Source organism: Thalia democratica, chromosome 1, assembly GCF_965202585.1.
Source record: "Thalia democratica chromosome 1, ktThaDemo2.hap1.1, whole genome shotgun sequence".
Taxonomy (NCBI): Eukaryota; Metazoa; Chordata; class Thaliacea; order Salpida; family Salpidae; genus Thalia; species Thalia democratica.
Genome location: NC_139165.1, coordinates 44,009,992 through 44,154,170, shown reverse-complemented (window position 1 = coordinate 44,154,170; position 144,179 = coordinate 44,009,992). Strand labels below are relative to the sequence as shown.

The window sequence follows — 144,179 nt, the reverse complement described above, 5'->3', positions numbered from 1 at the left end:
TTAATTTTTAAAAGTGCTAAACGCAAAGTTGATGTTTGTTTTTGGGTTGTTCTTTTGTTCTTTTTTTCTTATTGATTTTATTTACATTTGCTTTATATACTAGATAAATTTTAAAAATATGTTCAGGATTGATAACTTTACTATCAATCGTTAAAGTTTTTAAAATTAAAAGACAACTGTTGTAACAAAGTTAGTTTCTTTTGATACGAACATTGTGTATGTCCTATTCGTGTTTTAAAAAAACAGAGTTTTTATATACAATAATGAGTAGTTCCTAAACTGGATATGTATGCCTTTTTTTGTACATAATATTACTCAATAATGCTAAAACAAAGTTTAAAACTGTTAATTTGAAAGAAACACAAAAAATCATCACTGATCTTATATGATATTGTATGATTTGATCTTTGCAAATTTAATTGTTGACACTTATTTTCGTTATTTGTTAAAAAGTTCTAAATAAAATGTTTTTTATGTTTTACATGAGAGTTAAAAGTAGTCAATTCATTTCTCGAAAAGTATTTAAAGAGTACTAAAATTCAGAGCGATTTTGTGACAAAATAAAGTATACCATCAAATCAGATAATTTAAAAATTAAGCTTTTTTAGATCTACAAGTGTTTGTTTTTGTACTTACTCACTATTTAATTATCAAAATTAAATGCATGAAGATTTACAGCATTCAAATTAACAAAAACTCTCATTCGATTAAAAATCTGCTGACATTTTTCAAAAACTAACAACTTTATCATACAACTATATATACATATATATATATATACGTTGAGTGCATTTCAAAAAAGCTTTATAAAAAATTAGTAAGTTTTTTGTTAGCTTTCAATTTGTACAGTTCAGGCTTCTGATAACAAATAACAACAAGTTGTGTGTCCTATTTATTGTCAAAATGTAAAATAACTATTGAAAAGATTTAAGATGTTCATTATTTAATCAGTATTAAAACATTAAGTTTAGATGTGGCACACATTATATGAATATATTGTTATAAGTGGTTATAATTTGTTTTAGTGTAGAACTGTATTCAAATAATCTGACTGAGTTTTTAAATAAACTAAATTTATAATGCAAATTTACCATACAGAAAACTACATTTACATCAAATACACAGTATAACTATACCAATTTACGTTAATCCGGTGTATTCGTTACGTGTATTATGTTTTAATTCTCTCTTGAAAAGTTAAATATAAAATGTATTCATTTAACCTTATAGTTGCTATAAATTAGAAAAATGTACACTATCAAGTAGCATACTTTAAAGTATGCTACTTGGAAAGAATTCCCTACTTTTCAATCCCAGTAAGTTTGCTTGTTCTGCAAACGCGTGTGGTTTTTCCTCACTACTCATGTTCAAGCTCGATCTGAGAGGCATTGTTAGACAAAAACTTTTGTTGTTGAAAAAAATTTCAGGCTTTTAAGAAGCGAACTTATTTTTTGTAAAATAATTCAACTTTTACTCTTTCTGAACTTCATGTTTATTTATATTTTATCTCCTCGTTTCAGAAGCAACTAATTACGGATCTTTTGAGCAACGATCCAACGAAGCGGCCGTCCGCATCGGCAGTCGTCAAGCAACTGATTGAGTACCAGCAAATTGGCAATGAGGAGAGGCGAAACACGGCTTGGAAGCTGAACATGCTCAACCAGCCGAAGAAGTTTTTTTAAGGACCGGCATTGAGATGAAAAAAGTTGGCGTAAAGTAGTTTTGTTTTTTGGCTTTTTACAGTTAATTTTTTGATTTTTAAAGCTTAATTGGACAATATATTTTAATTTATTAAAGTTTGAAGTAGTTATAATATCTTATATTATGTTTAAAAACGCTTTAAGGTTTAAGATAAAATAGTAAAGAGTATTTTTTTCTTAACGCAAAGTTTTATTGTTTGAATTTTTTTTACGCTACTGTTTATTTTTCAAGCTAGGTTAGCTGTATATTTTCTTTTAACAATACTTAAAGTAGTAAAAACATTGAATATTAAAATTTAATTTAAAGGTTGTGTTAAAATGGGTTTCTATTTTTAAGTTTAAAATTTCAAGTAATTGTTTCCTTTGTAGGTTTTATTGATGATTTTGTTTTCGCAGTTAATTTTTTTAATTAATTTTGCAGCTTAATTACAGTAAAGTAATTGATAATATTATGTTTTACGTAATTTTAAAAACAAATGTTTTCTAAATACTTACTTGTTTTGTTCACGTTTCCAGAAGTTTCGTTCGGTTTCTCTCCTAGAATAACATATTTTACAAAATAGTAAATAGCACCATACATTGCTGAAGTTTTCTGAAAAGTATTGTTTAATTTTGAGTTAAGTATTTAATTTTTAAAAGTGCTAAACGCAAAGTTGATGTTTGTTTTTGGGTTGTTCTTTTGTTCTTTTTTTCTTATTGATTTTATTTACATTTGCTTTATATACTAGATAAATTTTAAAAATATGTTCAGGATTGATAACTTTACTATCAATCGTTAAAGTTTTTAAAATTAAAAGACAACTGTTGTAACAAAGTTAGTTTCTTTTGATACGAACATTGTGTATGTCCTATTCGTGTTTTAAAAAAACAGAGTTTTTATATACAATAATGAGTAGTTCCTAAACTGGATATGTATGCCTTTTTTTGTACATAATATTACTCAATAATGCTAAAACAAAGTTTAAAACTGTTAATTTGAAAGAAACACAAAAAATCATCACTGATCTTATATGATATTGTATGATTTGATCTTTGCAAATTTAATTGTTGACACTTATTTTCGTTATTTGTTAAAAAGTTCTAAATAAAATGTTTTTTATGTTTTACATGAGAGTTAAAAGTAGTCAATTCATTTCTCGAAAAGTATTTAAAGAGTACTAAAATTCAGAGCGATTTTGTGACAAAATAAAGTATACCATCAAATCAGATAATTTAAAAATTAAGCTTTTTTAGATCTACAAGTGTTTGTTTTTGTACTTACTCACTATTTAATTATCAAAATTAAATGCATGAAGATTTACAGCATTCAAATTAACAAAAACTCTCATTCGATTAAAAATCTGCTGACATTTTTCAAAAACTAACAACTTTATCATACAACTATATATACATATATATATATATACGTTGAGTGCATTTCAAAAAAGCTTTATAAAAAATTAGTAAGTTTTTTGTTAGCTTTCAATTTGTACAGTTCAGGCTTCTGATAACAAATAACAACAAGTTGTGTGTCCTATTTATTGTCAAAATGTAAAATAACTATTGAAAAGATTTAAGATGTTCATTATTTAATCAGTATTAAAACATTAAGTTTAGATGTGGCACACATTATATGAATATATTGTTATAAGTGGTTATAATTTGTTTTAGTGTAGAACTGTATTCAAATAATCTGACTGAGTTTTTAAATAAACTAAATTTATAATGCAAATTTACCATACAGAAAACTACATTTACATCAAATACACAGTATAACTATACCAATTTACGTTAATCCGGTGTATTCGTTACGTGTATTATGTTTTAATTCTCTCTTGAAAAGTTAAATATAAAATGTATTCATTTAACCTTATAGTTGCTATAAATTAGAAAAATGTACACTATCAAGTAGCATACTTTAAAGTAAACTTCTCAACATAAATACTTTAAACTCGCAATGTAATTTAATTAAATACAGTATTTTCAATTAAACAGTCTACATGAAAATTATTAAAAAAACCAAAGCCTTTTATTCTACACAAACTTATTTCAACAATTAACATCAGTGTGATACAATTGTAACAAAATAAAGGAATTTTTAAATTATATAGCCTTATAATTGCATCAAAAATTAGTAGTCAAGCAAAAAAAAAAAAGACAAGTAAATAAAATTCTTAAAAACATGGTTATATACTACATGAGAGGAACTTATTTAAAGCTACAAATAGTTTAACTAAACAAGGATATGAATAATCAAGTTCTTTCTGCTTACATAACTTTGGTTTGTTTAAATAAATGTAGATGGCTTCAATTTTTACCAAGTCAAAAATAATGTTACAACTTCTTATTATTTTGTATTCGTTTCATTATAACTTTTTCTACATTTTGGGTTTTAAACTAAATGTTGTTATATTGTAGATCTATTCATGACATTTAAAGTTGCTACACTAAACGTCTAAAGCTGATTTTTAATTTGTTCTCTTATAGTTTACTAGTATAACGTTCTGCCTAACCGAGTGTTATTTTTATATCTAGTTTTATTTTGAGTCCTAAAGGTAAATACCTTATACAAAGCAAAAACAAAAGTTGCGTTGTTTACACGTTTAATTCCCGTTGTTCAAACAGTTATATTGGTCAAAGTTCTAGACACCTTGAAACTAGAAAAAAAAGCGTGTTCCAAAAAGTTTAAAATAACATAATAAAAATAAGCCAAAAACATTGTAAAATTACTACAAGGAAATCTAAAAAGCTTTTGCATGTATGTTTCACATGTATTGAAATTTTTATCTTCTTATATATGCTGCAGATTGTGATGGGTCGTTTTATTTTATGATTGTCTGACTAATGGAAAAGTGATTGTTTTGAATTATTGAAATAATTTTCATTTATTGTTCACTTATTTTATTTGTTATCTTTTTGTTACTGTGTTAGATTCAACACAATTAATTTTGTTTTTTTTTATTTACAAATTAAAGGTAAAAAGAAAAAGTTAAGTCAAATTATACTTTTAACTTTTTTGAATTTTACGTCAATTTAATACTATTTAATTTATATTACACTTACTATTTTATTGGTTTTTATTTAACATACAGTTTTATTACTTCCACTTACTGTTTTCTTTTTTTTTTTTTATAGAACTTAATACTTTCAATTAAATATTGGTTTAATTGAGTTTGCAACAGCTGATTGTGAGGTGTTCACTCTGGTGAAAGTGATCACATGGTTAGATTGTTGATGTGTTTTTTATTATGTCGGCAGATACTTGTTGGGGCTTAAGTTTTATGATTTTTCCAAACTTTATAGTTTTTAGTGTTGAGATTTTAACCTTGTCAGTGCTTGCAAAATGTCGTGTCACCAAGGGATTTTATTCCAGTTAAATAGACATTTTATTTATTTATAATTATTTGGTTGGTACAATGTTAATTTTAAAGGGAGAGGTAGAATTACAGGTGATTAAAAATTGCTTACTTGACCTTCAAAAAACGTTTATCGTTGTATCTGATGTTTTTCTACCATAAAAATATTAAAATAATCGTAAACAATATTTTTAAACCCACTATTGCAAATATTAACCACAATCTATAAAGTTAAAAAAAATACACTTAACAACCACAATAATAAAGTTAAAACAGATATTACAAAATTTTAAAGTAAAGCAATGTCTTCGCTAATATTACAAATAACCAGTATATCCACAGCCTTTTTTTAACGCTTGTCAGTTTTATTCATATTTACATAGTTTAATTTTTGAATCATTTTTATCATAGGAAATGTTTAGTTTGATGGTTTGTTTAAAATGTAGAATTTTCCTTGTAAAAAAATCAACCATATCTGTTATACTACCACGGTGCACAAACACCAGTGAGCACTTTTTAAATTTTAATTTATTTGGAGTTCATGAACTTTAAAAAATTCCCTTGTGAAGTTTTTCATCAAAGCCGATACACAATGATGTTGACGCACCGGATCTGTATATATGGTTTTCAAAAATTAACTCGTTTAACTTTTCGAATATGACATACACATAATTAAGAAAAATAAGAAATTAAGCAGGGAAATAAAGGATTCAGATAATACATTCTCTTTTCTTTTTCGGGAGGCACGTATGCGCCAGTGTCCCTCCCCACGCTACGCCCGTAGTATATACTGTACTGTATAGTGTAAACCAGAAGCGTAGGGTGGAGCATTAGGGCAGATAATTCACTTTAAAAAATCACAAAACTCGATATAAACAGTACTATAAAACTATTAAAAGTTTTTATTTTTATTATTTTTGCTTATAAACTAGTTGTAGTATTTTTATCTTACTAATTTAGTTTCAAAACGTATCAACTTAAGGAAATTTCTAAATACTAGTAAAGTAAAATACTTCCTAAAAATACCATGCGCCTCAATTTCAAGCTTGATGCGCTAAAATGATTTGATCAGGTTTGTCATCAGTAAAAGGTAATAGAAAATAAAAACAAGAAAAATTAAAATGGTACTTCAAAAAAGTTATACTTTATCCAAGGAAATATTGAGCTTAAAATAAATCTGACATGTGGTTAAATTCTTGCTATATCAATAGTAAATTATGTTTAAAACATATGAAAGAAATTTATTAAACAGTAAAAACAATTGTTTCAATATTTAAATTGTTTTGTTTCAATTAAAGCTATTTTAATTAAACAAATTAATTTTGTGCTACTAAAAAGCCTAGAACCATTCCTAATATAAATAAAAAATAAGTTTCAATCAAATAAAAAAAACTAAAACATTATTTTGACTGTCAAATTACTACTGTGTTCAATACCTAAAATTTGCTATATTACTACAATTTTTACTATTAACTATTGTATTAAAAAGTAATTTGATCTATATATCATAAGGCGTAATTAGAAATTGCAGAATTAACAAAAAGTATTAATAAAAGTACATTAAAACAAAAACGAGTTTCATCAAAAACTAAACCAGATGTTAATTGTAACGAAAAATAAAACTTTCAGCTTTCACGATCTATGCAAAGAAATTACCAGACAAAACATTTAAGTTATAAAACTTTGTAAGTATTTTTACAATAAAGATTTAAACTTTTCTTGAGCTCAGATGTTGTTTTTGAAGCATATGAAAATTTATCTATTTACATTTAAAGGCTAGTTACAATCTGTCATGTAAATCTTTATTTACTAATGTTTATTGTTTTGAAGTTGTTATTGAAAATTAATTGAAAATATAGCTGGATACAACAGCCTACATAATAAAACTAAAAGTATTTTTTAATTCAATTAAAACAACTCCTTGTGTGTACAGTGTAGTTATCATATATTTAAACTAAAGAAGTTTAATTTTTTTTTTCTTCATAGTTGCCTTATGCCCTATCTGATTATGTTAAGCTAACAAAATTTTTCAGCTACAATTCTTAAAATTTTATTAATACAATCGTTTAAGCCTAACAAGTTATAAAAAACTAACTAGACTCGATTTTTAAATATATATAATGAGTTGCTAGATATATCTTTTTCTTTTTTAATTTAATTGTTGTATTCTGATAAAGTCTTAGTTATGTCAAGTAACTGAAATGATACATTCATTCTAATCGCTTTTAATAACGAATTTCTGTAGGTTTTTTTTCATACAAAGCACAAACTAAAAAAAGGTGCATTTTAATAAATCATAAAGTACATAACTTCCCATATAATTATTTTGAAAACAAGAAGTTAGTATAAAGTAAATAGTAAAGTTAATAAAGCTAAACTAACAAACTAAAAAACAGTGGTGTTTTCAAAGGCTTAACATTATTTCAAACGTAAGTCATAACTTTAAAACGAGCTTATATAATCTACATCATAGTATTTTACAAAGTAAATTTTAGTAATATATTACACATTAGTCTAACTTGCTATTTTAAAAGTGTGGTTTTATTAGTCGTTACTTACGCATTAGTACATTCTGGTTACTAAAAGCTAGTAATAAGCGAAACAACAAGTATGTTTTAAGTTTATTTTGTTTATAATTTTACAATTAAAAAATAAAAGCAAGTGTACATTACTGAAGAAGATTTTATAGAAGTTTGTCTATCCCTTTAATGGTGAACGAACACACAGAGATATAATAACTTTTATAGTTTGTTTTTGTACGATTTTATTACTAAAAGACTAAAGGTATGAAAAAAAAATTTCAAGTAATAGTTTTATTTAGTATAAGTTTTATGATAAACAGTTAAACTGTGTGTTTGTTAGAATATTCAGCTTTTTTTTTTTGAAAAAACAAACATATCTAAACAGTACAGTTAAAATGACTCTAGTTTAAAATTATTCTAGTATACTTTGAGTGTTAATTTTTTTTAGTTTAGTATATTACGTTTTTTAAAGTTATATTTAAATACTATTTTAGATATTAGCTGTAATTACTTTACTACTTCTTTAAAAATATTTTACTTTTCTTTTTTATATTTTTACTGATTTTATAAAACTTTAAACTTTTTATGAAAAATAAAAACTAATTCTAGGTTCAAAGGTTTTTTGTATTTTAGTAACTTTAAGTCACAAAACTAACCATAATTGATTTTTCAAGTTAAAAATTACAAATTAGACTTGCAAAAAATTTGAGACATAAAACTGTTGGTATTACTATATCTCCACACACAAAGTAGTTCAATCTACTTTTTTGTTTAATGTTGGCAGTTTTTTAGTTTTTATTCTCAATAATTATTTTAGAATTAAAGTTTAATCATGCGGCTTTTTGTTTACACAAATAAAAAACAATGCCCGGGATAAAGTTTAAGAAATAGATATCCTAAAAGTTTGAAGACATTGGAATAAATTACTTAATCTGTTAAATGTTGGCAATACTTAAAGTTATTAAAGTTTTTAAGTCTGTCATAAAAGTATGCAAGTTTCTAAATTTTTAATTTTGATACGAAAAAACGACAACAATACAAGCTTTGTAGTTTATGTACTTATTTATTTTAAACAATTATAGCTTTTAGAAATTTTGTACAACAGTTTTATAACTATTCTAAATTTAAAAAATTACCACTTTGGATACTTGCCATTAAAAATCAAGTATTTCTTTATTTACCTATTTTAATAAATGAATAACAGATTCAATAAAAAAATCACTTTTGGAGGTTTCTTTAAAATAAATCATTAGTTCAACTAGTTAAGTATAATAACAACTAGTTAACACTAAAATAACACTAAAACATAATACTCATTAGTTATCATATTATATATTTTAAAAAATAATAGTTTTGACAAACAGCATGTATGATAAAACCAAAAAGAGAATTTACAACGCCCTGTCGGGTCTCTTTCTGATCATTTGTCTCGGGACTGCCGGATGGGGAGTGTGGATATTTTTCGGCGTGGAAATTGGAATTGCAAGTGTAACTAAAGCAGATATGAGTACCGTAGCTACTAAAGTTGCAACCACACCAGTTGTAACTGGTAAGCATGTTTTTATTTATGCTTTAATTGTAGCCCCTTTTGTATGAGAAAATTTGTATATAACTTGTCTATAACCTAACTTTAAAACAGTTTTTAATTTCTGTAGATATGAGTACTGTGACTACTGAAATTGCAACCACAGCTGTTGTTACCGGTGAGTATGTTTTCATCAATGTTTCTACAAAAGCTTTGTTTGCAAAAAATACCTAATGGCTGTAGTATAAAGTAATTAACTTCATTAAATCTTAACCTTTCGAAAACTTTTTATAAAAATAAGTTAGACTTGTTTTACCATATTAGTTAATATACATACGTTTCAAATTTATAACAAACTTGACGATATAAAATGCTTTGGATATTCAACAAAATCCTCTGTTATATAATGACTTTGATCAAAAAAGTTCTAAAACCCCACAGAAACACCCGTCGTCACAACAGTCGTCACAACGCCTCAAGGTCCATACTGCCCCGCCGTCGTCATAGGTGCGGAGGACGGCTTCGAGGTGAAGTACGACAAAGCCGAGGTCAATACAGGGGAATACCCTCTCGGCACGAACGCGACGCTCTCTTGCGCGACCACGGGCGACGTTTTTTTCGTCAACTTTGCAGCCACCGGGGACGGCAGCAAGTTCAGCGTGCTGTGCGTAAACGAAAGTTTTGAAACCGGCGGTAGGTATTGTGACGAACTGTAGAGTTTATGGTTTGCGATTTTTGAGTTTGAACAGTGTTATTGCGTTGCTTTTTTTTTTTTAATTTTTGGTTGTTACGTCTACAGCTTTATATTAACGTTTATAGTAAGTTTTTCAACCATGCTGTTCTCTATTTAACAATAGTTTTTTTTATCATAAATGTTATTTGAAAATTCTCTATAAACTTGTTAGTAGTATTTTTTAAGTTAAATTTAACAACTTTAGTATAAAATTTACTTCTTGATTATAAATGCTTTATAAATCACATCGATTAAATTTATCAAAGCTGTTACAAATCACAAATAATCAAAAAATAAGTACGTGCCTAAAATTTAAGGTTTAAGATAAACATATTTTTTAATAAAAGTAATCATGAAACAAAAACTTTTTTAATAGCTACTATACTCTTTATTCTAATAGCCTTTTAAATTAAATGAATACAACAAAGAGATTATGTAAAGCTAAAATAGTTATAAAAAAGTTCTAATAATAAATTTTGAAATCTGTCATTCAATTTATTTAAACCTAGTTGGAAACTTAGGTTTTCTCATGTCAGACATAGATACAAAATACAAAATAAAAACCATTTTTGTACACAATGTAATGCTGATTTAGAAAGTTTTAAGTTTTAAATTCCTTGTATAAAGTACTTTTCTCTTTTATAACTATTTCGACGTTTCAAAAATAACACCATTACTAAAAAAAAATAATTAAAAAATACCTAATGGATTATAAACCTAATAGAAAATTAAATGAATATAATGAAAAAAAATATTAATACATTGAGAGTTACTCAAAAAAAAATCATCTTTTTAACGATAAATAGTTTCACTCTTGTGCTAGTCTACTAGTAAAGGTTTTAATAATACTTTCTGTAAAAATTTGACCACTATATTTGCGTCTTTTACATAGTTTAAACATAAAAAAATTTTTGGTTATGTTTTTGTTAACAGAATTAAAACTTCCATATACTTTTATAAATTACCTGAAAGTTAGAAAAATATACACAGAAATACTTCACTAAAATTGCAAAAGTTTAAAACATTTGTTCATGTAGTTTAGTAATCATAAATTATTGTTAACTTATGGTTTTTAAATTCAACTACAAGACTTTCATTTAACTCAAACATGTATGATTTTATCTAGATCATGATTTTCCAAACTCATTAAATCGTATATCTTTTAAAATAAAATAAAAGATTTACCTTCCTGATGAATACTTAAATGACGTAATTTTAATACATACAAAAATATAAAAAACTTGTAACCAACAAAAAAAAAGTGCTTTAAAAAAGACAACAAAAACAGAGTATAACCAATAGAAAAATATAAACTTTATTGTTCCTATCAAACTACTTCATGTTGAAAGAAAAACAGTTTTTATGCTCACTCACTTTGAGATAAGGCCGCTTGGTTAGCACAAACAATAAAAATGATAGACAATTTTAATAACAAAAAACTTTTAATAGTAATTGAAATTACCACTGAGAATATATTAAAACAATTAAAAATAAGATAATGTATGTAGTGAAAGGGAAAAATTTGTGCCTTACGTGAGTACAATTTGTACTTTACACTTTTGAGACAAATTTTACCCTTTTTGCTCTGAATAGTAGCTAATAAGCAATTACTTTTAATAAAAGCATGTTTTGTTTTACATATATATGTATAAAATAAGGTTAATATTCAAACTTGAACACCTTCTACTGAGCCCACTTGAAGGGCTTTTAAATAATTTATTGAAATCACGATTTTAAAATGCTGGAACATATGTTTCATAAAGACAAAAAAGATTGTCTCTAATCTTCAGCCAGCTCAAATTTAAAATGAAAAGCATTTTAAATATCGTCATTTTAATAAATTATATATATATATTGATCATTGAACGACAAAAAACGCTTAAAAAATTTGTTACAAGGACCTGATGCACGAAAAAACCTATCGGTTATCGAGTCATACACCAGAACAGTTTAATGTCATGTCAAGACAGGACATTATCGTATACTCCAGGACATTATCGTTTATATTATAGTGATTCGTTCATTTAGATTCCTTTAACAAACAAAAACTTTTTTTTCTAAATATGTAAAGTTCGCACCTTCTCGAGTTTACGTTTGCAAAATCTCTTCCCAAATAGTTTTAAACACCATCTAGCTTAAATATGTTCCAAAATAAAGAGTCTAACAATGCGTAGAAAGATTTTTAAAACATAATTACATAGTTTTTATTACTTATACTTTAATCAAACCTACTTTTTTTTTGATAAACTTTACCTCTTGAAATTTTAAACAGTTATTAAGCTTTTTACTATTAAGGTTTTGATAACATAGACGGAACTTAAATCACGAGGGTTAATTTAGCTCGATTGGCATTTTTTTGCAATATTTTAAAATTGTCCAAACTTTAGATCCAATTATTTTCCTTGTCTTTAAAGCTAAAGCTAACTAAGATTTTTTTAATTCTAGAGAACGCTCCTTTGCCTTTAATATATTTTAATTTAAAAAAAATCCATTAGACCTGGGTTTGAATTTTTGAGTGGGGCCGATAATAAAAAACATTTTTTTTGGATATTTTTACTCTATCCAATGTTTTAGCCAGAAAAATTAAATTTTTTTTAATTCTTACTTTGCTGTGTTTTCAAGGGTAGCTTTTTTTTTTCAAATTTCTTATTAACTACACCAGTAGAACTACACGAGAAACTCGTCTTTTTACTTTTTTCTGCAAAACAATGTATCGTAACTGGGTTTCTTCAAAACCAACACCCAAACAAGTACAGGTATACTTCCGAAGATAGCTACGGGTCTATATGTGTAACTGTAGTTGCAAGTGGTAACGAAGAAAATCATATTTCGTTTAAAAACTACTAGATTTGGACTTAAGGTAAGTCATTAGCAGCAGGCAAATGCTTTGATATAAAAATGAAACGCAAGAGCTTGGTTACGTTCGAAAAAGTGATTCAGAACTTTAAGTATCCGAAATTTACTATAAAAAGAAGGACGAATATGGAAACGTAAGAAGAAAAAGATGAATTTCCAATAGGATACCTACTAACTGAAGTAACAATTGCTTAATTTTAACTTAATTATTATGTGGTAAAGTTTAAATATAACATTTGCCTAAATATGTCTATTTTAAAAACAAAAAAAAACAAAACAATAGTATCAAATTCTAAATAATGTAATTCAAAGAACTTACTCTTAATAACATATTAAACTATTGTTAATTAACTTGATACTAGTTGCTTAAAATATAAAAAAACTCAAAAAACAAGGTATATAATATTATTTTAAAGTTTAATATTTTTGCTATATTATTGTATAATTGCTGATGTCTAAAAAGTTTTTTGACCAATGATTACCTTTATTTTGAAGTATTTGTCAACTGTTTTAATTAAACAGCATGATATACTTAAAAAAACAAAATATTTAGATAAACGTTGCTGTATTAAAAACACTAAAACACACCCAGTATTCTGCAAAAAATATGGATTACTAGCTGCGAACAGACAAGGTTGTTGTAGAGAAAGACAAACCGTTAAGAAACTTCTTGATTATAAAAAGTGCTTTGACAAAAACCGTTCGATAGAATGCTTTTCTGGTTTTAATGTATTTTCTTGCAACAAACTCCACTACTCCCTTACTTTAAAATTTTTATGGTACAAATACTGTTTATTGAACGACAAAAATAAAAGTGCTCAAAACGTTTGTTCCTTTGATCTGGTGTACGAAAAACAAAAATACTAAACATAGATAGCTAAGTTTAATTAACAAAGATAATAATTTTGCTATTGTAAACGGATTTTTCTAGTACTATTAGATGCTGTGTTTTATAGTCTTTGCATGATATTTAAAGCTACCGTTATTTTTAAACTTGTTTTATAAATTATAGTTGCACCCTGGTAAAAAACTTTAGTTTGTGATGTCAGCTAGAGCAGGGAATTTTTAAACATCATGGTAATCACCTGATACCATTTATAAGGGACACATAATTGTTTGAAAAGTTTGGAACTTAAAAAATTTTGTCAATATTATACATATTTCTTATTGCAAAATCTGTCGATTTGAAGTAAACCAAACCTTTATTACTACCATTTTTTTGTCATTAAAACAAAATTGTGGCCTGATAGCATGGTTGCTAACTAAAGGTTTAAACATTTTAAGTCATGCAATACTAAGTGGTTGGCACATATACAAACAAAAAAATTACAACTAAAAACTGTATGCCAAAAATTTCTAACATTTATTTAAAGTTCTGCATTAAAAAAACTATACAAAATACACTGTAGAGTTTGGCAAAGTGTGTTGGTGTCATATAGGGTGTGAAGCAACATGAAATAATTAAATGGTTTATTAATTTCTAATTTTATTTGTAGTAACTATGCCAAAATATTAAACCTTTCTCCTCAACAATCCATTGACTATAGTTGTTATTGTTCACATTTGTCTTTCTTTTGTTAAGTTTAAAACAATATAGTAAATAACATTATTTAATTTGTTTTGTCACCTATTACACAGCCTCTTCTGTAAAGCACTGATTCCATGGTTTTAGTTTTTTATAAGTATTGATGTTGCAAATTGTGTATCTTACTAAAACTGTATTGTCATACATCTAGTCTTCACAAACCAAGTGTAAAAAAGTACAACTTTAAAACCTTTTTGATTCAAGGAAGCTTTGGTTGGATAGCTTATCTTTTAAAAACTATTCATATGTGGCTAAAAATTGCAGCCATTTGATATCTATTTAATACAGCATTCTAATCCCATTAACTTCACACTTCTCAAAAAAAATACTTTGGTTCAAAATTTTACTTACATATTTATCATATCATGTGGTAACTTTTACTTTAACTTTAGTTTTAGTTCTTTTAGTTTTAGTTCTCTTAAGTTAAAATAGTAAAATTAAATTCACATGTAAAACTCAATTTATTTTTAGTAAAAATAAAAAAAAAATCTTTTAAACTGTTGATTATTTTATATTTCAACTGGTGAGTATTTTAACACAACTTAAATAAAAACAATAATTACGATTTTCAATAAATTAGTTATACTTTAGAATAAATTAAGGACAGCTGTAAAACTTTTAAATCCAAGATAATTAAATTCAGTGTTGTTTTTGAAAAAAAAAATTGCAACAGGAAGTATATAATTATGGACTCATTAGACCTTTTGATGCCAAACACAATAAATTGGCATGCGGAGGAGTTTCCTTCAGACCTGCAGGAAGTGGAACCGCTCTTATCCGATACTGCCATGAACATTGACCAGATGAATGGCATACTCGGAATTTCAGACTTCTCACTAGATGACCTTGGCTTCAACAACAATTTTTCTGATTTCAACTCAGTCTGCAATTTTAACGATAATAAATCCCTTGATACTGCTGATAACATGGCAAAAGTAAGTTTTTAATTGAGTTGTTTTCAATAATGTTTTTAAAAGTAAAGTTCAGATTAAGAAACTACAAGCCAATTTAGTTTGTTTTAAATTAATATGCATTTTAAAGCATTAACTAAAACAGTCCCAAAAGTAGTTGCTAAATCAAGCTGTAATATTTTAAAAGCTTAAAATAACTTTTAATTATTTAACTACAAGTATTTAATTATAAGATAATATATTTTTAAGTTTTTGATTACAAAAATAAAAAAATAGTGATTTAAAAAAGTTGAATACTGTTAAAATACAGAGCTAGTCTAAGTAATTTATAGTGTAACTTTAATAAAACCTTTAAAAAAGCCTAAGTACTATAACTTTTAAACATAAAGTGAAAAGTTAACGATTATATTGGGTTTAAGTTCAAGGTTTTAAATAGTAGTTGTTTTAAGTTTTTTGTTTTAATAAGTTTGCTCTCGGCATCAAGTTTTTTCAAATCTTCTCTGCACAATTTGTATAAGTTAATTACCTAAATAGTTTTTTAAACTATTAGTTTTATTGTTTACTAAAGTATGCACATTAATTTTTTTAGAACAGTTTTAAAGACTATTTAAAATAGTTGTTTTAATATTTTTTATGGGGAATGACTAAAGCTTCTGCTCTCTTGAAAATAAGTTATTCATTTAGAATATATATCAGTTTAATTTCTTATTGACTGTTACTTTATTATTAATAAAATTAAAAGAAACAAATGCAATGTTAATTGAAAAAATTGAAAATTTTGACAGTAGTTATACCTTTAACTTGTAGGACCAGAAGTTTGCTTCCTGTAAAAGTTTATAAAGTAAACAAGTTGTTGTATGGTACTAGACTAGCTCTTAATTTGTAAAATTTTCAGCTGTGTAATTAAGATAGTAGAATTATATTTAATGGCTTTTTTGTAATAAGTAAGTTTAAGTTTTCTTCTATAAAAACTGTTTTTCAACCTTTTAAAACTGTTCACATCTGATCAGAAAGAGTTAAAAAGTGCAAAACTATTTTAAATAAAAATGTCATATTAAACATGGTATTTATTTGAATTTTATTTTATTTCTACCAGAAATTGCCTTTACTTGAAGTTTTTGTATGATATAAGTTCTAATTACCTTCTCTGCTTTTAAAAACTACTAATTTATGTTTGACTTCTGATAAATCATGCATAACGCAAAAATTTTAAATTAAAAATACGCGTATTCTAACATTAGTTTCAACATAAGTCGCATAAAAATGTTTTAGAATTTGGTGTAAGCCACTTATAATAGACTTTATAAAACCTAACTTATTCCCTGATGTTAAATTTCAAGAATGTTCCATTATACTTAACTGATGATTTCATATAAAAAATTTAGGTTCTATTTCAATATCTTATCTATCAGTGTTTGACCACAGTAGTTTATGTTTTTATTTATTTAGAAAAACTAGAACTACACTTTAAATAAAAGACAATATGCAATAGATATTATAAAAGCAAAACATATTAATAAAAATTTGATAATAAAGCCAGTCATATATAACCTAGCTCTGAAAAATATTTATTTAATGTGTTTCTTTTCCAAATGAATTTACATAAATTTTCAGAAATCTTTTTTGTTCTATTGTTTTACAGAACTCTTATTTATTTATAATGATTATATGTTTGCTTAGACTTTTTTCTCTCTGTTATTTAAATTTTTATATCAAGTACATGTCTGCTATTAGTTATATATACAATTGATAATTAATATTTTTATTAAAAATAAATGCTATATAAGTAAATTTATAACTTTTCTTTTCAATTAAGTGAAACAACATATTTTTTAAAACAAGTAAGTTTTTATAATTATTTTTAAACAGCAAGAGCAAGACTTTTAGTTTGTGATTTAATGTTGTTTTATAAATCTTATTTTAGTAACACGCATTTCACTTCTACTATGTTGTACTTCTACTACTGCATCCATTTTACCTTTATTTTTTGTTTACAGTCAGCAAGCATTTCATCTGATGCATCTACAACAGAATCTTATGTACACATGGAACACAACTATGCAGCAATTAGGCCTTCGATAGATTCATATAACAGACAGAACATGTGAGTTTTCAGTACTGAAAATGTTAAATAAATAATTTAATAAATATGATTTGTTTTTGATTTCCCGAATTATTATTTAAATTTTTTCTAAAATGCTTAGAATTAAATATTTTAGTATTGTAAAGTAAAATCAAAAATATATATTTTGAAGTTTAATGGTAGAAATGTAATTTATTTGCACTTAATAATTTTTTTTCTCATCTAAATAACAAAATTTGTAATTATTGTAAGGTAAAGTGTCTGTCTGTAAATAGTTTGTAGGTTAATTTAAAACTTTTTTTTAATTCTTAAAGACTTTTTTAGTAAGGCATGTTTAGAAAAATATATTTTAGAAATTTTGATAACAAAGATAACAGTCGTAGTCACTATTTTATCTACATTATAGACAACAAAAATAGTGTAAAACTTATTACAGGGTTGCCACTTTACCTGGAAAAACCTGGAATTCGACAATTTAGGAAAAAATAACCTGGAAAAACCTGGAACTTTTAATAATTTTAACTTTTTCAGTAGTAAAATTTCGATTTGACACAAAAAATCTATCATAAAAATAGATTTATTTTGTCATCATCAAAATTTTTTTTATTAAAAAACATATTTAAAGTAACTTTACAGTATCTTTTCAATGTTTTTATACTATTTAACACAGTTTCTTATATATAAATTAATTTTAAACTAAAAATAGACCTAAAGATGTGTATTTTTAAAAACCTGGATAAATTTTTTGAAAAACGAGTGGCAACCATGTTATCAAAGTTTACCTTGAAACAATATTTTGCACAGAAAGCTTAATAGTTAAATAAGACGAATTCTATATAAAAATAAAACTAATTGTATATAAATATAAATACCTAATTATAACTAGTTTATGTATTACTACAATGGATAAGTTTTAGCTCACAGTTTTTTATTCAATTTTGAACACCCATTTAGATTAAACAATTATTTAATTAAATAAACGAGTTATTTAATACTAAAATTTTTTTTTTGTTTTGAAATTTTGGGTGACCAAAAATAGTTTGGTTTTAATAATAATTTTATAAGCACTGACAATTTTAAATCAGGGTTGCCACGGGTCAGGCTAAGTCGGTTTTTAGGGGTTAAAATGACCAAAAGACATTTTTCAAATTAAAATGGCAAAAGTTCAGTTTTTTTAGGTCAAAATTGCAAAATGTCAGAATTATTCAGTTCTAATTTACCAAATTCCTCAATTTTCAAAGCCTTAAAATGGTAAAAAGTTAACAAAAAATCATTTAAAGTCAGAATAAAATTGCAAAATTTTCCTATAAATTTTTACTTACAAATTTGTTAAATCCTAAAGCCTTCTTGTGGTTAAATTGAATAAAAATATCCTTTATAAAGTTTATTTAATAAAAAGCCAATGTTTACTTATGTTTTTTGTTTCAAGCTTAATCTTCGTTGTAAATGTTATGTTTTTTACAGTTTTTAGTTCACAGTTTATACTATTTAAATTGTGTTTTATGACATTTACACTCTAAACTGTTTCTTAGTTAGAGTTTTGTTTTTTATGCATTATGATTTCATAAATAGTACATCAGCTTAAAGTTTATATTTTTAGAAAGTTTCTAAAAAGAGCCTTGTTTATTAATTATAGTTACTATTTTATTACATGTGTTTTCTTCATTTTCGTTTGTTTTCGTAAAGTTTAATTTAAATATTTTAGGTACGATCATGGCTAATTTTTAGTATACATCATGATATTTTTTTTTTTAAGTTTGAACGAAGTTAATTACAAATATAATTTAGTATTGACAAATTAGTTAATATAATTTTTCGTTTTGCAAAATTAATTATGATTTAGTTTAAATTTTAATTGAAAATTCTTTGTCAGTAGTTTACTTCACATTTGTGACACTTAGAGATTATTTGCAAAGAAGTAAGCAGTGAGAAAAAAGTATACCTAGTTCAGTGGAAATTTTTTATAGTTAAGTTTATACAGTTATTTGTATTAAATAAAATAGATTGCTCAATTTACTGAAATGTAAAAAGCTTATTTAAATAGTTAGAGCCTATTTATATAATTAGGTTTATAGTATTAATTTTTACATTCCAATAACTTATTACTACAGTTATCTTTCGCTGAATTACGCATTCTGAACACTGCAGCTACTTAATAAAAGTTTGTAGCTAAGAATTACTAGTCTAAATAAAAAAGAAACCCGACAGAAAGTTTTCATTTTGTTTCAAAAATGTGTACTGAATAAGAAGTGCGTACTAAAATGCGTACTTGTCAAAATATGTGTACTAAAAATACATACTTATCAAAATATGCGTACTCAGAATGCGTTAGCAACTGGAATTGTGTACTTATAACGCGTACCTAGTAGGAAGGTGAAAGTCAAGCTAAATCGGTCAAAATCTTGAAAAGTCAGGCTGAATTTACAAAATTTTGCGTGGTAACCCTGACTACTATTAAAAAATAAAGTTTAAGCTTTTGTATACTTTTTTTCTTCGAGTATTTGAATTTAAAGTACTAAGCCTTGTATCTTATCTCTTTGCTATTACATCTTTAAAATACTTTATCTAACAGCAACTTTTGTTTTGCTTTTTAATTAATTTAAACTTAAAATTAATGGATTCAGTTATATATTTTTGGTAGTGTAAAGCTCCTTGTGTACACAAGTTTGTTTTGTCTCTAACTTTTTATATATGTTTACATAGAATTTAGTTTAATGTTTAATAAAGGAAGAAAATATTTTCTTTATAAATTTACATTTAAACAATTTGAAAAACTTTACTTTTTGTATCTATTCTATTATTAGCTATGATTTAAACTAAACAGTTAGATACTTTTTTGAAATGGAATCTTTTAAGATTTATGAAGTGGTGTAATTTGAAATAGTTATACTATTAAACTTAATTATTAATTTCCAAAAATTAAAAAGACAAAAACTTAACCAATTTAAATTCAATAATTGAATATGCAGCTTTAAAATTCTCTTCCTGCCAATTATTTGTTATAGTACTTATGATTTTTTGAAAAAAAACATTACAGCTTAAAATAATTTAATTAAATACTGTTATTTTTTGACTTGGATATGAATAACAAAAACAATAAAGTATTACTGAGCCTTATTTTATTTCTAATTTTTCCTCAGTGTCACTGACGAAAGCTGCTGCGTGGGTGTCGACGAAACCTTCGCCTACCAGATAAACGAGACCAGTGACGTCACAAACGACCTCATGTGCAACAGCGACGTCATGTGGTGCACAAGCAAGGAGAACATCCCCTCCTCCTCTACCTCATCGTCGCCCTCCAGCGGACATTTGAAATTCCATGAGAACTCGATAAGCGAGCTGGCGAGGAAGCAGGTCATCGCTGAGCTGCCCAACTTCAAACCCACCGTTCTCACTGGTATGTCAACTTGAATATTTTTATTTTAATTAAATTTGTGAGCTTTGGTGTTTTTAGTTTAAGTTTGTTGCTTGCGCCGTCCTCACCATAACATTGAGAGTTTGATATTATTATTCTAAATTAAATTTAAATTTTGAATATTTGTTTTTTTAATTTTAATTTTAAAAAAGTTTGTGTTAATTTTGATTTTTTGTTGTAGCTTCAGGTTACTGCTTGTTTATTTATTTTATTATTGAACGCATAGGTTTGTGAGGAAAGATTAAAAATTGTAAAAACCTAGTTGAATTCATAATAGATATGATAGAAGATAAGTGAAGAAATTGTTTTTTTTTCAAGCTGCTATGATAAAATCTAATGTTCTGCTAAAATAAATTATCTTTTGGTATAAACTATCTGCATAGTTTCTAACGAATAAAAAAAAATTGTTACTTATTTCTAAAACTATTTTTCAGAGATTTGTTTTTCTTTTTTATAAATGTAAATAATATATTTTAATAAAGATGCAGAACACAAAGGTTTTCTTTTCAAATTCTTTTAACTTTTTTCAGGAGAGTTTTCTTTTACATTTTTAAATATAATCTAACTAGCTAGTATTTAAAGAATGTTTAGTTATTTTAAACCATCATAAAAATACCTTAATGCTATTATTTTTTGCAAATTGTATTAAAACATGGTAAATATAAAATTAATTGATAAATTATGAACAAACTACAAATAAATATTTTTATTAAAACAAAAGGTTTTTTTTCAAACTAAATAATATTTTATCCGGATATTGGTTTATTTCATAAGTCAAAAGTCTTGTGACTAATCATAAAATAAAGACAAAATGACAAGTAATACTAAGAAAAACTTTAAAATTTAAAAAATAAAAAACTTAAGAAAAGTTTCTATGCTATCTTAATTATTTATTATGAATTTTATAAATAAAAGTATGTTTTACTAAAAATATATGCCGTTAAGTATAAAAAAAGTAATTTTCAACTCCCCAAAGTTTTGACTAGAAGTTTACAAATTAATATTTAGTGAACTGCTAATTTTCTATTGAAGTAGTTTTGGTTGCATGCTGTACTAATGTTATGAAGGAATGTTATGTTGATTTTTTTAATTAGAAGCTTAACGGTTGTAATTTACTAAAAGTAATTTTATTTTACTACAATTAAAATCCAAGTTGTGTTTTTTCGTTTATGATCATTTGCCTTAACTTTTTTTTGTTAAACTTGGATTATAAGCCAATTAACAATACTTTTATGGAGTATCTGTTCATGTGTTAACTTCCTTTTTAGTCAAATGTGAGCAATGCAGTTTTTATAGTATTTTGTAACTTGAACATTGTTTGAAAACTTATTTTGTGAAGTACTTAATAATGAAACACACAAACAAAGGTTTTAAATATTTTGATAAAGGTGTTGTCATATAGAGAGTTATTAATGTAATTCTTATCAATCTATCTCATACATCATAGAAAGATTGCTTGTATACTATCAAAAAAACATTTTTTGATGTTTAGTTAACTTAGATGCGTTTGTATATCTGTTTAACAAAAACGCACTTAATTTTATATTCAAACGTAAAAATGCTAAAAATATTGTTGTAGACTTTTTTTTTCTTGAAACTGTATTAACAATGAACAATAAAACTTGTTTAGAAATAAGCTCATGGGAAAATCATGCTTCAAGTAATATTTTTCCCCAAATTACCTCACATATTATGTATTCCCAAACTAAAACGAAACAACAAATGATAAAAGTATTTAAATAGCTTGTTTACCATGAGGACTTCAAAATTGTATAGTTTTGTTATAAATAAATAAATAAAAGAGTTCAGAGTAAACAAAGTTTGCTTTTAGTTTAATTTACTTGTGTAGTTCTAGCAAGTATTGATTTCAGCGTAACTTGCTTGTAGAAACACAAGTTTCTCACGAAAATTTGAAAAGTAATAATTCTAGTACAACTGCAATTGAGCATACTAAGTTGTTTCTCCTTTAAAGTACTTTTGCATGGCAACTATTTTTTAAAACAATACAACAGTCTTTTAATTAAAAATGTTGTGTTCGTTTCAAATTAAATTAAAACTTACTGAAAATAAATGAATTTAATTTTTAATGCTAAATTAGTTTAATATAAATAATTTCCAAAAACAGTCTGAAAAAAAAATAATTAAAAACACGATCTATTGTTTTACTGTGCACGGTTTATTACGCTAAAAACCTGTGATAAAAAAACTTGTATTTTATTATTTAAAATAAACAAACAGAGGAAGAAAAGTTGTTGTTGGTCGAAGAAGGAGTCGTGATCCCGTCGGATCTTCCCCTCACCAAGAGTGAGGAGAAAGCTCTCAAGAAAGTCAGGCGAAAAATAAGGAACAAGGTAGTAAACATTATAAATACTATAAAATAATAATAATTTTTTTTTTTTCTGTTTTAATTGATACTTTATAAATTTAAATAAGTTTTTACAATTTATAAGGAGCTTCACTAGAATTTACGAGCCTTATTAAATAAATGCAGGTTTTGTTTTAAAGTTTATTTCTTTAAAAATGTGTTTCAGGCCAGGCGAAAGTTTCGTAAAAAGCACTTTTGTTTGTAAATAATTAGTTTATTTGAGTGGTATACATTCAAAATAAAATTTCGTAACAAAACTTTATATTTGTTGTTATTGTTTACTTATATTTCTATTTGCTTAATGTCTGAGTAGTCAGTTAATTTTTCTAAAATTCACGTTTTACATTAATCAAAGTTGTGATAGTCGGCTATCAAATTTAAAACCGTATAGTTGTTCAAGCATAATGCTTTCACACGTATTTCTTATGTTGTGTTTTGTAAGCACAATATAAGCAATAATAATATTAACACAATGTAAGCACCAGTATCCCCGTAAAATCACAATTTTGAACAATAATAACAGATTACGTAGCCGTATGTGGCAAAGGTAAACACTCGAACTTATTGTGCCATTTGTTTGTCTACAGGTCGTTTCTCTTCTGTGTTGGAACTTTGGCACTTACCTTTGTTTACAAACGAAAAAAATAATATTTATTAGTGTTTGATTTAACATTAAGTGTCTCTTTTTTTGGTTTACATATAAGTGATATTGTTTTTAGGGATTAATGTGTTGTCAAAGTTGATTACAAGCAATCGCTGCTGCAATTAATATTAAACTTTTTAACATGGCAATTTTGCATGTAAAAACACGATCAGTAAATGTTCTTTGTTTAATACCAAAATAAAAATTTAAAGGAGTTTAATTTTTTATATGTTATTGTTTTTAAATTCTATATTCCTATAAAAAAGTTGAAAAAGAATTTAGAAATTTATAACTTGCTCATTTTTAGTTATTGATCGATTGTAAAGATAAGGATATGATAGAAGCTGCAACAACATATATCAAAATATTTTCTTATAATAGATAAGGCTACATACAAAGTACACTTTAAGTTTCATTATTATCTTTTTTGATTAAACAAAGGTTGAAAAAATTTGTTATAATTGATTGACTATATAGCTGGGAAACTTTAAAAAAAGAATTACTTTTAGTAAACTGTTTACTATAAAATTACAGTTTTTACAGTGACACGTGCTAATAAATATTCACAAAACTGTTAGTTTTATTCTGCTTATATTTTAAAGATAAATCCATAAATAAGTTATAGTTTGTTTTATACCCAAAAGTTGTGCAGGCTTTTAGCTATCAAAAAACTTTTTTTTTTTTAATAAACATAAATACATTATGTGAAAAAAATAATTGTTCATTCTCAAAAACTTAAAAACATCACTATAAAAAGTTATTTAAAACGTTTTAATAGTAAGTACATCTCAACTTTTAACCAAAAATTAGATATTAAGCATTCTAAACGAAAAAGTCTTCTTTAAAATTGAAAGTTTAAAATAAAGATAAAGTCAAAGCAAATATTTTTACTTAACTGCTTAAAAAAAAAAGTAAAACCAAAACTTTTTACTTATCATTATCAAAATAAACCAACAGAAGTCCGCAAAGGTGTCGCGGCAGAAGAAGAAGAACTACATCGAGGGACTGGAGGCGCGCATCAACGAGACGTCGGGCAGGAACCTGTCGCTCAACAGGAGGGTCGACGAGCTGCAGAAGGAAAACGCCTCGTTGAAGGACAAGCTCCGCCGCTTGATGTCGCAAGTGAGCCGTCAAGCGATTAACTGCAAGGAGAGCAGATACACCCAGGCCAGCAGCTGCTTATTTGTGAGTTTGTTAAAGTGTTTTTTTAGGTTGTTTTCCTTTTTTCAACAAAGACTTTCGTGATTGACCAGATCGTATCATTTCAAAGTTGCCACAAAATCAGGATAAGTTGGCTGACTCAGGCTTGTTTAAAATCATTGTGCAAATTTATACTAGTTTTGATAATTTCCTAAATCTCAGGCTAGTATTTTTGACTTTTTTTTTCTTGAAAACTGTGTCTCTGTAATCCTTTTGTAATTATTCAAGTATTTTTAGGAATTTTTTTGATTCAGATTTTTTTTTTCAGTTTTTAAACTCATTTTAACTTTTCAACTTTCTCATAAACTCCGGCTGTTCTGTTGTAACTCAGGCACGCTGGCTTTTTGTCTTAAAGAGTGGCAACCCTGTAATTTTTTTAAAGTTAGTCTTTAGTTTTCCACTAGATCAACATAATTAAAATATATAACATTGTATTTTAATTTTTACCTTTTTTAAATTTTAATCTGAATAATAATAATCTGTTAATCTGTATGAATATAATCAAAGTAATAATCTGTTAAAGTGTTTAAAAAAAATGTATGTTATAACTGTAATTTTAATTGATAAAAACTAATGACTAGAACTAAAAAGTTGATCTATGTTCTTTTATGTTTTCCAAACAAAGAGATTTCTAAAATGTATTGAAATTTTAAAAGTCCAAAAATTGGTTTTTGAAATAACAAAAAAATTAAAATTCCTATTATTTGAAAAAAAAAAATGTAAAGCGCCTAAGTAAATTGCAAGAAATTATTTTGACAATTAGCAAAAAACCTCAAACAAATCAATACTTACTCAATTTAAAAACAAAATCTTTCTATAACAAATAAAGTAATTTTTAGAACTTATAAGAAATCATGTTTGGTTTTAACAATAACTGAAAGTTTATGATGGTACACAAAATTAATAATGTTTGAAAGCTCAACACAAAATAAAAATTAAGTTAAAAAATATTATTTTTTAAAAAAGACTAAGTACTTAAATGTGTAAATTAATTGCATAAATTAATGAAGTTTCTGGTTCAAACTACAGTAGACTATTATAAGCAACAATAAATCTCGCAATTTTATTGACTGTTTTGTATACAAATAATCTAATTTGTTTATTGATTGTCAATGATACCAATTAAAGTTTGGAAATTAAAGTTTTTTAAATTTGTAAAATGATTATGTTCAAACATAAATGTTAACTGGAGTATTTTTAAATGTTTAAAAAAACCAAGTTTGCAACACGGAAAATAAATCACTTAAATTTAAGTAGTAAAAAAGTACTGAGATATTTTTACTTATATAAGTATTAAACGACTAGCAATATCTTTTAAAACGTCTATCCTATTTTTATTAAGTTAACTCAAATAAAAATTTGTAAAAAAAGGTCGTTCATCTTTCCCGGCTCTAAATTTCTTTAAGTTCTACAAATTAGCATAAAACAATGTTAAACTTATGTACTTATAAACATAAAAACTTAAAAAACATGCCAATAAGTTTAGTTTGTATACATGTTTCTTATTTATTAAATTTTTATCTGTTTTACTTCTTTTTAAACTGATAAATAAAAAACGTTTTATGGTGTTCTTTAAATTGATAAATTATACCTAAATAATGAGTAATAATTGATTTTTATTTCGTTAAAACTTGATAACATTAAAAAGAGTTTTTTTTTCAGTTATGTTGTCTTAATATACATAAGTGTTAGTACTTTAATTACTATTCTTAACTTTATTTATAAAAGCAAATTTATAAAAATTTTAAAACTATGCAATCTAGTTTACAATATATTAGACTAGTCTTATAGATAAAATAATTTTCATTCCGGTTAAAACCTTTAAAGTATTTTAATTTCTACGTTTATTTTAATAATTTATATAAAATAACCATGTGTGAGCTCTATATTATTTGAAGATCTTCTTTGCAAATTTTCAAGTTTAAAGTCCATGTAAATAAAACTAGCATGTAAACTTCAATGAACCTATTTAAGTAAAAAAAGCTTATTGTATTTTCTTGTAGTTACAATTTTTTCGAAAGTATAAAATAAAATTAAGTTTTGTTTTATTGCTATCTCAGATTTAAATATGGCAATTCATTTTACTTTATAAGCTATAGAAACTAGTACTGACAAAATTATATTAAAAATGTTTAGAATTTTAACCAATTTAAGTTTGTTGTATACTGCCAAAGTTACAACTTTTTTTAAAGTTTATCCAGGCGTTGATTTTGAAAATTACCAGACTTTAGTCACCTATTGTTTAAATAAAAACCTTTATTAAAAACAACATATTCCTTACTTATGTATACACCTCAATTTTTGTAACAATCTATTGTATTTCGATTTGTATATTTGTAGTAACCAATAACTTGATAACTTTGATTTTGTAGACTTAAATTTGAAATTCCCTTTTTTATTCAACTGTTGTTTTAAGACTTTATAAAGACTATTAAGTTTTAGTTAAATAAACAAAACTTTTTAAAATAAAACTTTAAGGGGTACTTTTTTATACAAACAAAATAATAAACCGAATACATAAAAATTAATTCGACTGCGTTTTGACACTTTATTAGCATTTTTTAATATCTAAAAGAACTATAACAAATTAATGTATATTACTGAATCTAAGCAATGATATGGTTATATAAATATTTTGTGTTTAAACTTCTTCTTTTATTAATTTCAATTTTCTTCAAACTTTTTCTAAAGTTTTTATAAAGACTAAAATTTTTCTAGTTAACCCAATATAAACACTTTCTCTTATAAATTTCTTCAGAAGTTTACTTTCCATAACAATCATTAGACTGTTGATTATCTAGACCAGTGGTCTTCAAGTTAATCAAAATCTGTGCACCCTAACATGCAAAACTAAAAATCTGTCTACCCAAATGTGCGAATATCTTGTATAAGTTTCAAGTTTGCCATAATATCTAGTGCAGGGTTTCCCAAACTGTTTTTCACCCTCGTACCGCATTTCTCAAAAAATTGCTAAATACCTCTTTTTTTGCTCTTCATCATCAACTCCAAAATATCTAGTTTCAAAATTTAGGTCAATTTCTCAATTTACGATTTAGTACCCCAAAATAAATTTCGTGTACTCCTTTGAAGTCCAATGATCTAGACAACACAAAATAAATATCCTGATAAAAATTTATTTGAAATTTAAGATCAAATATTTTTCTCAGGTCGTCGCTTTCGCCATTTGCTTCCTGACTCCTTGGCCCGTGGTCCAAGACAAAATGGAGATTGGACAAGTGGACAACCACCTCACCAGGAGGGTGCTGTCCACCACCGCAGAGGACGGGTGGATGTGGTGGTTGCAAAGTGGTGTCATCGCCGACCAGTTCCAAAAGCTTTTGTATGGAGACGCGAGAGAGTTTGTAAAGCGGGAACTTCCCAGCTTTGAGAACAAATCAGTGAAAATAGAACCGGTGAGTTTTTTATTTATAACTTAGTATTTAGTTTAAACAATTTTAGCAATGTTGTTTAATAAGTTTAGTTTTAAATAAATAACTATTTTTAAATTATAAGTTTTCCCTTATGTTTCGCATCTACTTTTTGTTTCAAAAGAAAGTTAAGTAAAGTAAAACTTTAGCTAGGAATTATCACTACAATTTATGTTTTGGTTTAAGCTAATTACCAAAAGTTTTGTGAAGAACAAGATATATGCTTGGCTACTTTTAATTGGTAAGCTACAACTATCTTCCATAGAAATGAAGTTTTCTCTACTTTTTTTAATATGATACTGGCTATCTACGAAAAAAAATTCCTTAAAATGTGCTATTTTCTAAAAACCGAATGAAGTTTTAACCTGATTAAATAGGTTATCTACAAAAATTATGAGTTTGCAGCTGAAGTAAAGTTCACGAGACATCACAAGTCTTTTAGTTAATTAAATTAAGAATAGTGAAAGCTATCTTTGCCAACTATTTATTTTCTTAACCATAGTCGCTTTAAAAAAGTAAAAACTTTAACGTAGCATACTACGAATCAGAACTACTTCTAAAAATGAGTCTCAGATAACTATTTTGCAGCCACAGAGAATCTAAGAAGTTCTTGTTCACGCTTTCTAAAATATAAGATTTATGCTTAGAAAAAATAATAATAATTAATTTACTTTGACTAAATCACATTAATTTCTAGTAAAAATTGTTAAGTATAATAAAATTACATTAGATACTCAACTCAAGTTAAATAAACAATTTTTTTTTAAATATATTTTTATTGTTTACATATCTTCTAGTTAATATTTTGAGTATAATAGTCATCGTCGATAAAATCAAAACTTTTTTTGAAAACCTAGAAGTTTATTTTAAAGATTTACTTGAAGTAAAGGTCTTAACTGCGTTAATATATACATACAAATTGAACTTTGAAAAAATTGCAGCAGAACGAGATAGTCATTTCTATATCGCCGAAATCACTCGTGCGTGACCCGGACTGCAACACGACGACGACGGATCCCATTATGACGTCAGCTCCCAATGACGACGTCACGGAAAACAAGACGACGGAGGCGGTTGAGGAGAAATCTAAAGTGAAAGTGGTGACGTTGTGATATATAATGAGGAGAGTGACTTTTCAACATTGCCCTTGCGAATTTGCTGTATAATATGCTTTTGTATTTATGTTTTTATAAATCGTAGTTGTCGTTTTTCCATAGATCTTTTTTTTATTCCAGCTGACACGAAGCAGTTACACCATTCAAAAATTTCCTATTAAATTCAATTGTATACAGATATCACCAGTTTCAAAATATCTCTAAAAAGCACTCTGTATTTATAAAGTTTAATTTTTCTTACACAACTCTAACATAGTTAAGTTATTTCCTTTATCAAATATTTTAAATCTAATTTATTTTTTACTTTTTATTCTTTTAAATGTACCTAACTACTCAAGAACGTTCACGTGTTTTTTAAAACTTATTGTAAATATATTGTGTGAAATAAGTACTTGACTCGTATGTTACTAATCATTTAAATAGAGCTATGTTATTTAGAGTAAATAAAAACGTATGAACTGGTTTTGCAGATATTTTAAAGCTTTATTTTTGATACTAAATACTTATTCAACTTAAATTTCCCATTAAACTAAACTATAGTTATTAGTTAATATCTACCTTAAAATGTATGTTATATAAACTAAATCTAATTTTTAACTTTTTCTCTTCAGAAAACACTTTCCATTTTTAAGAGTAGCTTTATAAATTTAATATGTTATTTTATACTATAGTTTACAAAAGTTCAAAAACTGTTCCATGCTGTCAAACAATATTGTTCATAGTCTACAACAGTGGTCTTAAAGGTGATTGAATATATAGTATGAGTTACAAAATGAATTTCGTACACCAATGAATGATTTTAGTGCACCCAAAAATAAATTTTGCATGCACTGGTGTTAAATACGTATGGTACCGTGAAGACCACTTTTCTACAATCTGCATGAGGCTTTAAAAATTCTTCCTGGGTTTTCTAAAATATCATTAGTTTTCCAACCATGCTTCTGCTAATTTTTATGTAACAATTATAGAGATAAAAATTTAATTTAGGCACAGGGTTGCCAAAAAACCTTGAAACTTGGAAAAACCTGGAACTGCAGAAATTTTGAAAAATAAAACCTGGAGTTTTAAACAATTTTAACATGTTTAGTATTAAAATTTTGATTAGACACAAATGATCTATCATAAAGATTAAAAAAAATTTTCATCATCAAAAGTTTTTTTATTAAAAACACATTTAAAGTAGCTTTTCAATGTTTTTTATATACTATTTGACACAGTTTATTACCTTAACTTTAAACTAAAAAAGACCCAAAAATGTGTACTTTTAAAAATCTGGAGGAAGTTTTGAAAACCTGGAAAAAATTGCTAAAAACATTTGACAACCCTGTAGATAGTAAATAAAAGTATTGCCACTTCTATAACGACTAGTCAGCAAGTACTTATGTATCTAAATATTAGATAATGTAGTAAATAAATATATTTGTTAACTTGTATAGCTGTTAATACTTAAATCGTTTTATAATTTAATTTAAATAGTAAATAAGTTCCTATTGAATTTGTTTGGTCTGAACTTTATAATTATGTTATTATGAATTTTTACTTATTTTCTAAAGTCTTTATAAAGAAAATTAAAAGCTGTAAAAAAATTAGGTTAATTTTTGTTATCAAAAACAGTATTTTTATATTTCTTTGTTTATATACTTACTATTAAATAAAATAAATTGTACAGTAATCTTCCTTTATTGTACCTGTTTATTATAGGTACAATTTGTAGGTACAATAGTGTACCTTTATTGTAGGTACAATAAAGGAAGATTACTGTACAATTTGTTTTATTTATATTCCAGTGAAGTTATTTCACTAGGATCTTTTGTTAGCAAACAATTAAACCTATATTTTGAACAGTTATACTATTAAATTAATAAATTTTCAACAAGTTTTTTATTAAATTGTTTAAAACTGCTTATTAAAAAGAATTATTTTTATAATAAATATCAAATATTTTGCAAATTATGACCTGTGTCATTTTACAACCTAAAACTAGTCAGATTGTGAAGCCATAAAAATAGTTAAGCTCAAACTTAGTTAAAAAACTAAACTCAATTGCTAAACCAAAAGATTAAAAAACTGATTTGTACTTACAATGATAATTGACTTATACTGTTGCTTGTTTTAGTTTATCTTCTTTTCTTACAAGCATAACCTGAATCTACGTCAGTTTTTACTTATTTCACTCAAAATAGGAACGGGCAACGTTCCAGCAAAGCAGAAATCTGTGGCAAAAAAAATTGAGCTTTCAATGACAATTTTTTAAATGAGATCTTAGTTTGATTTACATTGTTCAAGAGTCGCTTAATATACAATTATTTCTAAACACTTTATATGTATTTTTTTTTAGTTTTTGTAAGATTTATTGTATTAATTACGCTGCCTGCAATATTTTCTAAGTCCGGCACACAATACACTTTTTTCTGGTTAATCTGACCCACTAAACAAAAAAATTACCTTTTCTTAGTAATAACCCAATGTCAGTCGCCATCGATTAAACTAAGATAAATGAAAGTTCCATTTAGTAACTTTTTAAGTCAAAATTTGAAAGTTCTTGATACCGGTAATAGTACTGAAAATAATGTTTTTCTTTAACTTTTTTTTTGATTATTAATGTGAATTTTTACCATTTTACACAAGTAGTATTTTCAAAATATTCATGAAGTACATAATCACTCAAAAATCTTCACAAAGGTACCTTTTCTTACCAAAATAAATCATAAGAATTTAATATAAAATGTAGAATACTGTTTTTTTTTTCTTTTGTGTCTCTTTACATGGTTATCTTGTTGTAAATAAGCCTATCTTATATTATTTTAAGGAATACGAAAGTATATACAGATGAAAAGGGTTGTCTTTCGTAATACTCTTTAAAATACTTTTTTTTTAAGAACACAACTTTAACTTTTACGAGTTCGTCTTTTATACATTTTTAAGCAAACTAATACGCCTAAATTTATTATTCTTGGTAAAAAAATGTTCTGATATTTAAATACAATCTATTTTTCAATGTTATTTTATTTTGAGTTTTTGTTCAATGTATCTTTTTTTTAAACTCTGTTTAGTTTTTTTTTCAATGTATATTATTTTTTCAACTTACATAAAAGTTACTATACTTCTAAAGTATAAGTTTTCAAAACAGTATTATAGATCTTATGGCTCAAAAAAGTTGAAACAATCAAGTTTTGTAGAGCTTGATGACCGATAATATTTCTTACATATCAAGTTTTTTGACAAAAAGTAAAGCATTGATTTTTTTATCGTGCTTTAAATACTTAACATTTAGATACGTTTTAAGGTAATTTGATAGGTTTTTATGGTTTTTACGTTTTTTTATCTAAAGTTCTAAATTTGTCATAGTTTAAGTTTTAAAATATATTTGTTTTCAAAAACTTTTTTAAATGTTATAAGCCTAGCGTTAAATTTTCTAAGCTCCTTTTAAAATTATGACTTTAGTTTGTCATAAATAACTTAAAGTGTGGAAAATATAAAAATTACTAAAAAAGTTTTAAACAGAATTAAAAAAGTTTCTGTTTGTTAAATAATTTTAGCTAGACTTTCTGAGATTAAACGGTTTGTATCGTTTTTTGTTTGTAAAATATATCAGAAAGTTCTAATGTTGTCTATGTCTTACCTCTTAAGATTGAAAAAAACAATAATAAGTATGTTAAAAACACGCTTGCCATAAGAAGTCCACAAAGAAGTACAAACACTTTGTTTTCTGTATTTGAACTTTTAGTTATTAGAAAGTATCATTTTACTGTGCTTTAAAAAACTAAAAAACCTTCATAAGGACTTAAAAACCAGGAACAAAGTATAAGCATTTTCTGAAACTAATGTTTTTAAAAAAATCATATCCTAGATAACAAGTTTAGATTAAATAACAAAAAAATTATTACTAAATTTTTTTTTAGTATGCTTTATTCAAATCTAACCTTGATTAATTACAGAAATTGCTAATAAAAATATACAAACAAGTTATAAGTAATATATGTACCCTTCTTCCGTCCATTACAATATAGGTCCTTACGGTGCGCACTTGTGCACAGTAGTGTGCATAGAATTTTTTTTAATATGCACTGAAAACTTAAAAAAATATTTTATGAACGACATGTATTTTGTATTTTCTGTTATATAAAGTAATTATTATATAAATCTATATTAGTTATTAGTTCATTAAGAAACTTAATACATACTTAAATTTTTTTTTTCAATACTAACTTGTACATTTTTTAATTTAATGTCGACTAAAAAGACCTCAGCTTTAAAAGACTAACTTGTAATTTGATTAAGGATCAGTAGTATTCAGATTTTGTTAAAGGGTTTAGTTCATTAAATCGTTGGTTTTACGAAAGTATCAAAACAGCGTAACTTTTAATAACAAATCTCTTGGTTGAAAGTTTTGACTTAGAGCTTACATAAATTATTATGTTTAGTATGTTTTATAAAATGTTTACTTATATCAAATACAAATATTTTTAATTTTTAGTAGAACTTGAGCGAGACTTTAAAAGTATCTTATTGCTATAAGTATTGATTTTTAAATTAATGTCTTCATTATTATCTTTAAAATTACTTTACTTTGTATAAGAGTTTGGTAATTGGTCATTAAAAGATTATTGATTTGAAGTAAAAACTTTAGTTTAATATAAAATCAAAATAGCTAAAAGAGTAAAGTTTGTAAGTTTAAACTGTTAGAGATCAAATGTTTAGTAATTTTTTCGAAGTTATAACCACAAGTTAACTAGATTTGTTTTAACATAAACAAGTATTTCTTGTTATCTAAAGGTAAAAAATTTAACTACAATAAAAAAGTTTACACGAATAAAAAAAAGTTATTATTGTAAAGTTATAAATAAATCAGTAAAAGAAGTTTACACTAGCAGTATACTTTTATTCCAGTGCATTTTTTGTCCTTTTTCAGCAAGTTTTATTAGATATAACAAACACATTGACTTTAAATTCTAATTTAAACTAATACACTCAAACTTTTTGATGCATATCAAAGTAAAACTTATGTTTTGTTTTTTGGTTTATTTTAGTTTTAGTACCTAACAGCTAAATTTTGTTGTTTTATACACAATAAAGTAAAAAACAAAACTATTTTTACGTATCCACATTATATTTACCACTTTTTATAGAACAGTATAAATAAAAATGTAGTACAAATTTACTTTAAAAAATTGAATAAAAAATCAACCAGGATCGTGTGTTTTTTGTGAATCTGAAAACTCTGCTAAAGTGAACAAAATTTACAACTATTCATCAAGTATTTATTACTAAACTTAGATCTAACAATGCATTTTTTCAAAACTATAAAACAAAACTAAGAATTTAAAAGAAAGTAAGTAGGAACTGTTATAGCAGACGGATTTTCATCTTGTTCTTTTTCTTCATCATATGATGCACTTTCGTGATCATTTGAAGATATAATTCTTTCGTATCTCATAATCTCTCTAGCCTTCAAGTTAATTGAAGCTTTACTGTTTGTGGTTGTAACTCTTTCGTTAGAATAACTTTTCGCTACAGTTTTAAGCAGCATAGACCAAACCGCTATAATCGAAAGTATTACAACGCTTATGAATATTATCGAGTAAGTGCTACTTCCATCAAGAATAAATGCAGCTACAACAAATGGAAACCCGATAGTGGTAGAGCATAACAAAATAATTATAAAGTAAACTGAAAACGCAGCAATACAGCCTTTCTCCCACTTTGCCATTGAAATTAATGTCTTATAAGTGCTTTGTTGTTGATTGTTATCTAGAGCTCTAGCTTCTGTCATTTTAGTACTGATTTTTCGAATTTAACTTATTATCTTTAACTGTTCAGTAGACTAATCAAACCTATTTCTAGTTTTTTGTGATTAGCAAAAATGTTTGTAGCACACTTTTATATAAAAGCTTAAGTTGTGTTTTTTTGTTAGACAATCGTAACTGCGCAAATAAAATGGTAAACAAAAACAAGTTTGCTATAGTAAACATTGTGTCACAAAAAAATACTTTTAAAAAGTTGTTGTTTTTACTTTTATAACATTTAGTTTGTCTCCGTAAACAGTTGTTAATACTTAAGTTCTAAAATGAGATTAGTTTTACGTTTTTCAAAACAAATCAGTCTATTACTAAAAAGGTATTAAAAATTATTTAAAGTGGAAACTTTAAAGTAAGTGCGGTTAAACTTTAATTTTAAAGTTATTATAACATATCAAAGCCAAAAGTGTGAATTTAGTAATTTTTTTCTTACAAAATTAAGTCATAAGTATTGCTAAAAAATGGTGTTAAAAATCTAAAACTTCAAAGTTTAATAAACTTATATTTATGTTATAAAAAAAGTCACAATTTAACTTAAACAGACTAATAATCTAAAACTAAAAGCATAAAATTTTTTTTAACATTAAGTTGTAACGGACAGTATTGTCATTTAAACATGATACATATACAATTCGCGCAATAGATATTTATCCATCACAATATAACAAAAACACAAAAGTCTTAAGTCAAAACTGTAAAACACTTAAAATTTCTATAACACTTAATTTAACATAAAGTTTGATTCAAATTACATTTGATAAAAAAATTCTACAAAAATATTACTAAGAAAATGATAACAAACGTAAAAAACAAGTTGTAGTATCAATAAAAATATAAGATTAGCTTTTTAAATAACTTTGATTAGTTTTAATGAAAGTAAAATATTGTTTTAAATAAATTCTAAGATTTTTGTTTTAAAAAGAATTAGCTAAGCTTTTTTCAGTCGTTTATAGTTAAACTGTTTATCAAAAATAATTCAACTAATATAAATTAATATCAATTTTTATAAAAAATGAGTAATTAGTATAATATCATCTTCGGGTAAAATTAAATTTATTAGGAAGTAAGTGTTAGTTTTGTGTTTACTTTAGGCAAAACAGGGTTATAATAACTACTGACAACTTTTAGGTTTTTGGAATGCTTATAAAATTTTAGAATTAAATTTAACCTATAACCCTTATTTAAACAACATATGTTTTTATAATTAAATTATACTTTTTTTTTGAATAGCATTTGTTCTTCCTTTTTTAATTACCCATACAATATCGTGTAAGCTTTATAAATGAATAATAGTAAAAAACACTGTTGTATTTTTTTGTTTTTCTTTGTAATTTAAACCTAAAAAAAAGTTTACATTAAACATCTTAGTATAAGACCTCAAAAAACAAAAGAATACTTCTTATAAGTGTTATACAACTAAAATAGTTTAATGTAAACTTTTAATTTAGTCTATAGATTGTGATCATTTTCACATATTTTTAATCAACAAAAAGACAAAAAATAATGTATTTTAGTTCTAATAATACCATTTAAAAGTCTTGAAGTTATTAATCAAAACAATAAATAGTATGTCGTACATAAAAAATTACAAACCTCAGCCGCTAAAAAATAATATAACCCTTAAATAACTTAATTCGCATGGTTCAGTTTTATCAGCTTTAACATTACTTTTATTGTTAAGTATATTTTACTTTAAAATGCATCTTCATCTAGAAAGTAAAATTTAGAGGAAAACTTGTTTAAAAAAAACTATTTTTCTTAATTCATTAAAAACAAAAACAAAAAAAAAACAATTTTAAGATAAAAGAAAAAAAGTTATACTTTTCTATGAAATCTATTTGAACACCATAAACAATTTATTTTAATGAATTTAAGAGATAAATGTGTTTTTTGAATGAAAAATTTGCAAAGTTTGTTTAAAATGTGAAATAAAACTATAGAAATAAAATAAAACTGGATGAAAGAAAGTATAATTCTTTTAATATACTACTAATTAACTTTACTTTCTTGTTGCCAATCCTCTATAATGCTCAGTTCGTTTATAACGAAATGTAACTTGAATAAAATTTACACACTTCATCGTTATTAAAAATATATATACTGTTTAAATTTTTAAACATGTTATCATTTAAAGTAAAAACATACAAATTATTTCATACTTCTTAATAAACAGTAAAATAAGTTTTGTAAACAAAACAACAGTCTAAGAGTATTCGTTAAATGTTTTTTAAAAGTGATAGCAATATTTATTTATAAAATCAGCAATATCCTATAACTATTTTTGAGCAAGATAATATATATATATCTATATAATTTAGTGGAAAAATAAAATTTAAAAAATACTGGTACATATGTTTCATAAGGCTAAACGCATTAATCATCAGCCAGTTTAATTTAAAATAAAAAGCACTTTACTAAACATAGATGCAAAAGTTGTACCAGTATTTTTTAAATCGTACTTTTCAAATAAATTATTTAAAAGCCCTTCAAGTGGGCTCTGTAGAAGGTGTTCAAGTTTGAATAATAACCTTATTATATATATATATATACATATATGTATATACCTGTATGTAAAACTGTAAACACTTAACACAGTAATAAACTTTTTTTTTCTCCCCTTCAAACATAGATGATGTACAATCTGCCAAAATTTTGTCAAGCAGTTTTCAAAAACAAAATATATAAACGTATGTTTTAAATTTATAAATAACAAAATCTATATACCGGTATATTTTATCTTTATAAATATTGAAATCTCCCTATACCGGAATATTTACGCAGCAAAGTTTTTAATCCGCTAGCTGCTGCAACGACCCAGTTTGATTTGAATTAAAAAAGAGAGACAGAAAAAACAACTGCGAAAAAATAAGCTAACAAGCAACCTCGTACCAAACACAAAAGTCATTTCATTTATAACTCGACACAAAATGAGTCAAAAGTTCTCAAGTTCCGCGATGGCCCGGTACCACCATCAGGGGTTCAGCATCCAGAGGCCGACCAGGCAGCCGAAGTGCGCCAGGTGCAGGAACCACGGAGTGGACAGCCTGTTGAAGGGACACAAGAAAAAGTGCAAGTGGAGATTGTGTAAGTGCGAGAAGTGCGTGCTGATCGAAGAACGGCAGAAAGTAATGGCTAAGCAGGTTGACATACTTAATAAAAAAATTAAAAATATTAATCTTTTAAAATGAAAACCTTAAATATTTTTGTTTAACACAGATTGAATGTAAATTACAAATGCTATTGTAATTTGTATTAATTAAGTAAAACTTTTTTCTATATCACTACCGAAAACCTTTAAAAAGTTTATGTTATAATGTATTTACAAAATTTATAGTAATGCTTGGTTATAAGGTTTTTTTTTAAATGCAATAAACAAAAAGCATTAAACATAAAGGTAGCATTGCGTCGGCAACAAGAAGCGGAGGCGAAGAAGAATCTACCGACGATTTCAATATCAGACTATGACGTGGTCAGTAGCGAAAAATCTCACTTCAACAGTCAACGAAATATTTCAAACTACGTACAAAAAAGTATGATGAACCCTCAAAGTAATTTTAAAGGTATGATAGTTTTCAGAAACTGCTTGATTTTATAATTTTATTCTTTTTTTTTCTAAAAAAACACAAACATAAAATACATGTAGTATTTTATAGTCTTTACCAAAAGCAGAGAAATTAAAGTAATAGAAATATTGCGTAGTTGGTTTTATAAACGTTAAATTTTTTTGTTAGCAGTTGTAGCCCACCCAAGTGAAGGGTTTTCAACAGCTGGATGCACAGTCAAACAAAATGGCGCTTCTCTACTGGAATGCGATTTGTTAGTTTAAAAACTTTATTTCGTTTTTTGATAAAAAAATTCAAAATAGTTTAGTTTTAAGTGAGTGTTTAATAACATTGTATACTTTATCCAATAATACTTTTGTATTATATGAATTTTACGTATACAAACAATTATTGTATTTTTGCGGGCTTAATAACCTTGTAATTGGTATTTATTTACAGAAAACCAAGAATAAGCTCTTTTCCAGTCGAAGATGCGATCAACCAATTAAAATTTGAAAAGCTTAAAAGCAAGATGTTGAATTTTAATACAAAAGACGTAAGTATTAACTTAAGTCGTTATCTAAAATAAAGTTATACGCACTTAGTTTTTAAATATTTTTTATCAAAGTTTAAAAACTAATTCATTTTAGTATTTTTTTTTACCTTAAACGCAATACAATGTGATTCATTTTTTTAATTCAAACTATGAAACAACTAAATATTAGTTATTCAGTGAAAAATAGTGTGTTGAATAGCATGTGATAGCTAACAACAAATTAACTTTTTAAATTTTATTCAAAAAGTATTTTAAAGTTTCTGTAATTTAACAGAAACCCACGGTGAAAAATAACTTTGGAGACTACATTTCGAGTCAGTCGATGTTTTCAGCCCGTTATAAAAACACAAGTCCTTGTTAGTGTTCTTATATTACAAAATCTACAACTACTGTGAAACATTTAAATTAAAAAAATGTTCTTTTTTTTAGTATGAAAGTTAAAATATGTTTTTGTGTTTTTTATCAAATACCAAAGTACTGTTTGATTAATCTGTAGATTATTTTGTTTATAATATTTTAATTAAATGATTTATAACTAATTTGCATTAAGACCAGTTTAACTGCACAATTCTAAATACGTAATCTATTTATGTTAAAATGTTTTTGTTAAACTTAATACTCTAAAGGTTTCATTTAAAATAAAGAGGTTCCAAAATTTAGCAGCAAATTAAAACAGGTCAACAGGTGTCGGAAATACAAAAGCAATCTTCGCCGTTGAAACCATCACCCACCATGCTCACCAGTTTACCCAGCCATTTACCACAATTCAGTTCGTTCCTACCACTCAAGCTCAACCACCAGCTGGGCTCAATGAACCACCCTTCGTACCCCTCAACACCTACGAACTACGGGCTGTACTCCCCGGAGCTGGTTAGCCAGTACTTGGTGCCGAAGACCCTGATTGCTGACCCGAGGTACCTCAACGTTCAGCACTCAGCCATGGCGCAGTTGCAAGCGCTGCAGGCGTCGGCCCTGCAAAGGCAGTGCTTTTCCAACCAGGGCTTCCAGTCCGGCCTGTTCTACCCTCCGCACGGTCTGCCGTCCTCGCTGTTCGTTCCGCCGATAAACAGCGGACGGATTGCAAACGATTTCGCGAATTTCGATCTCAAAAAATCGAGCCGTTGAGGTCTTGAGTGGTTTTTTATTGTTAGTTCCGCATTTTATACACGAAAAATAAAATATAAAAGTTTGTTTTTAAAATGTTTTAAGGATTAGGAAACTACAATAAAATAGATAAATATTTTATTACACGTATGCGTTGTATGAACAGTCCAAGAGATATAGTTGTTTAGTTTTTTTCTTTATTTTAATTCTTTCTTAAACAGCATGAGCATTTTATCTCTTTAATAGGTGCTTAGACTTTGTTGCTAAATTTTTTTACGAGATGTTTAAGACAAAAATTACAGAAAACATTAAAACTGGTTTTATTAATATTAGAAGCACATATAGATTGTTTCAATAGTAAATACAAATAAGTATTTTCTCTTAATAAACCATTAAAAAACTGCCAGTTTTAATGCTCTATACTAATGATATTATTTATTTGATGTGTCGGCTTTTAATATTTTATAATGGTTTTTATCTTTCTTTCGTATAGAAAAATTAATAACTTGTTGACTTTCATGTATCTAAGGTTTTTTAATTTAAAATATGTTTTATATACACAATTAACCGAGTTTTGATTTTCTAGTTGTAACTATTTGAATCCGCAAGTTAGTTAATTAATTGTTTTTTAACTCAAAATATATCGATCTTATATAAGTTGCTGTTTTTTTATTGTTATTTTTATGCTCGCTGACCAATGTAATAAAATAATATAAGCCATATTTCCTCCTGTTCATTTAAAGTAGAAAAATAGTTATCATAATTAAGTGGTTTTAATTCAACAAGAAAATGATTAGGTACAGTTATAAGCTTTAATTTATGAGAGTATACTAAGATTTTTGCTTTGTACTGAGATTTTAAAAGTTTAACAACTTCAGCTAAACATCTGTTTTGCGTTTTACATCTTCGTACGTACAAATAACATTAAAATAGAATTTAATTTAAAGTAAACAGATATAATTTTTCTGTACAGATGTTTCCAAAAGTTTTTTTGATAAAGATTAACTAAAAAGTACAACATTTGTTGCTAATTATCTACTTAAGGTAAATCAATCAAACTAAATAAATTCATGTTAAATTACCATTAATTGTTTTGCTACAAGCACTTTCCTATAATTAATCTATTTACTACATGTGTTTAATTGTAAGTTTTATGTTTTATTTGACAACTTTTTAAAGACGCTTTTTTTAAGTAGAGTTATATTTAAGCTTTTTTAATATTATTTTATAGTACTTCAATAAGGATTTTTTTTTAATTCCACACATGTAAAAAGTAAACTTAAAACATGATTGTTTTGTTACGTTTCAAAAAGCACATACACATTTAATTAGGTAGTACATCTATTTCGTTTAAAAAGTATAGTCTTTAGCAAAAAAACTATAAAAAATAAAGTATAAATATTAACCATATCAAAATTTAAAGTTAACTAAAACCATACTAAACATGAAAATATCTATAAAGATGGTAAATTGTAATCGCATAAGAGCAAACATATTTACATTTAGGATCAAATGTTTAAATCAAGTAAAAGATCAATTGTCTTATAAAACAGTAAATCTTAATAAAATCATTATTTATCATGAACAAATAAATTTGGCTTTGGAAACAATCTCTAATAACCAGGTTATATTCTAGTATTATTAGAGGTTGTATGACGTTTAGTTTTAATATAATAAATAAAAAATAGTTCTAAGTAAATCTTTATGCACATATTTATTTGTTGTTTTGAAACTAAGTTTTTGTACTTTAAAAAGTGTACTGGTAATGCTCTTAACGGAACAAACTTAGATTTTGTTTTAGATTTGAAACGTTACAAAAACAAAACATTATAATGAAACTTAAAAAAATTTTTTATATCCGATGATCTCTGTTTTTAGTCTTATATTTTTTTACTACGTTTTCAATTAGTTTAAAAATAAACGGCTTAAAAAGTATACACGATTTAAAAACTTTGAATGAGTTTTAAAATCGTTTTTATTTTTGCTAATATAGCTGACAAATTTTATTTATAGATATTTTGATAACCTATACCTTTAGTGTAATGCACGAATTATTAAACATTTTTAGCTTTAGTAAGTTAAACAGCCTATTATAACTACATAATAGTTGATTAACTTTAGTTATATAACTTTAAGTTAAATAATCAATGATTTTTTTCATTTTTTACAGTTACTATGTTGTTTTTCGCATATAGTTTTTAATTTCAACTATATTACTTTTTTTTTGCGCTTTATTCTCGGCTTTATTAAAATGGTCGTATATTAACACTTTCAGTTTTTTAAACGCTCAATAAACGACATACAAAACTTAATTTGTTTATTACCTCGTCGTTTTACGTGACTATGTACAAAATGTCTAACTTTTATGACTATGTGGATAGATTTTCGATTTTAGATTCTTTTAATAGTATTTTTATTGGCATATTTTTCTTTTGTTGTTTTTTAGAACTTCAAGATGTTTTACAAGTAAATCAGTTGGATACTGCCTTAAAAATTGCACTAATATTTTTTTCGAAATACGATAAATTTCAAGAACAACCATGTATGTCTGCAAGTTTTAATAATCTTTATATCTGTTTTGTAGAAAATAACAGTTTTATACTTCTTAATAGTAATAATAATACTTAATACTTTACCGCTTCTTCTAAATAAGTTGAAAAAAAAACGCGATTTTTTACCTTAAAAAAATAAAGTTGGTTTGTGTTTTATATTCATAAAAAGACGTGTTAATTTGTTTTTTTTTTTGTATATAATTTAGTAAAACGAAGTTTCTGTTTAATTTCTTAAGTAAAAAATAAAAATGAAGTAGTACATTATTTTTGAAACTATTTCATAAGTTTTTTTTTATCAGCTTAAAAACTCAGTAGTTTTTCAAAGTTTCAACTTTCATATACACTTTTAGACATAGAAATACTAGTACGTGTTTACTTTTCTAAAATATAGTGTTTGTAAATTAGTTAATGTTTTAAAGAAGAAACTTAAAATTGTTTTAAAAAGATAAAAAAAATGTTGTAAAGCTGTTTTATTTTGATACAATGCTGATATAATTTTAGTTTTCTCTGTTTAAAAACTATTGAGACATTTATGAAAAACTAAATTTATAAAACTACAAAAGTTTGTAAAAGAAACAATATGGTCATTTTAGGAAACAGCAATAAATATTTCTCCAAAAAAGTAAAGTATTATGAAATTTTGTTCTGTATAGATTAAAATGTTTCGCATTATAACCGAATAGACGTGAAACATTTGATTGATACTTTTTTATTTCTTAATTAGTTTAATTTACAACATTTTGATGGCTTCATTTGAAAAAAAATCTTTAGATACATATGTATGAGACGTCGAAATTTGTTTCAACTTTAATCCATGCGTTGGCCAAAACGTTTTTCTGATGACCAAAAAGAATTCGAAGTACTTATAATTATCATGCACAACATAGAAACCGTACCAAATTTGAGTATAATTATTCTCAACTGTCAACATTAACACAGGCTTTTTTTGAATTAATTGAAAAAAATAATACATTTCGTTATTCTTAAATTTAATTAGAGATTCGAATCGTGGAAAAAAAATACGGAAAATTCAAAAGCCTTAAATGGTTTATGACGTAACAGGTAAACAATTAACTTCTTACAATCGCATGATTGGCACTTGTTTATGCGATGGATTGTTGACAGTTTAAACCTTAAACAAAATGTAACTTTTGGACCACCCAACGTCGGCTGAAAATAACTTTTGGTTAGAGTTTTTAACAAGTGCCACTTTGACGAAAATAAAATTTTGTTTTTGATCGGTTTGTTTTCAAACAGCGAAGGTCGTGTTACAAGTATATTTTAATTTAAGCACCGGTTAATAAAAGAGATTAGTAACCCGCTTTACTTTTAAAAACGATTTTGTGAGAAGCATTTGTAGTATTTATTTAAAAGCTTAGTATTTTAAAACAAACATTTATATATTTTTTCAAACTCATATACAAATTGTCATTTATTTGTATTATATATTAAAAATATTTTTATCAAAGACCATGTCATACTTTAAAAAACTTGGTTAAAATATAACTATTCGAAAATATAAATTTAAGCGTTTTTTAACACAGATCCGAGCGAAACAAGTTCACTGGAACATATAATAATAGCGAATTAAACAGTATTCTTTCTTTATTACACTAACACATATTTCTGTGTGTTAACGGGTTAACTCAGTAATTTCTTGATTTTCATAGCTCCGTTGAAGTGTGTTAACCCGTTAACACACAGAAACATGTGTTAGTATAAACAAGGAAGAATACTGTTTAATTTGTTATTTTTAGTGAAAATATAGCAATTTTTGCTTGCTTATTTTATAGAATATGTATACACTTCTGTCTTTAAAAAGTTTTCAAACGATTTAATTTTGCAATTTTTTTTCATACTGCGAAGTAAATTCTTTACAATGAAAATTATTTTAATTCAATTTCCACAATTGACTAAGCACAAAATTTAATATTCAAAGAAAAAAAAAGCCTTGAAAAACAGGACTCACAGTTTTAAAAAATTTGAAAAATGTAAAAAGTTTTGACAACCTGCGGAGACTGTTGAGCTACAAAGCAACAGAAGTTGTGGAAAAATGTCATAACTTGCGTCATTACACAAAACAGTCACTCGCAAAAAGTAACAAAAAATTACACAAAACTTTCGACCACCCAACAAACACATACGAAGACCACACCACGAGGGGTCATTACGTCACAAAAGCACCACACAGTCGATGCCCCGGAAAAAATTTCGCCAGTTTTCTTCACTTACGCAAAAAAAATCACTAAAACTAAATTTTAATTGATTGTATAAACTACATGAAGTTTGATGAACTTTATTGGTAAGAAATTTACGAAAGTTATATGTATCAATACTTGCGACAACTCGTTTTCCATACACATTTGTGCACAAGGCATTATGTGAAATGTATCATGTGTGTGTGCGAGGGTTCATGCCTCCCACGAAGCCGCTAAGTTAATTAACTTCTTAAACCCTCGCTTAGCTACTGCCATTTTAACATCCATAACCCCGGTCCACGCACGCATGCCTACGTCATAAAGCGTTTTACATTTGTCAGACATAGCTTCGTTCCGTAAAAAATAGAGTTTTGAAAAAATATTTGTGGCGATATGAAAGAATAAAAATAATAAGAACAAATTTAAACAGTACTCTTTTTTTATTACACTAACACATGTTTTTGTAACAGAGCTCTGTAAAAAAAATAAATTCTGTAAGGAAAGAATAGAACTAAAGTTTTATAAAAAATACTTTTATAAAAAATAAAAATAAAAACTATAGGTACATAATGATAGATTAATGGTTAATAACAGATAGAATTTAAAGTATCAAATCCGACTGTTATAAAACTATATAATGTTTGAAATTATTAAGTCTAAATTATGGTTAAATAAATTAAAAATCAAAATAAAATAACTAATCACGGTATGAAGCACTTATATGAATGTTCAATAAATCCTGATTCATAATATTAAATTGAATTAAATGAGGTACATAATAAAGTAAAAATGTATTAATTTTATTGTAAAAACAATGTTTTAAAACTAATAGTTTGTCGTAAATATTAAAACTAATAGGCTATTTGTTAAGTTTTGATATTTTTATAAATTTTGATGCCTGGGTCCTTCGTATGACAATAAACTTACAATAAAACAATAAATTATTAGTTTTATTTGTTTTTTTTTTATACCTAAATGTCAATTTTAATTCAAGTTAAGCCTAATGTCTTTTCACACTTTTACCTTAATATTTACAATTTTCATTAACAACTGTTATATAAATTTAATATATTAACAACTTTAAATTGTTTAAACGAGTGAAACACTTTTTTTATAACAAAAATTAAAAACTTGAAGTTATATAACACTCCTTAATCACAAGTTGAGAACTATAGTTGTAATCATAAAAGTTTAATTTATAAGTACATATTTGATACCATTTTGTTCCATATTTCAAAACTATTACACTTTAAATGTTTTGCAAGTCTAAAGTTAGCTAGTTAAAATATACCATTAACTTAATCTGTTTTTATGGTTTTAACATGGCAAATAAGGTACAAACTAATATTAAAAGATTATTTTTAGATTAAATGTTAACACTTTTCAAGTATTTAAAGTGTTTATAAAATAAAGTATTATAAGAATTTTAAGCGGTTGTTTAAAATAATAAAAACTTATTAAGATACAATATGCTAAAGAAAAACTTATTTTTATAGATTAAACTTGAAAATGTTTGTTGTTTTTGTTTATATTTTAATAAACTTACTTTTGAACTATCAGTTTTTTTTAAGTTGATAGTATATTGTTTTAGTGAAAACTAATAACAGTAAAACAGTATAGTAAAAATTTTTAATCTAATGTTCACTCCAGTACTTACATTCTGTTCACAGTACCAAGTTTAATCAAAATCAGATTTTTTTAAAGCTAAAAGAAAATACTTATCTCAAATATTAAACTGTTTATCTAGCAACCAACTTATTTGATAACAAGCTTGTAGTTTAAGTTATAAAAATACAGAATACATTAACTTGAAAACTTACATCAATATCTAAGTCTACTCAAACTGTTTGAGCCCCCAAAAAATTTTTTTTAAGTTTTATAAGTTATATCATATGGATAACAGTTTTAGGCCAACTTTTAACAGTTTTGATTAAAATGCTCAAAGACATTCAAAGATTCCAGGTGTCATTAATAATGCTTCACTTAATTGTGTTTGGTAAACGGGATCTTACATCGCCTAAACCGCTCCAGCTCTTGTATCTGGCTGTTTACCTTGCAAACACTACTTGAAATGCGCATTCGATATTGTAGCTGTTGGTGCAAACCCTTTGCACGACTTTTGATGAAAAATTTCAACCTACCGCGTTGAATTTTCATCAAAAAAATCATTTATGCTTTGAACGACACTTCTCAACTTCGGTAACAGATTAGACCACACGCGCGACTGTTTCGTCATAATGGAAAGTCGCTTTGATCTGCTCTTTTTAATTACGGCCGGCCGCATGCGCTAAAATGTGAAATTTTTACTTGAAAAGCTTATTGTACTAAAAAAGCTGGTATCAGCTCGCGCTAATCGGGGATTTAAGAAATTTTGCAATTGAAAGTTTCCGAATGTGATTAACTTTATTAGTGTGAGAAATGGAACAGTGTTTAGAGTAATTGCGTTTAATGACAGAGCAGCTTTTATCAAATGTTTCGCGGTACTTGAAGCATCCTGATACTTTTGAAGGCTCAAAAATTCTCGAAAACAATCAAACTTTTTTTTTATTTATGATAATGCATTTCCTTGTTCATTTTATTTTAAAAATTTTCTATTATTAATTAAGTCGAAGTGTACAACATTTGGTTCATATTATTTAAATAATTATGTTGTTTATTTTTTTCAAAAACACTGTCTTCTAAGTAACTTAGATTATAAAATTTAACACGCTAATAATATTTATTACTAAAAAGAATTTAAATCCCTAAGATATATTTTTTGTAGTAATACTATACCGCAGGGGTCGTAAAGCAAAAGTCTACCTACAGCCTGCGATATATAGTTAAAAAAAAAGTTTTTTTTGGTAAGAATTTATAACTTGATCTTAATTAAGTAATTAGTAAATAATATTGCTTTATTGTTGCATAGTTTTAAGGATTTTTAGTTGAAGTTAGTATTTTTTATTTTTTATCATAATTATTTTAACTAGCTGCAGCCCGGGAGCAACTTTTTCTATAAAAATTGGCCTATTTTTTACAAAATGATGCTGACTCTTATAGAACTATTAAGAATGTTTTACAGTAAAATAAATTAAACCTTGTTTTATAGGTTTAAGACTGATGCAAAACATAATTTTGACAAATATATTGTCAAAAATTGTTGTAGCAAAATGAAATTTTATTTGAAAGTTACGAAAAGGTTTTTTTTTTGTGATATTGTTGTTAAATTCAATTAATTTAAACACGTTTTTAGAATATTCAAAAGTAATATAGAACTCTTTTATATCTTACAACTTAGTTCAGGTTCTTTTATAGTATTAAAACATTCGCTTATAAACTTGTCAAATTTTTATAAACATTTTTCAAAATATTTAATCTTTAACAGATATAAAATATATAAATCAGCAGGTTTTTTTTAGAGTTTTAAATAACTTCGTTAAATGTGGTTTTTTGTTCTTATTTTAAAGTAGTATGTTATAAGTACTTAATAAATGTTAATAAGTTTACTATAGCAAATTGTAATAAATCAGTTTGTCATGTTTTTTTATTTTTTAAAACTGTTAAAGAGTGTATATGTATGTTTCTTAAGTTTTTTATCCTGTTTAAGATTCATAAAATATCAACTAGGGTCTATCTATGCTCATACAGATTAAATTAGATATACTCATCAAAATTTTATCAAATAAATAATCGTTAGTTTGCACTTATAGCATACAAAAATTCACTCAGTGTTCATTTAAACTTATATTGAAATACGGCAAAAACAATAAAATTAATTCAGTGACTAAGTAAAGCGAAAAAATTAAAGTCAATATTTCTACTTTAGTCTAATTTTGTCTATAATAGGAATAAGCGGATTGAAATAAAGAAACACGATTAAGAGGATTTCTATATGCAGATGTTGACCATATAAAAATTACATCATATTTTTGCGGTCTGATTAGCGTTAGCGGAAGTAAAAATTTTAATCAAACCAAGTTCGTTAAAGTGTTGTTTTATTCTTTTCAAATTTTCCAATTAAAACCTACAGACCTTTATCCAGTTTTAAATCGACTATAATTAACAGGTTCAGTATTGTTAAAAAATAACCATTGGTTATAACTTGTCACTTTTAAAAACATGTTTTTGAATTAAAGAGTAACTAGCATATTTTTTCATAGAACTTGAAATAAGTTTTTACATTAATACAACTTTTTTTATGACATTGTTCGTTAAAACAAAAAACTTGAAATATTGGTTATTTTAAAATTTATAAATTGATAATCAAACAAAAATGTTTATATAATTGTTAAATAAGACCTTTTTAACTGTTTAGATTGTCACCTTATTTCGTTACTAGCGGTGTATTATTAGCTTAGTTAATAGTTTTTCATCTTATATATATTTTTTTTTAAGTTTTAAGATCAAAAGCTTTATTTCTAAGGGTTTTGTATAAATATAAGTTTAAATAGTTTTTGTAAATTTAACTTTCTTACTTCTCGTAAAAATTTCTATTCTTTGCTTTCTTAGTTTCTAACTTAAAATATTAAAAACTTTTACGCATTTATTTTTCTAACTTTCAATTTTAGTATAAAAAGTTAAGCTGTTCTTTTTTAGATTGTATAGATATTTTTGAATTGTTTTTATACTAGTGTGTCTCCTTGTTTTACTTACAGTAGCTTACAATAGTTAATTTAGTTCATATATAAATTTATTGCTTTGTGCTTACTAGTTTCAGTCTTTAAAATTTTCTAGGAATCCCCCTTAAAATTAGTATAGTCTATCACATCTTTACCTATTTATTTTTCAATGTTTACACTTTTAGTGAGATAAAGTAATATATTTTATGCTTACTACAATTTTTCAAAAAACAGAAGCCCCAGAAGTCTTTTTGCTATACAGTGCGGCTCGCATGCATTTTTAACTAGAAAAACTGTCCCGTTGCTTATAAAAGGTTGCCGAAACCTTTCCTAATATACGATGAATAGTTAGTAAAAATTTATTATAAATTTCAACTTTAATTATAGTTTTTTTTTCAGTGAAGCTACAGCCTTATCACAAAAAAAATAAAACACTTTCAGGAAACTTCTAGAAAACTTCTGAAATTTCCAGAGTATAAAGTCCTAAAAAGGTCATAAATTTTTTTTTTTAATTTTAAATATTAGAAGCTGTACAACTTTTTCTTTATAAACAAAAACCTTTTAATAAGAATAGTGATTAACCCACATAAATATCATGTTAAAACTTTTATTAATTTTTTTACTATTCTGTGCTCAGCAGCACTACAAGCGATTAGAAAACGTACTAGTTTAGTTATTTAAGTGTTTTACCTCTATATAACCTGTTAGATAAAAGCTTTTGAATAAATAACCGATAAACATAAAAAAGGTTGTTTTTAGCTTGCATTTACGTTAGTTTTTTTTTTTTGCAATATTAATTCAAGCTTTAAAAATTCAGAAAAGTTAAAATACTCGTAAATTTATAAAAATGTTTAAAAAGCAGCAAAACTAAAAAACTTAAAAAATAAAAATTTACCGTTAAAAGATTTTAATTTACTAGTTTAGAAATCGATGTGAAGGTAAAAAAAAAGCACCCAGATTCAGCAAAAATTTTTCAAAAATTTCAAGCTAGCCAGCCTAAGGACCAAAAAAAAGCCTGATTTGGCCGGATTTTATAATAAAATTAAGAAAAAAGGTTAATACAATCCAAAATCTGAAAAGATGTATCATAAGTTCGACTGGAGTTTAAAAATCTTTAATCTTACTTGACTTGGTCTGAGTGTCTAGCAATGTTTACTTCCATAAGTTTAAACTATTTAAAAACAATACTCAAAAATTAATCAATTTAACACCCAAATTAAGTATACATTATATAAGAGTTTCCAAATATGAGTATCCTTGTACATAAGCTTTCATTATAATTAATTTAATTTGCATAAATAAGTTTTTTATGTAAAAAGGTTTTCTAATCAACAAATTATTATATCTTATTTCGAATTGTTCAGCTCTTTTGATGTTTCTTTGCAAATTTAAGTACTGAATATAGTGATAAAATAATTATACTTGAAACTTCTGTATAAATCACATATTACATCTAATACCTAAATACTAGAGAATTTACATTTTAGTTAATTAATGTGTAAGTAACTATGTTTTTTCTTTTTGTTAAATTGAAAACTAAGTATTTCAAACTAAATTTAGTAATTTAACTTGTTAACTGTTTATTGAACGATCAAAAAAGCGCTCAAAAAGCTTGGTGTACGAAAAAACCTTTCGGTTATTGAATCATACACCAGAACAGTTTAACGTCATGTCCAGGCTTATGAAACTCTTTAAACAAATACTATGCAAACCAGAAGTTTAAATTTTATATTTTGACTCTAGTTATTTATAAAAAAAGATTTTTATAAACATGTTTTTACTCACTTTAAGTTTGCTCTTAGTGCAAATAATTAGGAAACGTTTTAATTGACCAGAAAAAAAGCCATTAGTTTTGTAAAATATTTTTAAATACTTACATTTAATTTAATTTTGTTATCTAATTAATTAAAGAAGTTTGAATTCGCTTGTAAAGTTAAATTGAAAAACGTTAGTTTTTAAAGCTCTATATCATTTTTAAAATGCAAACTTTGGTACTAAAAACATGTAATTAAACATGAAAGAATAGCCATCTTTTAAACGGTCTGGATAAGCATTTAAAAGAATAAGTACTTTAACCCTTAAACCAACTGTTTTTTTTTTCACATAACTTAAGTTTTTTTTTCAAAAAAAATAATTAGATTTAGATAAAACAACTTATTTGTTTTTTTAGCTCATTAAAATGATTTCGTCTGTTAAAAATTAATACTTAAAAAAGTTTTTTTTCTTAATTTTTTAAAGCTTAAGTTTTAAATATAAAAGTTTTCTTTAACCATTATTGTCAGATTGGCTATGAGAAAATCGCCAAAGGTTGATTGAGCATGACTTTTTAACGTAATATATACTTATTTTTAAGTGTTTAGATACGTTTATTTTTGGAATTGTCTAAAACAACTTTAGCACTTGCAATGAAACTTTCATAATACAGACATTTTGAATTATAATGTGTTATAACAATCTTACTAATCTATGATCAGTTTTATGAACTAAAGTCATTTGAAATATAAGTTTTATAAAAAGCGAAAGTTATGAACCAATTATTTTCAAAGATTTGGTAAAGTGAGTAAACTTTGTTAGAAGTACTTAAATGCATGTTCTTTATATATTCAAAAGCTAAAGTAAACTACCAAAAGATTTATTTTTTTTAACTAAAAATCATGTAGACTTTTACTGTTGTTGATTATTTTGTGATTTGTAACAATTAAAACTTAAAAAAGCAGAATATTTGCAAGCAGGAATCATATAATCACAAAAATACTGTCAATGTTTTAAAGTCATATAACACACTATCAAGTTCATAAGTTTTCTTTTTATTTTTCTAAGACTTTTATAATAGTATATTGGTCACGATTAGTTTGTTAATAATTAGTTGATTCAAAACTTTATGGTGAAAATGTGTATTATTTGTCTACTGAAACCTTTGTTAATAGGGTTGAGATTTTCAAAAATATATTTAAAAAGTATTTGAATAGATAAACTCTAAGCTTTTTTCAAGTTTTATTTTGTATAATCAAATAAGAACTCAATTTTTATAATTATTTCAAAATAATAAGAAACTTTTAAAAAATTATAAAGTACAAAGTGAGGTTTTAGATTTTTAACAAAAAGAAAATTGCTTTTACTTGAAAGTTTAAAGATCTAATTTTGAAGGTATTCTTTTAGTTTTAAAAATATTTCAATTATATGTTTTGAGAAACATTCAGTTATGTAAAGCAAAACATTTTTTAACATTTAACAAAATTTTACCGTCAACTTTTAGTTTAGTTAGTAAAGCTAGTTAAATTTATTAAATAATGCGCTTTTTAGCTTTACACCTATTTTTTAGTTTCTAGTTACACCAAGTAAAAAGTAATTTTCTAAAACAAGAATAGAAACTTTATATTACAAAAGAAAATTTTTAAGTTTTCAAAAAAAAACTATAAATAAAGTAATTCTTGTAGCTTATATCCTTTACTCATATTTTTAAAACTATTTATGAGTAAGCTTTAAGTTTTAAGTATTTTACATTATAACTTTTTAGTACTACATATCTTGTACAGAAATCTAAGACAAAATTCATTCAAAAACATCTTTATTAAAGCAACAAACAAATAAAATCGATTTCGGCTAACGCTTTTCAACTACTTTTGTTAGCAACTAATTTTAAGATTAAATTTTGAGTATATAAATAGTTAGAGGTTACAACAGAAAAATCAGAAAAATCAATTAACACTAATTAGCATAACTGAGCAAAAATTGATTAGACAATAACAATTCATAAATGCATATATAAAACAGTTGATCAGTATTTTAACTAAGATAAGCATACTTTGAAACATTGCTCTTTTCCAAGTATCAAAAACCAATAAACTATATTAGGTATGTTGATGACATTTTTGCTTCTTACAATGATGAATATAACATTGAGGAATTATTTAGCAAAATTTCGAATTTACATCCAAATTTAAAATTTACGATTGAAAAAGAAAAAGACAATTGCTTACCTTTCTTGGATGTACATCTGTTGCGTACATCTTCTGAGTTGCTTACTACTGTTTATAGAAAACCAACATTTGCTGGTCAATATGTTCCATTTCAGTCATTTTGCCCTTTATCTCAAAAACTCGGTTTAATTTCCTGTTTGGTATTCAGAGCACACAAGATTTGTTCGAAAAAGTTGTTTGAAGAGGAATTAGATAAAATAAAAAAGATTTTTGAAGCTCTTGGTTATCCATCGCATATAATCAGAAAGACAATTAACAATACAATCTCAAAATTTGAAAAACCTGTTAAACTTGGTCCTGGTAAATGCCCTGTATATTTGAGACTGCCATATCTCGGTAAAGTAGCAACTGCTCTAGAAAAGACTGTAAAATACACTGTAAACTCCACTTTTAACTCTGTACAACTAAGAATCAGTCATGCTACAAGAAAGCCCTTAAATGGAATTTGTAAAGACCGTACTGCCGATCATGAAAAAAGCAAAATAATTTATATGTACAAATGCCACTGTGACAGTGAGTACATTGGCAAAACGTCCCAAAGATTCCATATAAGAAGGGACCAACACGTTTTTAATTCCCTCAGAAGATTGATGGACACTGGTTTAAAAAAACCATCTAATAGATCATCAGCGATTGCTGAACACTTATTAAACAATTCAGATTGCGCAAAGAACTATAGTGATAGTAACTTTTCAATTTTAAGTAAAGCTCGTAACGATTATCACCTAAGTGTTTTAGAATCTTTATTTATAAAAACATGTAAACCTAATTTGTGTAAGCAACAATACGTTTATAAATCTAATCTTTATAAGTTGTTATAGATTTTATTTGAATTTTGTCTCTTATTTTTTATTTTTAATGTTGCTTATCTTAGTTAAATTACTGATCATTTGTTTTATATATGCATTTATGAATTGTGAATGTCTAATCAATTTTTGCTCAATTATGCTAATTAGTGTTAATTGATTTTTCTGATTTTTCTGATGTAACCTCTAACTATTTATATACTCAAAATTTAATCTTAAAATTAGTTGCTAACAAAATTAGTTGAAAAGCGTTAGCCGAAATCGATTTTACTTGTTTGTTGCTTTAATAAAGATGTTTTTGAATGAATTTTGTCTTAGATTTCTGTATTTTACATTAGAACTTTATTATGTAAGTATACAATTCAATTTTATTTTTCCTTTTAATTAAGATAGAATTGAGTTTATTTTATATAATTGTTATATTTTAAATTAACGCTAAACTCTACTCCTTAAAATGATTATGTTTTCAGACCCGGTATCTAAATAAACACAACAACATGCTGTAAGTTTTACTAAAAAAACATTTTATTTTTTTATTGTTTTAGATTTTTAAAACTGATCCTTTATAATTAGATTAGTAACAGTTTTCTACAATGTAAAATAACGATACTTATACAGCTAGTTGTTAAAGCTCTACTATTAAATAAAGAAGTTGTAAAATTAACTTAAGACCTTCAGTCATCGAGCTTATCGATAATATAACTTTTCATTTCTCTATAAGCTGTTAAAACTTTTTAGTTATTAAATCTAAAAATAGGCTACGTAAAATTCTTAAAAGCTGTTTTTGTTCTTACTTAATTTTGAAACTAATCTACTATTTATTCACTGCTTTAATTTTTTTTAAACAAATAGTTGGTTAATTTTAAGGTTTAGTAAGAACAAAAACATTTTTTTAATTAAATAGAAAACCTTGATATCTTTTTATTTAAACAAAATGATTGTTTTTCAGACTTTTGTTTTAAACCTTAAGGAAAAAACAAAATTCTAATACACACACAGTAATTTTTCCTATAAACTTAGCTTTAAAACATTAAACTAGCAGTTTAAAAAGTTTAATGAAAAATACTTCAACGATAACAATATAGAATAAAACTAGGATTTAAATAAAGTTTAGATCAATGGCATATTGCTACTTATAAAGTTTTTAAAGTAAATCATTTCAAGTTTAAACTACTTTAAAAATGAAAAGAAATTAGTTTTTAGTATATATTAATAAGTAATTCAAAACTGTTTTCTCTTTAATTTATACAAGAGATATTGTAAAGATAATGATTTAGTTTAAAACAGTTGTAGTTTGTAATTATATTGATTTTAATTGTTGTCTTTAAATTCTAAACTAAGTTATTAACAGCAATAAAAAAGAAATAGTTTAGGTATTGGAAAAAGAAAGCTAATAAAACCTAGAAATTAACAAGAAGCTTCGAGATGATATATCTCATTACAAAAAGCTCTTAAAAAGGCTTAAATCATGTGCAAATGTTAAAGTTGAAAAAATTCTAAAAGTCTAAGCTTTATGCAATTAGTAAAGCAGATAGAAGCTCTTTAGAGAGTTAATTAAAATCCAAAAAAAAATTGTTTGTTTAAAACTATTGCATAAGTTTAGTTCCTAGTTAAGTTTTAAAAATATTTTCATACTTTTAAAAAATTTTTAAGTAAATGTTAATCACGTTTTACAATATCTAAAACTTAGTTTTACACTTTTTAAGTATAGAACGCTTACAAATTTATTGATTCACGAGGTTTATTTCATAAAATATTTTTTATAAAAATTAGAAAATAGTTATGGAATGGTCGAAAATGGAAAACTTTCTGAACTCGATCCTCAAGAAAGAGGGTGCGAGCAGTTTTACAAAAACAAAACTCGGCCAAATAGTGTTAACCTTAACTTTGAGACCACTAACATTTTTCACCAAAAAGACCTTCACTTTCTTCTGTAAAGTTCTTTCCAGCTCCCAGCTTCTGATCACTTGAAGCTGGAAGTATTTAGATCGGCCGATAGGTGGATCAAACATGACAAGGTGAAAAGAAGCAAGTTCGCCAAACAGCTGATTGGGAGGTTTGAATTCGCTGTCAACTGCTGCTTTTGAACGCAATGCTAAGAAACGAGAGCTCCTTTTCGAATTGTGATCAGTGTTTGGTGGCCATTGGAAACGCAGTTAGCAAAAAAAAACTGCAGTTCCCGATCCATGTTCAAGACAATGGCACTACATATACTGCAGTCAGCAAAACTTTGGCATACAATCAGATCTCATGGTAGGGTTGTACAAAAAACATAAATAAAAGTATTCTAAATTTCTAAAAAATATTTACTAACTTAAAAAAAAAAATGGTAGAAAGCCGTTTTCATAAACAACGTGGGCTGTTATTTATACGAGGAGTATTTCCATTTCATGCCGAATCCAAACTCCGATATAAATGGTGAGTTTTCAGTCAAGTTGCCCCCGAAGGCTCGCAACTTCAGCGCCTACGCTTTCTTGAGCAGATTTTATGTTTTTGGCGAATCTCCGCTTGATGTCGCCAGAAAGTGCTTTTCTTTCAGGCCTTTTGATTCTACCGGGTGGGAGAAAAAATCAAAGATGCACGAGGGAAGAACCAAGTCTTCGTCTTGCGTTTTCGCCGGCGGGATCGTCGTGTCCAGATAAAAAAAAAAAAAACTTTTGGCGGTTCGGAAAACTCCGTCGAAGTTTACGATCACTGCTCTGACCGCTGGAAGCTAACCAAAAACGGCAATTTCTCGGTGGGAATCCGAAACGAGCTGTATTTGGTTGGCGGGAGCTTTACAAAGCTTTGTGATGTTTTCGACAGTATTACATCGGAATTTCCCGTTAAACGATACCGTTATTTCAACACGCCCATTGTAGCGATGGGAAACAAAATTATCGTTTTCAAAAAACTGCAAAAAACTGCTGTTTGTGATGTGAGCGAAAAAGTATAGACGTAACAAAAAGGTAAATTCTGCGCGGGAGGCGGAATTTCAAATAACAGTTTTTTGAAATTCCCATGAGCTAATTTTGTTTCTAGCTACGATTGTTTACCATTAACGAATTTTCTTAATAAATGTTATTGCTGTAATTATAACACTTGAAAAAACTCTTAACAAACAGTCTTTTAACCGCTCAATTCAAAGAAACCTCAACTTATAACAACCCTACCAGTAAAACGTATAATTTTTTATAGTTTTCCGATTAGATTTTAATAGCTTTCGAACATATTTAAATTTATTTGTGTAGTGCTAATTCACTTATCAAGACATGTTGGGTAAAATTTTTCTGTAAACATGTCCGGATAAGCATTTTTCCGGATAAGTAGAAAACAAAAATTTCATAAAATAATATATTCGCTTTATTTTATGCAACGCATAATAAATAATAAAAGCATTACAGTAATAAAAAATAGTAACTATGAGTAAAAATAATAAAATGATAAATAATAAAAGTTAAAGTTTAACTTGGTTAATTTAGTTATTTTTTTTTAAGTAAAAAAAAAACATCAGACTTACTAACCCTATGCAACGATATACGTTTTTTGAGGGTCAAGCAAGTAAATTCATCAATTGTAATTCCACCTGCCTTAACTTTTAATTATAAGAAAAGACTAGTTTTTTTTAACAGACAAAATAAACTGAATTTATCTTTAAATACAAACAAACACTAATTAATCAAAATGAAAAATAAGTTAACTTATCTCTAGGTTTGAATATAATATTTAGTAGTATTATTACTAATTATGAACTAAATTACAGAATTTATAAATACATATAAAATTTTCTTACATCTTGAAAGCTTAAATATTTCTAACACACAACAATGTTTGTATTTATATCGAATTTTTTTTGATTATTTTTCTCGACTTAAGTTGTCCGGATAAGTGAAGTTTAGATAACTGAATAAGCACTGTACTTATTATAATGTTAAAACTTCGTACGTGTTTTACTATTCTATTACTGGTCTTAATTTATTTAAGCTTAATGTATTACAATTATTATTTCATATCCTAAAAGAATTAACTAGTCTTCTAGTAATCTAGTCTTTATGATTTTTGCGTAACTTTTTTATTTATTATTTTTATTGTCTGTTCAATAACTTTTTAAAAGTTTCGGTGTGTTGCTTAAAGACCGACACAAGTCATATAACCACTTTTTGACTGTAGATTTTTTATCCTGTTAGAAAAACCTGTGGTGTACGACTCGATAACCGAAAGGTTTTTTCGTACACCAGGTCCTTAGACCAAACTTTATGAACGCTTTATTTTATCGTTCGATAAACAATGTATGTATGTACTACTATTTTATTTTATTTAGCTTCGAATGTTAGCTTAAATCTTCTTTTATTAAGTTTTACTAAACTCAGTTTAAAAAAATGTTTTTATTTACAACCTGCGCTTTTTCAATTATTGACAAAAATTAGAAAGTTAAGTAGAGTTTTTTATTATAGTTGGTATGTTTTCTGACTTCAAAATAAAGTTTTAAAAGTGATTTTACAACATTATTGAATTTACCTTATAAGTAGTGTACTAAAATAATAAACAACTTTGAAGTTATATTGCTGATTTGAAAAAAAAAAGGTCCTTTTAAAATAATTCCAAGTGTAGTTTTTTCTTTGATGCATTAGTTTAGGAGAGGGAAAACTACAACTTGATATCAAATGTCAAATTTGCCGCAAAGCACCTGCGATCGGTGAGATACTTTTAAGCTAAGAATACACTTTTTTGAATGGTAAAAAATGTTTAAAATTTTGCTCTTAAATCAACAATTTTTGACAAGTGCTTTGATTATTGCTTAGATTATCGCAGCTTTGGCTTAAAATGCTATTTTGAAATTTTATATGTATTAAAAAAATATATTCTTTACTTAACGACAAAAAAAACCACTCAAAATATTTTGTTCTGGGACGTGATGCACGAAGAACCTTTTGGTTATTGAGTCGCACACCACTTGGATACTTTTTAATGTGTTGTCCAGGATATATTAAAGATTAAAAAAACTCTATTTTGCATTTTCTTCAACACGTACAGACTTTTAAGAATTTTCAACTAGTTTTAAAAAATTAATTAACACTAAAAAAAGTTTCAGTAAAACTAGTTATTGAAATTTGTAAGTATTTATACTTGAAGTCATTAATATTCATAGAGGAGGGTATTTGGATTTGTTTGGTTTTTCGGTACTTTAGTTTAATATCTTTTTACACAAGTAACTTATACAATAACTAGTGTTTTAAAATTTATCAAAAACTTAATTTTTTTTTTAACAATGGTCAAAGATTGAAAGCATTGCGAAACGGGCTTTCGCTGGTGCAGTCCAATTGAAGGCTACATAACAGCTGTTTTATTGTTAGTAGCGTTTGTGTATTCCTTAAACTAATTAAGCATTTTAAGCTACTACTTAGTTTAAACGATAATAAATCATAGTCGTAGAAAGTCTTAAAAGGTTTTTTTTTAATGCAACTGCAAGTTTTATTGCAAGTTGCAGCTTTCAATTTAATTCTTTAGGTTTAAAAAATTCAATTAACAAATCATATATTGTATATCTTAAATGATATTGTTTAGTTTTCTATACATTTTTGACAACTAGTATGTTCATAATTACAATCACATAAAGATTATGTTTGTAGGTTTTGTAAGCAGTTGGTCCATTTTTAATTCATTTTCATTAAAGTCAAAGTTTACATCATCAGAGGCATTCATTATTATTTTTTGAGTTTTTTTTTAATGTTTCAAAATCTTAAGTTTTTATTGATAAGACTATTTTTAGTTTTGAAAAGTATTATTATGTCAAAATTTAAATCTGAAGAACATATTTAAACTAAAGCTAATAAAGATTTTTTAAGAGTTTTATCAGCTCAAAATAAAACTACAAAAGTATTAAAATTTGAATGATACTATTCCATTCGATTAATAGGTATCAATGGAAAAGATTAAAATATCATTAAATTAGAAAATATAAAATCAAAGACGAGCTCTTTATAATGATCACGCAGAAGAAACTTTCAATATTCTGATAATTTTGACAAGTTTCATATGTAATAATTAAATTGAAATTTTTTTCATGAAACTGTTGTCACCTTTCATTTTAATGCTTCTTAAATCTTATGAAGACTTCTAACCCGGGAGAATTTAATTGCTAAAAAAGCACAAAACTTGATGTAGAGACAGCTTTAGTACATGATGCCAACAAGCTATGCTAAAAATTGGCTTAATAAGACAAATTTAGAATGTCACATAAATATCTGAGATATGCCTGTAAATTGCAGCTCGTAGCATTAAAAACAATACCGTAAATCTTGGTCGCACAAACCTGTTTAAAAAATAATTTATAATTTTCTCAGAAATTTTTTGCCATGAGTGAATAAAAAATTAATATCTTTTTTTTTTGCGATTCTATAAAAAAAAATTAAGCTGAGCTAGATAAATTATACAAACCAACGTTGTACAGTGAGACTTCAGGTCCATTCTATTTAAATACAGCTGATTGCAAATTGCCAACTTATTTGCAAATACTGCTTTGTTGAAAAAATATTAAAATGTCGCACAATACAAGTACTCTTAAAATTTGAAGCAATTAAACTGGTGCATAAAATAAGAACAGTTCATTATAAAAAGTTTAGTATTAGTCTGAAATATTTATATTGTAAATTTTACAAAAAAAAAGCGCTCAAAACTTGGTCCAACGACTTGGTGTACGAAAAAACCTTTCGGTTATCGAGTCATACACCAGATTACAGTTTAATGTCATGTCCAGGACATTAAAGATTTAAAATGACTTTGAAAAGCTACTAGATTTTCACAAGTCACTGTTGTAGGTAAAGAATTAGACTTAGCCAAAACTACAATAACTTCAAAATTCGGCTTAAAAATTCTGAGAATAATATGAAAAAAAGCTTGAAGAAGCTATCCTATTTCATTAAAAAAAACAATCAAATCTAACTTGTTGTATTTTCAAAGAATTAAAATGGATAGAATAAGCGAAAATCAGCAGAACTGAGAACGACGAGCTAAAACGAGTACACAAGAAATTTTCAAAACTATCTTGCTCATTTGTGTTATAAATCAAAAAAGTAAAATGTGACAACAATTTGATGGAAAGGTGTCAATTTAATTGTAACTTCTGAAATTCTTCAAAAGTATCAGAACCTTAAAAATTTGTCTTTTCTGCGTAGTGATGATACAAAGCTTATCTTTACTGAACTAATTTTACAGCAGGTTGTTTTTTATTTTAAATACACTAAATTGTTGTTTTTTCTCATTTCTTAAATAATAAGCTTATTTCAAAAAAATCTGTAAAATGAAACTTAGTAGAGCTCAAGTAAAATTCTAAAAAATAAACTTCATTTGTAAAAATGAAACTTTTTAATTTTTTTTAGCCTAGACAAAATTACCTTTACAGTAAAACATATAGAAGGCTATAGCTGAGTTTGGTAACTGAAAGTTTTTCTGTGCAGTCTTTATATATAATACGCAATGCTAATTCGCATAAGCTCTACTACAAAGTTATTATTTTAAAATTTCACCACACCCACCCTGATATAAAATATGATCATTGATTTTTTTTTTGAAAATAATTGTTGACGCAATATAATTTTCGGATGTATTTAAAAAAAAAGGTCTTGTTTATGACTAATTAAAACCTTTTTCAACAGTTTAGTATCAAAAATAATGGTATCAATTGTTAAGGTTAATGCTTCAACCTTCCAACAAATTATTTAATAGTTAATAAAAAATATCTGGTTTGCACGGTTGTAACGTAATTATAATCATAGTACAATAGTACAACTAATCGCCTGAAATACGTCTGAAAAGTATCCATTGTGCTTGACTCCATTATCGAAAGATTTTTCGTACACCACGTAGGACCAAATTTTTCGAACGCTTTTTCTTCAATAAACGAGATACTAGTTTTAATCTTAACAATTTTATTATTGAATACTTTCAGATTATATAATTATGAGCATGATCTTTACAACTGTGTTTAAAAACAAATGATCATTCAATTTATGATCGTTGGTTTATTATATATTTTCGTCATCTGAACAAACTTCAAAATGTTTTACTGACACATTAATTGTTTATACAAGTAAGAAATAAATTTTAAAGTATAAAACTATTGTTATTAATGTAAGCTTTCATTGTTTCTTAGTTTGCTTTTAGCCTGAATTTGAAAAACAAAACATAACATACAATAAAACTTTTTATAGAACTTGTAAGTTACAATCTATATGCATTAAATTCATAGTTGTTTAATTCATCCATCTTTATTTTGTTTAAAAAGTCAAAGAAATATGTAACTAAAACTTTTGTACTTAAAATATATTCCTTAGATAAAACCAAAAAAATGAGAATTATATTGAACTTAACCAATTTATCTTCTGTTTACAACTGGTATATATAATCAGTCGACAATTATAAGAATAGGACTACTTGTTTTGCTATCTATTTATCACAGGACAAGTAATACAACTGATTACTTTAATTGTAAAGTTGTACTTTTTAAGAAGATATTTAAAAAAATTAAAAGTTTAAAGATTTTCAAATGAATAATACTATGTTTCAATGTTTCCAGAATTAAATTTTAAAAATACAAACTGATTATTATTGTTGTTTTAATATATAGTAGTTTTTTTATTTAGTTATACTAAATCAAACACAATTTTATTTTCAGAAAATTTAAAACTAGAACTTTTTACTAAAGTCTAATTTGTAATATATTTCTTACTTTAAACAAGTAGTACACTTACAGATCCAAAAACTTGTTTATATATATAAATAGTTTAAATTTTTTTTTTAAACATAAAACTAATACTTTATTTTATACTTTGGATTCAATTCGAACAATACATTTTACTTAGTACAACAAGCTTTGATAAAAACTTATTAATTTGAAAACATGTTTAAACAATAAAAATACTCCTTTTGTTAGTATTTGTTCTTTTAAGAAGTAGCTAAACAAAATTTACGTCTAAATATATTATTTAATTTTTGAGTCTTTATAAGAATAACTAGTTCAAGCTTGCTTTGACAAGATTTAAAATTCACCAACCAAGCAAAAAACAATGAAATATAAAGTAAATAACATACTAGTGAATCAAGCAGAAACTTGCTTCAGTTCGGTGCGCGGGGGCAATATCGGAGCGCTCGGGGGAACTCCCTCCCTCTCCCCGCCGAACCTGGGCGCGATGTGCGGCGACTTCTCTCTGTACCAGAACGACGACATCCTCTCCCTTCTGATCTTCTTCTGCAGCTGCAACACGCCGTACAACAAAGCCTCGGCTGTCGGGGGGCACCCGGGCACGTAGATGTCCACGGGGACAATTCGGTCGCAGCCCCTCACCACAGAGTAAGAGTAGTGGTAATAGCCGCCGCCGTTGGCGCAGCTGCCCATGGACAGCACCCACTTGGGGCTGGGCATCTGGTCGTAGACCAGCCTCAATGCAGGCGCCATTTTGTTGGTGAGCGTGCCGGCCACAATCATCAGGTCGCTCTGGCGGGGGCTGGCCCTGAATACGACCCCGAATCGGTCCATGTCGTACCTCGGGGCGGCGAATTGCATCATCTCGACGGCGCAGCAGGCCAGCCCGAAGGTCATGGGCCATATGCTGGAGCTCTTCATGTAGTTGACGATGTCGTCCACCCTGTGCAGCATGTACTCGCTCTTGTTGGGCGCGTTCCTGATATTCTGGATCTCCTGGCGCAGCGGCTGGTACGCCTGAGCGGGCTCCTTGCCCACCATCTCACCGTCCTTGTGGTTGGACGAAGTGGTGTGCACGAAGGAGGTGGTGAGCTGGCACGGCAGCTTGGAGATCAAGCCGTTCGACTTTGGTATTATTTTAGATAACAACATTATGAAACTATCTGAAAAATTATTGAACTAACTTTAAGCTATTCTATTGTTATAAATTGATTAATTTTAATAAAATACTTTGTAAGAAAACTGAGTGTTGGTTATCACATAATATCATGGATTAATTTTACCTTTAATATATATATACATACATTAGGTTACATATTATATTTCAGATTTTATAATTTAAACAATGAGTGCATTTTACAGAATGAACAATTTTAATATACTCTGAAAACAAATCAAGTAGGGATTGAAATTGTATACTTGGTCTAACACATCTTAAAAGTATATAAAGTTAATAAAAATTAAATACATCATGTTTTATATTTTTGTTGCTTGAAAAGTTTACTGAAAACTGACATTTTGTATAGCTTTAATTCATAAAAAATACTAAAATTTCAGAATACTTTTTCACCACAAGTTTCTAAAAACAGATGAAACTAATAAATCTCACTTAAAACTCCTGTGTACTTAAAACCAAATTAAAAGCACATTTAAATATATTTGTAACAAAAAAATCAATTTAAATTGTTTTGCAGTTAGAATTTTAAAGTTAGAAAATCGATATACTTGGAAAACAATCAAGAACTGTTCGAAAAAAAAAACATTATCATTCTGTAAACAGTTTAAATATTACTATTTTATATTGAAATTTCTTTAAGTTTTTATCTTTTTAAACAAAAGTTTCTATAAACATTTGAAAAACATAAAAATATTAAAAATAAATTTTAGTTTAAATAGAAAGCCTTATAATTCTAAATAAAAACACATCATTAATATGACTTCAAAAATAATAAAATGTGCTACGTAGAAAATATTAAAGTAGGTTTATTCTTACACATATTTAACGGAAAAAAACTTTCAAATAAAAATTATAATTAAATGACTTTCTAAACAAAAACAACAGTTATTCAAATACAGTGAAACAAATTAATAACATATTGTGAAAATAACTATTTTTTTAACTATAAAACTTACTTAATTGCGACTTTTAAGATTTTGAAATAAAGTATTAATAAACTTAAATATTATTAAAGTGGGTTTTCTCAAACTTTTTAAGTTATAAACATTTAAAATCAATCTACAAAGTTTCAGTGTAGATTAAAATAAAAATTTATATAAGTTATCTTCTACTATTTTTAAACATACAATATGTACTTATAAAACTGTTCCTTAAAAACAAAAGCTTTTAGTCAGTTTCATGCACTACAAATATTTAATTTTATAAGAAAAATAACAAAAGAATAAATTTGTTGTTATAAAGTTTTCTTTTTATTTATATATGACTGATTTTAGCTTTATACTGAAGACTTAAATATTAAAAAAACAAAAAGCACTTTTTTTAAACTAAATTGAAACATTAAAACAAAAAGTAAACATGCATTGTTTATAAAACACCTTCATACCTCAAAAAATATATACAACTAATAAAAACAATATAAAATATTATACTTTAAGTACTATGTCAGTGCTCAATTTAGTTTGTAAATAATAAATTTAATTTAAAATGAAACTATTTGCATTTTTATTTGAAATTTATTAACTTTCTTAATAGTAAACTTAAAAGCTTTGACAATAGTATTTGGCTTACAATAATTTATAAAACATCTACAAGATATTTTCATAAAAAAAGTAAAAGTTACTAGTTTAATTATAAAATGTTATAATGAAAACCTTAAGTTCTTGGGTTATGTCAGAAAAAAATTTCAAAAATACATACACACTTTAATAAAATAAAATTAGAAAATTTAAACTTTATTAAATTTAAGTATTGACTTATCTGCTTTAACAATTAGTAGTTTTAAACTATGGTATAGACTTAAAATACAAATTAGTATCAATGCAAGTCAACTAACCGCAAAAATTTTAAAAAAATGTTTACTATAAAAAAAATTATAAATAAAACTTCTTTTATTTTTAAGTACATGAACTGTTTAATCAGACATAAATTATATAAGATTTAAGATTCTATCTGGTTTATGTTGGACCTAAATTTTGATTTAAAGATCCTGATCAGCTAAGCTTATTTTTAAATTGAGATTTGCTGGATCTAGATCTTTTAATCAAAATTTAGGTTCAACTGGAACCAGATGATGTTTTTAAGCAGTAAAAAGTGTCTTATAGGTAAAATAAAACTTAACAAAATAAAATTAACTTTTAAAATCGTGGTAGACCCATACTTTGCTATTAAGTAAACAATAAAATCTTATTTTGTTTTTTTGCAAGCTTATCATTAAATTCATAAATATTATGTAGTAATTACAGCTATTGAAATATCAAAAATTTATTATTTAGTTGGAGATATGATACTTTTTCAGGATTAAATTGAGACTTCAAAAATAAACCTGGAAAAATCAAGAAAACTTTTTTTCACATAAATGATTTTCGATAGAAGGCCATAGATCTTTTTATAGCATATTTTTATCACAATTTATTACCTTATTTTGCACAAATAAATGTCAAATTTTTTTCAAACAAAAAAAGTTAATATGTTTATCAATACTTTTGTAAGATATACATTTACTTATCAGTGTGCACAAGATTTTCCTTTAACTATATGCAATGTAGTAATTTTTTAAACTTGGAGAAATACTGACTTAAGCTACTACTAATATTCATTGTTCACCTACTTTAAATAGAAGTTTTTAATTAATTGTTTTTACTTCCTTTGTCATAAACTTTATAAAAACTTTAATAAAATAAAGTTAAAATAATAAAAAATTGTGAACATTTTTTATATAGTTTATAGTATGTACATTGTACACTGTACAATAACACAATGAAAAGCAATTAACAAAAGCAATAAATACTGTTAACAAGAGCAGGAGCAGCATTTAAGTAGATTACTATTATATGATTAAATATCATACACCGTTTTGATTTTAAAACACTTAATCTTACCTTTAGTTTCTCAAAATTAATAAAAACCGTCGTAAATAACTGGAATCAGAAAATGAAATGTTTTTTTTGTAATATTGCAGTTATCAAGAGAAATCAAGGAAGATGGTATGCTTTAAAATAAATAAAACGAAATCACATGACAAATATTAAAATAACAAAGAGAAAACATTATTGAATTTAAAGTAATTTTAAATACTTGGTTTACATCTTCATACTATTTATTCACAAAAAAAATTTGCATACTTTATTAAATCCAAATAAAGGTCTCACTTTTCCTTTTATTATCGTTTCAGTTAAACTTACTTTAATTTTTTTTATTACAGCTGTGAAAACATATTAAGTTAGGTTACTGTATTTGGTATTACAAAATGCTTACTTACTTTGTCAAAATGTCAAAACAAAAAATACCTTTACTAATTTATGAAGTTTGTAAATAGATTTTAAATACCATTTGCAATAGAAGATAAATAAAAGATAACTACTCATTTTATTTTTACTTTAGACAATGCTTTTTGGCAAAGCCATAATTTATTTTCAAAATAATTTAATGAACAAAAAAATAGATTTTGCAAAAAATAAAAAAGTGGCTTGTAGATACTAATAGAATCTACATATGTATTTTTCATTTTTTTCAAATTTATATTAGTTATTAAGATATAGTCTTGTATATTTTTTTTTTAATTTGAATTTTTGGAACTTGAGATGTCTGAATTTGAATTATCATGTAACCATTATTTTTACATCAGAACTCACTCTTTTGTCTTCAACAATAGACATTATGGTCTAGCAAGCAAGTGAATTACAGCTAACATAATTATGAAGCTTTACTTTTTAATTTACTAATTTAAGATTCATAACTATTTTAGCTGTAATAATTTTTAATTTACTAATTTAAGCTGCAAATTTCTAAATATGAAATTTAAAAATATATATTTGAACTTTAAAAATAAATTAATTTAAATTATATGTTTTTAAAATTTAAGGGAAAAGGGAGGTAAATCTTTTTTTTTCATATTGATCTTACTTTAAAGATTTTAAGCTTAGCTAATAGTTGCTTTTTACTAATACATTTAAAATAAAATTTGTAAGCTTGTAAGAATGTATGAGGGGACAAAGTCAGAGAGTTCAATTAGATCCTTATGGATGAGCAAAAGGAGTATAAAGACTGCTTCATCAAATATCTATCTCCTACTATAGTTTTAAATCAATCTACTCTCAAGCTTATTTAGTATAGCTCCAACTTAACAATAACAACCATATTGTGAGAATTTAGAAAATTTTGAGTAATTTTTTTTTTGTAATTTTTTTTGTATGATTTCCTTTTTTGGTCTTAGGATTTTTTTATACATTCTTACAATCTGATTATTTCTTTTGGAACCACTCCTGAGAACTTGAGGTCAATAGCTTGAAAAATGAAAAATATTTATTTTTGTTAATTTCTTAAGTAAATTGACAGTAAAATTTTATTACTACCTTTGTCTCAGAAACTTTTTACAAAAGTAGGGTGGCCATTGGTTTTTGAGAAATTTATTACAGGTTTTTAAAAGTACATGTTTTTTGTCTATTTATAGTTTAAAGTTAACTTTAAAGTTAAAAATTATGTTAAATAGTATAACAACATTAAAAAGATACTGTAAAACTACTTTGAATGTGCTTTTTAATAAAAAAATTGATGAAGACAAAATTTTTTATCTATATGATAGATATTTCTTGTCAAATCAAAATTTTACTACTCAACATGTAAAAATTGTTTTAAATAACAGGATTTTTAGTGATTTTTGATCAAAATTCAAGGTTTTTCTAGACTAGATTTTCAAATTCCAGGTTTTGAGGTTTAGTGGCCACCATGCAGAAGTGACTAATTCTTGAAACTTAAATTACTTTTCTTATTCTATAAAAACTGACTAATAAACTTTTATACAAAGTCAATGTTAATTTTTGTAAAAAGAAAGCTCTTATCCAAAAATTCAATCTAATTGTTTCTTAAAGGGTCGCCATAGGTTTTTTGAAGATTTTTTTCTATTTTTTTTGAATTCCTTTCAGGTTTGTTAAAGAAAAAGTTTTTGTTTTGTTTTTTATAAAACTAAAATTAAAGTAAAAACTAACTTAAATAGTATAACTACATTAAAAGTTACTGTAAAACTACTTTTAATTTGTTTTTTTGAATATTATAGGATTTTTTAGCATTTTTTTTCAATTTTAAACTATTTAATATGATATGACCCATGGAAAATATCCTAAGAACTAGTAGCCTAAACTTGAGCAACCATGTAACCTGAATACCTTACATAACATTCTAAATTCAGTGTGCTAGCTTACAGAGTGCTGGGCTACAAAAACTAACTTTTATTTAGATAAAAGTTTAAAATTTATATAATTCAAAATAAACTGATTTTCTGATTTCTTTATGAAATTTAAAAAAATTCTAGCAACTGTAGTGACAAAACACAAAAACAAAAAACTTTGAAGATCAAATGCTTAATAAGAAATTTTCATAACTTAATAATCTTTTCAAAAAACAAACTGATTTTCAAACTTCTTTTAGAATCTCAGTAGTTTTTAAGAATTTGTGCTTACAAATCCTAAGATTTTGCCAATATTGTCTTTAATTTAGTAAGGCTTTTTAATTAAATTGTTATTAAGAAGAATTGTGCATTTCAATAAATTACTCAAAAAATAAAACTATCTCTTATTTCTTTTAATATTTCACAAAGTTTTAAGCACTTCACATGAAATTTATCAAACGTTTTAGAAACAACTGATTTTGCCTGACTGTATGATGTGGTTCTGATGAAAGTAGAGTTTTGATCAAAAAACACTTTTTTTTTATGATAGTAGTTATTCACTTATCCGGACACTCACTTATCCGGAATTCACTTATTCGGACAGTTTTGATCAGAAGAAAATTAAAAAACTTCTGAATATTAAACACTATCAATTTTGTATAATACAAATATTTAAGCTTTCATGCTGTAAGAAAAATCTAAGTGATTTTATAAATTATGTAAGTTTTATGCTGAAAAAATCGAAAAAACTACTTTAGCAAAACTTACAATAAAAACTTGTTTGTTAGAAGTGATGTGTTTCCGTTAAACTGACTGCAAACTTAGTCAAAGTTTATTGTTTTTCTTTATGTTTTTTTTTTCTTTGTTTAAAAAGTTTTATTTTTCATTCAGAGAGATAAGTTTACACTATTTTTTGTTTTAAAAGATTAACTAAATTTATATTTTATCTTAAACAATTTTTTTTTTAATTAATAGTAAGGGCAGGTGGAATTACAATTGATGAACTTTACTTGCTTGACCCTCAAAAAACGTATATTGTTGCAGAGGGTTGATAAGTCTGATGTTTTTCTACCTTAAAAAATAAATTAATTAACCTAAAATTTAGCTTTTATTATTTATCATTTTATTCTATATTACTCACAATTACTATGTATTTTTTTTCCATAACACTTTCATTATGCATTGCATTATATGCAGCAGTTATATTATTACATGAGAAATTATTTTTCATACTTATCAGGAATTTTAGTTATCCGGACATGTTTACAGAAAATCTTGCCCAACGTGTCCGGATAAGTGAATAAGCACTGTATCTGCATTTAAAACTATAAAAATCATATACATAGTTTTTAAAGACGTTTTTTCAGTTTTTAAATTTAAACATGTTTGCCAAAGTGTTTTTTAAAGTTTTCCAGAACTTCTTCTAGGTTTTTAAAGAAAACTTTTTTTAAGTTAATTTTAAGCATAAAGTTATGTTTAAGGTAAATACTATAAAAAGATAGAAAACATACTGTAACGCTTATCAAAGTGTTTTGTGATAAAAAATGTTTAATGAAACTAAAAGAAAAAATATTGATTATGATAGATTTTTGTAACTAATATAAATTTTATGATTTTACATGTTAAATTGTTTAAAATTTTAGGCTTTTTTGGATTGTTTAGGCATTTATTACAAAAGTCAGGTTTTACATGATCCTAGGTATTTTATCAACCTTTTTTTATGTATACACTCTTTAATTATAATGCAATGAAAAAAAAAAGTTTTCAGTTAAATAAATAACTACTTCGGAGGTTACTGAACATAGTTATAAAAATTCATATTTTAATATAGACAGCATTGCTAAAGGTTTTTGAGAAATTTCTTCCAGATTTTAAATTTTTGATCTATTTTTAGTGTAAATTTAAGTTTAACCTAAAAAATGTCTAAAAAAGTATAACAACAATGAAAGGATACTGTTAAGCTACTATAAATGTGTTTTTTAATATCAATAAATTTTTTTAGTTATACCAAAAAAAAATTACTTATATATATTTTTTTACTAAAAATTGCATATTCTGGAAGCCTTATGTATTCAATCTTTAAGGCCCAGTTTATGTAAGCAGAAAAAGTTCGTTTACCAAACTATACTTTTAAATCCTTATATTAGTAATTTTAGAGTAATTAGTTTCTTGTTAAATTTTATTTTTAAGCATAGTTTTAATTTAAAATTTTTATCGCTTCTTTATTTAGATTGTTTTAATTCTACCGAGTTTTATTAGTATACCAAACTTGTTTAGCATTAGAACTTATTTAATTTTAAACTTTTGATTATTACGTCATTTTATATCTTAAAACTTTAACTGCAGTATAATTTTATTTCAATTTGTATTCATTGCAATCCAGTAGGAAACAATTTCTGACGAGTCCTATTTGAAAGTACTTAAATAAATTTAAACAAAATGAAATGCACTCTGTTATATATTTTTAGTAAGTTATGCACCGGAAAAAAGCTGTTCATATATTTTTTTAATTGAAATTTTATCACTTTACATGTTAAATTTTTTTCAGTAAATCCAGGTTTTTTAGTGATTTTTGTTTAAAATTCGAGATTTTTTTTTTTGAAATTTCGGGTTTTTCCTGGTTTTTTTTTAGCCTAAAATGTCAAATTCCAGAATTCCAAGTTTTTTATCAACCCTGTATTGTTAACCTTTATTTTAAAGCATCCAAAGTTTAAGTTAAAAAGTTTAGTGTTTATGAGATACCTAGACTCTAATATTTTCAAAACTACACCCTAATTACAAAGTAACTATCATCTGATAAAAAGTTTACATGTGTATAATTAATAGTTTAGTAATATAAACTTTTCTGCAAATTTTTGGTATATAGGTTGGCCACTTAGTTCAAAACTTACTAGGTTTTTCTCAGAAAATTCTCAAAGTTGTCATTAAGATACATTTTAATTGAAGCAATGGCCACAAATCTTGCTTAATTTTGTGTTTAAAATAGCATAGAGGTATTATTTCAATTTAAAACTGAAAAATATTTTTTAAATCTATTGTGTGTAAGTTCAAATCAATAACACTGTGAAACAATTTCATAAGTGTTTCTTATAATCCTGATGAGTAAGAAATTATGACTTTACAACTTTTTTTGCAATAGCATTTTTCAGATTTTGCTTAGTTGTTTACCCTTTAAGACTAAAACTACCTAATTCAAATGATAGTACTTTAATTAACTATTCAAGGTCTTTATTGCAAGAATGCTTAAAATAAACTTAGAATGTACTTAAATTTAAATAAACATGTGTAAGGTAGGTGTCAAGTCAAGTCTAATTTACAAGTTAGAACTTTATGAAATGCTGAAAAATATGCAGAAATATAATTTATTCGAAAGAATAAGGTTCACTTCAAACTTAATTTTAGTTCTTAACTTAACCACTGAATTAAACCTAACATGATTGCTCTAAATTTATATTTTTAAAGCTTAATCAAGAATGTTAGCAATAATACTTAAGAAAAGTTATAGATTCTAAACTCTAACCGTTTACAGTTAACACCTGAATATAAGTTAAATATTATGAAAAAAAATTACACAGTACGCACGTTTGAGTCAGATGATTTAGCTCAGGAATTAGCAAACTGCGTCCCTCAAAGCCAAAATCTAAGGCCCTGCGAAGTTTTTTTTAGCTAGAAACGAACTTTTTTAAACCGTAAAACTGAAAGGTTTTGGAATAAAACCTTAGAATTAGGCTCTTGAATTAATAAATACTTTTTATTAATGCCTTATTACTGCTTATTTTTTCATATTTTTGGTTTAAAACAGTACTTTTATATTAATTATTACAAGTTATCGTTTGTTGTTTATATTCAAACTTTTTGTAAGAACATTGGCTCGCGAGTTACAAAAGCCTGCTGACCCCTGATCTAGCTAAATTTTAAAGTTTCTATAATAAAAAAGATGGGAAAAAACTTAGAATTTACGACAATTAAAACTTTGAGTTCCATTCCAACACATTAAATAAGTATGTACCTGATGGGAGCCGATTATTTCTCACCAATTATTTCTACCCCAATCATTTCTAACCCAATCACTTCTAACCCAATCATTTCTGACCCGATCATTTCTAACCCGACCTTTTTTAACTCATTAACTTCTAACTCGATCTAACCTATCATATCTAACCTGGTAATTTCTAGTTCAACCAGTAAAAACTTCTTAACTTTTAGATTTTTTAAGGAAATATTTGTTTTAAAAGCAAACTAAACTTTTCCAAACTGTTATCTTATTAAAATTTAAGTTAATTTTATCTGAAAAAAATAAGTACTAATATTTTTTACTTTGAATATATTTTTAATATTGATTTTATTTTGACTTGTTATTGTTTTAAATTAGTTTCCTTATTTTGAATATTTTTATATCAAACTGCTTAATTCGGACTTTTTTTGATTATACAAGATTTGCTAAACGACAATCATTCTAAAATAAGAGGAAATTTGAAACACCTTTTTTGATTTAAAAATTTCAATACAAAATAGAATTTCGATCTTTGTTTTCAAAGTAATTTTTTCATAAGACTTTATAGCTAAATGAAACAGCTAAAATAAATTTAATAGAAACATGTGCTAGTTTAATAAACAAAGAGTACTGTTTAAATTTGTTGTTATTAACCAATATTCCAGTGAATTTTTTTCGCTAGGGTCTTTATAAACAAACGATTAATTTTAAATTTTGAATAATATTAAATTAAATTTAGTTATGAAAGCTTACTTTAAAATTTTAAAAAAGCATATTTTTAAAACTAATTATTGCAACCATTAGATCTTACTAAAACTAAAAAAAAATCAATTTTTGCAGATTGATATGAAGAAAAAACCAAATAATTTGAATTTATAATAAGTTAAAATAAAAAAATTATAGAAAATTTATTTTAATCAAAACTTTATAAACGTCAAATTTTGGTTAAATAAAGTAAGCTATATTTAAATACAAGAACAACGCTAATATTAGGTTGCTTTTAGAATAAACAGAGTTAATACTAACTCTAAAAAAACAATAACTTTTTATGATCGGGGCAGATTGGATTAAATATAATCGGGTTAGAAATGATCAGGTTAGAAGTGATTAGGTTAGAAGTAACCGGGTTAGAAATGATTGGGTTAGAAGTGATCGAGTTAGAAATAATTGGACTAAAAATGATCGCGGATTAGAAATTACTTGTAAACCGTAATTGACAATTTCAGGCTAACAACTTATTTGTATTTTTTCACAATCTTAGCTTATAAGCAAATTAAGAGGGGTCTTCTGCAGTTGTAAGTTTTTGGAAATGTTTTCATTCATAACAATATGCAAATTTAAACAAATTCAAAGTAATAATACAGCAGAGTATTAAGATTAAGAACATCTATACCCTTATTATCCCTATCCAACCTTACCCAAATATATAACAAGTGTGTCAAAAAAAAAGTTTTATTACTTAAAACTTAAAATACAAATAATTAAAATATCAGCCAACCAGAAAAGACCTAAATATGTAGCCGACGCGAGTAAGAGCACAGCTAATATAAATGAACCTTACTTTAATCTAGCTGTCTTAAACTTTTTATACTTGTCATATTTACTTATTAAAATTATTTGTGTAATATATGTTATTAGTGTTTTATTTATTTGTATATTTGTAATTAAAAGTGTAAGAAAGAAAGCACGACAATTCCATTTTAACAACTTGATTTACTCAAACTATGGCAATTTTGTCCTGCGTGCAATACGTTTAAATGCATTTATTTTAAAGATATACTTTTTTGAAATCTAAAAAAAAATATATCCTTGTAACTAAATCAACATTTAATTTTATAGTTTCTAAGTGTGTGAATAAATAGAGGATTTTTTGTAAAAATAAAAACATACACTAAGCTTTCTCAAAACAATTTTTCCGACTGCTGTTTTTTCGAAGGAAATAATTTTTTTCCGATGCGTAAATATCGGCGTTGTCTTTCAAATACACATTAGTTAAATTTTTCTGCGTGCCGTGTGCCGTCTTAAGTTACGATGAAGTTCGTGTGATCAACGAATAATCAAGATAAATTCAACATCTAGTTAAGAGCTATGAGTTTAAGAATATTCAGTATCTAGTTTCTAGATCAAAAAACTAATTAGTTTGTCTAAAGTAAAACTGTTAGTATTTATACTTTTTACTATTTTTATTACTTGTGTAGTGATTTAAACAGAAAAAGTTTCTTTAAGACTTGTTGTAATTAATTTATTAATAATAAAGTACATCGACTCTTAGTGTGTTTTGTTTTACAACTTAGGAATAAGTTACCTTAAGTAAGACCAATATTTGTAAGTTTAGTACTGTATTGTAAGATACTATTAAGTATTAAGTAAGACACGTAGTTTAGCTTAGTACTTGGAGACCACATATTTAAGACCATAAACATAACCAGTATTATATATATATATATATATATATATATCTTTATGGTTATATCCTTAAAGATTTTTTTTTGTATAACTTTATAAACTAGCAAAGTATATGTGGTAGCAGCAAAGTGAGTAATTTAAATTACCAGTTACAAGTAAAAACAAAAAATATTATTTTTTACTACTATGTTATAAATATTATAAGCTTTAAAAATAATTAACTTTGTCAAAAAAATAAATTTCATCGATTTTTTTTCAAATTGAGCTTCAAATTAAAATCTTTTTTTTTTATTCGTACTCACTATTGATTTTGTGTTATATGTTTTAGTTTTAAGAAAACGAATAAAGAGATCTCAACTACTAGAGGAGAAATAATTCACCATAAATTAAATCTTGATAGTATCTTACAATACAGTACTCAGCTGTTTAGTACTTGTTTAAATGCTTAGTTTTTTTAAGCTTTTTAAATTTAGTTTGTTTAATTTTTAAGTAAAAATTTTGAGTATTTTTATTTTTTTTAATTGTTTAAATGCTTTTTTCCATGACTGTTACATATCTTTTTAGATCTATTTAAGCGCTGACGAGGTTTTTGACCGAAACTTAGTATGTAAAATAAGTTCTTGAAAGAATAAATTCATTAATTTTGTGTTTTATGTGTATTTTTTTCAACTAGGTTTACATAAAGCTTGGCTTGACTCTGATGCTTACTAAGCAATACCTTACTTTAAAAAAAAAATCTAATAGTAGAAACAAAATGTTATAAGTTATTAATCAAAATATAATTCAAAAAGATAAAAGCAATTAGCTTACTTAACTAAAATATGCAGGCCACGTTGAAACTCTGAACTGAAACACAACCTTAAATTTTGCTTAATGACCTCGAGTTTTTAATGCTATAAAAAAAAAACTAAATTAAGTTTTGTAGAAGTAGTCTATATTTACAAAGTATACAATATACATTATAAAGTAGGGCTGTCTTAAATATTGAACTCTACATTTAAAAGAAAGTTCATAAAATCAAAACTTACAGTGAAGTAAGTTATACACTGTTAAGTTAAATGTAATTCCTTAAGTTGTAAATTATTAGTAGGTTAAGCTAATTTTTTTTGTAGTGTACTATTTAAAAATCATTGTTTAGAGTTTTATTATTGACTGATTAATTTTTAAAGTTAATACATACAATTATAGACATTAATTTCAATTAGATTTAATGATAACTTTTTTTTTTATTAGAAAATACCTGTACGAAAGTATATTTATAAATCAGTTTAAGCTGAAAAAAAAGCTAAGTCAGCAATTTTTTTAAAGCTTTATTATTATTTTTTATTACTTTTATTCCTAATCCACCTTACCCAAACATGTTTAAAATTTATAAAAATATTAAATTTAAATAACTAACATTAAAAATATTATAAAAACAAGCTTTTTTGCTGTCTCAGTCTTTTTCCAGCTTAGACTGACTTTAATTTAAAGTATACTAGCCAAAAATATCTTTGGTTTTGTTATAGTTATCTTTTTATTTTGTAAAAATAGTTGAAACAAAAACCTTAAAACATATATTTTTTTAATTTATAGTACACATGTATAAATAAAACGTAAACGGTATGTTTAATATAAAAAGATCTAAGTTCTAAGTATTTATCAATGGGCTTTTAAAATATACATAGTAAATCATGAGGACTAAGAGGCTTTTGTTGTTTTTAATTATATACAGTTTAAATAAATACTTAGTGTCAAATACGCTCATATACATGTATATTAAGGTATACCAATTTTTTAAAACATAGTGTATGGAGTTACTGGTTATTTAATATGCAACATTTTTAATTTTCATTTGTATTGTGATCTACTTTGTGAACAAAAACGTCTAAAACATCCAGTGATTTAATTATAAGATAAAAAAGAACCGATTAATAAAGTTAATTTAAATTTTCACTGTATTAAAGTTTTATTTTATTTGCTTTTTCACCTTTTTTTGGTGTTGTGTTTAAATGCGAGCGTAACTTTGGCTCGAACAGAATTTTTGTTATTTTTTTATAACCTAACTTTAGAACCTATTATTTCAAGTTTCTTAATATTATTTAAATTTTCAAAAAAAAAAAATACTCGAGCCAAAGCAACGCTACTTATTCAAACTTCATACTTATTTCTTTATAGAAGGTCTTACTGAATGTTGAAAAAGACTTTGTTGATTTCAAACACCATAACTAATACTATGCCAAGATGTAATATTTTTTGGCAATGTTAAATGACAAAAATTTCTGTCCATGCATGATTGCTCATACTACTTATTTGCTATTATAGTTAATGAAACTAGTTTGATCATTGGTGTCTGTTTGGACTTTGTTTTTTTAAGTTGCATTTTTTATATTAAAAAATAGTTTTATACTTCTACTGCTGTCAACTCTTGTTCTGTCAATTTATACAATAATTTTGCAGGCATGTTGTTTAATGCTTAATCTTCATGATATCTTATATTTGGTTCTAACTTTTTTGAATTTACAACCACTCAATTTTAAACTCTAAATAACAGGTCAAAGTGTTTCTAATCAAAATACAAGCTTATACAGTTTGACTTCTAATTTCCATAGTGACATTTCAATAATTAGAGAATTGGTTTATTTTTACTTAAGGTTCTTAAAGGCGTCGTGTAGAGTTGGTATACTAGTTTTCATGAAAAATAAGCAAGTAACTTAGTTGGAATCAGAATTAAATTTTTGTTTTACGCTTTCAACTGTAAGAAAATTTATGTATTATTGTTCCATATTAATGATTTTATTTTAATTCTAAGTTATGCTAAAGTGTTATTTATTAAATATAAATTTGAGATTTATTCAAAAACATTTTATTAAACAAACAAGTAAACTTGATTTTAGCTTACACTTATCAATTACTTTTGTTAGCAACTAATTTTAAAATTAAATTTTAAGTTAGTAAACAGTTTGGTTAGAGGTTTCATCAGAAAATATATAGCTAATACCAATTTTCATAATTAAGCAAAACTAATTAAAGATAGGTTAACAGTTTATAATTACTTAATTATAAATAAATTAATTAGTAAAATAAGCAAACGTATGAAAAAAAAACAAAGAATAAATATAATAAAATAAGCGACAAACAACAATCAAAACAACAAGTCTAATTTAAGTTTTCAATCACAGTAGCCTACAAAATTGCAGCCTAGGAAAATTAATCTCAAGAGACACCAATTGGTTTAGTCTAATAGCCATTAATCTAACACTTTTTAGACCATTATTCTCTACTATTTTTGAATGTAATTTGTTTTACTGTTTTACCTTTAATAAATGATAAAAGCATGTTTAAGGATATAATATTCTATTTGATAAAAAGTAATGTATCTGACAATCCTACTAACTTTGTGTTATAATAAATATCAGAACAATTAAATTTCTATTTTCACCTTTGTGAAAACTCAAATTGAGTACTTATGTTGTTTTATGTTAAAAGTATACAAAAGTTAGTTTTTTCTTCAATAAATTCAACTTGTTTTCAATTATTTATATTTGTAATACTGTTCAAAATATAGTTTTAATTGTTTGCTAATAAAAGATCCTAGTAAAGTAACTTCACTGGAATATAAATAAAAACAAATTATACAGTAATCTTCCTTTATTCTACCAACATATGTTTCTGTGTGTCAACGAATCAACACACTTCAACTGGGTTGTTAATAGGAAAGATAACTCTATCTTTCCTATTAACAACCCAGTTGAAGTGTGTTGATTCGTTGACACACAGAAACATATGTTGGTAGAATAAAGGAAGATTACTGTATAATTTGTTTTTATTTGTAATACAAATTGCTAAAATGACAAAAATTAAGTATCTTTAAAAGTATTTGATAATAAAAATCATCTTACTTCTCAAAAAGCTACAAAATAAAATAATTTTAATCAAAAAAAAGTTTTTATTTATATAGAGAAGTTGAAGAAAAATTGAAGGAAATGACCTTAATAAGAATAAAAATAAAAATACTTTTTCTCAATACCAAATTAGCAGTTAATATAGTTACATTAAAGTTTACCTGTTACATTATAAAACTGACTTAATTACTACATATATAAATATTGAACCTCATATTATATTCTATTAATCACTACTTTCCAGGAAACAGTTAGATAGTAGTTCTGAATAAAAACTTTTTTTGGTAAGGTTACTGCACATACGGTTATAAAGATTTGTATACATATATAATACCTTGTTGAAACCTCTTCCTAATTTTATGTTAATCGATTTATTAATAGTCATTATCACAACAAAAGTTTTATTTTATCTAAAAACCTTATTTATGCAAAGTTACAGAACATATAGTTATGAAAATTAATATTGAAGTTATTAAAGATATAACAATCTGGTTCTTAATTTAAGTTTGATAAATACCATGTCACAATGTTTATCAAACCAAACAAAAGACTTCAAGCATACTTTTTGTGACATCATTATTATTAAATGGATTGGTTTAAAATTAGTAAAATTATTTTAGAAATATATTTAATAGTATGCATACAAATATACATAAGTATATGTGTATTGTGTAGTGTTGTAACTTTACCAACTTTAGGTTTTCAAAAAGAATTTTAAAATATATAGAAAAATCTAAAAAAAAATTTAATGCCACATACACTTTTAAACTGTATGTTAACAAAGCAAAAAGTTCAGTACTTAAATATTATTTGTATATAAAAAATAAAATTAGAGTCAAATTACTATTGAACTAATAAAACATTAGCTTCTTTCTAAATAAATTACAATATCAAATACACTTATTAAAAAAAATTAACACAATTAATAAAATAATATTAATAACAATTTTTCATAGAACTCTTTCTTTGTAAAACTAACATAACATAAAACTTTTTATTATTATTACAGAGCACCATTGAAGTGTGTTAATTTGTTAACACACAGAAACATATTTTAGATTAATAAAGAAAGAATACTGTGAAAATGTGTTATTATATATTCAAGTGAACTTGCTTCACCAGGTTCCATATTAGCAAACAATTACCTTTAAATTTTGAATTTTAAAAATAATATTATAGCGTTTTCCCTGTATATAGAAATTTACATTTTAACATTTTGTTAGTTACTTTTATTATTACTCAAATAAATATAATATAAATACTATTCATTTTTTTATACTAAAAAAACATTTCACTTATTTTTTTATATATATTTTCGGCCAACACACTTAATTTTAGTTCTTAAACTTTAAAACTACAAAAATGTTTTTAGTTTATAGTCAATAAATTTTTTTTTAATAATTGATATGGAAGCCTTAAACATAGAATCGTTGACTTCATCTTTAGTAAGAGAATACTTGCATAAAAAAGGTTGTAAAAATACTCTTGCTGCAATGGATCTAGAGTTTCCTAGACCTTTAAACAGCATCAGCAACAGATTAAAACTTATAAATGCAATGCACATAGGTTCATGGGTTAAACAAAACAAACTAAGTTTTAAAAAGTATGAAACATTAATGGAAATTGTGATGTATAACACCCTAAAATACACAAATAACAAATCTAGTCAAGATTTTATGAAGAACTCGTCACACTTGCAACAGCAAAAAAGTTCAACATCAAAATGTGATACATCAGTGAGCAGTGACAATTCCAAAAGCTTGAATGGCGATGTAAACAGTAACAGTTCACTTGAGAACACTTCAAACTACTTCAAACAGGATGCCATTGTTAGTAGTAAACCCCATTCTCTTTTAAAGCCAGCATTTAAACAGCAGTCATCTGTTGAAGTTAATTTAGAAGATTTTATTGATAGTGATGTTTTAACAAACAAAAGTGTGTATACTAAAACAACTAGGCCTGTTAAATCAACTTTTTCAGACTACAGTAACAGATTAAAAGTAAGTAATAGAACTGAAGAAATGTCAAGAGGTGAAGGATACAGAAATAGCAACTTTAGTTCAACAAAAAGTGACCAGGTAGATTTTAAAGAGTTTTTAGATTTTTTAAATGATGATAATAATACCTCAGATTTTGGTTCATCAAAGTCTACTTATTCAAAACCATCATCATCTTCCTTTATTCCTGAAAAAAGGAAAGCCAAAGTAAACAACATTGAAAACTTTAAAACAAAAACAAATTTAGCTAGTAATGTGAGTACAGACAGCTTAATAAAGTTTAGTGATCACAACATAACTAGAAAAGATTTAATATTTGATGCTGACTTAGCTTCTCATTTGAGAGTTCTGTTATTTGGTACTGACAAAAGAGGCTTTCCACCTGAGTGGACTGAACAAAGTTTTAAATTTAATGACTGTGAAAAAGGTGAGCCTCCTTTTTTACGAATTGGAATAGTTCAAAGAAAAGGTGGACCTTGTGGATTGCTTAGTGCAGTTCAAGCGTTGGTTTTGAAACATTACATGTTTGGTGAAAACAACACAGAACAAGCTGAAATGGACGAAGTTTATAGTTATAAAAGGACACAGTCACTTGAAAAAAGTATTGTTGAAATTATTTGGCGTTGCAGAGTAAAAGAAAATAAAGTCTACTTGGCTGTATTGTCTATGTATAAGCAATTCTCCTTGCCTATTCATAGCCAGCCTGATGGAGTTACTGAACATGTAAAATTAATTTCTTGTTCTAGAAAACAAGATTTAATGTCTGCAGTTCATTCTCACATAAATGAGTATGAAAAAGGAAAAGGTAGCTGTGCTTTACTTCTTTATTCAGCTATACTTACTCATGGAATATCTGAAGTACGCTCTGAAATGGATGAAAATGGTGGGAAGTTAATGGGGTTGCATAACTACTGTACTCAAGAAATGATAAACTTGCTTTTACATGGGCAAGCTTTTTCAAATGCCTTTGATAACAGTATCAGTTTAGGTGAAAATACTATGCTAAGAGGAATAACAAATCAAAGTGAAGTTGGGTTACTGTCACTTTTTGAACATTATGACTCTATTAAAATTGGAGAGTTTTATAAGTCACCTAAGTTCCCAATATGGTTAGTCTGCAGTGAGAGTCATTTTACAGTTTTGTTTTCCTTAAGTTTCAATGCATCAAAAGGTGATATTTTTGATTTATACTATTATGATGGTCTTGCAAATCAAGATGAGATAATAAAGCTGACTGTAAATTGTCAGAAAAAGTGTTCTGAGGCTGATATTGTTGGTACTTTAGTTCCTCCAATAGAACACTGTATAAGAACTAAATGGTCCAAAGCTGTTATTAGCTGGAATGAAACCGAACCAATTTTATAAATTATTTTTTCTTAAAATTTTTTTTTTTGTTTTGTTTTATTTTAAATAATTAAAATGAATAGGATAGTCACTGTGTGTTCTATTTATCTTACACAAAAAACATTTTAACACACCTTTTAATCATAGTTATATTTTATATTTATTACTTGATTTTAAGTAATCAAGTTTTTAATAAGCTTTTTGTGCATGTCTTTATGTAGTTTATCTTATGCATACCATCTGTTTGTTGTGATTTTTGTTACAAAAACTGTACCTTTTTTACTGTGATTTACAGTTTTATTTTTTTGTCTTAAGAATAACTGTTTTCATATATTTGTTTCTACCTGCTAAATTTTGTTATATTTATTAACAATCCATTTTTCACAAAAGTTTAATTCTGTATTCTTTTAAAAGGTGTATTAAAAATAACTAACATGAACCAAGAAAGAAAAATAGGATTCATAGGAGGTGGTGAAATGGCCTGGGCAATGGCTGTTGGCTTCATTAGTGGAAAAGGTAGTTTATTTTAAGAGAACAAATTTTTGTTTTCACTTAGTTTTTTCTATCAAATTTTTTTTTTCTGTTTATTATACAGGGTTGCCACACACTCAGACTAGTTCGAATATTTTTCCTAAATCTTTTGCTAGTTCTTGACTTCAGTTTTTTATTTTCTTAAAATACAAAAATCTTTGATATTATTATGCTTTTTTTAGGTATTTAAGCATGATTAACAGTAATCTCTTTCAGTTTTATGCTCAAATTGTTTTTTTCTGTTTTCTTGTTATCTTGATATAACCCAGCTAGCTTTAATATGGCTTTTTAAAACAAAGAGATAAACCCTGATCATAAGTTACTTTGTTTTTAGTAAGGCCATTGGGGGGAGGTCCAACATTTTTATTACAATAGTTAACATTAGCTTTTATATGGAAGTATCATAAGTTTTATAGACTTTAAAATTTTTTGTTTAACTTTTAAGATATCATAGTTTATATTTTATTTCTAATTTAAGGGTTGCAAGTTTTATTTTTTCAATTTTCTCTTAAATTGAAAAAGGAAGAACTACATTTTTTCATTTTTAGAACTGGAAACCACAAATTTTCAGAAAACAATCCTTATATAGTTTAAATGTTTTTAAATGTTGCATTTTGAAGATTTTAGATTAAAAAAACAAAATAAATAAGTTTTTTTAATTTAAAGTTATAATTTTTTAAATATACTAAACTAGTTTACTATACTCGTTTTTCGTTAGCGACTTCTGTAAGTAACCTGTTGGGCTCACTTACTTTAATTGCTTGTATATCAAAAGTTATCGTTAATCAGATTATCATTGTAGTAGTTATACAGAAAGTTATAAACCTACTCTTAGCAATACTAAGTAGAACTTCTTTTTTTTTGTGATCTTTTTCTGTATAATATTTTTAGATAAATGAGAATTATTTGAATATATTTTTTTCAAATGTTTAATTCTTTTAATAAGTATTTTAGTTAATCAGAAAATTACATCATTAATATAAAATTTGGCAGCATCATTTTTATCCAGATAAAATAAAATTTAATGATTTAAAGTTTGAAAAATTCAAACTTTTAGATTTTTATCGATTAAGATCTAATTAATTTATTTAATAAATTTCAGTTCGGTATAACATTAACTTGATTAAACATTTATTTAACTTTCCTTTCACTTTTTTTTATTGTAAATTTGTAGTTTTATTTTTTGATAAACTAATAATGATAAAAAGGGGGTTTTTATATATTTTTTTATATACTTTAAAGCCAAAGTTTATTTGATTATAAAGGTAAATTAATTATTACTTAATACAACTTAAGCAAACTTTTTATATGGCTTAAGTATTTAGTATGAGTTTTTTGAGCAATATCCTGAACATTTTATGAATATATTTTTATTAACTTTCTTTAAATAGTAAAAAGCTAAATATTTTATACAAGAATAATACCTAGTTTAAATAAAAAAAATTAAATCAAATTGAAGTTTGATGAAATACAAATTAGATTATAATTACCATAAAAGTCAATTGAACTAAATTAAAAGTTTTAATTAAACAAGTTTAATTTGATTTATATTAAAATGATCAATTTTGAAATAAATGCAAGTTAAAAATGATTCTAAACCACAACATTTAGTATTACGTTTAGGTTTTATTTGACCTTGTGCTATTTAAGACCTTTTTTGCAGATGGCCTTACTCCTTCAAACATGTTTGTCAGTAACCCTTCGAGTGGTAAGCTCAAAAGATACGCTGAAAAGGGAATACACACAACCAATGACAACTTAACAGTTCTTCAAAACTCTGAAGTTGTTTTGTTATGTGTCAAACCACAGGTGAACTTTAGCATTTTTACAAGTATTTACTCATGAGTAATTTTTTAACTATTATGAAAGTTGTTTTAACAAATGACTAATTAAAATAAACTTCTGATATTAGAAAACATTAGCAAAGAACAAACTAAAAAATTAGCTATAAAGTTAGTTATTAACAAATTTTGATTCAAATTTATAGTTTTTTGAAACAAAAAATATATTTTATTTTAAGGCCATAGGGGGGGGTAAACCATGTTTTTTACAAGTTGATCTTATTTTATAGAGTTTTTTCTAAGCTTCAAGATGCTTTTTATCGTTTGAAAAAATTTGAATTATTTTTTGAGATATGATCAGTCAAAGTCGGGCCGCATAATAGGTTCCCTATGGGAAGGAAAAACTAAAACAGCAAAAAAAGATTATTTCATTTAAAATCTATCTCCTACATTTTTCAAGCAATCTTCTTCAAACTTTCACAGTCTAATCTTTATACAATAACAAAAAAACGTTACTTTGGAATTAAAAAATTTTTTTGTTGAAATATATTTTTTTTGAAAAAAAAAACACTTTTTTTTAAAATTTTTGTGATAAAATTTTTATTTTTAAAATTACTAAAATTCTAAAGTAACGTTTTTTCCTTTTATTATAAGGAACGTTTCCTGAAAATTTGAAGAAGATTGCTTGAAAAATGAAGGAGGAGATAGACTTTTAGTGAATTTTAAAATTTCCAAGAAAAGTGACCCCGAAAATTTTGCGGTCCATACGTTTATAAAGAAAAATTTTGAAAAAAAATCAAATATTTCAAAATTTAAATGATATTTTTAAATTCTATAAAAACTGGCTTGTAGTTTGTACTTAAAGCTGTCATATAAAAGCCAAAGTTAATTTTTGTAAAAAAAATGTTGGACCCCCCTCCCCCCCTCCCTATGGCCTTAATTTATCTTTCATCTTAAATTACTTTGCATGTCTTTCAAACAGATCTTTCCTTCAGTAGCTAAACAAATAAAAGAAAGTGGAAATTTTAATGAATGCAACAAACTAATTATCTCTATAATGGCTGGAGTTACAAATGAAACAATGCAACAAGTATGTAGTATTATAGATAAATTGATTATTTAACTTATAACTCTAAAAATGGTTTTGAGCTGTATTATTTTTTTATATATTTAGAAAAAGTTATAAATGTAAAGTTTTTACTTATAAATAAACATTTCTTATTTTATAAGATTTATAAAACTCAATAGTTAAACAACTTAATTTTTTTTTAAACATCTACAAATTTTGTACTTAAAAAAAGATTGCTCAACTTGAGACCGTAGGGGATGATGTATTTTTAAAAGTTGCTCTTATTTTAAAGATCCTACCTAGCTAATAGTTGATTTTTACCCTTTTTTAAGTTCAATTAATTTTTGAGATACAAGAGTACAATGTTGAAGAATTCAAAAGTTTCTTTATGAAAGCATCGAATTAAAAAGTTTAAGTTAACATTAGGTTTAATCATATCAATTTGATCATCAGACCACATACCTTCAGTAAAGAATGTAACCGGTGTCAGTCTACCAAAGCTTGTGGTCTGATGATCAAATTGGTATGAATTAAACTTTATTCTAACTTGAACTTGTCTCACTTCATACGAAAGTCCATGCTTAGGCTCTGTAGACTTCGCTGATTTTTTTTTTATAATTTAAAATATAAATATTTATTAAAGTCTTATCTTCTCCTTTAGTTTTTAAGCAGTCATTCTCAACCGTTCTAAGTCTAGTCTTAATTTGAAAAATTCAAGTATATTGTCAGAAGTTAAAAAATTATTATGAAAATTTCATTTTTATTATGATAAAGAAAAAAGAAAGTTCGTAAAATGTTTTTTTTTTTTAATTTTACCATAGCCTTTTTATTTATTGTTTTTTTTACAATGCGCTTTTCTTATAATGCAAGGTTCTTTTGCCAAAATTATAAAGTAAACTGCTTAATAAAAGAAAGAAAATATATATTCAGGGTTGCCACTCGGTCAGGAAAAGTCAGGAAATCAGGAAAAGTCAGGAAAAATTAAAAAAAAAGATAAAAGTCAGGAAAAGTCAGGAAAAAATGGGGGGTTTTGAAAAAAAGTCAGGAAAAGTCAGGGAATTTGATAAAATTTCAAATAAGTCAGATTTTGTCAGTTTAAATTTACAAAATTCCTTGTTTTCCAAAGTCTTCAAATGGTAAAAAGTCCTATAAAGTCAGAAAAAAATTCCAAAATTTTCCTAGAAATTTACAAAAATATTTAATTTTATTTCCAATGTCTTCACCTGGTATAAATTAGTAAAATATCCTTCATAAACCTGCAAAAATTTTCTATTAACATATTGAACAAGTACCCTACTTGAACAAGCAGATTTTGTAAGCTTTTTAGTATTGATGATCTGTAGCAAGGACACTTCCATAGTGAAACTGTGATATATACACAAAAGATTATCTAGCATAATTTTAGAATTAAAGTGTTTTTTGTTTAAATAATTAAGTTCTTTATAACTAAGCAGTTAGTTAAGTATTTTATGTAACAAGTTAATGTGTATACTTTACCTCTTTATATTTTTTTCAAAGTTGTTTAAATTTATAAATTAAGTTATAAGAGAGGTATATGCTAAGGTTAAGTTTACTTATTGTTTTTTTTTTGTAGAGTAACTTAAGTTTTTAAAGTAAATAAGAGTATATTTATTTGTTACAAATTTTATACTAAATGATAAGAGGAAGTATTTTATACAACAGATATATAGTTTACTTTTTTATGTTTTTTTTTTACAGTTACTTAAGTATATTCTTTTTTAATTGATTCTTAATTTAAGGATTTTATAACAAAAAGTTTGGGTAGTATTTTATTAAACTAAGTGAACAATTTATATAAGTAAAACTGATTTAGAAAAGTCAGGAAAATTTTGGTAAAAAGTCAGGAAAAAGTCAGGAAAAGTCAGGAATTTTTTCTCAGCTTAATCAGTGGCAACCATGTATATTTTTAGTAAAGGTTTCAAAGTTATTAAAAGTTTAATAATAATTTTTCTTCTTTATACGTTTATAGTGGAAACTTATTACCAAGCTGACTATATATCAAATGTTAACTAACGTTTTTATGTTGTAATAAAGTATTTTATAGTATATAGTTTAAGCTTTCAAATAAGGGTTGATGTTAGTTTTTTAAAGAAACGTTTGATGTCCCTTTTGCTTTTTACTACCTTTTATATTCAGAGTAATTTCAAAAAATTAATGGTTTAAGAGTTCTAATTAGTCTTATCGAAAGGGCAAACTAAAACAGCAAAATTAGACTATTTCATTAAAAGTATATCATCTGCAGTTTTTAACTATTACTCTTTAAAGTTTAAATAATATAACTTTTTTAATTTAATGATTATGCATATAAAACTTTTTTTTGAAGTTCTTTACTTTTTTTTTTATGCTGAAATATAATTTTCTTAAAAAATCACGAATATTTTCAATAAAGTTTGAGTTCTCTGAAAAAACTTAGTATAGAATAGATTTTAAGTGAGTTTTTCAAAAATGTTCGTGAAATTCGCCATACAATTGCATTAGATTTTTTTTACAAAACTAAATTTGTCTTAATAGTTTTTAATTAAGAAAAACTATCTTATAGCTCTAGCTTTAAATTTAAATCAAGAGTCAATATTTATTGAAAAAAAAACTTTAACCCTTCTATAGCCTTAATAAACTTAACTGAAGTAAATTTTAAAATGTACAAGTTCTTCAGGTAAATTGCAATAACCAGAGTTTGATAAATTTTTGTTCTTAGATTTTTACTTCACATTGTCGAGTTTAAAATTTGATGTATAATTCAAGATATTCGACTTAAAATTTTTAATATGGGTCATGCTTTATGTTAAAAAAGGACTAATGTTGTACAAAAAACTTTATGCTGTTTTATAGAAAAAATTAGCAAACATGGTTTTTTTTTTGCTTGTGAGTAAAGTACTTCCTATCATATATTACTTTCACTACACTTTTTCTCTTATGAATTTTTCAAAATTACTTGAGCTAGCAAAGGACCTTTTTTATTTATTGTTGACTGCAAAAAACTTTTTTTTCAGTAAATTTGGCAGCTTATCATAAAAATATGTTGAAAACCTTTATTTTGAAGCTTATTAAGTTTTATATGCGTATAATACAAAAAATAATAAAAGCCTACTTTTATAGAAATATAGTTAAAGTTGATGATCTAATATGTTATTTTTTATACTTTTTATGGGGTAAATTATTTTCAACAAATATTCATAAAATTAATTGTTAAAAAGAGTTTATTTGGAATAATTGGTAGTAATAAAACTATTGTTTTCCAAAAGTTGAAATTTTTGTGTTAATATTAGTACATTATTTTAAGACAAAGTCATGAATACAGTTGAAAAAACATGTATAGTCCTTAAATAAATTTAAGTCAATCATTTAAAATATAGGTTTTATTTTCGTCACAATTAGTAAAGCTGTATAAATTTTACTTAAATTTTGTTTAGCAGTAATGATTTCCGCTGGCTAAATACAATATATTTATTATATTTGTGTAAAAAAAAAATTAAAAGTCAATAAATTTTCGATATTTTGTTAGACTTAACTCTGAAAATGTGAGTGTTAAAGTTATTTTCATAAAGCTTTTGATCTGCAAGTGTTTCGCTTATACAGCCACACAAAACTTTTTGACACACCATCCAAAAACACCAAACGCCTTTTTTCAGGTCTTTCCCAAATGCCACATAGTCAGGACCCTCCCCAACACCGCCGCCCTCGTCCAGTCCGGAATGACCATCATCAGCGCGCACACGGGCGTGCCTGAACCCGAAATCAAGTACTGCGAGGAGATACTGTCAAGGTGCGTTGGCTGGCCATATCTATTTAGTGTGGCTTGCAAAAAACTTTCTTCAGTTTGATCGTTCTTTATAAAAATGCTGTTGATAAACTTTGCTTTAAAGATTGTTCAACTTTCATACGCTGATAATACATAAAACATTTAAAGCTTTCTTTTTAAAATAGTTTATTTATTTTACTGAACAGCTTAAAAAAACATTATTGAGTATAAGTTAAACAACAATTTTTTTTTCTAATTAGTATTCATGAAATTATATTGAAAAACAAAAAAACATATTCAAGTAAACTGTAAAGGTGCGGGGACGTTGTGAGGTTGCCGGAGAGGCTGATGAACGCGGGCATGTCGGTGTCCGGGTGCGGCATCGGGTACGTCTTGTGCATGATTGACGCGTTCGCGGACGGGGGAGTTAAGATGGGGCTTCCCCGGCAGACTGCGCTCAAGCTGGCGGCTTCGATGATCGTGGTTGGTTTAAAAAAGTTGATTAGTTTTTTTTATAATACATGTTTTGTAGAGTGGTTATTGGGACTTTTAAACCTTGAGTCGGAATCAGAAAACAAGTTTTAGCAACTAAAGTATTTTAGGTTTACTAAAAATATTATAGATAAGGTGAAGTACAGTTTTTATTTTTTTTTATCACAAAGGTAAAACTAACTAAATCAAAAGATACGCACTCGTTTGGTTACGCATTTTTGAATTCTGAAAAATTACAAATTCAGGGTTCGTGCGCGTCAGGCTAAATCAGGCTAAGTCAGGCTAAATCAGTTTTTTATTTTAAAAACTTGAGAATCTCAGTTTTTCTCATTTCAAATGCTTGAAAATTTTTGATTAAAAACATTTAGAAATCTTTTTAAGATCAAATTGAGATATAAATTTATTTCTAAATAAAAATTTAGTTATTAAATTCAAAATCAGTCAGTATTTGTAAAAATAAATGCTTAAAACCTTTTGTTGAATCTCTGAAATTTTTTTAAGAACATTCAATATTTGTTTTGAGTAGATTATATACGTCATAGTTATGAAAATTCATAAAAAAATACAGTTTAAACATTACAGTTTAGTTCAACAACTTAGCTGTTTGTTTGAATTTGTTTACATCAGCTATGTTTTTCAGAGCTTAGTTGGTTAAACTGTTTTAATTTCTAATTCAAAGGCTTTATACCAAATACTTTTTAAGTTAAAATTCTTAGCAGTTTATTCATATATTTTACTGTTTGTTTAAAGTTATTAGAGATATTCACAACACTAAAACTTAGCTTTAAGATATAAGTACTAAGTTTTGTGGGAGTACAAATTTTAGGTACAATTCATTTTTCTATACTAGAACAAAATATCTAAGGTTTTTTTTTAGTTTAAGTGTAAGCCTTTTAAATCTGATATGACATCAACAATCACTATATTTATTTAGAGTTTAGGATTTATAATTATGTATCAATTTTAAGTACTAGCCAAAATACTATAATTTTTTTTTAAAATTATTTTTAATACTCTTGTAAGCATTTCATTTTAAACTTTAATAAAACATGACAATGTACGTTGTTTTATCATAAATCTTCTGTTTATAATGTTTTTACTTAGTGCTTAATTAAATTGAAAAATTGTGTTAAGTATTATATATTTAATTTTTACACTAGTAATAGATTAGATATAACACGTATTTTAAAACTTATCACTGAATTTGTTATGTTAAGGGCATAGGGCATGGGGGTCAATCACCTTTTTCACAACTTGGTCTTATTTTATTGAGTTGTAACTAAGCTATATGTTGCTTTCAGCAGATTTTTAAAGCTCAAAATGTTTGAGGTAAAGCTGGTTGAAATCGAAGACTACAATAGTACTAATCAAGACCCCCTCAATACCTAAAATGACTTCTAAAGGGGATTTTTCTTACTTTTAAAAAATGTCAGGCTAAATTGGTCTCAGTCAGGCTAAATGAAAAAAAAATCGCGCACGAACCCTGTTTTTAGCTAACTTGTTTCTGCCCACTAAGATTGTTCTTTTCTTGCATGATATTAGAGAAAGATCTTTCTCTAATACTATGCAAGACAAGTTTGATCTTAGATGGGTAAGGAATAATAGATAGGAAATAAGGAATGGTAATAAGGAATATTAGATGGGTAAGACACTTTGTCTAGACATAAACAATTTTTATTGAAAAGCTTGTCACATATATGTGCAACTTGAATAAAAACTATTTTGTAAACAAAAAACGGGAAAGTCACTATACTGTATCAAATTCATTATAATATAGTAACCAATGTAGTAGGTAAATTTGCTACCCCTTGTTTAATTACGTTTTCTCGTTTAGTTGTTAGCACTTTTGTTGTGGCAACAATGTGCGTAGATTCGCGAAAGGTGACTGTAATTTAAGTTTTGACTCATAAAAAGTTTAAGGCCATAGGGTAAACCACTTTTTTTACAAAAATTAAATTTGGCTTTTATATGAAAGCTTTAAGTACAAACTACAAGCCAGTTTTTATAGAATTCAAAAATATAATTTAACTTATGAGATACTTTATTTTTTGTAAAAAGTTTCCGATACAAACGTATAAACCGCAAATTTTTCGGGGTCAATTTTCTCGGAAATTTTAAAATTCACTAAAAATCTATCTCCACCTACATTTTTCAAGCAATCTTCTTCAAGTTTTCAGGAAATGTTCCTTATATTTAAAGAAAAAAACGTTACTTATGAATTTTAATAATTTAAAAAAATAGAAATGTTATCACAAAAATTAAAAAAAAAAAATTAAAAAAAAAAAAAACACTATTTTTACAAAAAATTTTTAAAGTCTAAAGTAACGCTTTTTTTTTTATTGTATAAGGATTAGACTGTGAAAGTTTGAAGAAGATTGCTTAAAAAATGTAGGAGGAGATATATTTTAAATAAAATAGTCTTTTTCGCTGTTTTAGTTTTCCCTTCCCATAGGGAACCTATTGTGCGGCCCGACTTTGACTTGTCATATCTCAAAAAATAATTCGATTTTTTTTTAAACGATAAAAAGCATCTTGAAGCTTATAAAAATTTCTATAAAATAAGATCAACTTGTAAAAAACATGGCTTACTCCACCCCTATGGCCTTAATTCGCATTTAAAAGCATATTAACAACTTAATTGTAATGTTTAAGTTTAGATAAGACTTATTTTCTAAATACGTTTTTTAGAGATCAGGATACTAACACAATTTTTTTTACTATTTGTATAAGTTTAAATTTGTTTAAAAAAATACTAATGGTATGTCTAGGATAAGGACGTTTTTACTAAAATATACATGAGCTTTATATGAAAGTTTTAAACTATAAGTTAGTTTTAATAGAAATTGACAATTTGATGTATAACTATTCAAAATATAGATTTAAGTGTTTGTAAACAAAAGGTCCTAGTGAAACAAGCTCACTGGAATATAAATAAAAACAAATTATACAGTAATTTTCCTTTATTGTACCAACATATGTTTCTGTGTGTTAACGAATTAACACACTTCAACTGGGTTCTGTAAAAAAATAATTACTGTAATGAAAGAATAGAAGCTAAAGTAGGTGTATACATGTATTCATTAAAATTAAAATTAAATAATTTCTACAGATTTTTAGAGGTTAATTGTTAATAATAAGTAAAATACTTAATGTTAAATCCTACTGTTATAAAAATATATAATATTTGTAATTATTAAGTCTAAATTAAGTAAAGTAAACCAAAATACACAACAAAATAACAAATCACAATATAAACAAACCACTTACTTTAATGGAAAGAATAGCTAATTCAAATTTATATTACCGTTGCTAATGATTGAACAAAATACATCAAATAACCACGTCACAATATATATGAACATAAAGACAGCTATTTAGTTTGTTTTGTAAAGATAGTTAATTTAGTCTTTATGTTTGGGAAAGCAGCAAAGCGCTTTAATATGAAAAGTAGTCTGTAATCTATTTTGAATAAAAATCGAAACAACAACCACCAATTAGTGAATCAATAAAATTTAACAACGGCAAAGACAATAAAAGTCACAGGAACTTGATATAACGTATATTTTATATATTAAATGTTTGTAATGATTAAATCTAAATTATAACAAAATCAAAGTTAGATGCAATTAGGAAACATATTTAGTTTAAATGTAAATGTTCTTTCGCTTTTTATTCAAAATAGGTTACATACTACTTTTCATATTAAAGCGCTTTGCTGCTTTCCCAAACATAAAGACTAAATTAACTATCTCTACAATACAAATTAAATAGCTGTGTTAATGTTCATATATATTGTGACGTGGTTATTGGATGTATTTTGTTCAATCATTAGCAACGAAAAAATAAATTTGAATTAGTTATTCTTTCCTTTAAAGTAAGTGGTTTGTATATATTAAGGTTTGTTGTTTTCTTGTGTATTTTGGTTTACTTAACTTAATTTAGACTTGATAATTACAAATATTATATAGTTTTATAACAGTCGGATTTAACATTAAGTATTTTACTATTTATGAACTATTAACCTCTAAAAATCTGAAGAAATTGTTTTATTTAAATTTTAATGAACACATGTATACAACTTCTTTAGCTTCTATTCTTTCATTACAGTAATTTTTTTTTACAGAACTCAGTTGAAGTGTGTTAATTCGTTAACACCTAGAAACATATGTTGGTACAATAAAGGAATATTACAGTATAATTTGTTTTTATGTTTTGAGGTATAGTCATTTTGTAAAAAGTTTTCCATACAAGTGTTTGAACCCCCATTTTTTCATTGTTGTCAGTTTTCTCGTAAAACATAAAATTCACTAGAAAATATCTTCTCCCTCACCTTGAGCAATTCACCTGACATTTTTGGAGCTGGCCCCCTCCTAACCTTATTAACTTAAACTTGCTTTCGAAATCAAGAAATAATACTTTTTTTAAAAAACTTTTTTATTGTTTATCTTAGCATGCGTCTTTACTTATCATTAAATTTAAAGACAATTATGTATGGCTTTCAAAATTCTAATAGTAATTAGTTAAATTTCAAAGCTAGTGTGAGTAGTTTTCTAATAAAAAAATTATAATAAAACACGAACATATTTTATACATGAACTTGATTTTACTTAGCATTAAGTTTGAAGTGGTGCTCAAAAATTTTCAAAAACTGCGGTTTCATTGATTTTTACACAACTAAAGGGTAACAGTTTTAAAAGCGTGTTAATATATTTTAAACTCAACTACAAATTGTTAAAATCGTTATCTATAATTTCAATCTAGTTTCAGAAGTGTTAACACTGTTGAAATTATTTTGCAGTAACCTGCAGTGTAAGTATGCATTACTCTGCCTGCTGCATAACTTTGCACTAAAAATTTTTATGCTGGAATTAAGTTCTGTTTTATCTGATAGATGTGCCTTGATTGAAGGTACTTGAAAAAAAAATTGATGGCTTTTAAATTAAAAATAAACGACTTTTCATGCCATCCAACTTGATATATTGCTTGATATATGTATTATTTCGTAAAGTATTGCAGTTATGTTGCTACATTTTCAATGTAAAAAAAAAGACTCAACAAAGCTTTCCACTTAATATCAATTATTCCCATTTTCACATACCACGATTTTTCGCTCGATTGAACATACAAAGACAGTTTTTAATTTTTTTAGTGTTTTACCCTTATCATTTACTTAACAGGGTTGCCACAAATCCTGGAAAAACGAGGAGTTTGAGAAATTTCGACAAAAAACCTGGAATTTTGAACAAAAATCACCAAAAAAACCTGAAATTTTAAAACAATATTTGCATTTTATGTAAAAAATTTTGATTTGGCACGAAAAATCTATCAAATAGATAAAAACTTTTTTTCATCATCAATTTTTTTATTAAATGCACATTTAAAGTAGCTTTACTTTAATAAACCCAAAAACAAGTACTTTCAAACACCTGGAAAATTTCAGAAAATTTATTTCTCAAAAACCAGTGGCAACCCTAACTTAAAAGTGATAACCGTATACAAAACAAATTGATAAATTGTTTCTCTTTAAAGTTGGTATAAAGTGCACTATAATTTGAAATTAAAGTATAGCAAAGTATATAAATTTTCTATTAAACAGTCACTTCTTAACACGTGTTTGAATTTTGGTGCATTAATTATAAAGTATAGAAAAAAAAAATTCTAGAAAATTTATATTATTTAAAAAAAACTTAAGCTTATCATACTTCGTGTTACTCAAAAATAAGTATTTATTTTTATTGAACTTCTATTTAATTGAATTTCTGTTTCATTTCCTAAAAAACTAATTTATAAAAAGAAGAAACATTATTTATGTTAAGTGCATTACAGGACCTTAGTCTTTTTCTACTAAGCTAGAACTTTTATAGATTAAATTTGATTAAAAAAAGATTTAATATTATTTACAACTTTTATCTAAAGTAATTAATTTTAAAGTCTTTTAGGTTTTATGGAAATTGTATGCTTATATTAAGTGAAGTTACAGAAATAAATAAAATCAAATGTATTTTTTAATTAGTTTAAATTAATTGCAATTTTTTATTTACAAATAATGTAGTTTTCTACATGTTCCAATATATAAATCATTTAAGTAAGATTAGAACCAGTGCTAAATTTTAAACAGTATATTACTTACCTTTTTTAGAATTAAATAATTTATTGAAGATTAAAAAATCTAAGTAACTAGATACTTTAAAAAAATGAAAGTAATTTTTGAGAAATAAACAGGGTTACCACACACTCAGGATAACTCAGGCTAGTTTGAAATATTTGAAAAAAACTCTGGCGAGCATGGATACTATTGCCAAGTCTTAGGCTAGTTCTTTTGACTTGACTTTTTTTATGTGTTTTAATTAAGTGTTTCTGTCTTTTTTAATATATTTTAAGGTCTTTAAGATTAATAAAATAATGTTTTTATTATTTTTGTCCAATTATTATTTCTTTTACTTAGCCTTTAAACTCAGACCTATTCGGGCTAGTCTTCGTAGTTCAGGCTGATTTTTTGCCTTACAGAGTGGCAACTCTGAATAAATGATCAAAGTCAATGAGTTCAATAGGTTCCTTATGAAAGACCCAAACCAAAAGGCAAAAAACTATATATATATTACTTAAAATTATTATTTTCTTTGTTTCTTAGCTAATCTTCATCAAATTTATACGAATAGTTAATTACTATTATGTTTATAATGTTACTTTTTCATTTATTTTCATAAAAAATTTTCTTCTTTATTATTTAAAAGTTTCCAAAATCTAAGTTTTTTAAATTTTTGAATATGTTTTCCTGAAAGCTTGAGTTTTAATGTTCAAAGATCAAGAAAGTAGATTTAATTTTACATTTTTGAAAAAAAAATATTGAAAAGGTTTCTGTCCTTATGTGAGTATTGAAAAAGTTTTACGATAAGTTAAATACAAGTTAAAAGTTAGTTTTCTGAAAACTGACTGATATTTAACATCAACAAAAAACATCGGCGAAAGTCAGCAGAGCAGAAGCCTGGACTTTCGTTTGCCGTGAGACAAGCTCAAGTTTAACAATAGGGTTGATCACGCCAATTCGATCATCAGACCACAAGTTTCGGTAGACTGAGACCGGTTTCGTCCTTATTAGGACTCATCAGTCAGTCACAACCGAAAAACTTGCAGTCGTCAATCTACAAACGGTTTATCATGCTTTCACATGAATCAACAATTTGCTAGCAATGATCAGTGACGTCAGCATTGTCATTTGCCGTGCAACGTTTAAAACATTGTCCACTAAGCAAGACATCTGGCACGCTCGTTTTAGTACGATCAACAAAAAACATCGGCGAAAGTCAGCAGAGCAGAAGCCTGGACTTTCGTTTGCCGTGAGACAAGCTCAAGTTTAACAATAGGGTTGATCACGCCAATTCGATCATCAGACCACAAGTTTCGGTAGACTGAGACCGGTTTCGTCCTTATTAGGACTCATCAGTCAGTCACAACCGAAAAACTTGCAGTCGTCAATCTACAAACGGTTTATCATGCTTTCACATAAATCGATGTTTTTTGTTGATCGTACTAAAACGAGCGTGCCAGATGTCTTGCTTAGTGGACAATGTTTTAAACGTTGCACGGCAAATGACAATGCTGACGTCACTGATCATTGCTAGCAAATTGTTGATTCATGTGAAAGCATAATAAACCGTTTGTAGATTGACTACTGCAAGTTTTTCGGTTGTGACTGACTGATGAGTCCTAATAAGGACGAAACCGGTCTCAGTCTACCGAAACTTGTGGTCTGATGATCGAATTGGCGTGATCAACCCTATTGATATTTAACATTTTATTTTTTTTATATAAAACCAATGATATTATTACAAAAAATACCTTGCAATATTAAGCCAAAATTATGGCTGATTTTTAAATGACATTAATAAAGATTTTGACACAATTTTAGAAGTATTAGAAATTGGCCTAATTTATGTTTACTTTAAATTTTATTGTCAAAAAAATGTTCCTCATTTGAATAATTAAATCTTTTTTTTTATATATATATAAACATGCAAGAAGACATTAGGCTAAACTAAAATAAAACTGGCATTAATGTGTAAAAAACAAACAAAATAAAACTAATAGTTTAAAACTATCAATTTAGTAAAATCATAATATTAACAGGTGATTTCATGCTAAGGTTAGAAAAAAATAAGTTACTTAATATTATTATAAAGTTAAAATCTTAACAAATGAACATACTTACAATAAGGCTTGTAAAATTAGTAAAAAATAAAATTATTGTAACTAAAACACTAAAATAAATTAAAATACTTTAACTCTTAAAAAAAATTAAGTATCATATCGTGATGTAACTAAAAATTTGCTTAAAAATCTAATAGTAAGATAAATTTGTGATTATTTATATCGGTTTTAATATTTAATTATACAAGTTAAAATAGGGATGTATTTATAACTTTTTAAGATTTGAAATGAACACACGAACATTTTAACTCGTTTCTTTAATTTAATGAAGTTCCCCTGTCAGCGTTCGCTCAATCCATCTTCTCATCTTCTATGCTATGTATTACTTGCCAAAAAAAGATACAAACAAAGTTATTTTCATTTAAGTTTTATTCTTTCACGGTTCTTAACTGATCGTTTTTAATTTCTTACAGCTTAAAATCTACTAATAATTTTTTATTAAGATTTAGGAAATTTTTTAGTTGTGCAAAAAAGTACTCCTTTTTTAGAAACGACGATTTATTGGGGAGTTTTTGTCATCTATTTTAGAGCTATAAAAACTGTTTCCTGAAAATAAGTCTGTAGCTCGAAAACTAAAACATACAATGAAAATAACTACTTGCAGACTATCATATGTTTTAATATAAAAAATTCTATACAATGAAACGAAATGTGTTTAAAGATAATTATATACTGTTAATTACAAAGTTACAGTGATCGTTACCAACATATGAAGCTATTGCTGATGAAGTATACTTATCTGTTGAAAAAAATAGACTAAAATAAATTATATTTAGTGTTACACAATTTAAAAACCATATAGACCCTAAAAATTTTAAACTCTTTGGAATGTAACCGGAAAACCAATTTGTTCTACAACATAATCAAAAATAATATTTAGTATAAATGTTTAAAAAATGTCTATAGTGTGTTGATAAATAAGTTCATGGCCATTATGAAAAATCTCTAACTAAAGATAAAATGTAGATTAACAAAAAAGTATACTTGCTGCTAAAAAAGTAAGTTTTATAACATGTATCAAGCTGCATTTAGAATTAACAATGATAAAATTTTAGTTTGTACGCTAGATAAGTTTTTGAACTGAACCTGCTTTCGACATTATAAACAAGTTTAAGGTATTAACACTGAATAAACTAAAGTTTTCCCTTTAATATAAAAAATTAGCTGTAGCAACTGCTTAAAAATTTGCTCATTCCGATTAGTTTGATTCGGATCTTTTTACTTATGAATCAAAATTTTTCTGGGTCCACTAGTTATAATAAATCTATAATAGTAGTATGATTTTTATTTACCAAGTATAACAAGAACATATAAGTATTGCAGTTTGGACTAAAATAGTCTATTATGATTAAACTATAAAAGTGACTATTTAAATTATAAATACAAATTATGTTTTTATTTTTATATCCTTTCCTTGTAGTTTATGCAGTTTATATTTATACGTTTAAAATAAAGGTCTACTCTTATAGTAAAACATACAACTTTTTTATACTTTAGATTTGAAGTTATAAATACGTTTTTTATTTGGTGTTATAAATATTATTGTTAAAGAAGAGTTTATGGTTTCCCAAAAAATGTGAATATTTAAATAGAAAACAAAACAATCTCTGTATTTTTCCTAGCAAATGTTTAAAAAGTAATAAGCTTTTTCAATTTCTCAAGTATACACGTTCCTTTCAAGCTCAAGCCAATAGACAAAAACAAATTTAAGCAAATATATAATTCACAGGGTGCCTGAAAGATGTTTTTGGAAAGGGGGTCATTAGTTATTATAAACTTTAAGTACTAATACTAACCATAATAAGACATTACAAAAGAGTCTTTCTTATTCTAACACAGAGTAATATAATCTTAAATTAATAAAGAATATGAAAGTAACGTTATTTCATAAATGCATAAAAATACAAGTCAAGTTTAAATGCCTATCTTATGTACTTGAATTTGGTCGTTTTTTATACAGTTTGTATATTAAAATTATATATACATATGAGTACATTGAAATATAAGCGTAAATTTTTTGTTTATTTATTTTTGATGTTTTAAATCTATATTATATTCAGAAAAAAAATACTTTGATTAAACAATAGTTTATGATGTTCAAACAATACAAATATTTAAGATAGATTATTAAAAGTTCTCTACATTCATCAACAAACGTTGAAAAGTATTCTATTGCATATTCCAAAACTTTTACTATCTTTTGTTGTTTGTTTTGCCTGCATACAAGATAAACAACTTGTTAAAATTTTCTTAAAATTGTTTCACTCTCTTGATCAACTATCAAAATTAAGAATTACTAAATTCTCTCAAGCCAACAGCTAAAATAAGAAATAGGTGTTCAATTAATATTAACACACAGGGCGCCGGCAAGATGTTCCTGGAAACGGGGGTTCACCCGATAGCGTTGAAGGACACGGTGACGTCGCCGGGGGGAACCACCATCTGCGGGCTGCACGAGCTGGAGAGGGGAGGGATGAGGTCGATGATCATGAACGCGGTGGAGGCGAGCACTTTGAAGGGGGAGCAGCTGTGCAGGGACTCCGCCGACAAGAAGAAGTAGATTGATTGTGAATTTAAAGTAAATTATTATTTTTTATTATGCTTTTGATATTTAATCACGTGACGTTAGTTTAAAGTTTGAACAGTTTTTTGTTTTTTTTTCTGCTATGTAATAGTATTATTACGCTAAAGTTACTAGAGAAATCTAACAATTTGTTTAGATTTTGAATTCTGATTATTTTTGTTCAACATTAGTAAATTTATATGTATATGTAAGAGTACTAGGCTATTTATTCAAAGCAATCAATTTATTTTTTTGCCTTATGTGTGTTTTCTAAACTTTTAGTGTACTACTTTAAATATGTCATTTAATCAAGACAGTTTATACTGGCATGCATAACTAAGTGACAAAAGGTTGCTTGTTTTAAGTTTCGTTCAAAATATTTTCTTTAAAAATAAAACTATATCAATATCTTCATTTTTTTAAATAGTAAAAATGCTTATAATCATAGAAATATTGTTTACTCTACGGCAAAGTTTCCCAAAGAGGGCGACTACTTTTAAATTTTTGCCAAGTAGGCGATTATGAAAATGGGTTTGTGAAAGTCTGCTCTATAGCTTGTATAAAAATGTACTTGTAATTATATTAAAACCTAATGTTCACCATGAAATTAGTTCAACGTAATAATTATATTACAAAATAACAGTTTAAAACTTGTGAAAACTACTGGTTTAGTTTGTTTTCAAAATAAGTCTTTCAAACTATACACACGTATTTTAAACTCACATGGTCAGATAAATGAATAAATTTAATATAATGAACTCTAATAATTTTAAAAAAATGATAAGTACTTCTTGATTATAAAAATAATTAAAAAAAACGATGGTTTATAAACTTCATGCTGAAATATTTTTTTTGGCATGTCATAATAATAGTAACCCATTATACTATATATATATTTCTAATAGTTTGTATATTTTCAAAAATAAGTTTAACTTTTAGAGACTAAAACTCTAATAGTTAGTACTAAATTAATGAAACTACAAGTTTACTTTTTCAAAAAACTTTCTGTTTATTTTAACAAAAAGCACAAACAACAAAATAAAAGAGCAGGTAAAGTCACTAAAAAACTGCTCCATCCTAAGTATATTTAAGCGGTCTTCCGCTCACAAACCACCCAATCTTCCACACACTCGTTCATTCATGATTGTTCATTCGAACTGGAGTTGCCTCAGCTTCCTCACAAACTTCAAGCAGTTGATGAAGGAGAGCTGCAGGTCTTCCCTGACCGACTTGAAGAAGAACTCCGGAGACCTCTCCATGGACTCAATCAGCGTCTCCAACGTTTCCCCGTCGAATCCGTACAGCGCTTTCGCAAGCCCGCCTAAATGTGGATTTTTTGAATGTAAAATTCGAGTACAACGCTTACTAATATTTAGTTTTACATAAGTAAGTTATTCTATTTGTGTAAGATATTTTTAGTTTTTTTAAGCACTGACATGCTCTTTGAGTTGAAATTAGTTTAGCAAACAATCTACTAAAAAAATAAAAAGCATGTTTTTTTCCTTATAAAAAGTAGAGACCTATAGTTATTTTTCAAACAATCAAAAAAAAAAGTAAAGTGCTATGTAATCTTGCATACAGAGTTGCCACACACTCAGGGAAACTCAGGGAGTTTTGATTTTTTTTTTAACTCAGGGCAGTTTTGATTCTTTATAAAAACTTCAGGGAAGTTATAAGATTTTTGTAAAAATCTCAGGAAATTTTTTTTTAAGATCTAGAATGAGATTTAGTTAATCCAGTTTCAATATATTTTTCAAAAAAAATAATTTTATTTATCATTAAGTGCTCACTTAGAAATTTTTTAGCCTTGCGGCTAGTTCTTTAATACTCTTAGAATTAACATTATAGTTTTTTTTTTAAGTTTTGAATTTATTTTTATCATGACTAAAATTAAACAAAAACAAACAATCTAGAGGTATAAAAGTTGTTGTTAACTATGCATTAAAAACTTCTAATAAACTTTTTATTTTTAGTTACATATGTAGCTTAATAAAACTATGTTGTACTATCAGTCCTTTTTTTTTAAATAAAGTTATTTGTTTACGATTACTTGTTTTCAGTAAAAAAACAAAAGTGAGTATAGATTAGTGTTGTCTTACTTTTACATTAGAGGTTAAATTTTATTTGTAATTAATTACAAAAGTAGCTGTAATGATAGTTAATTTTTTAATGTGAATGTTTTAGTATATTTTATTTTTTTGCAGACTTAATATAAAAACTTTCTAAAATATGAGTAAAAAACCGTTTAAAATCTTTTTTTTTTAAGTTGGCAGCACCATGAAGGATTGGTTACTAGAGGATGTTACTAAAGAAAAATTCAAATATAAGTAGTGTGGTGATAATAAAGCAATTGCATTATCAAACATGATTATCAGAGCATTGAATTCTCACAGTGTATCAAAACACATCTTAAGTTGAAAGACTCTAAGTGCAAAAATAATGCAATCACTGCATACTATGGTGGGGCTAATAGTTCAACAAGTTTATCAGCTACAACTTCTTCGATAGCTGCTGAAATTTGTTAGGCTGTGAAGTGTACTAAAGAAAACTGGTCAGGAAACTCTTGTGAAAATAATAACATCTTATTCACTACCATGTTAACTGACAGTGAAATTACCAAAAAGATTTGTATGAATCGAACCAAGTATTCATACATAACAAACTTTGGCATAGCCCCTTTTTTTAAAGATGTTTTGATAAAATTTAAGGATTTGAAAAAAAAAAACTCAAGGAAGTTTAAGGTTACTCAGGGAAGTTTCTGGTCACTCAAGGAAGATTTTTTGACTCAAAGAGTGGCAACCCTGTTCATAATACATAAAATTTTTCCACTGTACGAAGTACGGTTAAAAACGTTGTTATACGATTCAAATACCTTAATGTTGATAAATTAGGTATACATATAACTTGAAAAATTGAACTAAAATAGAATAGATTTGCATAAATGTACCGGTATATTCCTTTTTTTAATGTTTTATTTAAAAAAAGTTTATTTATCTTTATTTGATTACGCAAGGATATTTGGTTAAGAATCGATTTGAAACTGAACAATCTTTTTGATACTTTTATTAGAGTTAAAACTTTTGCATACTATGAATTTTTAAATAAATATATATTAACACATAATTAGTGTTGACATAAAGTTCTAAAAATAAAGTGTTTGAAATTGATTTATGCTGTCGCTTGACTGTGTTAGATCTGATAAATATAAGTAATTTGGAGAAACTATACAACATCTAAAACTACTAGTGTCAAAATTATTACACTATTTAGTGTGTCACTTTTAAATACTTATTTTTTAAATTCGAAACATGTTTATACATCCTATACTAACGCGTAGCTGACTTGGACTTTTTTTGCCAAACCTCTATTGTGTGTAAGGAAAATGTTCGATGCTATACTGCGCCTAAAACTTATAACTTTCTACAAACACTATTTCGAAACATTTCTGATTATTAAAGATAATAATATTTATGATTAATAAAACTGTTGTTTAAAATCAATATAAACTAAAAAAAACAATTTTTTCACAGTAAGTTTTAAAAAACATAAAAAGAATTTCGTTTAAAAGTATTAAAAAATTTTACAAAAAATATTCGACTGTTAGTTTCATTACAAAAGTCTATACTTTAGATCTTTGACAACTTTAATCTAAATTTTTATACTTATTGCAAAATTAAAGAAATAGATTAAATAAAAATGTTTTGTCTTTTGACCCATTATTCTTGCAGAAAAACAGCAGCTGGTTTTGTTTAAAATAGAGCTGTTTAAAAGTTTATTTTTATTCTATTCCTTTTAAACAATGAAATGTAAGTTGATGTACAGAGTACCATGGTGAACGCACCACACTGTTTAAAAAAAAACTAGATAAAAACTATTGTGCCGTTTGTTTAATGATTAACTGACAACTATCAACACTTTAGTATTTTTTTCAAAATGTGTCTTATAAATTTTGTCAGTTTATAAAAGATTTACTGCACTATTTTGTATACTGGCAATTTTGGCATTATAAAAGCTCTAACAGATTTCGATAAGTAAAAAGCGGAACTTGAAAAATTTTCAGATTATTTAGAACTCAACATTTCTTTGGTAGGTTTTTGTTTTAAAACTTTATAACATGAGTTTTTACTTATTTGAAACTTGTCACTGGTCGGGCTGGTTCTGCAAAACTCAACTTAAATTGTGTTTGCTAGTTAAGTAATTTAAAGGTGAAACAGTTTTTGTAATAACTTTAACACTAATAAATTAGTCTGACTTCAAGTTTAATGATGAACGCTTATAATGTAAAGTATGTTATTTTAAACACAGTTCTAATCAAATCCTGTACAACTAAGCTAATTTATTCTAATAGGATAAATGGTTTGTCAAGCTCCAAGTTGAAATGTTATCAAACATTTAAGATTTCTTTTTGAAAGTGTGATGGTACTAACCTTAAGTAGCAACATAAAGTATTTTATAAAATATGTTAAAATACTTATTAAAAATGACTAGCATTATATATTACACGGAATAGAATTTCAGCAACTGAATTTTGGTTAAAAATGTTTATAGACTCACCAAGCGGAGCATTCTAAAACATTTTCTTAAGTAGCGATTTATAGTTTTCTTAAAAATTTTTATGCAGAAAAATTTAATATCGTTTACTTAAATTTTGCACAACGCTAGTTATTGTGAGGAATTTTATTTCACTCTCACTTCAAAGATATAAAAGTTTTTTTGTAATCAAGACTTACAACACTATTAGATACAAGAAAAAAAAGAAGCAAGTTTTGTATAACTCAAAACTAGACAAAGTTATATACCAACAAAAGATATCACTCAGGGATAAACTTTGTGTACATAAAACATTTATGTATTAATAAGCAAAAAAAGACCCTTGTAAACTTACTAGAAATTTGTTAAACTTATAAACTTAGTTTCAATATAACAATACTTATTTACTCTGAAAAAAGTTTTTTAACCTATTTTCGTGTTTTCAGCCCAATTTATGACTTGTTCTTGAGACCACTTTTTATAAGCTGCATTAAAACTGTCCTCAAAACTCGGCGGTGGCAATGCAAAATTTGCATTTGTATCTACAAAGTATCGTTACTAAAATATTATAAAAAAGAACTATACTAAAGTTTTAAGGAAAGTGGTATTTTTAGTTTTACAGAACAAATAGAAAATAGTTTAAAACTAGTTTAAAAATATTAGGCACGTAATAACCTCAATATAATCTACTTTCAAATTTGTAAGGCTTTTAAATAAGTATTTCTATTTAAGTTTTAAATTCTATCATTCAAAACTATTAAACTTTAAATAAATTATTGAGTAAAAAAAACGCATACAGTAATAAATAGATTAATAGTGGTAGGGAATTTTCAATTTTTCTGTGAAAATTAGTTTAAGCTTTTTATACCTTTAGCTGTTATTGGTTTGTACGAGTCAATCTGCTTTGTGATTTCATGGTATTTAGTGTCAATGCTGTAGCTGGCAGATATGTCAACGTACAGACTGAGACCGAGCAAGGCTCCAAGCCAGCCATCTGGTGTGTAATTTTTCTCCAATAGCAAAGGAACTATCGGCTTTTTTAGTTTGTACGCGTATTCTGCTTCTGTTTTTTAGTTACTGAAGAAATTAACTATCATTATATATTAATAATGTTTTTAAAGTAAGAACAAAACTATTGTAATAAAATAGTATTACTTCTACTGTATTTGAAAAAATGAACAGTTGCTCCCTTTTTATTTCACAGGTACTTTCGTTATTTAAAAAATGACGATTTTATGTAGTTTTGCTAACTTGCTTCTGATTAACGCACATAACAAGTTGTTTTAACCTTGTAACTCATACTGGGTTTATCATAATTAATTATTTTTAGAGTACTTAGGTTTAAAAAATAAACAACTTTTTTTTATTCAATGACAGTATATTTTTCAAACCTGTTCGACAGTTGTTGCTGTTCTTGTATTTTTCCGACATGGCGACCACCACCACTTTCGCCTGCTCCACCGCGTTCGCCATCGCCGCAAGTATCGATCCTTCCATGTTCTGCACGTCGATCCACACGTTGTAACCGCTCGATTTAAGCATGACTGCCAACTGCGTTTGTAAAAATAGAAATAGTTCGATTGTATTCTCAATAGGAAGTTTTTACTTACGAAAAAATTGTCAGCAGTTACAAGTTTTTAGTTTAGTTTTATAACAACATTATTAAACTTTATAAATTAAACAGTTTAAATTCACAAAGTAGGAGTATCTTAACTTGAAAAAACAAATGTGTTTATTTGGCAACTCTTGAAAACCTTTTTCATAGTTGGCTGTACATCCCATTGGTAGCTGATCATTATATGAGAAGTTCTATTCAATCCAATCTCAGATACTTCATCTAACTGGTTGAATGACGTGCCGTATATGTTGAAGTAAATACCATTACAAGACCTTATCAATGATGGCGATTTTTCTTCGGGCTCCCTTAATGATTTTTGCACGTAGTCCATTAAGCTGACTTCCTGAAAAAAGTTATGCCTGATATAAAAAAAAAACTTTTTTAAGGAGTATCAAAAACTGTGTCTGTCAGTAAAATACTCTTATCAACTAACTTCTTTTATCTTTATTTTGTTCTGTTCATGAAATGAAAGAGTCCAAATGCAATGCAAGGCAACCTCGCGTTCTTCTTCCGTCAGACTTTCATTTATCATTTTTACTAGCAGCACTAATCCTTCTTGCTCGACTACACTTACCTAAAAATGTTTTTCATAGAAAATAAATGTAAAGGCTCAAAATGTGCAACTGATTTAATACTATCTACTTTAAAAAGTATCTTTTTTTTTATTATCAATAGCAATACTAATCTTGTTTGTTCGACTACACTTACCTAAAAAAATTATCATTATTATGTTGTTGTTAAAATAATTCAGCATTTTTAATTTTGTATAAAACTATCTTATATCAAAAATTTTTTTTATCTTACTTTGTTAGTGTCATTTAGACACAGTTTGTCGATAGCGGCAACAGTTTCTGAAGCAGAAAACATGTACGTTTTAGCAACATGGTTTTCCGAATCGAGAGAGCTCCTTAGAAGCTTTAAAATAAAAGACACTACGCCTTCTCCTGCAAAGAAAAATAAGTATCAAAACACTCCAAAGTGTCTTAAAATAAAAACAAACCTGTGGTCAGCCTTTGGTTCTCTTCTTCGTTCACACAGTAGGAAAGCAGTATCATTATCTTGGCCTTTATGATCAGGAACGTTGAAGAGTAGTACTTGTGCAGGCTGTTGATCCCGTCGTTCATTCTCACTATTTGCTTGTTTGGTTCGTACCTCCTCAACGCGTTGTGGAGTATGCCTAAAGTGGCCTGGTTGAAAAAGTTTGGGGGTGAAAAGGGTTTTATAGTTTTTATTTGACATTTAAGAACCTAAAAACTGAAACTCACAAAATTTAAGCACTAAAATAATTTTAAAAGATAAAATACAAAAATTTAGATTCTTCAATATTAAAACGTTTCTGTTACAGCCAACTTAATCTTGTTTCTAAAGACTTTCAAAATAGTTGACTTAAAAACTTTGTCATAAATTTTGCCTTTTTTACTGAGTACATACAGTATTTTTGAACATTCTGCATGGTTAAAAAAAAAATTCCAAAGCTCGTCACCAAAATATGGTTCCAAAATTACTTCAAAATTATGACTATAATATTTATTCACTTTATAGTTTTATAATAAAATTTAAAAAACGCACAGTATAAAAGGTACCATGTTAAATTGTAGAAACTATAAAACAACATGTTCTAAATTCAATTTCCATTAAAAAACATTAACTATACCAAAAATTATATGAAAACTTTATTCCAACTTTCTCGCTATACAACCTAATAACAAAGCAGTATCAAAATTTACATGGCCTGATTTAAATTTTTTGTCTTTTTTAACTTAAATAGATTAGTAAATATAATTTCGCACATATCAACCTTTTAATACTAAAAATATAAAATTTAGTGAATGTAATAAGCAGTTTTAAATGTCTACCAAAACTATTTTATAAGTATCAAAAAAGTAAATAAAACCAACGTACCTTAACTAAGTATCTTTCTCTTTTGTTTTTCAGCGCAGGCACGTCAAGTTCCTGCATATTGAACTCTGACATCAGCTTCAACAAGTAGGTCTTGTTGCTGTAAAATTTTTCGCACAGCTCTTGGCAGTTGTTCGAGTAATTCCATACAATTGTTTTTACCTGAAAAAAGCTTAGAAATGTTGACTGCTATGTTTTTAGTTTAACGTTGATGACTTTAATCTTATGATATTTAAAACGAGGTTAATAAGGGTCAACCACAAATTTTATATTAGCGTAAGTTCAAAATAGAAAGCTGCTTTATGTGATCAAAAAGTTTATTAATTTTGCTTTAGTTGCATTAAACAGTTCTTATTATACTTTTGTACTATATTTTCGTAAATAAATTTGTCAGTTTTACAAGCTCATCAAAACAAAATTAAAATTAAAAATTCAAATGTTTTTTGCTTACTCGATATAAAACCTTTACATTGTAATGTATAAAAATTTTTGGACATGGCAACCATTGTACACAAGTGCATTTTCTTAAATGAGTATACAACATTTTGTGGATATTATAATTGACTTTATTTGATTGTTGGTTTATAGTACTGTTTATTGAACGATAAAAAAAAACGCTTAAAAGTTTTGGTCTAAGGACCTGGTATACTAAAAAACCTTTCGGTTATCAAGTCGTACAATACATGCTTTTACAATTTCTAACGAGCAAATTAAAATTAAATTTTTATAATCTGGTGTTTCAAACCTTGAGAAAAAAGTTAATAGAATGAAAAAAATAAAGTTGTCTAAGTTATGTGTTTACTTAAAAAAGTTTTATTCAAAATCAACTCAAAAACTATCTAATAACATAAAAATAACTGCGACCCATGGATTAAATATTACTTGATTGTCATAAAAAATATATTTGGGTTGTGGCGTGCTTTTTAGCTATAAAAAATGAGCTAAAACAAGCTCAAGTTTTTTATTAATAAAAGTTTACAAATATTTTTTTTTGTAAGTAAACTGCTGCATGTTTTGTGTTCAATTCATTGCACTTTTGTTCTTACAGACATAATTTTTCAAAGTATTTTTTAGTACAGTGACCCGCAAAAAGATTGTTTCTTTTAAAGTTGCCCGCGAAGAAATTATCTCAGTAAATCTACCCGTTGAAATATCAAACTGCCGACCCCTATACAATCAGTCACTTAAAGTTTAAAAAACCACAGAACAAAATCTTTACATGAGTATTTAAGACTTCAAGTTTAAAATCGTGTCTTTAAAAACTGAATAAAACTACTTGTTTTAGTGTTTATGCAAGCCTTTGTTAAAGATATTCAGTGTTTTGATTATAACAAGAAAACTAGAAAAGTTTTGTACTATAAACATAACTTCAAGTCACCAATTAAAACATAGAAAGTAGTATGATAGTATTTCACTGATTTTGTGAGTTTTTTTAAACAAAGTTTACTGGGAATAATAAATCAATTAATTTTCAAATAATCGTACATATCAAAAAAAAAAACTATGTGATGTTGCTTTTAAAAAAGTTTTATAAGCAGCTTTCAATTTACTTATTGAGTATTAGTTTTCTGAATACTATGATTCTAAATTACAAGAAAAAAATGTTGAACAGATTATTATCAAACACACTTCACTTTTTAAAAAAACTTATCCTAACCATTTTATATGTGGTAGAGTTTAAAAAGTGCTCGTGGTCAATAGGTTGTCTGCTGTGGCAGTCGTCCCAAACGTTACAGCAAAAGTTCAGAAAGTGATCTTGCGAAATGACCACTCCTGCTTTCGAAAAATACTCATCGTTTTTCAATTTTGAAATTTCATAGAATATCTGAAAAAGAGTTTGTAGAAAAATATAGATATTAAGATCTTTGTAAAAACAACATTAAATATATTGCTTTTATTTCTAATTACTTGAAACTTTTATTTTTGTTCTGTTTAAAGTATTTATACTTATGATTAAAAGCTACTATAACTAATTGTATGTTTAAAAACCTTACAATCAATTTTTACTCACACTTCTTTGTGATTAAAACATTTGTTTTAACACTTGTGTAATTAATTTAAACTTTTAGTAAATAATTTTACACAGGAAAACTGTAAATATAATGCAGCAATTTCATGCAAAAAGTCGCTTATGAAAATATTTTTAATTATTTATTAGCCTACTGACTCAAGGGTCAAGTTGTGTTTAAAGTTAATCTTTTTGTCTAAGACCTGAGTTTATAAAAACTCATTAATACCTCATGAGCTTTAACAAAAAAAATATGTACTTCTTACAAAGGTATTTTTTATTTTGTTTTATTTGACTTGTTATTTTTTAAACAAAAAACATATAATATGAATTTATTTTTTATGTTATTTCAAGAACAGCTTTTTATAATGTAAAATTAACAATAGAAAGCTTTTTTCAATTTATATATCTATATACATATACATGAGTTTTAGTTGTTAATGTTGTTTTTTTACTCTTTTATGCTTTTAAATTTTAGAACAAAGTTTTGTAACTTACCATAAGAATAGAGGCAAGCAATTCACCGACGGTTTCATTGAGCGGATTTTTCAAGTCAAGGCTCGAAACAGCTACCTGTTTTAGCAACATATATACTTTACATATATAAAATATATATACACGCTCTAATGGAGTAGCTACTTATTTAGTGAATTATATACCAGTAAAGGCAAAGTTTTTACAAGTATTGCTTAGGTGAACTAACTTATGTTTTGTTTTATAAATTCAGTTTTAAACGTTATATAAACTATAAAACATAATGAATATACTACTGAAATAAAAAAACATATTATATTAGTGGAAATAAAAAGTATAAAGTACAAATTTGTGTTTACAAACAAAAAGAGTAAAATCCATTTCTCTTAACTACCTTTTGAATTTGTTACAGTTTCTAATATATGTATTAAAGATTAAATAAACAGATTATACTGATGATTATGATTATTTGTAAACATAAAAACTGTTGATTTCTACAAGTAAACTTTAAAAAATTAGAATAAACACGAAAAAAAAAGTAAATTGTTCCTTATAATTATCTTCTGCATAAAAAAATTATAGTTGTACTTCAGAAATATTACTAAATCAAAAATATGTACCAGAATACTTTACTTGAATTTTTTTTTTCTAACTAGTCTAGTAAAGACAATAAATAAAACTAACAAATTATTGTCTCATACTTTGTTAAAATTTTAGCGTATTTCTATTTCTAAAATATAAAATATAGATAAACATTGTTTAAAATCTGTATAATAAAAATTACTTAATATTTTATGCAAATACATACTAAAAAAACCTTTAATCTTTTTATAATGTTAGCAGCTTTCTTAGTTGAGCTTTTCAATGAAGTATTACTATGATTTTTATTGTTTGCTATGTTTTGCAATTTCGAGTTAGATCTGTTTGTATTTGAAGATAATCTTGGATTTTTGTTTGATTTTATCTGGGAAACTTCTGAAGTTTTATGACCTGAGAGTTTTTTACCGGAGTAGTTTCGAGAACCTACAGTTTTAAATTTTTTAACTAGATTACTTTTTGGGTTTTACGCTAAAATAAAATAAGTATCTTTTATTAATTTTTATTTATAAAAATAATTCGGTTTTTTTTAATAAGTATGATAAACAAATTAAGAGATTCTGTTATTTAAACAATTCTTAAGTTTAGAATTGACTTCAAAACTTTTTAATAAATAAACAAACTTATAAATAATTTTATTTTACCTTATGCTAGTTTGAATAGTCTTTCCATACAAAACTTTTTTATTACTATGCTTTCGTTAAAGAATACTACTAACTATTTTATAGAATAAATAATTTATGATATATACATTCTTAAACTTATTCTTAGTCAATAATAAAAGCTTAAGCAGTATTAAATCAACACATAGACTTGAACTAATAAAAATTACTTCTTTTTAACAAATAAAGAAAATTTTATTAAAAACATAAGTATTTTGTTACAAAATACAAACATTCTTGAAATGTTTTATTTTTGAATCAAAAATTTACCTCTTGTATTACTTTCCGGTAGGGTTTTAGTTGCAGAACTTCCCATTTAAAAATAATCCAAGTTACTAAAAATATTTAAAGCATAAAACTAACTATAGTAGAAGCAACAAAATATTTGTAAAACTTTCACTTAAAAACTTCTGTTTAACTTAATAACTGTCAGAGTGGTAAAGTAAACAGCGTGAAATTTACTAAATCTGTTTTTATCACAACTTTGAGCTGTGAATAAGTAATGAATTCGCAAACACAAGACACGAGCTCTTTATAAATACAATTGACGAGGAAAGTAGAAAAAGAAAGCTTTAAGGTTAGGCTATTGTTTGTAAAACTTTATGTAGCGTTTTTCTTAAACAAACACTATAAGTTTTTGGAAACTTTTCAAATTAACATTTCGTTATTAAACATTTAACTTTTTCAATTAAAAAAATTGATGTTTAGTTTGTAAATTAGAATTTATACTTTTTAAACAATTTAATTAAAAAATATAAAATTTTTGAATTTTAATTAAATTTTTTATTAAATAATTCTGAACATACAATAAGTTAAAAAAACAGTGAATGTAAGTATAATTCTTATAGTAGCACACTCGATGTATTTTAAACTAATAAATCAATTTGTACTGAACTACATTCTATAAATAATTAAATATTTATAGTTATCAAGATTTATAAAACAAAAGTATCCCGCTCACAAAGCACTTCAAATGGTTTTTTAAAACTAAAAGACAAAAATATGTAGTAGTAAGTTATTTTGAGTTAAGGTAGTATGATAAATATGTTTTTTTTGAAATATCATTCGTTCTTATAGTTGTTTAGTATAATTAAACATACACAAACCCGACTGTGTGTGCACTTTTCAAAATGATAAAAAGCCACACCGTCAAAAACCCCACTAAGTATATATATATTTTTAGTCATACCTTTGTTTTATATTTGTTTCAAAAATAAAATGTTTGCAAAGGATTAGTGGTAAAGTTTAAACATTCTGCTGTTTGAGTTCAATAAGCAAACTTTTTGAAAAACCAACTTCTAATTTTAAAAAGTGAAAAAAGTGTCCTGGACATGACTTTAAACTATATCCTGGTGTATGACTCGATAATCGAAAGGTTTTTTCGTACACCAGGTCCTTGGACCAAGTATCTGAGCGCTTTTTTTTTTTGTTCAATAAACAATATTATTCTACAATTTCTTAACTTAATTTTTTAAGAATTATGTCCATGTTTGCAGTTATATGCATAGAAATGTAGTAATAATTTGGAAGATTAAGAGTCAAGTGAAGATTTTAAGTTTCTTTTCTAGCACAAATATTAAAAACACTATAAATATTGGGTGACTTTTTAAAAATAGTCATACAAATTTATCCTAACAGAATCTGAAAAAAAAACGGTTTACTTTAATTTCGTAAAATTTTTTATAGTCAGAGATTTTTTAATAGTATTAGTATTTGTTTATCTGACGACTTAAAATCGAAAAAACTATGAAACAAAACATTTTAGATAAGCAAACAAGTTAAAGTTGTAAATAACTTTGTATGTACTATATTAGTTTTATATATTACTTATGGAAATGAAGTAGTACTTCTGTTTTTTTCATCTAATATTTTAGTAAAATAGTATCTAAAAGTATATATATTTTTTCTAATTATTGTTACAATGTTTTGAAGTGAAGTTTTTTTTTATTTTACTACCCTATTTTATGTGTTTGGACCATAAGGTGATATATTAAAACTAAATATAAAATTTAAATTTAAAGTGATTGTTTTAAAGCTTGGTTTTGTTCAGATATAAAATAAACTTACAGTTTTATTTACACTATAAAAAAAGAAACTTGCTGAAATTTTATGTAAACCTTTTAAATTACTTTGATCGTTACTGTGGTCATGTTTAAAGAAAAAAATCCATAAGTTCACTTAGGGGTTGTATTTATGTTCAATAATAATACGGATCATGGTCGTAGGTTTGTAAAACTATACTAAGGTAAAATCAATGATTTCAAATAGACAAACTTGTCTATATAGCTTAACATTTTTTAAATCTAAGAAGTTTTATCCAATTCTAGTTTAAAGAGAAATGTGTTCCCCAGAGTTGCTAATAAGTAAGATCAAACAGATCAAGTTACTACTAAACAAAAATGGATACTCACAAGAGTTAGTTAACAAAACAACTAATTTAAATTTAAAAAAATTGATAAAAGAAAGATGTTAAGACCTGAAAAATGTGTAGTTACTTTTGAACTCCCGTTCATCAATAAAAGTTCACAAATGGTAGAAAAAAAGGCAATTGATATAAAGTACTTATTATGCAGCAAACCCAATTATTGCTATTGTTAAGCAAGCTGTATCGGATTGTCAAAAGACAAATAAGAAAAAGGATAAATTAGCATTTCCCAAAAAGTGTAGAGATTTTTTGCTATTCAGATAAGAAGGATGATATTGTTTATAATTATAAATGCTTTAAAAGTTCGTCCATTGCAGAACATTTAGTAAACATTTCAGTGAGTAAACAGTTATAATTGAAATATATTTAAAATAATTAAAATTTGTTGTAGTGTTTTTAATTTAATTTAACTAGAAGCTATTTATATTTTATTAAGATAATAGAATTTTTGATAAATTATCGTTATTTTATTAAAAAATATTTTGGTCATACTGTTTCTTTATTTTCGTCATACTTTATAAGGCGTGTTATTGTCATTATATTAATTTGTAGTTTTACTGCAGGTTATTATAATGTAAGTAAGCTTAAACGATTTCAATTGTTAGTAATTAATTTTGTCTTTTATTACTCTCTTGATTACTTACTTGGTTACTACATAAGTTTGTAAAATCTTATTCCTTGTTAGCTTTGTACTCTACTGATGAGAACTGCTCGAAATATTATTAGTCTCAATGAATTTGTTCGTCTTGTATATCTTATTCTATATCAGTTAAATAACTTTTAAAAGATATTTTTAATGTTTTTTAAAGCCTGTTATAAACTAAACAGTAGTCAACAAAACTAAATGTATAGAAAAGCTTTAGTATATGTCCTGGACAATACGTTAAAAGGTATCCGTGGTGTGCGACTCGATAACCGAAAAGTTTTTTTGCACACCACGGTTCTTGGACCAAATATTTTGAGCGCTTTCTTTTTTGTCGTTGAATAAACAGTATTATTTATATTTTCATTAGTCTTAACATAAGTTTTTACTAAACAAACTATTTTTTCACTTAATACCTACCCAAAGTTAACATAGTTTACTTCAAAAGCAACATAGCGGAAACTAACTAGCTTTTAAAAGAGTTAGAAACTTAAAACAATTAGTTATATTAGAACAGTTTTCAACTATAATGTTGTTTAAAAAAGTTCTCAGTAAAAAGTACACAATTACAATTGTTTAGTACCCTACTGTAAGTTTTGAAACTTTATAATTGTAACTAAAATCAGTTGTTGCACTTAAAAGTTTTCAAACCTTGATTTATAGACGAATTTTAATTTTTTTTTAATTAAAATTTTAACATTAAATCATCAAAAGTATTTACACAATACAGTTTTAAGACAAAAAACTAGTGAAAGTGTTATAAAAACAAATGTTCAGTAAAACAAGGTAAATAATTACACACACATCTTTTTAAAGGTAGTTGTACTGTATTTTAAAAAAACTATTAATTTAGCTTGATTTAAACTTTATAGAGTTTTTTTAACCAAAGTTGTAGAAAACAGTTATTATTTTCAAAAAATAAGTCTTGAAAGTATACCTTTATACCAAAAAAAAAAATTTTATTGACTTTGACAAAAAACCTGCGTTGTAAAATTTGGCAACAAATGGCTTTTAAAATTAGTTAAATTTGATTCAAATATAAAGTTTTAATTACTTAAAACGGAGCTGAGATTTTTTACTTTCAAAGTAGTAAAAGAAAACAGCTTGTTTTACAAACAAGGTCTTATAAGAAATTAAATTTTGCTGGCTTTATATTTCTTTATAATAACACTTGTGATTAATTAAACTATTCTCATAACTTACTTTATAAAAAGGAATTATATTTAGACATTTAAGTATAAACATTCAATTTAAAAAAAAGAAACGTTATTTAACACAATAAACATTAGCATTAGAATGTACCAGTTGTTAAATGTTAGTCATTAAAATGAAGTCATAAGTTTAACTTTGTTAAAACTTTTCAAATTTTATATGCAAAAACAGTAAATCCAATGAATGTACAGTCACTTTTATACATCATTCATATATGGCAAGCTCAACATAGCTAGTTAATTTTTGTTTTGTGATAGTGTTTAGTTTTTTTTTTTGAAAAAAATGTTCTCATTTGTCTGTTGTGTATTCCTCGATCTGGGTTCAAGCCAGAAATTTACCATCCTGTTGATGTAAATTCGTATTTGTAAGAGTTTTATTTTTATAATTCTATTAGTTTGATACGGTAAGTTAAATTTTAATTAAGTTCTTGCTGTAATTTTAGTTACTTTGTAATATTTTGATAGTTTTTACCACGACATAATGTTTATAATTAAATTAAGACTTTTTGTGTATAAACTAGAATAAAAGCTTAGTTAAATAGTTTAGTCGAGACTGCATATTTTTTATTAGTAAGCATTTTTATAAAACTAATCGAAGATTTTTTTGTTAAAATCGATATCGGTTTAAAAAACTTGTTACAAACGATACAGTTAAACTTAATTTAAGACATAAAGTATAGATTAGTTTTTCACTATTATGACCTAAGTTGTACAAAATGTTGATACGTTTAGAGCTTTGAACTATATTTACTCAAAGTAAAAGATTTATAAAAGACTAATAAATGCTGATAACAAGTGTTACCTTCAAGGGCTTTTAAATTAGCACGTATCGTCAAATTTGCCCATTGACAAAGTTATTGTAGCTTTATTTTACAGATAAGGTATTAATGTTAAAGTGATAAAAAGAAGGTTTTTATAAAATAAGCTAGTTTTAAGCTTGTATATTAAGGATAGAGAAAAACAAGAAAGTATCGAATTTTTAAACGTAAATAATTAGTATTTAGTTTCAAGAGATTAAAAGTTACAAAGCCTTAAATGGATCTGGATGGAAAATAAGAAGTTTTTCTTTTTGAAGTTATAAATTTAAGTCAAGGGTTTAAAACGTATGTTGCTAACACTTGAGATAAATAAGAACTTGAGGTAAAGGTGGTCCCCTAAAACAGAAGTCGTTCAAATAAAGTGCTTACTCACGAGTTAATGTACGAATTTATCATTGTACAAATCAAACCCACCTCAACCAAACAAAAGAATACTCCACTGACAAGCAGAAGGGGTTGCGCAGCCCACAAGAGGCCATAAGTTGCACCAAAACCGACTTCTTCATGTTGTATTTGAATGTGCACAATTATCAAAGCGATTACATTCACAATGGCTGTGTAAAAGTATTAATCTTAACTCAATATATTTAAGTTTTAATAACATGCATTTGTTTAGTTATTAGGAATACAGTTATCAAGAAATGTACACAACTGTTCTTAAATATCATTTTGCTGAAACTTTGTTTCATGTTGAAACAAATATGTTAAGTAGAAAAAATAAAAGTTTGAAAAACATCAAAAAAAAAGAGTTCAAAGAATGTTTAGTGTATTGAGAAATATCAAAATTGATGAATGGTTAAAGCTTATTTAAATATAGTTTATGATTTAAAAAGAAAATATTTAATAAACTTAACCTATACTAAACCATGATTTAGATTTGTTTAAATGGAAGTATTTTCGTTCATATTATTTATTTCAAAAAAAAAAAACTAACGAAACATTACAAAAAATCTTAAAAATCGATCGTTTTGTCATCTACATAAAAATTTTAACAAAAAAAAACCTGCAGTAAACGAAGAACCGGCCGCCAAACGTGCCCTTCCCTTGGCATGACCGAAGAACCTCGACAACAGAACAATCAGTGAAAGAAGAATGCAGACCAGAGCGAGCAATACCAACACAGAGGCACCTACCACCCACACTGTAATTTAATTACAATTAAATAAATTAAGTATAAAAGTTCTCAAAAAATTATTCAGTATTTTTTGTATATCTGTTCAAAAATATAGATTTGATCGTTTGCTAACAAAAGATAAATTCTTTCCATTTAAAAACCCAGTTGAAGGGTGTTGATTCGTTAACACATAGAAACATATGTTGGTACAATAAAGGAAGGTTGCTGTATAATTTGTTTTTATTTATATCATTTTTATATAGTTTTGTTTAATAATTATGAAAACTTGGTAAACATGCTGTAGTTTACTACAACTCTATTGATAAACCAATAAAAACTCTAGGTCCGAATAAATATATTTAGTATAGTTTTCTGCTTTATAGAAGAATATTGTTTAGAAGTAAACTAACAAATTTTCCTATCCTTAGCATCCACGTAAGTTGGGTCGAGCAGGTACGTTTCAAACGAGCCTCCCCAATGAGGTGTGACAAGTGCGACGATTCCAACGCCGAATGAAAGCAACAGGCACAAGGCCTCAATCACGAAAATGTATATGTTTTCTTTTATACTTATACACATTTTAACTGCAAGTTTGTTTAAAAATAAAATAATTATGTTTTAGTTTTAAACGTTTGTACGCAGTTAGAGGATTAATTTTTGCTCCGTATTTTATTTATTTGTATTTTTTATGCTGTTTTTTACTTGTCGTACTAATTTTTAAAGTCAAAAACTTTCTACTAGAGTAAATTGTATTGCAAAACTTATGAGTCGAGAGGTTTCTCCTGACTTTTGAAAATAAAAATTTAAAGTGTATGGATATTTAAAAAGTTCAATAAAGAAATTACTGATAATGTACAAATGATTAATACAATCTATTACTATTAAATACCAATCGTTTATGCTGATCATTAGTATTTCAATAACGTATTCCTTAATAAAGATATAAAAATTTTAGTCACTCAAACTTGAGAATAACTTAAAAGTCATTAGTTAAATATTTACAAGTAAAGTTATACAACTAAAAGTATAACTGAGTTTTATCAATTTTTTACATTAATATGTTCTTTCTTATGTTAAGTACGTTGTTTATATCTAAAAGTGTAGCAAAAATAAACCTGATTTAGTAAAAAAGTACTGAAATATTTCTTAGCTTAATTTTTTAGTAGAAAAAGGTTATCAAGAGCTGGCACTAGAATTATTGTTATGATTGTCGTTAAACCTCTTAACCAAAGTGAAACATAGTTTAGTAAATAATGTTTTTTTCAAGTTTTTTTTTCATGATATTATTTGAACTTTTATTGGATTCAAAACAACAAAAAACTGTTTAATTTCAATCAAGTTTATCTTGATTCTGAAGTTTTTGTTCTTTTAGTCAAAAAACTAGTTTTAAAAACAGAATATGATAAATAGCAAATACTTGAAACTAATACAATACATTTAGGACAAACTCTTTATGAAATCGATTAAAATTCTAATAATTGGTTTGAATGAAAAAAATTCAATTTATGTTTATCTTTGAAATCAGTAAACTAAATTTAAATAATGTATTACTTAATATAAGAAAAAAACATAGTTATCTTTGTAGCCTACTTCTTCAAAAAAAAAAGATTTTAATTACAAACAAAGCTCAAGTCATGCACAAAGTTGAAATCACATTTTACGCTTACAATGGCTCTCTTACTACTAAAAGCAAATTCAACTACTTAATTTAGTTGAACTGAAAAATTTTAGCTTTATATTTAAACAAACTAGAGCTTGTAATAAAAACACTTACTAAGCAGTAGAAGTATTGTGTTAGAGTGTCAAACTTAAATTAAGGCGTTTACTATCATGAGTGCAACTTTGAGGCAGAAACTTGAGCCCCGAGGGAAATTCTTAGATAAAAGTTTAACATTTTTGTTGTTTTTTGATAGGTTAGGTTCTTTTGTGTTTATTGAGGTTCTATCTATTTAATCATTTTGACTAATTAAACTTCTAAGTTTTCGATTTAAAATTATTTCTAAATTAATTAAGCTTTAAAGTACAAACACACTTAACTGAACGTATTAGGATATACTTAATATTGACAACAGTTTACAAATCATAAACAGTTTTGTTTAAACAAATTGTAAACTTGTATATCATAAGTAGTTTGTCTTTTTTTAAGAATAGAAACACACTTGTTACAAAGCTTGTTGTTATTTATGACCTAGGTTTGGTGTAATCTAACTTAAATTAGACTTTAAAAATGTAATTGCAAACCTAAATTTGCATTAGAAAAATAAACATAACTACTTTTAAATTTAAACTAAATTTAAATAACATATTATCAGTTTAGTGACTAATGTTAGGTATAAACCTTTAAAAAATATGTTTAAAATAATATGTACGAGCATTAAAAGCACTTAAAACTTATGGCGAAAGAAAAATACTAAAGTTTTAAAACATGAACATAATTTCATTGTAAAACTTACAATAACACTTATGATTACCGTTTCATTTAAACTAGATAAAATAACGAAAAGTACTAAATAGAAAGTTTATTAGCTTAAATTAATAAACTAGACAGAATAAACGAAATGGTGCTTCGCTTAGCAAACTGCAAACTTTTTCAAAATTTTCAGCAAAAGTTTTTTGTAGTCGCCGCTTGTCTCTGACTCCAAGTGATCGTACAGTGATTTTTCTGAACCGGTGACTCTCTGATAAATTCTCTGTATCTTCCACAAATCTTTCTATTAATTAAAAATCTTTGTTAGAACTACACCATCAAATTTTTCTTAAAGTGTTTTTTTGCTAATTATATTAAAAGTATTATACTAATTATAACAACTAAAAGTCTACATATTTATTTTAAATAACCATTTTGTTTTCTGTATCAACAACTTTACTTTGTATTACCTTTGTAATATTTATTTAATGTCTAAACGTGTAAATAAAAAAACATATATAGTCATACTAACTTCAGAACGAGAACTGATGATTCTTATCACTTCACTGTCATCAGTGCCAATTCCTTTCATTGCTTCGTAAAGGCATTTCGCGTGAAATGTGGCCTGGCCTTCAAGAATTTGCGAGCAAAACGCCACAAGGGACCTTTTAAGATTCCCAGAAAACTCATCATTGATGGATTCCAAGATGCTTTTGCCTGAAACCTTAAATACATATACTTTTTAAGACTTTCATGTGTTTCTAAAATTTATAAGCAAAGAGAGTTCTAGCTGTAGTTTTAAACAAAGTAGTTTGAACTATGATTATTTAATTAAGATTAATAGTCTAGGATCCTCCTGTAAAGGTGTAAATAAGTTAAATCTTTATACTTTATGCTGATTTTTTTAATAAACGAAAAGGTCATATATGGAGTTTTTTGAAGAAAATTATTATATAATATAGCAAGTTTAAACATTTCAAACTAGTTTAAATAAAAATCTTAAATTGAATTAAGCAAAACTTAAATATAAGCAAGCACAAACATACCTTGCGGTAAAACTTGAAAGTCTTTCTCAGCTGAGCGTCGCTCCGTTGCGCCAGTATGCGGATGAAAACGTCCTCGTCAGTTCCAATTCTCATCTCACCTGCTTCAAAGAGCTGACAAGCTTCCCTGTATGCAATCTCGCTGTTCGTTTCTTTGCTTTCGTTCCTCGAGCCCTGGTTTACATATTAGTTAAACTTTTAGAATTAGCATCATTTAGACAATATATGTTCAATATATGTTTTTAGTTTTATTTTATTTTCAATGTTGAGTTGTCAAAAGCTTACGTTTAAAATAGCTGAAAGGAAACATTTGAAGTCACCGCTCAACTCAGACCAGATGTCTTCCATCAAAGGTCTTCCGTGAATTTCTTCGTAACACTTTTTGATTGAAGCAATTTCTTGTTGGTTCTTACCAGTTAAAACATCGTACAAAACCTGTTTTAATTAAGCTTAAAGTAACTTATATAAACAAAGTTATTGTAGTTTATCTTTTTTTTTCCGCTTGATAAACTTATATTTTAGCAAAATCACTTTAGATTTAAGTTGAATTCAATATTAAAAAAAAAACTAATTAACTGTAACAAAAGTCATACAACAATATACTTTAAAAAAACCTTCTCATCAGTGCCAAGTCCCTTCATGGCCTTATGAAGGTTTTGGGCTTCGATTTTCTCAGGAAAGCTGTACATAGAGAGTAGCAACCGCTTGAAACTCCCGGATGTTTCACCAGCCAGCTCATCATGCAAACTCTGTGGAAAAAGCATAGCTATTTTTAAAGCAATGTAACTTTTTAACATAAATCATAAGACGTGATACCAACCTTGCCGTACGTTTGCTTAAAAAGCTCAGCAATCTCGTTTCTCTGCCTGAACGATCGGTTTACTGTGACGTCTATCAGAGCGTCCTCATCGGTACCTGTTTGTTGTTACAATTTTCTGTATAATTTTTAGTACCGACTTTTTGTCGTAAAAGTGAGTTGAAAAACCGTCCTAGCTAGCATAAAGGCAAAGTTTCAGTACAAGTTAAACTCTTATCGCATATTATAATTGTTAGTAGTTAACAGTTTAGTCTACCTTAGCTATTTTAAATACATATACAAATCAAGTGTTTATTTAGTATCTTATTCTGTTAACTAATATTCTTAAAATTTTAACAAGTTTTATCATAAGTTTTTTTATTAGTAAACCAACACAAACCCCAGCCCTTCATTGCATCATGCAAGGCTTTGACGTCATCTTCGTAAACACTTTCCACCTCATCGACGAAACTGACGTCATCGAAATCCGACAGACCCGAACTGGACGAGCTGGACGTCATTTCGCATTGTTGTTGGCTCATTGTGACGTGATAATTGCAACGTTTATACTTATTGTTACACTAAAAGATAAAATAAAGTATAACTTTAAGAAATAGTAAATTCTCTAATATTTTTGTACAACTTTTTTCACTTATTTTCAAAGTGTTTTTCATGAACCTACGTAAAGCAATAAATTCATAAAAATCAAGACAATATAAAATAAAATATTCTGTTTCTATATTGAACTAAATTTAAACAATTAATTGTGTTGATAAACTATTTTAAGAAGCAAATACAATAGTTTTAGTTCTAAAAATACTAAATTACTTAGATTTGTTTACCCTAAATTCAGTAGACTCTATTCAAAAAGTCTAGTTCTAAAATATTTAAACTTAAGACAACAATTCTATTAGTAGTTTTATAATAAAAAAATTCTACTTAAATAAACAATACTTGTTTTTCTATTCTCATAAAATCATTAATATTTTATTTTACAAGTTTGATTAAAATTTTTTAAATAAAAACTCTTTTATGTATAGCTAGCTGAAAAACGAGAGTTTTATGCTACACTTAGTGAAACATATGTGATTTTAACAAAAATGTGCAAGCAAAATAAAAAACTTTTTTTTTTCAACAAATTTTAAAATCTTTAATTAATTCACTAAAACAGTATATCTAAAAGTAAACAATAGCCTACACACTTAAACGAAATATAATAGTTTAAATATTGCTCAATGTATACTTAATGCTTTTTTTTTTTAAGTTTTACGCCGTAAAAAGCAATTTAAAATTAGTTTTTTTATTTTAATAACAAACCTGTTAATTACACCTTATACATCAAAAACAAAATAAACTTGAAAATAGTTTGAAAAATTAAAGTGCTTTATATACTTATATAAGTCCAAAGTCTTTTTATAAACTTTAAGTTAATGTTAAAATGCAAATGACATCATAAAAATTTGTGTACTTTGAAACCTATTATAAATGTTAAGATGATACTAACTATTTAAAAAACAATTCAAGACAATAATTTGCAGCATATTTTGTTAGTAAAATGCTTAAAATTTTTCTTATTTACTTTAATATAAGTTTATTTTTGTTTGTTTAACTAAAACACAAAAAAAAATATTTTTTTTACAAATTATTTTTATAAATAAGAACAACTACAAGTTAGGTTTAATATAAAACTTTGCTCTATCATGAGTTTATAATTATACAATTTTTTTAGACTTGATTGCCATAGTACAACTTATTTGTGGCGTTGAGTCTAAAAGATCGAGAAATAAATAGTTTTTGCTATGTCTTAGCATTACTTAAATAAAGTTCTTGAACTTATTTCTAGTCGTGTTTTTTATTAGTACCGTACTAGAGAATTCTTGTTTACTTATTGTTAGTTGTTCAAAACTTTACTGTACTTATAATAATTTTTAAGTCTGTATAGTATTTAAACTTCAACTGAAACTAAAATCAATAGACATCTGTAACTTTCGTTACGAGTTGAATTACGAAAAAAAAAATGGAACCATAGTAGCAACTTTTACGCTAAAGCTTTACAAGTTGAATTTTAAACAAAACTAATGACTTAATCTTTGAAAAATAAAGCTATTCAACTAATAATTGTTTAATAGCAATACTTTAAAGAACTTGAAACCAATCTTTTAAGTATTATGTTAACTATTAGGATTGTTTACTCGCTTTACAAGCTAGGTTAAAGATATAATCTTAGTTCTAAAAATGTTTTTAACTTCTGTGTTTTTTTTTAAGTTTTAGGCTTAGATTCTGTTTTGTTTTCTATGTTATTAGAGCTACTTTTTAAGTACATTTAAACAAAATAAATTCTAAGTAAATGCATCACGTTTAATTTTCTTTTTTTTAAACTTTATTGATTGTTTTGTTTCTTAAGGTTTAAAACTTGAGATTATAAAAGTTGATTTTTATTAGCTCGTAAGAAATTATAACAGCATGTGATGTACGACTCGATAACTGAAAGGTTTTATTGTTAACTAGGTCGTTAGACCAAAATGTTTGAGTGTTTTTTTTGTCGTTAAAGAAACATTATAATAAGAGTTTATGAACTTAAAGTTTTACTTGTTTTCAATACAACTTAACACTTTTTTCATTTTTACCTACATAATTGAAATTATACTTATGATTTATGTAAGTTACATGTATAACTATGGTATAAAATAAATCACTACAGAAGTACATACTAAAAAATAAATATATTTAATATAATCAAACATACATTTTTTGTAGACTTATTTATTGTACACTACTAGAATAGAAACTAAGGTAGCAAAATTTTTCAATGTGCTCAATTTACTAATGTTAAAAGATTCGTCTGAGACAGTCAAAAGTATTGAATGTTTAATTTAAGTATATTGGAACAATAAAAGTTTTTTATAGGCGAAAAATACTTGCTTATAAAACTTTTTAGGTCATTTAAATCAATACTTTTAAAATAAAGTTTCAGTAACTTAATAACTATTAATTTTGAACTATTTTTTTAGCTTGTTCCGAGTATAATTAATGCTTTGAAGTTGACAACTGTTATGTTACAAACTTTTTAACTACTTAAATCTTGTTACAATAATATCTAATTTAAGTTAAGTCATAAAGGTCAGGTTTTGTTTTTAAACACGTAAGAAGTTCTTCTAAATTATTAATAAGCCCTAGACTGCATCGCAAAACCATCAGTTACAATTTATCGCGACTATGTCTACTTGATGAGTTCTAATGAGGACGAAACCAGGTCGCAGCGGTTTGTTGTTGATGCTCTAGCAGTGGAGTCTAGTACTTTCTAAATGATGGCAAATACATCTTTTCTTTGCTAAGGTAGCCAAAATGATGCTAAAAGTTATATAACTATAGACAAACTTTAAACTTTACTTTTTTTCTATACATTTATCTAGTAACTAAAATATAAGAATTTCAATCAATCGTGTTTGAAAGAACATTAAATAAAAAAACATAGTAGCTAAATTTAAAACACTATTTTTAGTAATTTTTTCAAGTGGCGTTTTTTTTAAACTTTTTTTATAAGGAGCATGAGTTTGTTCAACATTTGCTTTATACTGTAAAAAAGATAAAAGTATTAAACAAACTATGAGGTTTAAATTATTAAGTCAAACTATTACAGCAATTTTTTTAAGCTAGTTTACTAAAAGTAGTAAAAAAAATCTTAATAAAAAAGTAGGTGAAATAGCGTTTAGTTGTGAAGTAGAGTAGTTAGCATTTTGTAGGAAGAATTCTAACACGTATGCCATTAAATTACTTTTTTTTAGTGATTTGAAAACGTTTAAAAACAAACATTGTTTAGAATGTCATTAAAATGTAAAATATTATGATCACTTTAACAACAAGTCAATTTACTTCCTTATACGTATACAGAAAATGACTAAACGTTTGTTTAGCATAGTTTTTAACGTTTAAAATTTAATTTTGTATCAACTTTTTTATATTTAGAAAGCTTAGCTAAACTTCCATTTTCTAAATTTTGTTGTTAAATATCTAAATCTATTTCTTCAAGATACAACTTAATTAAAAGCTTTAAAAAAGTGTACATTAGCTGTAATTAAGTTTATTTAGTAAAATATATTGTAAAATTGAGCATTTAACACCCTTATAAGTATACTTAATTAAGTAGATATTACCTAATGAAATTTATTAGGCTAAAAGTTATAATTTTATTTTATTGCTAATAATGTTTCTTACTATATATAAACTTTTTTTTTTCTTCAATAGCAGTTGAAAATTTATAACAAATAAGCTTATTGGATTTTAAGTATTAACTACAGAATTTATTTAGGCAAAATAAGTTTAAATTTGTTGCAGTTTTACAGTATGTTGGACACTTTGAAAAAACAACTGATTATTAGTTTTGTATGTTATTTTGCAGTTTTTTAGGAATGAGTCTTTAATGTTATAACATTTTTTTTTTGTACAAAGTTATAATTCCAAAAGAGTTTAAAGTGGTACAATGTTTGTGGTTAAAATTCTAAATAATTTAAAATATAAATGTTACTGAAGGTCGTTTTTAATATATTTTCTTATTTTATATGACAAGAAAAAAAAATCAAATGTAAAAAAAAAGTTTCTCTTTGGAACAGCATAAGACCGTGAAAAGGCGAAAAAATCTTGCATTAGAAAATTTACAGCGCAGAGCCAACTGCCTTTTCAGCAAAAAGGTAAAAAGCTAAAAACTGCACCATCAGCCGAATCAGCCAATGAGAGAAGAGAGAATGCGAGCGCGCAGCTTTTCTTACCTTATATGGGCATGCAAGCACAAGGAAGTTACGCGTATGCTCATTCGAGCGTGTCAAGCACATTAGCTTTTCAGTTACAGTCAGTTATTATTGAGCAGCCTTCTCTAAGTCAGCAGCAGTTTTGTTTTTATTTTTTGCTAAATGGAATTTAATTATTGAAATAAAATATATCTACTAGAAATAGAATGGAATAGTTCTTTTACATGTATTTATTTAATTTAATGTTTAAAAAATTGTATTTTGTTTTGAAATAATAGTATTTTAATATTGTATACCTAAATTTAATTATCGAATTATATATACCTTAAAACTTTAATACTATATTTTTTTTATTTGTATGTTTGAATAAATATTATATATACTTTAGTTTATATACAAATAAAGTTTTATGTATTAAAACCTACTATTACTATTATATTTTTATTATAACCTATATTAATTTATATACTACAGTGTATAATATATTTTTATATGTAAATATATTATTTATATACATTAAAATTTAGTTTACAATTTACCACTTAAAGGTTGTATGATTTGTGTATATAAAAATAAAACAATGCTAACAGTAAATTAAAACTCAATAATTTTGTCAAACTTCATTTTAAACACAAAAATATATCAAACATGTATGGCACAAATAAAATTACTTATAATGAGTGTTTTGAGAAAAAGTAGCTTTAAAAAATTTATTAAACTTTTTAATTTCATTCACTTCAAGTACTATTTAGTAAAAAAGTAAAATAAACAACATAACATTTTTTAGTTAATAAGTAGAAACTGATTAGTTTCTTACAAATATTGTTTACCATATATAAGTTCAATGTTTTATATAAACTGTTTGGTTAATTGTATGCTTATGCTCTAAAATAGTTTAAGTATTGTTAATGAAAATTGATCAAAAAATATAAAAACTCTAAGTTACAAACACTTTTTGCTTATGTGGGTTTTTTCTAAACTTATGGATAAATAAAATATAATTAGTTTAAAATTTAGATAAGTTTAAATTTTTGAGATAAACATAGTTCTATAACCAAATGATTTATATAAAACACAATGAAATTATTTATATTAAACAAAGTCTATAATCAACTAATTAAGTTTTACTTGTTATTAAAAAAACATTCTGTAGCTTATCTTATTTTTTTACTAATTAGTTATTTTAAGTAGTTGACTAATTTAATTCTTGCCACAAATAAGCAAATTCAAAAATTATTTTTTCTATTTTGAAAAACTTAATTAAACTGTAAAATAGCATATGAATGAACTTCGATTTGAAAGTGTATACTTGAAGATTTCTATAAAATTTATGATACGTATAACATGTTTAAATTTTTCTTAGTTGTTTTTTAATTACAAAACAAACACCAAAAACTTATCATGGATGATGATGTAGCCGCCCTCGTAGTAGACAATGGATCAGGTATGTGCAAAGCAGGCTTCGCTGGTGATGATGCACCAAGAGCCGTCTTCCCATCTATTGTTGGACGCCCAAGACATCAGGTAAAGAGCTGTTTTAATAAAGTGTTACTTATGTTAATCTTAATAAATTTATATGGTTTGTATTTTAGTGTACACTAATTGATTGGGTTTTGAAGTATTTATACAAGTAGATACTCAAATTATCTTGAAATGTATTGTAACAAAATAAACTGTGTAGGGTGTCATGGTCGGTATGGGACAAAAAGACTCATACGTTGGAGACGAAGCCCAGTCCAAGAGAGGTATCCTCACCTTGAAATACCCAATTGAACACGGTATTGTCACCAACTGGGACGATATGGAAAAGATCTGGCATCACACTTTCTACAATGAACTCCGTGTTGCACCTGAAGAACACCCAGTTCTCCTCACTGAAGCCCCACTCAACCCAAAAGCTAACCGTGAAAAGATGACCCAAATCATGTTCGAAACTTTCAACTCCCCAGCTATGTATGTTGCCATCCAAGCTGTGCTTTCTCTCTACGCTTCTGGACGTACTACTGGTAAGTTAAATAACTTTTTAGTTATTTATATAGCTTTTTTATTTTTAAACTATACATTTTATAGAAGTATTAAATTAAATTAAAACTTATTTATTTAAACAGGTATTGTTTTCGATTCTGGTGATGGTGTATCCCACACTGTCCCAATCTACGAAGGATACGCTCTTCCCCACGCCATCCTCCGTCTCGATCTTGCCGGACGTGATCTCACTGACTACTTGATGAAGATCCTCACTGAACGTGGTTACTCTTTCACCACCACTGCTGAGAGAGAAATTGTCCGTGACATCAAGGAAAAACTTGCCTACGTTGCTCTTGACTTCGAACAGGAAATGCAAACCGCAGCCTCAAGCAGCTCCCTTGAAAAGAGCTACGAATTGCCCGATGGACAAGTAAGTATTTACATGTTTTTTCAATTATAAAGATTATTTGGGATAAACTAAAATATGTTTTTAAGTTTATTACTTAACATATCATTTTGTTTTGCTGATTGATTAATTTATTAATTCTTTCAGGTCATCACTGTCGGAAACGAGAGATTCCGTTGCCCAGAAGCTCTCTTCCAACCATCGTTCTTGGGAATGGAAGCCGCAGGTATCCATGAGACCACCTACAACTCCATCATGAAGTGCGATGTTGACATCCGTAAGGACTTGTACGCTAACACTGTCTTGTCTGGAGGCACCACTATGTTCCCTGGTTAATAGTTAACATAGTTTTGAAATATACTTTTATTTTTAAGTTCCAGAAAGAATTTAACTAGTTTTTAACTTGTATAATTAGGTCTTATTAAACACTTTTTATTTTCTATTTAGGTATTGCTGATCGTATGCAAAAGGAAATCACAGCTTTGGCTCCACCAACCATGAAGATCAAGATCATCGCTCCACCAGAGAGGAAATACTCTGTATGGATTGGAGGATCCATCCTTGCTTCCCTCTCCACCTTCCAACAGATGTGGATCAGCAAGCAAGAGTATGACGAATCTGGACCATCCATCGTCCACAGGAAATGCTTCTAAGTTTTGTGCCCGCACACAAATAGGCTTGATTATAGCAGTATTGTAGAAATTATTTTAACTGAGTTTTTTCTATTGAATTAATATGTTAAAAGTTTTTACACCTTTAAAATCGTTTTTATAAAAGCCAGGTGAAATTTACTTTTTAAAACAAAGTTTTTGTTCTACTGGTTGTTTGTTAAACCTGATAATCATTCCTATACACTTAGACATTTTTAGTAAGTTTAAATGTATTCCACAATTTAACAAACATTCGTTTTATATTTTACAAACTTATTTTATCAGAGTTGTTCTTTATCGTTTTTACGATGCAATAAATAAAAACAAAACCATTATATATGTAGTTGGTTATTTTTATATTATCCCCTTTATAAACCTTTTGTATGTTATAATCAATCAATGCAAAATAATAAATGATCTTTAAATATTATAAAGTTGTCATATTTTTGCAAATAAGTGTTTCTTACAAATTATCAATAAGTACAATTTTCCATTTTCTTAGGATTTTTTTGATATTTATAATTGAAAAAGATAGTCTTAACTGATCCTTCTGAAATCTGCGCGCTCCATACAGATTGCTTCTATCTAACCCTTTAGCATTGGGAACTCCCGAAATTTCAACTTGCTTTAATAAATACCTTGATAATAACTAACCAATTTAAGTAGTTAATACCACTATTGGTATCTGTCAATGGATAAGTAAAGTATTACAAAATCTCGTGGTAGAGCTTTCTAATCGTATGTAGTCCATTTGATAATCTGTCCAAGTTACAGCACGACCGCACTCTTTTAATGAAACTTATTTTTTTTAATTTTCTCAAAAATTAGCAGAACCGAAAAGTTTTTATTTTCTCTTTTCAGTCAAGAACTAGTTGCTGTTTTCAGGGTTGCCACTCGGTCAGGAAAAGTCAGGAAATCAGGAAAAGTCAGGAAAAATTTAAAAAATTGACAAAAGTCAGGAAAAGTCAGGAAAAAATGGGGGGTTTTGAAAAAAGTCAGGAAAAGTCAGGAAATTTGATAAAATTTAAAAAAAGTCAGATTTTGTCAGTTTAAATTTACAAAATTCCTTGTTTTCCAAAGCCTTCAAATGGTAAAAATTAATTAAAAGTCAGAAAAAAATTCCAAAATTTTCAAAAATATTTAATTTTGTTTCCAATGCCTTCACCTGGTATAAATTAGTTAAATATCCTTAATAAAACTGCAACAATTTTTATTAACATATTGAACAAGCAGATTTTGTAAGCTTTTTAGTATTGATGATCTGTAGCAAGGACACTTCTATAGTGAAACTGTGATATATACACAAAAGTTTATCTAGCATAATTTTAGAATCAAAGTGTTTTTTGTTTAAGTAAATAATAGAGTTCTTTATAACTAAGTAGTTAGTTTAGTATTTTATGTAACAAGTTAATGTGTATACTTTACCTCTTTATAATTTTTTCAAAGTTGTTTAAATTTATAAAATAAGTTATAAGAGAGGTATATGCCAAGATTAAGTTTACTAATTATTTGTATTTTTTGTAGAGTAACTTAAGTTTTTAAAGTAAATAAGAGTATATTAATTTGTTACAAATTTTATACTAAATGATAAGAGGAAATATTATATACAACAGATATAGAGTTTACTTTTTTATGTCTTTTTTTTACAGTTACTTAAGTATATTTTTTTTTTAATTGGGTTTTAATTTAAGGATTTTATATTAAATAGTTTGGGTAGTATTTTATTAAACTAAGTGAACAATTTATATAAGTAAAACATGTTTTAAGTAAATACTTTTTATTATTAGATATTTTTAACTTCTAGGTTGTTTTACAACTTATATGCTAAGTCTGACTAAAGTTTGTTTATCTAGATACATTTATGCTAGGAAATGCCAAAAAATTGTTTATAAGGTAATAATACGAGTATTTTGCTGATAGAGCTGTTTACTACAAACATCAATCATACACAGATGGTTTAAGTGATGTATTGGAAGTTTGATGATAGAATTCAGCAAAAAACTGTTGTTTTTAACCTGTATTAAAATTAGATTGAAAGCTTTATATAGTTTCAAGTGTTAGAATATGTATTTCAGAATAAGTTTAATTTAAGAGTTTGATTTAGAAAAGTCAGGAAAATTTTAGTAAAAAGTCAGGAAAAGTCAGGAAATTTTTCTCAGCTTGATCAGTGGCAACCATGTGTTTTTCTTTGCTAATTTTTAAAGAACCTTAAATTGATTAAACTGTTTACTTCAGATTTTTAGAGTGAATTTACCTTTCAAAGTTTATTTGTTTATAAACTGTTTAGACACTTGTAAAAATTTTATAATTAATTCACTGCAGATTAAGTTTTTTATGTTATTTTAAACATCTTATACCAGCTAAATTGACATTATTATCAATGTAACCTTATATGGCAATTTCTCGAACCTTTTACCTTTATTGGAGATATCTGTATTTTTTTCTATAAGCTTTTAACAATTAGATTTATGTTGCTTTACCAAACAAAAAAGTAAATTCTTGAAAACATCAGAGCATGAAAAGTTTAGCTTAAAGTAGTTTATTTTGAATTGAAACGCCACAGCTTTAATATGTCAGTATTTTAAAGACAGTTAAGTCGATTGTTCAAATGTGTACCTTTGTTTAGTACTTTAAACAGTAAATATTTAGTAACAAAAGATATCTTGCACAATTTCTTATTTAAATAAGCTAGTAATTTTTTTAATGTAATGTTAATGGTTGAAACGTTGTAAACTCACTGAAGCTTTAGCTGAAATATTTTACATTCTGGTGATAGTTTTTCAGTATACTTTTGGTATATTGTAATTAAGACATTCTCTTTTGACACAAATTCTTACTCATTTAAACATTTATACAATTTTCTAATATGCTTGTACTAATTTAACATCACGATAGTTACACAAAAATAAGTCATTGTAGCTCGATAAACTATAACCTACGTACAAACAAATGTTACTTATGTGTCATCACATCACAACTTAGTTAGTAAAATAAATTTTTTGAAAGAATAAATTCACAATCTTATGTAATTAACTTTTTTGGTAAATTAACAAAGTAAGGTTTGAATACTTATAAAGATTAACTTGAGATTTTAATTTGTTTTTTTTGTACTTAAAGTATTGGATAAATGTAGAACACGTATAAAATAGAAGGTTTGTATGTATACTGTATTGTCATCAGCTTTAGTATTTTTACTTGAAAAAAAAACTGTATTCTTCGACATGATGTTTGTTTTATTTTTACACCTCAGCTAGTAACATTTTAAATATTTCATATCAGTCCTTGAAATACTAAGAAAAGTACCAGAAATAACAATAAAATCAACAATTGTCTTTAGGGCAGGCTAAATAGATTAAGATAATAATGTGAAACTAACCAGGTATGTTAAAGTTTATTATTGCCATAAAAAATAATTTAAAACTTTTAACTACAGTGAGTCTTTTATTAAGTTCAGTATAAGTAACAACCATAAAACTATTAAAGACTCTGATCTAGCGCAGAAAACACTGTAATGATTTTCATAGAAGAATTCAACATGTAAATCAACATTTTATTACAATAATAAGTTTAAAAGCATTTTTAAGATTTTTTTTTTATTCAAATAGTTAGTTTTTACAAACGATAGTTTTCTGTTTCATAAAAAGTTAAAATTAAGTAAGAGTGATTTATTTTGTTTGTTATTTTTCAAATATGTTGTTTAGCTACCAATTAAACTTTTTAACACTCTAAGTATACAATTTTTAGTTGTTTTTGACATTTTCTTCAACTGCTTTTAAGAAGAGAATTTTGTATAATTCTAACATAAGGTATTTTATAAGAAGTTTAAGACTAGTACAAGTTTTCGGACTTTGACTAACGACGAGATTTACAGAAATTTTGTCTGCTATTACCTATTTACAACTAAGCATAGCTTTAAACTTAGGAAAATTGAAAATATTGCATCTTTAGTCGTACAGTGTCCTGGACAAGACGTTAAAAGGTGGTCGTGGTGTACGACTCGATAACCGAAAAGTTCTTCGTGCACCAGCTCCTGGGACCAAATGTTTTGAGCGTTTTTTATTTGTCGTTCAATATATCATTATAAGCAATATGAGTGTGTAATATTGTTGAAAACTAAACATTTTTAGTAGTGTTTTGTTTCAGAAAACTTATCTTACTTTTTATAACATAAATTAAAACATTTACAAAGACTAACAATCTTTTTATTTATCTATCAGTTGCAATGTATCAAGTTATTTCAATTACTTTAAAAGTTAAGTTACTGAATTATATAGCTTTGTTATTCAACCGACTTGTCTAAAAGAGTTTAAAAATCTATACGACAAAGCTAAATTTCGTAATTGCAGTGTAATCAAAATTGTTCTTTAAGACAAAGTTGAAGCTTTTCTATACTTATATGAAATTTGATTTGCTAAATATAAGTAAATCTACTACAATTTCAAACCTTTCAATATTTTACATAGTCATGGGTAAATGTAATTATTAAAATTTAATTTTTAGCTTTTGATCACAGTCTAGCTTGTTTATTTTAATGATTTAAACAAAAACCCAACTAGTCTACACAAACAAGATAACTACTACAAAGTATATTGTAAGTATGGTAAACTGTTTAGTTTTTTGAACGTTAGAAAAAATGATTAGTAATTATCAAAAATCCTGAATAAGATTACAACGTAGATATTGAAACAAAAAACTTACATTCACAAATTTAAAAACTTTTTGAAAATGTTGCTACTGTTCAAGATTTTCTTTATCTTGTAACAATAACAAGTTCCTCTATACGAATAAAGTTAGAGTATCACTTTCATGCAACGGTTCAGTTGTATTCTAAAATAAACAACGAAAATTTGTTTTAATTTTTGTCAAAAAATTTGTTTTAAAGAAGAAGTTTTAACTGATAATCTTAAAATAACTCGGATAGAAACTGATAGTGAGCATAATTTTTCAAAACGAAAAACAAAAAAATAAGTATAAGTTTACATTTATATCTAAAATAGCTAAGGATTTTGTTATTGTTAGCAAAAAAAGAAATCACGAAAACTTAATATTGTAAACTTTAAAAAATGATCATATTGAATTAGTTTGACTTAAAAATAAGATTTCAAAGAGTGATTCTATTTCAATTTTGTTAAACTAAAATAAATGCTCGTTTTACGACGATTTGTTGTAAAACTATTGTACTTAATTTTTTAATGAAACATGAATGTTTAGTATATTCTAAACTTATCTTAAACTTTTATTCAATTGGAGTAACAGAAAACTTTTAAACTTGTTAATTTCAAAAAACATTTTGTAGTTAAACTAAGTTAGACAGAATTTTTTGTTTGCAATTTATTTTCAAAGCTTGTATTTTCGACCTTGTTAAGTATTTTAAAAAAAGTTATTACTTGTTTGTTGCATTTAGACTACAATAAGAACTAGTATGCAAGTACAAAATAAGTATATGAAAATACAATACTTTAACCTGTACTATAAAAAAAATTAAAACAGAATCTGAGTAACTCTTGGATTGTACAAATGTAATGTGATGTCAAATGTATTTTTTAGATTTATTTAAGCACTGACGAGGTCTTTGACCGAAACTTAGTTTGTAAAATAAATTTTTGAAAGAATAAATTAAATCATATAAATCATATAAACATATAAATCATAAAATTGTACATAATAAACATTAGTACTGTAAGAATTTATAGTTTTGTTTAGAGAGTACTAAGAGAGTTAAAAGATAAAAGTTAGTAAAAAATAAAATCACTTTTAAGGAAAATCAAACAGTTTTTTAACTAAGCACAAAGCTTAACAGACTAAAATTACTAAAAAAACAAAAGTTATTGTTTTAAGTGCTTCTGTTTTGTAGCAAAACGTTTTACTATTTTGTTTAACTTAAATGAAAGTATATAAAGCCATTAAGTTAAGAAAAAATAAAACATTAAAGGGCTTATGTAGTTGAAGACTTTCTTTAAATATAACTTTGATTCAAAGACTGTTATGAAAAGAAACTTAAAACTGTTTAACTTTTTGATATAAACTTTTGAAAAACTTTTAAGTTATTTAGAGTAGTAGAAAACTGATTATGCTTTATTTTACATTGTATTATGAACATTTAACAGAGAATAAGTACAAGTTAGTTACCAAACATACCTTTTGATAGCAGGATTTGATAACAAAAAGCAATTCAATTAGCTACTGACATTATCAAGTTTTGTTTTTATTTTCAATTGTCTGAGTTACCAGTAAGGAGCTTAGTAGTACAGCTGTATTTAGTTACAGATTATAGTAACATTATTCCTTCCTAGCTTGCAGTTTCAGCAAAACATTTAAAGCTAAATTGTGATTCTTCTTCAACATGAATTTTGAACTTCTCAAGTCGAAAAATTAATCGCTACTCATTTTGAAACAGAAACATTTAAGCCAATAACTGTGGGTTGTTACAATTTTAGTTTTTGTACTGATTTTGTATTTGTTAATTTTGAAGGCACTGTGAACCTTTATTTTACACACGACATAAAAAAACTAGCTGAGTTTTGAAAGGTTAGATTTAAACTAGGTTTTATTTCTAAATACTTCAAGCTTACTTAATATCAACTGAATTAACTTAAGCTTTCGAGTTCTTTTTTACCTTTTGAGATAGATTGATGAAGTAGCAACTCTGGTTCGTATACATTCAATAGTTTAGTTATATGTATTTTAATAGATTGACTTTATTTTGTTAACATACAACTATTCTTTAAACCGTTCAATTAATTTTGCGTTTTGTTGGTTTTTTTAAATCAACTAACTTTTGATTTTTTTTTTGTATATGATACTTAACTCTATTTTTGCAGTTGCAAAACTCAGTATTTAACTACTAGTTTATTGAACGACAAAAAAGACGCTCAAAAATTTGGTACTAGGAACTGGTGCACGAAGAACCTTTCGGTTATCGAGTTGTACATCGCGAACACTTTTAAATGTCTTGTCTAGGACAAAGTAATTATAGTAACAAGTATCGTATACTGAAGCGGTTGGTAGATTTAAGAAACTACTTTGCTTGCCTTAGAAAAAGCTTAAAAAATATTAAACTAAGATCACTAAATAATTTTGAAAATATGTAAGTATAAGCTTATTTGCAACTACTATATACATTATTTATAGCAGGTTTTTCTAAACACTCCCTTTGGCAGAATTAAAAAAAAAATGTTTCAAATCATTAGATATCGTTTCTTTACTTCTTTGCCGACTTACAAATTAACGTCCCCTAAAAGGGCGATGTTGTCTACTTAATGTAACCCTAATTTGGATTTTAGAAACATTAGTGTGGTAAACAAACTTTGCTATTGTTACAATGACTTAAAGAAGCTCAAACTTTTATACATAAAATAATTCTTTAGAAAAGTTATCAAACTTTACAAATTTTTAAGAGAAGAAACTAATAAAATTGCTGAACGGTCTACAACATCATGATTTACAATCAGCAGATGAAAGTTTAAATCTTTTAATTTACCGATATGTTTGTTAAAGAATACTTGTTTTTTGTTTTTGCAAGTTAATATTAAGTTGAAAACTAAACACTTTATTTTAGTTTTAACACCTTAATATAATCTCTCTGTTGTAAGTTTTAAAACAGTAGTTCTAATAATTGGTACAATTTCAGGTTAGCTTGAATTCATACGATTTCATCATTTCATCTTTGCAGATACATACTACTTTAACATTGAAGGTGTTATCAAAATAGTTAAAAACTTGAAGTATTAAACAAGTTAAAAAATATATCCTGAAATTTAAAAACTATAATAGTTATCTTTAACTATATATAAATTTAAAATGAACAACTTACTTATAATAATGGTACATGAAAAAACCTTTATACCTGAAAACAACTGCAGGGACCTATCATCTAGGTACGCACTTTTAACACAGTGAAAAAGTCCGAACCTAGGAAATTTTGATCTTAAATTACGAACAATAAGCTTAATACCAACATGTTAAAAGCCCATTAAAGCTTACAAATGACTATTAAAGCAAAATTTCCAAAAAAAAAACCTTCATCATAAAAACAAAACAAATTTGTCGAAATGACACATATTAGAAGTCTTGAGTATTTATTAAATAATCTATACTTGTATGTAAGTATTTATTTATGTACGTTTGTCTTTTTTTATATTCAACCCGCGAAGTTTTTTATATACTTTTTATTTCGTTGTACCTTAAAATTTACACAGTAAATCTTATTAGTTGGTAGTTTTAAGAAACAAAGACTTATGAAAACATTGATTATGCTTTCATTAAATTGTGTAAATTCAATAAATCTATATTAGGGAAACGAAATTTTACTCCTAGTTACTTATTAATTATCAATCTTTGCATTTAAGTGGTTGTCTTCGTAGAAAACACAACGGTAAAGGAGAAAATGGTGTGTTGCTTAGGAAATGGTATGGTACTCATAGTAGACTGTGGTTTCCATAGTCAACATTGGCAGTAACATTTTTATTAATATTATAAGTTTAATCATTACTTTTTTTGTTTATACCTTTTTTTCATGGTTTTTACAATCTCAGGTCACTTAGGCTAACCAGGATAAATTAGGCTTGCATTAAATAAATAAAAACTCAGTTTAGTTTAATTTTATTTTTATACATTTTAAAATATATTACTTTTGTATTAGTACTTTTAGGTTTGTTTTTTAATTATAAAAAACCATTTTGTACACAGCTTTTTTCGGCTAAAGAGTGCGTACCATACCGATAGTTTTTACCTAGAAAGTGCGTACCTAGGTGGCAGGTTACTGTACTTTAAGTAGTTAAATTTATGCAAAAGTACTTATAAACATTACTTTAACTCATTTATTAATTTTGAAAATTTAAAACTTTAGTTATCAATTTTTAAAGATCTACAATATTTATAAACCAATTTTTTGCAGAATTTTTATTAAAGTAGACTGTAGCTTTTTGATCCTGGTAAAGATTTTGAAGCTAAACATTCACTGTTTTTTAAGCTACTTAAAAATAAATTTTCAACCTTAAATACATGCTTAAAGTTAGAGGCTATTATTTTAGCAGTTAAAATAACTGTTTAATAGCTACAGTAAAATATCTTTAACATTTAAAAAATGTCAATAGGTAATTTTTTTTTTAAATAATTGGATTCATTACCAATTTAAGAACTTGTTTTAGTTAAACTTGTTACCGAAAGGTTTTTAATTGAAAACGTTAAAAATTTCAAAATTTCACTTAAGGTACAATTATTTATTCAAAGATGTACTACGATTACAAGTTTAAAAAAGTAAATAAACGAATTAAATATTTTTAAACCTCTAAGTAGTAAAAGTATTTTATAAATTACTTACATTACTTCATAAAGCATTTTGCAGTTTCAACATTGATTTTAAAACGATCATATTAAAACCTCATTATTACTTTCTATTTTCTCTGTATTTTAGTAGACAAATATTAAAAATATAAATTAAAATAAAATTGAAATAAATATAAGAAGTAGTAGTATTGTATTTAGATACCTAATCTTTATAAGCAGCTCAATATAAAATATTTTTGAGTCCACAAAAAAAGTATTTCACTTACATTAACTACTTAGGACTTCTGACTTTTTTTTATGTTTATGAAAGTAAATACAGCTCAAATAATTTAATTAAGCCAAACAACTATACTTTAAATTTCAAAGTGTAGTTGCTTTGCTTAAATAACCTAGAACTACAGAAGTTTTGAAATTATTTCAAAAGGTTGTTTATGAAACCTGTACCTAAATGTTCGTTTCAACTAATTAAAATAAGAAACAATCATCGCTTTGGATATTCAACTTATACTAGCTCATTACATCATGGGCTTATTTTTAAATTTAAAAAGGCACTCGAGATTTTTTACTAATAGGTTTAAAAAATGTTGGAAATTTTCCTTAGGAAAATTATCAAGTATTAAGCGTTGGACTTAAATAAAACTTACCGAAAAAAGACACTTGTTTAAATTGTTCCCCTATTTTACATATTTAGAACTTACTACCAAGTGACCAACTAATATTGCTTAAAAAGAAGGCGCTACCACCCACTTTAGAAAACCCTGGCTTAGAATCAAATAATTGTTTAAAATATTTGTTATAGTGATTATCCAAATTACTTTTGATTAATCAGACTGTTCTTTTTTATTATGCTTATCTTTTTCAATAAAGTTTCAAAACTTATAATACTTCTTTTTTAAATCAAATATAGCATACAATAATGTTTGCTTTATTTGTAATTAGTCGGTGAACATTAGGTTAGGTATAAAACTTTAATTTAAAAATAGAATTAAAAAAATTCCTTAAAGCTATTAAAGTTGTACATCATTTTGTTAACCATTTTCAAGCTTTAGGTGATTTTTTAGTTAAGTCTAGAACAATGATATAATCTTTAACACATATGTTTACAATTAAAAATATCTATTTTATAAATTGATTGTATATGTTTGCTTACAGTGCTTAGTACATAATAATATTGTACATCTAAACAAAAATTAAAAAAAAACGGTTTATATTTTTAACTATAACTATTAAATGTTATTTCCAAAATATAAAAAGATTCATTATACTTTGAAGTTAAAACTATATGACAAATAGCTACAACTAGTTTATTGAAGGTAAAAAATAGCGCTCAAAAGAACTTGGTCCACGGACCAAGTGTACGAAAAAGCCGTTCGGTTATCGAGCCGTACACTACTTGGGCACAGTTTAACTTCTTGTCTAAAACAATATTTTTTGCAAGAAATTAACTAAGCGACAAAAATTATTATTGTTATTTTTTTACTTTCCACTACATAAAATATTCAAAAGTAAACTAAATTTTACGTTTTGATTTGTAAACACATAAATGACAGTAATTTAAGTTTTTTAGTTATTTTTGTTTTTTAATTATAAGAAATATTTAAAACTACAATCTAGAGCAGAGCTTCTGAACCGTTTTCTAGTGGTGGAACCCTTTTCCAATGTTCAACTTTTCCGCGGAACCCGTAATTTAATTTTACATAAAATGTTTAATATAATATCTCCTGCAAAAAAACAAAAGAATTTCAGTGAAAAACGATTTTTTTAGCAAAACTATATCATTGTTAGAAATCATACCAATTGTAATAGTATTAAGTCGAGTCAAACTCAAAGTGCGCCAGAGGCAATAGGTATTTTATGATTCTATAATAAATAAACGATAACAAACATGATTAATCGCAACGTCATAAAAATCTTTCCTTGCATAATAAAAACAAAATAAGAGCTACAAACAATAACGAAATGAACATGAACCTAATCGAATTCAGTTTCTGTTAAAATTTTATCGGCCTGGCCAGATTTTTTTTAATTATAGTAGCATTTTTTAAGTAAAAAATAAGCTTTTATACATATCAAATTTTAAATTAAGCTAATAGACACCTTTTTAAACATTTTTACAATATTTGAAACAATATAATATACCAGAAATAAGTTTCTGATAAAGATTTTTTATTTAGTTTTATTGTGTAAACATTTAGAATTTGTTTTGATTGCTCCTACATTGTTTGCTTTAGTGAAAATACCAGTATTTTCATGACTTCACTAAAAATAGAAATTCAAAAAATTTGCAAAAACTTGCGCAACCAGGACATTTATTAATAATGAATACCCATTAAAAGTCCTACCGCTAGATACACACTAAGCAGATCAATGAATACTATAATTATATATGTACCCCATTTGAGAAGCACTGATCTAGAGTACTTGTGATATACATTTTTAAATGACAAAAAAACAAATCTACGTAAAAATATCAAAAACACAAATTTTACATATAAAACAAAGCTTGTTTTGCATTTTGGTACATACTTAACTCGATTTTTTAAATGTTTAACAAAAAGATATAGAAAGTAATGACCAAACAAATTGTGTGTGATACTTGAGCTAAGTTTGTTTTAAAGATCTTACCAAAAACTAATATCAATTAAGTGCAAAATAATATTGATAAAAAAAAGTTTGTTTTTGTAGCTAGACATTTCTTAAAATTTATACTTGTGTGTAAAATTTATTGAAAGGTTTTCTAGGTAATTTTAGCAATTTTAAATCCTCACACATAAAAAACATAAACTTTTTTGATATTTAATTAGTCAGTTTATGTTCTGAGAAATTTATTAAGTTGAAGAAGCTTTTAACTTCAAACTTGAAAACTATAATATGTATCATTTAAAAGGACTCTTAAAAGCTAATTTACAAGCTTTTTGACATTTTATATTTTAATGCTTTAATTTCGAGCTATAAGTAAAATTTATACGTTTTAATTCTAGGAAAATTTGTAAATATGAAAATGTCAAAAATCTATTAGATAAAAAAACTTTTAAAGTTCACATAAAACATTTTTGTTAAATGAAACTTTTACAGTGTTTTAAGCTTTAGTTAAGAATAAGTTTGTTAAAAACATTATCATAATAATCCTTGACTTTATTTTTATCAGTAAGTTCAAAAGTCATTATAAAACATTATTTAAGTATTAATGTTCGATAAAAGAACACGTGTAAATAGATAAGCCACTTTGTTAAAGTTTCAAAAGTGGTTGTCAGTAAGTAATACTAGTGGATTTAAT

The 144,179-nt window shown here is 25.9% G+C and overlaps 8 protein-coding genes across 9 annotated transcripts; 4 read left to right on the top strand and 4 right to left on the bottom strand.

Annotated features, from left to right (window-relative positions):
- Nucleotides 1–14,933: 14,933 nt before the first annotated feature.
- On the top strand, nt 14,934–29,887 carry LOC145833510 (uncharacterized). 2 transcript variants are annotated; one of them, XM_082940693.1, is made up of 7 exons: nt 14,934–15,191; nt 17,165–17,271; nt 20,391–20,647; nt 22,904–23,016; nt 24,631–24,858; nt 28,041–28,286; nt 29,246–29,887. In XM_082940693.1, exons 1-7 carry the CDS (start codon nt 14,943–14,945, stop codon nt 29,411–29,413), a joined length of 1,368 nt encoding a protein of 455 aa, XP_082796819.1. In that variant the 5' UTR covers nt 14,934–14,942; the 3' UTR covers nt 29,414–29,887. The 2 variants fall into 2 exon arrangements, with proteins under 2 accessions (XP_082796819.1, XP_082796811.1); XM_082940685.1 differs by having other exon boundaries at nt 29,243–29,887.
- A 33,296-nt stretch (nt 29,888–63,183) lies between these two features.
- On the bottom strand, nt 63,184–64,404 carry LOC145847301 (NADH-quinone oxidoreductase subunit B-like). The gene has a single exon (XM_082953557.1). It carries the CDS (start codon nt 64,380–64,382, stop codon nt 63,627–63,629), a length of 756 nt encoding a protein of 251 aa, XP_082809683.1. The 5' UTR covers nt 64,383–64,404; the 3' UTR covers nt 63,184–63,626.
- Nucleotides 64,405–81,260: 16,856 nt separating this feature from the next.
- On the top strand, nt 81,261–83,423 carry LOC145829135 (putative ubiquitin carboxyl-terminal hydrolase MINDY-4). Its single transcript, XM_082936867.1, has one exon. It carries the CDS (start codon nt 81,262–81,264, stop codon nt 83,215–83,217), a length of 1,956 nt encoding a protein of 651 aa, XP_082792993.1. The 5' UTR covers nt 81,261; the 3' UTR covers nt 83,218–83,423.
- A 190-nt stretch (nt 83,424–83,613) lies between these two features.
- Nucleotides 83,614–102,002, top strand: LOC145830017 (pyrroline-5-carboxylate reductase-like). The gene is made up of 6 exons (XM_082937914.1): nt 83,614–83,712; nt 85,391–85,536; nt 86,491–86,598; nt 90,228–90,361; nt 90,652–90,820; nt 101,397–102,002. The coding sequence occupies exons 1-6, from the start codon at nt 83,631–83,633 to the stop codon at nt 101,595–101,597; spliced, it is 840 nt and encodes a 279-aa protein (XP_082794040.1). The 5' UTR covers nt 83,614–83,630; the 3' UTR covers nt 101,598–102,002.
- A 746-nt stretch (nt 102,003–102,748) lies between these two features.
- Nucleotides 102,749–112,243, bottom strand: LOC145836283 (uncharacterized). The gene is made up of 11 exons (XM_082944104.1): nt 112,154–112,243; nt 111,305–111,472; nt 109,651–109,809; nt 108,749–108,935; nt 108,553–108,692; nt 108,182–108,322; nt 107,885–108,091; nt 107,522–107,681; nt 106,999–107,193; nt 106,559–106,672; nt 102,749–102,921 (listed from the first exon to the last, which is right to left on the bottom strand). Exons 1-11 carry the CDS (start codon nt 112,241–112,243, stop codon nt 102,749–102,751), a joined length of 1,734 nt encoding a protein of 577 aa, XP_082800230.1.
- Nucleotides 112,244–117,287: 5,044 nt separating this feature from the next.
- On the bottom strand, nt 117,288–120,179 carry LOC145845694 (uncharacterized). The gene is made up of 4 exons (XM_082952798.1): nt 120,010–120,179; nt 119,489–119,626; nt 118,900–119,039; nt 117,288–118,010 (listed from the first exon to the last, which is right to left on the bottom strand). The coding sequence occupies exons 1-4, from the start codon at nt 120,176–120,178 to the stop codon at nt 117,990–117,992; spliced, it is 468 nt and encodes a 155-aa protein (XP_082808924.1). The 5' UTR covers nt 120,179; the 3' UTR covers nt 117,288–117,989.
- Nucleotides 120,180–122,169: 1,990 nt separating this feature from the next.
- On the bottom strand, nt 122,170–124,387 carry LOC145836272 (annexin A13-like). Its single transcript, XM_082944094.1, has 7 exons — nt 124,246–124,387; nt 123,870–123,964; nt 123,664–123,798; nt 123,335–123,484; nt 123,053–123,223; nt 122,539–122,730; nt 122,170–122,310 (listed from the first exon to the last, which is right to left on the bottom strand). The coding sequence occupies exons 1-7, from the start codon at nt 124,385–124,387 to the stop codon at nt 122,170–122,172; spliced, it is 1,026 nt and encodes a 341-aa protein (XP_082800220.1).
- Nucleotides 124,388–129,957: 5,570 nt separating this feature from the next.
- On the top strand, nt 129,958–131,949 carry LOC145849113 (actin, cytoplasmic-like). Its single transcript, XM_082954197.1, has 5 exons — nt 129,958–130,114; nt 130,272–130,596; nt 130,699–130,988; nt 131,112–131,295; nt 131,412–131,949. Exons 1-5 carry the CDS (start codon nt 129,992–129,994, stop codon nt 131,615–131,617), a joined length of 1,128 nt encoding a protein of 375 aa, XP_082810323.1. The 5' UTR covers nt 129,958–129,991; the 3' UTR covers nt 131,618–131,949.
- The last annotated feature ends 12,230 nt before the right edge of the window (nt 131,950–144,179 follow it).

Coding starts and splice junctions, on each gene's coding strand:
- LOC145847301 (XM_082953557.1), bottom strand. CDS start 64,382: ATGTTGTTATCTAAAATAATACCAAAGTCGAACGGCTTGATCTCCAAG.
- LOC145836272 (XM_082944094.1), bottom strand. CDS start 124,387: ATGAGCCAACAACAATGCGAAATGACGTCCAGCTCGTCCAGTTCGGGT. Junction 122,731..123,052: donor CTTTCAAGTTTTACCGCAAG/GTATGTTTGTGC, acceptor TATGTATTTAAG/GTTTCAGGCAAAAGCATCTT. Junction 122,311..122,538: donor TCATCAGTTCTCGTTCTGAA/GTTAGTATGACT, acceptor TTTAATTAATAG/AAAGATTTGTGGAAGATACA.
- LOC145833510 (XM_082940685.1), top strand. CDS start 14,943: ATGGACTCATTAGACCTTTTGATGCCAAACACAATAAATTGGCATGCG. Junction 20,648..22,903: donor CAAACCCACCGTTCTCACTG/GTATGTCAACTT, acceptor ATAAACAAACAG/AGGAAGAAAAGTTGTTGTTG. Junction 23,017..24,630: donor GGCGAAAAATAAGGAACAAG/GTAGTAAACATT, acceptor ATAAACCAACAG/AAGTCCGCAAAGGTGTCGCG.
- LOC145849113 (XM_082954197.1), top strand. CDS start 129,992: ATGGATGATGATGTAGCCGCCCTCGTAGTAGACAATGGATCAGGTATG. Junction 130,597..130,698: donor CGCTTCTGGACGTACTACTG/GTAAGTTAAATA, acceptor TTATTTAAACAG/GTATTGTTTTCGATTCTGGT. Junction 130,989..131,111: donor ACGAATTGCCCGATGGACAA/GTAAGTATTTAC, acceptor TAATTCTTTCAG/GTCATCACTGTCGGAAACGA.
- LOC145845694 (XM_082952798.1), bottom strand. CDS start 120,178: ATGTGTATAAGTATAAAAGAAAACATATACATTTTCGTGATTGAGGCC. Junction 119,627..120,009: donor TGCTAAGGATAGGAAAATTT/GTTAGTTTACTT, acceptor ATTAAATTACAG/TGTGGGTGGTAGGTGCCTCT. Junction 118,011..118,899: donor TATTCTTTTGTTTGGTTGAG/GTGGGTTTGATT, acceptor TTACATCAACAG/GATGGTAAATTTCTGGCTTG.
- LOC145829135 (XM_082936867.1), top strand. CDS start 81,262: ATGGAAGCCTTAAACATAGAATCGTTGACTTCATCTTTAGTAAGAGAA.
- LOC145836283 (XM_082944104.1), bottom strand. CDS start 112,243: ATGTTGCTAAAACAGGTAGCTGTTTCGAGCCTTGACTTGAAAAATCCG. Junction 109,810..111,304: donor ACTCTACCACATATAAAATG/GTTAGGATAAGT, acceptor AGCTTTTTTCAG/GTAAAAACAATTGTATGGAA. Junction 108,323..108,552: donor GTCTAAATGACACTAACAAA/GTAAGATAAAAA, acceptor AAACATTTTTAG/GTAAGTGTAGTCGAGCAAGA.
- LOC145830017 (XM_082937914.1), top strand. CDS start 83,631: ATGAACCAAGAAAGAAAAATAGGATTCATAGGAGGTGGTGAAATGGCC. Junction 85,537..86,490: donor TGTTATGTGTCAAACCACAG/GTGAACTTTAGC, acceptor TCTTTCAAACAG/ATCTTTCCTTCAGTAGCTAA. Junction 90,362..90,651: donor TGCGAGGAGATACTGTCAAG/GTGCGTTGGCTG, acceptor TAAACTGTAAAG/GTGCGGGGACGTTGTGAGGT.